This window comes from Sceloporus occidentalis, unplaced genomic scaffold (assembly GCF_023333645.1).
Source record: "Sceloporus occidentalis isolate IW3139 unplaced genomic scaffold, rSceOcc1.0.p SCAF_165, whole genome shotgun sequence".
NCBI lineage: Eukaryota > Metazoa > Chordata > Lepidosauria > Squamata > Phrynosomatidae > Sceloporus > Sceloporus occidentalis.
In genome coordinates, this window is record NW_028317145.1 from 1,240,354 (window position 1) to 1,384,532 (window position 144,179).

General features: G+C 40.8%; 4 protein-coding genes across 4 annotated transcripts; 2 read left to right on the forward strand and 2 right to left on the reverse strand.

Annotated features, from left to right (window-relative positions):
* Positions 1 to 1,892: 1,892 nt before the first annotated feature.
* Positions 1,893 to 11,923, reverse strand: LOC149279467 (ERO1-like protein alpha). The gene is made up of 16 exons (XM_089501139.1): positions 11,801 to 11,923; positions 11,228 to 11,347; positions 9,962 to 10,045; positions 9,619 to 9,657; positions 8,301 to 8,386; positions 8,144 to 8,217; positions 7,870 to 7,990; positions 7,480 to 7,526; positions 5,501 to 5,512; positions 5,085 to 5,111; positions 4,331 to 4,423; positions 3,376 to 3,622; positions 3,041 to 3,110; positions 2,478 to 2,564; positions 2,256 to 2,389; positions 1,893 to 1,950 (listed from the first exon to the last, which is right to left on the reverse strand). Exons 1-16 carry the CDS (start codon positions 11,921 to 11,923, stop codon positions 1,893 to 1,895), a joined length of 1,422 nt encoding a protein of 473 aa, XP_089357265.1.
* A 16,254-nt stretch (positions 11,924 to 28,177) lies between these two features.
* LOC149279468 (suppressor of cytokine signaling 4-like) lies at positions 28,178 to 29,482 on the reverse strand. Its single transcript, XM_089501172.1, has one exon. It carries the CDS (start codon positions 29,480 to 29,482, stop codon positions 28,178 to 28,180), a length of 1,305 nt encoding a protein of 434 aa, XP_089357298.1.
* A 13,770-nt stretch (positions 29,483 to 43,252) lies between these two features.
* LOC149279469 (WD repeat and HMG-box DNA-binding protein 1-like) lies at positions 43,253 to 70,837 on the forward strand. The gene is made up of 25 exons (XM_089501157.1): positions 43,253 to 43,329; positions 45,158 to 45,269; positions 46,041 to 46,192; positions 46,443 to 46,554; positions 46,942 to 46,992; positions 47,199 to 47,294; positions 47,393 to 47,485; positions 48,582 to 48,688; positions 49,760 to 49,901; positions 51,437 to 51,629; positions 52,356 to 52,540; positions 52,677 to 52,861; positions 53,146 to 53,387; positions 53,725 to 53,862; positions 57,561 to 57,717; positions 57,835 to 57,949; positions 58,109 to 58,240; positions 58,645 to 58,871; positions 59,773 to 59,921; positions 60,424 to 60,477; positions 65,597 to 65,640; positions 65,749 to 65,922; positions 66,611 to 66,735; positions 69,975 to 70,110; positions 70,634 to 70,837. The coding sequence occupies exons 1-25, from the start codon at positions 43,253 to 43,255 to the stop codon at positions 70,835 to 70,837; spliced, it is 3,402 nt and encodes a 1,133-aa protein (XP_089357283.1).
* Positions 70,838 to 79,088: 8,251 nt separating this feature from the next.
* On the forward strand, positions 79,089 to 95,623 carry LOC149279470 (GTP cyclohydrolase 1-like). Its single transcript, XM_089501158.1, has 6 exons — positions 79,089 to 79,422; positions 86,748 to 86,857; positions 88,014 to 88,069; positions 89,349 to 89,380; positions 94,225 to 94,309; positions 95,497 to 95,623. The coding sequence occupies exons 1-6, from the start codon at positions 79,089 to 79,091 to the stop codon at positions 95,621 to 95,623; spliced, it is 744 nt and encodes a 247-aa protein (XP_089357284.1).
* The last annotated feature ends 48,556 nt before the right edge of the window (positions 95,624 to 144,179 follow it).

Consider the following 144,179-nt stretch of genomic DNA (forward strand, 5'->3'; position numbering starts at 1 on the left):
GTTGAGGGCAGCAAAAGGCTGTGCAAAGGGGGGGGGGCAGCATCCCTGGAAGTGGTTGGGTTGGGAGGCATGGCATCTCAAGGACACCATTCAGAAGGTGCAACAGCATAGACCTCTATTGATTTTACAGTTCTGTGTCCATCAGAGATCAGGCCAATTTGCCCATGACCCCCACTGCCTGCAAAAGTGGGACAAATTGAGAATGTCCTGCAAAACCCTGAACTGTTGGGAGGTATTCTTCACTTGAGAGTGTGGAGCTCAGAGAAATGCCTCCTCTGAAATCGGAGCACACAAGAGTTGGAGTATTAATAATTTCCCTCTATGATAAAGCAGTGTTATCAGTTTACGTGGCAGGACAGATCTTTTCATTTTCTATTCTGACCGGCCAGTAAATTTACTAAACTCACTTTATTTATTTTTTTTCTTCTCTCCCCTCTAATATGTAGAACTCCTTTGCATTTTGACCCCAACAGGGACTGGTTACAGCTTTACTAGTCCCCCTGACCCCAGTGTGAACAATTTCTGTAGTTTCATAGCTAGCCAGCTTACTGTGTGTTTAGATGTTGAGTGGCCAATGACTGTACTGTGATCGCCGACTCGTATGCTGTCACCCCAGCTGTATCGTAGTGGGAATGTTAGAAAATACATAAGATCCCATAGGGGAAGTATGCCCATACTGCCTGCAAGATTGTGTAACTGGTGGTAGTAGGCCTGGCAGAGCTGCCTACCAGGAGAAAAGGCAGCAGCTACTGCCACACCATCTGTATGAATGCAACATCAAGGGTGACAAGTACCAAGTTCCTCCTGTGCTAAGATGGAACCTTCATATTCCATTGCTGCATCCAAGATGAAATTATTCTACTGCCTGTAACTCATTACCAAACCCTTTTACAGAGGTTCTTACAATTATGTGTAATGAGACTAAATAGAATTAAAGTAGACTACAAATATTTTGTTGAATGGCTACTGAAAGGTCATCTCATAAGCTACTCCCTTGGGTCTGAAGAGATGAGTATACAAGAATTGAAGGACAGCTTTTATAAGCATCTAAATAATTTGGAATTCCAACTTTTTAAGTCATATAGCCCATCTTGTTGCAAGAGTGAAATTCATGGTAGTGTTTGTGGAGACATGGTAAAGTAGATGGAAGTAATGGTCATTAACCGTCCTGTTCTGAAGAGTTTCTAATCAATAGGCTGAAGTGAAGAACGGTAAAACTGCTCTTACACAGTAGGAGCTCCGCTGTCACTTTTTCCTTGATTTACAACATTGAGAAGGTTAGAATTAAGACTACATTTTGTTAATGGGATAATTACCCAGTTGTATATCTAGCAAACAAAGAAAAAAATCACATCCTTTACAGTGGCAACTACAAACAGGCAAAAAAAAAATTCTGATCCATTGATAAAGTTCAAAAATATACTTTAATGTACAAGATCTCCATCATTAGGAGCACACATAATAAATGCTGAGGGTTCAAGGAATCTCCTCCAGCAGTAATAAAGGGTATATACCTTCCCTATGAGCAGGTGCTGCTGTACTAATTAAAACAGATTTGGGTACTTTTATAATTCTACCCTCATAGGTACTTTGGCAGATGGCACGGAAATCTGAAAATGTATACATGAAACAGCACTGGCCAGAAGGTGGAGTCGGCTTTGAGAATTTCAGGAGGTGAAACAATGCAGCAAGTTCTTTCTGACTGGCAGCATTAAAAATATACCGATTAACACAGCCGGGAAAAGCTTAAACATTTATTTTACATTATTAACAGCAAAGTCCTCCGATAGGGGACCACATTCACAGGGAACAGCCTCGATTACACCAGATTTTCACGGAAGTGGCTTCAGTTCTGTGTCGTGCAAAAAACAGATCCTGTTCTGGTCACATCTTCACATTTTCTGCATCAGATTTCGAAAGTTGAGCAGTTCTTTAACACTTGTAGATATCCTGGGGAGGGATTGCACAGAAAACCAACATAAATTAGGGTTCTCAGTCATGTCAGAGTTAAAAATACATAAATAGACTATGTTTAACTAGCATGAGGCTCTGATGTCTTAACTACAACCCCTAGTCCCTGCAACTACAGGCTGGGCCTACTTTCTTTTACCAAGGCAGTACGAGGTGGACACCTGAGAAACGGCTCATTAAAGACCAGATATGGTCAGAAGGGGGTGGATTGTACCTTCACACTACAGCCACAAGTCTAATTTTGCTTTTCCATAAAACGTCTAATTTACACAAAAATTACTAACCGTCCAAAAGCATTAAATAATGCCACAATTTCTTGACGTTTAAGATGAAATCCATGAGATGGCCCACTCCGAGGTATGCTTTCTATTTGTTTCTCTGAGAACAGTATTTTGAGGGCAGTACCCAATCCTTGAGTCTGTCAGAACAAACAAAACGTATAATAAAATTCAAAAACGGGGAGGGGGTAAAATTTCACATTATTGCCAGTTATGAGCACAACTAACCTGCAACTTCCCCCACAGGCGACATTTAAAGCAGCCAACACAGTCCATTATCCTCGAAATGTTTCTAAAGTGATCTCTAAATTCTGCCTATGGAAAAAAAGCATTAGAACCCATTTAATCACAACAGTACACATAACAAACATATTCTAAATATAATTATGGAATTGGTTGATGGATATAAAATGTCTATATATTGACCAGCCATGAAAATGATGGATCTACATCCAAAGAAAATTAGTGAATTGGACTTGAGCAGAACTTGGTATAGATTACCCAAGAATGTAATTTCTTGGTCACTTCCGGTAGCACGGTAGGAAAGGCTCCACCTATCCCGGTAGGGCAGGGAATAAGACTCCTGGAACCTACCCATTTTCCTGCGAATAACCATGTCGAAATTTATGTCACAAAATTTTTTTTTTTATTTTTTTTTTAGGAAGGGACAAAAATTCTTGCTACTGACAGTGACCAAGAAAAGAAGTTCTCGTTCTCGGGTATCAATTTACTCTTTCTAGCCCACGTCTGGCTGAACAAATTATAGCCCATGAAAAATAAAAAACCCTTGCCTTTAACTGGTCGGCTTCTTCCTTACCACCAGCAAACAGGGAGTTTTCATCAAAATGTAAAGGAAAAGACCTATAGCGGGGGAAAAAAATAAGCAATCAGCTCCTAAATCAGTATGTTGGGGAAAAAGACCCTTGGATCCAAAAAGGGACAGAATATAGTCCATTCACTAAACAGTTATAGAAAAAACAGGAAACATTTCATCTAACCCAACTTCAATATGAATCAAAGCAGATCATAGGAACGTGTGAGATGATATAATCTTGTTGGGAGAGGGAAACTACTTTGTGGAAGAACAGATTACAGAATATTTAACCATATATTACATGCTATTTACTTAGCATCACGCAGAATGTCTATCAGAAGTTCTTTGTTTTCCGCATCTTTGGTTTCATTTCCTGTATACAGCAAGAAACCGGCCCGTTCAAAATACGGGAGGACCTTGGAAACGGCCCGCAGCTCGATCAGATAAATAAAGTACAGGTTCTTCAGTCTCCTTGGCCCTTCTCCCTGTGTAAGGACGGCATCAAAGCGCTTCTGAAATTCAGACACATTGTGGCCCCAGATCTTATCTATCCAAGTGTCTGCAAAATAAAAAGCAATGTGTTGTCTTAGGGGTTTTAATGATATCTGGTGCATTAGCAGCGGGGCATTCTTGCTTACAACGAGAGGGAAGCCTTGTAACCGGCTACCAGACTCCCCTATTGCAATACCCAGCATGCCACTAATCGTTGGGCTGTTTGGAGGAGAACAGAGCTCTCTTTTAACCGGCCCCAATACACTATGGAGTCCAGTGCCCTACCGGCACAAACTCCTACTTTAAAAAGCCAGTTCAGTAAGAAGGTACTTTAGCCCCAGAGCTTTCAGATTAAAGTGACAGTTTAATGTCTGACTCCTACACCTCAGGAATACATATTACCCTGCAACCACTTTGTTTTATTATTTTGAAGAATCCACAATAAACACCTAGGCTAGAAATTGTACCCCTGTTGCTGCAACTGCCCTGACTCTACGGTCAGATGATTCTTGCCACCGATTGTCTATTTCAAGCAAACCTCCAGACTGAAATTAATGGAAGTGTTTGCTGAGCATGCATACAGGGTCCTGGATAGACCTCTGCCTGCAGAGTTTGCCAAGCTAGTACTGGAGCTGACAGTATACCACCTGCAGATATCATATATGCATTAAAGTGCATATGATGATCGGAGCCCCTAGTATAACGTACAGGCCAATTAATAAAAGAAGTTTAAGGCTATAAAAAGGTTAAGACTTACTACATCACATTTTCCTACCTTGTAAGAGATATCTTGCACTGAGGTGAATATTAATGCTCGTATGTAATCCAGAAATAAGTCTGTAGAACGCCCTTTTCTCAAAGCAAAGACCTAAACAACGGGGAAAAAATATATACACACATATATAGAGCTTTATTTGGATACTACATACATATTATATACAACTGCATTTTAGTATTAAAAATACATATAGAAGAAAGGTAAAAACATTTTTCTCATTCATTGTGACAGTCTGCTGCGTGATGCTGCAAGAAAATACCTAATTTTTGTTTAGAAACATCTCTGGGAGTACAGGGATAACACCCATGTTGGGATGTTTGCTAAAAGGCCAAGCTTGGGACATGCACATTTCAGTTTTCAACTTAGAATTTTGACATCTGGTCATCCTGCATCCAAGTCTTAATTGAGATGACATCTCTGCAGCTAGCCAATTCAGTTTACCCCATTGAACTATATATATTTTGAAAAGTAGACACCCCAAGGTATTTTCAAATGGTGATATTTTAACATTAATTCTACCAGAAATCGTTGCCAAAGTTTTTGGACTTTTTTTTGCACTCCAGGTATAAATTTTACAGCTCCTGGTTTACCTCATTGCAAAACACTGCTCAAATATGTGTGCCAAAACATCTCCTGAGCACGGTACATGTATAACTCATTATACAGCAAGCCTGACACAGACGGTGGTACACCATAAATCACATTTTTGTTTGCATTTTGATAGGAAAGCATTATTTAAGGTCACACTTACCTTCAACCCAGTTATTAAATAGATTTTCTGAAAAGAGTAAAAACAGCATGTAACTTTGGAGTTAAAACAATGTTTGCCTTATAATTACACAAACCAAAAAAACGGATATTCCACAAAAGCTCAAGTTAAGCATCCATTCTACCTTAGAACTTTCCCATCAATTTGAAGACACAGTTTCAGTTGTCTCACGCTACATATTGCCCAAATCAGAAGGACTTTGCATAGCAATTAATACTAAAATATGTCAGTTCCATTTCAAATGACCAACATGCTGGCCCAGACTGGCCATCACGTCATTAGGCAAAAGCGTGCCATAACCACCCAGTCATCGCTAGTCCCGCACTGCCCACATGCATGAAATATAAACTGAATAAGAGACAACTTCAATCATAAATACAAATAAAATATTTGCTTACCTTCACCATCTCCTAAGATTAAGGAAAAAAATGGTTTAAATATTTAATATCAGACATATTATGGCAAATAAAATACCTTTTCTATAAAAAAAAAAAAAAAAAAAAAAAATTCCCCATATTCTTCTAGTGGCCATTAACAGCTCATAAGTCTCTGCCATTTATAAAATGCTGTATTAAAGATTGTATAGACGGGTGACTCTACTGCCATCATCTCCTCCATCCTAAAGAAACCTTCCCTTGATCCCACATCCCCATCAAGCTACCGTCCAGTTTAATTTCTCCCGCTAGATTCTAAACTGCTGGAATCAACCAACAAACTTTCTCTCTTCAAACTCTCTACAATCTGGTTTCCGTCCACACAACTGAACAGAGACTGCACTCACTAAAATTACTAATGACCTCCTCACGGCTAAAACTAAAGGCCAATTCTCACTGGTAATTCTCTTGGACCTCTAAGCAGCCTTTGACACAGTCGACCACCTCCTCCTCCTACAAACCCTCCATGCTCATGGCATCTGTGACACAGCTCTTTCATGGCTTAAATCCTACTTTTCTAGCCGTACTTTTAGTCTCATTTACTAGAACTTGTTCCTCTCCCCTACCACTATCTCTTGGTGTTCTTCAAGGCTCAGTTCTTGGGCCCCTTATTGTCCATCTACACTTCTTCCCTCAGACAACTTATTTCTTCCTTTGGTTTGCAGTACCATCTATATGCAGATAACACCCTAATCTATATTTCTGCTCCTGACCTTTCCCTCTCTCTTCTAACTCGCATCACGGACTGTCAGCCATCCACGATGCAATTCTTGACAATCTTCTACTGTTACCTCTTCCCACTCCCGTATTCAGGACTTCACCTGCGCTGCAACCCTCCTGTGGAATTCCCTTCCCAGTTCCATCAGACTTTCTGCCTCGTACGCAACTTTCAAAACCTCTCTGAAAACCCACCTGTTCAGGGAAGCGTGCAACATTCCTTCCCATTACTCCCAGCCATCATCATAGTAAAGCAATCTGAACAATCAACAGCTTCAACACATCATTGGAACCAGATCAGCCCACCCAAGCTGTCCTCTCCTATTGTCTCACTTCCCGCATCCACCGATTAGATTGTAAGCTCACAAGAGCAGGGCTCTCCTTTCCACCAGTTTGTTATTGCATGCGTTTATAAATTGTTCTACTGACTGTAACAGCGCTGCGGAATCTGCCGGCGCTTTATAAATAAATGTTATGTAATGGTATAGGTTTAAAAGCTGTCCACATCAATTGTTCTGAGCTACTCAAACCAATAAGGGGATTTTTTTTGTTGAATTTATGTTAAAATGAATATATACTGGAGCTAAAAGTATCCCCATAAGCAAGATGCATTTAACATCTCCCTATACGGGTTTCTAAAGGCTGTGAATGTTATTAGGGACGTTTACACCATTTCGAGCGGCATCTGTATAGCTCTTAGATACATCTTTTGTGAATTTTGAACTGGTGGTTTTTCTAAGATATATATGTATTTTTTTAACAGATATAAATAAGCATATTTCATTAAACAGAAATGCATCACTTGCAAAACTGATTCATAAAGTAGTAATAACATAATTGTATATTCCACGTTCCAGTACATAGTATTCTCCATAAGCGTCAACACTGATGTTATAGAACATCACCCATGTACTTGTGCCACGCTAGCCAACGGGTCCATAACGTCCTGAGTACATATCTGGGCTCATATACTGTCTTCTATAAAATTACCGTAAGTCAAAGTGATTTGTTTGTCCTTGTTAATTAAACAGTCCCGGTTGGGGGAGGTTTTCCAGTTTTCCGAAATCAATGCTCTAAACAGGGATCGGGAACCTTTTTTTTTTTTTCCCGGCCAAGGGCCACTTGGATATTTATAACATAATTTGCTGGCCATACAAGATCATCAATTTAAAGATTAGCCCCACATTGTATATTTATCCCACGCAAACCCAAAAGCAGAGCCTTACCTCTTCCCAGTGGCAGCGAACTCAGTGGACGTTTAACTGCTTTTGGCCTAATGTATATAAAACAAATATAAGAAATAGAGAATGTAATAAAGCAGAACTAAACAACACAAAAAAAACAGCAATTTCCATGCAGTTTGTTTCATTACACACACATATATATATATATATATATATACATACACACACACACATATGTACACACACAAATATGAAAGAAACCTCAGACTTTACGGTGGTATTTCTTGATAAAAAGTCCCCAACAGGGACTGAAATGTTGATGTTTTTGTCACGCCACTAAAAATAAACGTCCGACAAACATGCGATATAATATATATTATACATTTATACACAGTTAAATGGCAATTTGGTATGAAATCACATAGTTCGTACTTGAAACAATTTTCTTCATATATACTATTCCAGATTTTGCAGGCATCAGATCCTTTGTAGCCAGTGAAACGCTCAGGATTAATAAGAAGGTCCACGTATTCTGCATCTGGAGACTCTTCATCTATGCACAAATAAAATAAAATGAAAAAAAAAATAAAAAAATTATTATATATTATATATATATATATATATATATATATATATATACACACACACATATATACTTTCCCTAGGATGGTGGGGGAGCACAAACACAGATAAAAGGTTTACATACCATCCAAGTCACAGAAGTTGTCGGAAGAATCATCATGTTTGTTCCACTGTTGTAAAGCTTCCTGCGTGGCTTCGCTGCATTCAGGGATAAACAGAGGTAGGTTACTGGGCTTTAACACCTACATGGTGCGCATAACGTTGGGAAAAAGGAAACCTACCTTAAAGACACATCCACAGCTCCAAGCCTTTTTTCCTTCTCACATTCATCAAGGTCTTCAAAGTCACGATTTGCATTCTCTGTGTACTGCAAGGAACGAAATTTGCCTATTTTATCAATTTGTAGGAATGCCCTAAAAGGTGGAGGGACCCTAAAGACACAAGCAAAAAATGTAGGCAGAGAGCTCCAGCTTCACATTTCATAGATTTTTTTCATTCTCACTCACGCACACTCATTGACACTCTCTCCCCTTCTCCCTGCTTACCATCATTTGCTCTCTATTTTCTCTCTACCTTCACCGCTTCTGTGTCCCTGTCTCCTTTCCTGCAGCAACACTTCTTCTTCTGTCTGTCAGCCATAAACCAGGCTTTCCAGACCACTTCCACAAAGGGGAGGAGCCTGCAGGGACACACCCCTCCCCTGATTGGAGGAATGGTGGAGAGGCTGTCCCCTGTGGCGCAGCCCCTTTTGCAGAAGTACTCCGAAAGGCCAGAATAATGCAGATTCATGGAGAAGGAGGGATCCAGAAAAATGCTTCTCTTTCTCATTGAATCTGATGAAGAAAGAAGACCAAGAAGAGGCAAGAGAAGAAGTGGAGCTGCAGGAAAGGAGACAAGGGCACAGAAGCGGTCAACAGAGAAGGTATGGAGATAGAGAGTGAATGAAGCCGGTCTATTGTCAATATTAAGACAATTAACTTTTGTGATGGAATGTAGTTTGCTTATGGACATTTGAGACAAATAGTTACTGAATTATTTTGCACTGTGTTATGTGCAATGCAGTCTGTGCCACATTCATCTCCAAGACGCTTTCAGGTTGTGAAAATTTACTTCACAAATAGCAGGGGGCAGGAGTAGGTGGGCACGTGCATTAAGCATTTCCTTTTAGTTATGTTAAAAACTGTCCCAGGACAAATTGTTATCAGGACATGCCACAGTTTGAGATCTTATACTACCTGTTCACCTGTACCAGGCTGGTCACCCTACCCCCAATATCAGAAGACTTGTGTTGGGGGTGGCATAAGGCAGTACAAAAGGGGGGCAGGCCTGGAAGTGGTTGGGGTGGGAGGCATGGCATCTCAAGGACAGCTTGCAGAAGGTGCAACAGCACAGACCTCCATTGATTTTACAGTTCACTGTGTCCATCATTAGAGTTCAGACCAATTTGCCCATGACCCCACTGCCTGCAAAAGTGGGAGAAATTGTGACTTTCCTGCAAAATACTGATCTGTCGGGAGCTATGCTTCACCATTGAATCAATATTTTAGCAGTGATTTGCTGTTAAAACACAGGTACCTGATGTAACAAAAGAACACAAACCTTATAACCAGGAGCCTTGATGCCGTACGGGACTTCCTCCTAAATTAAGAAGAAAAAAAAAAAGTCTGGATATCAAGAGATGAGGATCTTAAACAAAGAGCTCTTACCCATGTAAATAATAATAATGGGATCCATCTAGAAAGGCACACTTGCTTTTTTGGCCAGAAGTAAAAAACACTATAAAAGATTATTACCTGTTTATATAGCGGTAATTTACACAGCGTTTCTTACAACACATATATTCAAGGGGTACGACAGGACTATTAACGACAGCTACATCCATATGACATCATATTTCGTGTATCATCGTACACAAAAATAATTCAACATGTGTTAAGCTTACGGTTGGACAAGGCTGTACAGCACAATCTCGTAATCCACAGTGGCTGCTGTCATCCCAAAACGGGCAAGGTTTATTGAGGTTCACCTAAAAACACACACAAAAAAAACAAAAACAAACAGCAATATTATACTCGCCCATACATAACATAACATCTATCTTCAGAGTTCCTACGGATGGATGTTCAGTTAAACAGCGTAACAATGTATGAAGCCCCAAACACACAACAAAAGGGGGCGACAGTGAAGGCCTATTATTTAGGCAGTTTATTAAAGTAAATGTTTAAGCTTTGTATTAAATGTAATTCATTATACCTGACACAGGGAGATGGACCTTGGTGTCCAAATATATAGATTTTGTTTTTTGTGGTCCCAAACCAAAAGGGAGAAATTTTATTTCATGAGGCTTAAAACTGGTCTTTAAAACACGATCATTGTATGTTACAGGTAAGTGGTAAATAAGTACACAGCAAAAGTCAAGAGCCAGCCAGAGTAATCTGTTCTGCTCTACGTTGATGATCAGGAGCCACCAGCAGTATTTTATAGAGGGCACAGAATGGATCCAGGTGCCAGCACGGCTATTTATTTTCAGCTCTTCAGGGAAGAACAAGAAAATAAAAATCTTCATGATTTTGGTTCAGGACAGGGTTTCCATACCCTCATTTGGATCAAATAATAAAGTGAGTAAATGTTTGGGCATTCTGCATAAAGGAGGGCAGACAAATCCCAACCGGGGGTAACAAGAATCAAGTGTGCCAGTAATATTGCACACACCACCCTCAGACCCCTCCCAACACAATCACCAAAATAACATGAAATGTGGAATTTAAAAAAAAAGTAGTCCAGTGGGTAAGAAAACATGGCGTTGAAAACCAAACACACAAAAAGCTAATGGTGGTTACATAGTTACATAGTACACGAGGTTGAAAAAAAAAGAGTCCATCAAGTTCAACCCTTCTACCTAACCTTCATATTCTTGATCCAAAAGATGGCAAAAAAAAAAAACCCTAATTAAGCTATTTTGAATTCTGCCATCTTGACTTCAAAAGGCTATTTATAGCCCTGTATATCATGCCTTTCTGTAAAAAAAAATAAATCCAAACCCCTTTTGAAGGTATCTAATGTATTTGATAACACCACCTCCCTTGGCAGTGAATTCCACACCTTTTTTGTCCTCACTGTCGGATCCTCCGATGATGATGATGATGTGTTTTTTTTCCACTTCCCAGCCCACCCCATAGAACATAACAGGTTAAAGTGCGGTAATTACCTTGTAGTAGCGAAAGTAATCGCTTTCCAATAGTTTTTGTAGCTTAGGAAACAACTTGTAATTATTAAAATTGTCGATTGTTTCCACATCACAGGTACAATCATCCAGGTGGCCGGTCACCTGCGGGAAATACAAGGAGAACCATCTATTTTTCCCATTTTAACCATCTGAAATCTACCTTAATCCAAAAAAAAAACCAACCCAGATTCTTAATTAAAGCCACTCGTTCTCTAAACGTCAGATCAGCTACAAAAAGTGCTTAAATACAAAGTATGAACAGGTGGATTTGTGTTTGTACAAAGAATAAACAACACAGGCTCCTAAACAGCAAATATTAGCTTTCAGGGAGAGCAGCAAATATTTAAATGTAAAATGTATATAATTTATGTATATATAAAAAAAGTAAATATATAAAAGATAAATCTGCACATTCACGATTTACCTCTAGAACTCAGGATTAGAGGAATCCTTGGTAATGAGGTTCATAATATCAAGAATAACAATCAGAAATACAAGCCTCTCTTATCCGGTAAGTAATGGGTTAAGCGTGCTCTTAGGGTATTTATGGCTGACCTGGCAGAAGCAGCCATGGGCAGCTGATCCGGGGTCCAGCAAGTGGGATCTCCAGGGCAGGAGGCAGCACAGTAAGAGGACAGCGCTGAGGGATCGCATGTCTCTCCGCACTCCCAGCACCATCACTCACAGCTGTCCTGCAGAGAACCCGGAAGTAAGTCCTGGAGAAGGGGGCGTGTCCCAGCGCTGAGTCACCGACTGCTCACTAAGTGTTGGGCTTAGTACGTGTGTATAGACACATAGTGAGCAGCAGGGATGGGGGGGCAGAAATAAGGGCAATCATTTGCAAAATGCTCTAAATGTTGGGGCCCTCTGTCAGTCTGGGATGGAGAATCACACTAAAGGGGAGCATGACCATTCCATATTAAGCTTAATAGAATGTTCAGGGGTGGGGGTGGTAAGAGAGCCCATGGGCTTCTCTAATTGTAACATTCTGGGCCCCTGTTTTGGGTATTTGTATTGTTTAGAGTGAAAATGTTTATTTATGGAGCATTTTTCCATACCTAGATCCTTTTGTGTCCCCATAAACAACCCCATTCTATTAATGTATGTTAGACAGGACACAGAGTATTGCATAAATATATTATATTCTGCTGTGTTGATGGGCGATGGTGTCCCCAAGCCACATCCTTCCGCTGGATCTGCTAGAAAAAAATGTAATGGGTGATACTTTTCTGTCCTCAGTATATGGTATTCCGCACCTGACTAGCCAAGTGCAGCCACTGTTGGCCCGCAAACATCTCATTTAATTCTAATTGTCATGCGACATAACAGCAGACAGTGATTGCCATAGAAACCTAAAAAACTTCCATAACGTTTCAGTGTTTTAATGTAAACATTTCGAAGATTTGTTAAAATGACAGATCTGCCATTTATTTTTATTTAATGTAGAACAATATCTTAAAAATGAAAGGCATTATTGGGGAGAATAGTCTGGATCTCCCTTTGTGAAGTGTTACTATGGATCACCTTGCTAATGTATTCCTCCCCAAATCATGTTTGTAATCATACATTTTGCATTCCTTAGTTTATTCACTATTACTCTTATCACTTTTGTTAATGGGACAATTAAATGTCACTGACACCCTCTTAAGAAGAATGATTAAAACAGCGTCTCTTCAAAAATGGAAAATAACAGGACTTACCCGAGATAGATGCTGCATTCCCTATAGCTGCTCTCCTCCGTGCTCCAATGATTCTTGCCACTGATTGGCTGCTTAAAGCCAATCAGCAGGAGTGCTACCTGCGCATGACAATCTGCATCGTTTCCCATCGCCGGAGCCGATTGGTCATCATGTTCAGTCAAACATACTTAATGCAAATTAATATTATGGGGCTCGGCGGAATCCCTCATGCCCTTTCCAGCAACATGAAAATTTAAAGAGCCCACATATCTATCATATGCATCAAAGCACATAGACTGGCCGGAATGTCCCGTACCCCAATGAAACCTTTTTATTTGGGGTCTCAAAAAGCTTTGATTCTTCCCTAAAGTAATGGGGAGATGACTAATAAACAGCAGCATATCGTTGTAGGGTTGGGATTATGATGGCTACAAATGTACTCACTAATGCAAGAGCTAGTATGGAAACACAAACATGTATGTGCTGACGAGCTCATATAAACCCCCCATGTTGCAGTGTATATTAGTTCTGTATTTTCGGTAGGGCTTAGTTTATTACATGCCCAGTGGAGCGCTTCCCGAGCCCGTTATAGAACGCAAATCATGTTAAACTACTTTTCCAGAGCCTGCGAAATAAGATGAAATGAATGCAAATACAGGTGGAGTAATAATACAGATTCACAAATCTTGCCGTTTGTATTAACTACGGTCTTCGTTGGAGGTAGTTAAGTCTTACCCTGGGCCAGGGGGGCAAATTTGGTCGCTCACGAGCCATTTCACCACACACATATATATATATATACCCTTAAATGTCTACCCCCAAATCAGGACAACTGTTCTGGTTAATGTGGCTAGAGGCAGCGCATGGTCAGGGGCTGGACCACCCATATACACAAAGACTCTCTACGCCCGGCCCCCGGCCGTGATGCCCACAAAACCGGGACAGTGGGGCAGATAGACAGCTTGGTGCCCTAAAATCAGGACTGTGCATAAAAAAAGGAGGCTTGGGAGATATGTTCATGACCCATAAAGCCTTTGAGTTATACTAACTTATAGGTACAAAACCATTCTAGGTTTTGTTCATGTTTAACTTCTAAATGCATCTCCAGGTTATGTTAATCACCCCAACCCAAACATTCAAGTAAAAATTCACTATATAAAAAACAAAAAAACACACACAGCAAATATCTGGGTTTTTTTGCCAAGCAAGTCTGCAACACTGTTTATTATAAGTTATAAAAATATACATAAACCATTAAGGGAATTCGTATCCATATAACTTCTTAATTTGTCGTCATTTCTGTATCATATCAGATTTCAACAATAATACAAAAGGCATCAAAATTAATAAAGGTGAGGTATATATCAAATTCCAAAAATACGTAATATACCAATTAGGAGCCCGATCACACCGTTTCTAACAAACAAACAAAAAAAAAAATCGCCTTTAAAGTCACCAAGATATTTATAAAGTTAATCGGATGTAGAAAAATAAGAAATCTGTATTAACGTTTGTAAATAATTTCTAAATAAAAAGTTTTTGTTTTTTCTAGGAAGGTTACGACTTGGTTACGGTGTCAGATTGGTGCTTTGGGCACTCACTCAGGTATACAACATGCCAATACATTCAAGACACATCATATCTAATCTATTTTCTTTGGTGATGTGAGCATATTGAGCCGTGGATCTTAGAAGCCTCTATTCTTTACATGGATACTTCAACGCTTCCAAAAGTATTTCTTGATTAAATAAGGAGTACCTGAAAAAAGAAAAAAAAAAGACCTAGAGATTCAGTTCTTGTACACATACACCATTCTGATTTTGCATATCTGATTGTTTTAATATTTGGACATATGTACATTTTATTTTGATTCATAAAAACATTTTGTGTATTTTGAATTCTTAAAGCTTTTCATTTTCTTTTAAAATTGTTTATTATTAATATATTTAATGGGCTTGGTTTCATTGTATTAGAAGTTGGTAAAACAGTAACTTGCTGAAATGTGTTGGAAGATTTTCTTTTATTACTATTATTATTATTCCAATCGTTTTGTACATTAAGTATGAAAAAGGGCCCACTACACAGCTTCAGGGCTTGCAGGAGATGCGTTTGACCAAACACATCTCCCGCTGTCTGCGCCCATGCAGTGCAATCACTGCCAATCAGCTTCAGTGCTGGTTCAGGAAAGCGCCCACGAGACCCACTGCGCGCATGCATTCAAACTGCTACAACTGGTTTTGACCAGAGCTATCCCTGCTATTGATAGGTGGTACAAAGGGACCAGATGGGGGGCACTGCGCTGCAGCTTCTTCTAAAGGTGATAACTTTTTTAAACAGGTTGAAGATTGCATATTAAAGTTCTTACAAGTTTCCTTAATATGCATTATTTGTTGGCGAGACTGTACAGGATGCCTTTCTGTACAGGGTTTTGTACAGAAAAGGGGAATGTTTCATTGCTCTTAGTCAAAATATTATTTACTTACAAATTGGCCACTTTGCACATGAACTCAACCAGAAGGCATCGGACGTCAGCAACTTCAGGGATATGGTCTTGGTGGATATGATCCAGGAGCTCCGGGAAAAGGAGCAGATGGTGCAGGTCCCCACTGGCCTGGAGGTACAGTTCCCCAGGGTACAGATGGCATAGCACCGGGTGCTTGGCTAGGAGCGGAGTACGGACCGGTAGCTGGATATGGTAGATTTGGGTTTGCGGGATATTGGCCGCCCTGCGATCCCCAAGATCCAGAACCCCATGGTGCTGCAGGTGAAGGTCCTGACTGACCATATGGGGTTGGGTAAGACATACCTGGTGCAGGGCTTGGACCACCAGGGTGGGGGCCAGAAGGGTTAGGATAAGATGGGCCAGGACCACTAGAAGGGTTAGGATATGATGATGGCATTCTATGTGGCACTGAAGGGCCTGAAGGATAGGGTGCTGTAGGATAGGGACCCGTTGGGGCTGCTGGATAAGGGCCTGAATGTGCTCCCTGGTGTGGTCCTGCTGGTGCTCCTGGATAGGGACCTGTGGGGGCTGAAGCATATGGGGCATTTGGTGCAGCTGGGTTTTGACCAGCAGGAGCACCTGCATATGGACCTGTGGGAGCTGAAGGATAGGGAGCATTTGGTGCTGATGGGTGCTGCCCAGCTCCAGGGTATGATCCAGCAGGTCCAGATGGGTATGGGGCATTGGGTCCTGCAGGTGGCTGACCAGCAGGAGCTCCAGGGTAAGGACCAGTGGATCCTGCTGGGGCATTCGGTCCTGTAGGATAGGGTCCAGTAGGTGCAGTTGGCTGAGGACCCCCAGGAACTCCTGGGTAGAGCCCTGGTGTTCCTTGTCCATAAGGTGCACTGGAAGGTGCAGCACCAGGAGCAGCAGGAGGAGCACTAGGGCCTGAGCCCCAGGTATTAGATCCTGACCAACCACCAGGCTGTTGACCGTCTCTAGGGTTGCTTATATTCTGCGTTTTGGCAGGTGTGGTGTCAGATAACGCATCTGCCAACTGAAAAAGAGATAACAATATACAAGTGACATCATAAGAGACAATGACATTGATTTGCAACTTTGCACCGGACATTTATATTCATATGTTTCACATCCCCTATAAATTCACAAAATCCATCAGACTAGAGAATTAACTGTCCAAAAAAACAAAGATATACCACTTATACCCACTTCATTGACTGCATTTAGTATATCAGCAATTTGGGAAACCATTAAGGACTTGTTCTTTTGGGAAGTGTAATCAGTATTTCTAATTAACACATTCAGAGTCTGTAAATGTGGTTTGGGAAATCCATGGTGGTCAACTAAGGTTGGAGGCAGCAGTCTATGATGGGGTACAATATACAGAACATGTTGGCTCTTTTATTTTCGGTTCAGAGCTCAAAGTACAGAGTCACCACGTAGAACCTAATGACATTTAGAGAATATGGGTGTGGTGAATTGATTGCTAGCTAATGCTGACTCAGTTTTAGCTGCCTTATCCGAGTTTACACTTCTCCATCCCATATTCACATAGCAGCCTCTCGCCTACACACAACTTACACAACGAGGACACATTTCTAAATATATTATATGGCATGTATTGCATGAGCAGATTACCACATGCAACAGAACTGTTAATGCTGTGCTGTGAGCAGGCACCATAATGCAAAGCAGATGTAAACATCTTTAATTAGCATTAAAAACACTAAAAGGGCCGAATTTTTAAGCAAAGGTTAGCTTCACTGATCTCTGCCTTATTGCACAAGTGAATGAAAAGGCTACATGGCTTAAAAAGTCTGGAGGATGAATATTTTTTGTAAATAGAGCAGCCAGAAAATATAAAAATAAAAATGGCGTGCCTGTTTCTTAAAAACCATCTACTGTGCTTTTTTGTTTGAAATCCATTTGTTAGAAATTAGGGTTCTAGGATTGAAATTTCAAACTTACCGAGAATTCATCTGTGCCAGACATCGCACTAAAGGAACAATAAAAATACAGAATTAGTCAAACATTCTACCGGATGACCTCATGGATGTTTGCAGAAACTGTTCATTTTAACACGGCTGGCAGAATGGCATAGAAAGAAAAATATATATAAATATAAAAATCTAAATAAGGAAAATATTGTATTTCTATCATTCTTCCTATAACTTCAGATTGGGGTATTGCACCGGGGTCTCACTAAAACAGACGATGTGCGAAATAATATGCTCAGAGATGTTACATTTTGTGTGTACAGAATCCATCACACAAAAAGCTTGCCTTCCTAAAGATACAATTCTTCGGACGGCGTTCTCTTCCCAGACATTGGGAGGACATTTTTCATCCCCTTTACCTATTGTTCAATGCAACGCATGGTACCTACAAAAATAAACTTGCTGCATCTGACTTGTATTTTCAGTTGCATTCTATTTATATGATGAATAAAATGTTATTTTTATTATTAATAATATTACACTTAAAGGGTAAACAGAAGGTGGCACAAAAAATATACATTAGGCCATCTGAAAAAAGATAGATCCGCATTTCCAACTTCATAACTTAGCAGGGGTCTGATCCCAGTGGGGTCTGGTTATTACTCAGCGACCTGGGCGTGTTCCTACCTAGAAAATGTCTAAAACGCAAACAGTGAAAAACTGGTTTCTAAGGTTGGTCCGCCTGTAATACGTAACTAACGGCATTCCCCGGCTACCAAACTCAAACAAGGCCAGTCCCAAACAGAAATCTAAATACTTAGTACTTTAATATACAAACATAAAACAATAACACCAACAGAAGACGTGCGTGGTCTCATAACCCCCGTCATACCGACCACTGCTGGAGCCGGCTGGCTGGGGCGAGTATCAGCGCATGCGCACTGCCGAGAACAGAGCAAATGTATTGAGAAGGTACCGATGAATCCCTCTATTCCAATGCAAAAGAAGTCTGTTAAATCATTATATACACAAGCAACGCATACTTAATGCTGCCGTTAAAACCCCCTAACGAGTAACTGTATCAGTTACACCGAGGTCACTCCGTCGCATGCAATGTAGTCAAGACACCTGATGTTTTAACAATCTGTGGCTTCGCTGATGGGGCTTCTGCTAATACAACCGCGTGAAGTATGGCTAAGAAAAGCGATGTTGGTGCGTAGCAAGCACTGTGTGTACAGCCGGTTATTCCCAGGGAGAGAAGAGCAAAGAAGAACAGCCATGCAAAGTGTGACGCAAATTTCCCTGCTCTTCTGCTTCCACTCATTACTACGCACCCTACCTACAGAATAACTAAGCAGTGGGACTCCCCCTTTAACACTCATACGACGGCTGGAGGGTACCTGTAATTCCGCGGGTATCACATATAACTATAACAAATAAAGTACCCCCAATTTAAGCAAATACACACAACCAGAGAACATACACAGCTTTATCTTCACATCTTTATAAAGCAAAGAACTACATTTGGTTTCACGGCACATTAATAGTAACAGCCTGGAGATTTTATTCCGGAGTGGAAGCGACGGACCCGTCTATTTCAAATCCACGCAATGCCAGTTCGATAACCGGCTACGTGACCGGCTGCAAGAGAAGGCTGGATGATTCTGTAACGCATCCAAATAACTTTTGTTAACAATTTTAAAAAAAAAACCTGTTTAAACGGGAGCGCTATTGAACCAAAAGAGAGAGTCAGCATCTCTTCTGCTGTCTGGTCCATCTGACATGACATAACGTACCCATCAGCGCATGGGCAGGAGTGAAAAGCCGCATTTATGCTAACGGGCACCGGCTTATGAAGTTTAGCCGGAGCGTGCGGAGGACAGGTCAGCTAAATAGAAACCGAGGACTTTTTACCGACATTTATCTTTATTCAAAGGGTTATGCAAAATTATGTTATCCAAATCTATGGATTGCTTAAGACTTTCTATAAAAATAGCTTTGATTTGCATTGACAAACCTAATTATGCCAAAGGCATGGAGGTTATGCAATTATAAGCACTCCTACGTTATAAGATACGCAATAAGACAAGGGTGCCTTGCAATAATAGTCAAAATGTGTTAGAAAAGAACCAATAAGCAGGCTTTTTCCCCTCTTCAGAGCTTTTGTGTTCATGTGTCCAAATTGCATGAAGCGGAGAGGGCTGACACAAGGTGGAAATGTCCCATGACATCATAATTTCATCATAAGGCCCTTGAGTAGGTATCCAAGGGTCACACGTTAAAACGGATGCTGGTGCAAAGTTTGGGAATCGATCTTATCACCATAGACACCAATTCATTACGCAGGGCCAACGTGAAACTCGTCACGGGTGGCCATTTATAACGTATAGTTAGGCCTGTGAGATAAGATGCTGAAAACGACCTATAACTCATGGTTTATTTAATAGACTCCCCCTTTAAGACCACCTGAGAAAATATCCATCAATCCTGGCACCAGCCACCCCGCATCTCACCAGTAAACATTCTCAAATATACAAATAAATGAGTAATTTAGCGATGATAAAAAAAAAAAAACCCACGTACGCAAGAACATTTTCACATCAATCAGTTGTCCTAACCCTTATTCCAAGTGCACAGCACGGCAAATTAAAAATAGAAAATCTGGCGGGAATCCCCTTCAGTGACCCTGTAAACCAGGTTTTCAGCAGCGCGGCGCATTTTCAGATCAGATTCCGTTTCTATTATATAGGAATAAAAGATAATAATAATAATGCAGGTAGCCGAGGGTAGCCAGCCCACTTATGTTATTTACTCACTTTATCCAATAAAAATTCTGATTCCATGTACCCAACTACCCCATTTCCTTATAATATTCACATTAATAACCACCGGTGAGAGGTAACCCATAAACTGATTTTTAAATGGTGAAGTTCATGCTTTCCATGTATATAATCCGAATGACCAGAGATTTACTAACCTACCCAACAACTGCTGCTTGTTATGTCCTGTCTACCCATTGTACAGCGCTATGGGATATGACAGCGCTGCATAAAATAATGAAGTATTAAAACCTGCAGAGAGGACACCTGTGAAGAAGCAGCTATTTGAAAAGGAGGAAAAGGGCGGCTATGTTTAACGCTCACCCTTTAATATGAAATAAGAGGTAACCTTACAGCAAAGGTGCTACTCTGGGCTAGGACCCTCAGCTCTGGCTGACAGGGCATGATGGGAGTTGCAGCACATTAGGCTGTCAAAAGTTTCCCCATGTCTTTAAAAGGTGTTAAATATATATATATATATAACACGGTAATACGAGAAGCCCTCTTTGTATTTTGTTTTGGGTATTTGGGTCTTTATTCCGTTACAGGGTCGGCTAAAACACAATATAAAGGGGACCCCCCCGGGAGAGAATGTCAATATAAATACCTCGGTGACAAGCGGAGACAGCTGCAGTCAGCGCGCACTGGAAGACAGAAGAGTGTGGGGGGAAACTCCCCGGAACCGGAAACTGCGCGGAGCACACGCCCGGGCAGGGGTCAAAGGTCGCTGGAACAAGCTTTACAGTAATGCGCACAAAGCCCGGTGTGTGAATGAGAGAGCCGGATTCCTGCACATCATTTTCTGCTGTCCATAATTCGGCGTGTGAGACACGGGGCTTTACTGCTGGCTGCTCCCCATTTACAGACCTGAGAATTTTACCCCAATCTCAGGGTGAAGGGGCAGATTCTCTAAGGCCACAGAGCCTAGAGCTGACTCCTTCCAATTCCTTATCTCTGTTTGAATGCAGGTGTCTCAGTTAAGTCTATCTTTAAATAATAAATAATTGAAGGAGGCAATATAGTGCTAAGGGAAAATAGTAAGAAGAAATAGTTGATTTGAATTGGTTGGATGCTGCTCACTAATTAAGAATCTTCTTTTACATATAAAGAGGCAAGGAGCGCCTGTGATGTTTATTTGCGCTTCTTGCATTTATCGATAAATAACAAGTGCAGGTATCCATGAGCAGCAGCGTTCAAGACATTTGGTTAACGCATAGAATTTTCACAACGGGTGATTAAAGGGTTAATAGTTACGTTCATGGAGTGCGTTACCCCAATAGTGCTTTGAACGCAGGTTCACACTGAGCACATGACAGAGTCTGGAGACGCCGTGGAGAACATTCTGCTGCCTGCAACATCCTCCAGCATGACCGGTTTGGCGGTGGGGTGGCATTTCTTTGGGGGTGTTACAGGGTCACCGTACCCAAGGCTGGGTACCCCTGTTTGAGGGCTGAGGAATCACCAGTCAGTCCCTCATACGGATAGCACTCAGCTATCCACGGATCAGTCAGACCACCATTTGTAGTAAACCAAGAAGAACTCTCTTTATTACAAACACACAGAACTTTATACAATCTCAATGCAATGTGTACCGAACCCAACCCCCAATCCCATCAGCCACATCCCATCACAAATCCCATCAGTATACAGGGGATGTATTAGGTGAGGGGATTACAGAATACAATGGGTTCCCCCACCTGTGTTATCCCCCCTGTAGTGCGGGTGCCGTCTGGGCAGACAGGGCTGTGTTGGCTGATTAAGAGCCCCAGCCAGATTATAGGATCGTCTCTTTGAAGGCTGGGGCTGAATCCACATCAGTCTCTGGGCCGGTTACACAATAAACACAATATAATATATTACCGGGTCACAGTATACAGAACCGGACACAAAAGTGCTCCGTGACCCGGCTAAACTTCATATGACATATGAGCCAGCTAGCCTGGCCCTGTCACGGGGGCCGCACAGGCCTCCATGTGCTTGCCAGAGGTAGCCTGACTGGCATTAGGTACCGAGATGAGATCCTCAGACCCCTTGTGAGACCATATGCTGGTGCGGTTGGCCCTGGGTTCCTCCTAATGCAAGACAATGCTAGACCTCATGTGGCTGGAGTGTGTCAGCAGTTCCTGCAAGAGGAAGGCATTGATGCTATGGACTGGCCCGCCCGTTCCCCAGACCTGAATCCGATTGAGCACATCTGGGACATCATGCTTTAGTCCAGGTCTGGGAGGACATCCCTCAGGAGACCATCCGCAACCTCATCAGGAGCATGCCCAGGCCGTTGTAGGGAGGTCATACGGGCATGTGGAGGCTACTACACTACTGAGCCTCATTGTGACTTGTTTTAAGGACATTACATCAAAGTTGGATCAGCCTGTAGTGTGGTTTTCCATTTTGATTTTGAGTGTGACTCCATATCCAGACCTCCATGGGTTGATAAATTTGATTTCCATTGAGAATTTTTGTGTGATTTTGTTATCAGCACAGTCAACTATGTAAAGACGAAAGTATGTCATACGATTAGTTCATTCATTCAGATCAAGGATGTGTAATCTTAGTGTTCCCTTTAATTTTTGGAGCAGTGTATATAAAAGGAGACCAATATAGAGATTCCTATTCTATAATTTCCTATTAACTTCAGGGAGACCAAAGCCAAATGACGGCTAAACCAGCTGCCAGCTGGGTCCTCTACCAGAACTCTGTATCTCCTCCTAAACACTTCATTAAACGGATCACTGGGAAGAAGCAGTCAGTTAGAAAACGGAAACCGTGGTTATTCTGCTCATAACAGGTTCATTACACACTCCTGATTTTCTCATATGTTCCTGCTGACAATAGTTCTAAAATTACACTTTTCAAATTCCAATTTACATCGCTGGGTCAAATCGGAAATTGCTTCCATCCACCAATGCACTAAAATGTGTTTTAATACTACCTTAGGTGACCCTAATAGTCATTATTATCTAAATTGTGCTGGGTATTCTTAGACCACAATATAATTAAATGACATACTCCATGGAAAATATCAGATCATCTGAAGATTCTTTTCGATTCAGACCCGGTGGCTATAATCATTTTTCCATAAGGAAGGAGAACGTAAAGAAGCGCATTAAGGATTTAACGTTAGCTCCTTAACTTTAGCATACGTGGATTTTGGTCTAAAGGTGCACACAGGTATGGATTGAAGAAAACATTTTAGGAAATGGTGTCCAGTCATGTGATTAGTTTTAAAAATTGGTAACGAAACGGATATAAGAAAACAAAGAATTAGTCCTGGCCACTTTGGGGAGAATGGAAATATGTCTCCGTTTGCAAGGAGGTCTCGATAGGTCACAGGAAGGAAATTGTCGTTACATTACGCGATCCATACAAATGTGTAACACGAGCAAGGCAGGAAGCTGATAATTTGATTTATTGTCTTAATGGAAGGGAATCATGAATAAATAATAGCAGATTCTATTCATCTTTCCTGTAAAACAGCTGAAAGGGGGAGAAAATTAGCTGCATCAGTACAAAATTTTCCTTTTAAGTTTCCATATTTGCTTGAAACTGTAGCAGACTTTCTTTGATTTAGGGAACACAACGTGCCAGCCTGATAGAATCACATAGGTGTCCACCTCATCTATAGTGAGCTCCACCACAGGCTCTGGTGAACGCGGAGTGTCGGGGTCTCTATAGCGCAATGTGCAAAGTCTTCCCATTGACTTTAATAGGATCACTTTCCCACCACTGATTGACAGCTTCAATCAGCCAATGAGCGGCAAGAAATGTCGGATCATGAAGGAAGGCGGCATTTTTTACAAATAGAAAGTCACCCTGGAGTAAACATTGTACACATAATAAAATATCATGGAAATGAATAGTGGGGAGACACACTATCCACCCTCTTTACACAGCCTACAGCATGTCCTATGTCAGTTCCCATCATTGGAGCTGTTAGTAAAGCCCAGATTTGTCTCCTGCTCACCCAGCCTAACAACCAATCACGTTTCTTCTGACAGGATCAGTAACAACAATCGGGGATCACTTTTCACACGAAACCTTTAGTTTTAAAACTGATTTCATTTAGCCACTTGTATGAGCGGAAATATCTAAGGTGTCAGAAATGAAAAAAAATATATAAAAAAAAAAAATGATAGGACGCCAGTTTTTTTTTGTAGACGATGAAAGGGTTAAATTGAGTAATAAGTATTCTGGTGTTACGATACAAACTGTGTTTTCATATCCTCTATGAACAGCGATCACATTACAAAAGCCACGATGGGCGAGTGGGTGTAAATTCAGGAAATGATATGGAATGGCTTAATCAATAAAGCTATGACTCCGGGACCACCATAAAGTCTCCCATTGGGATTTAGCTTCCAGGAAGTGAAATTATCCGTGTGTTTCCCTAGATTGTGGTTTTGAAATCCACTACACAAATTGTCTACTCCCTATAATATAATGTATCGGGGGAATCCTCTGCCATTGAACCCCCTTATGCAATAAGTGAATCCTTTATTCACACAATACATACATTTCTGGCCATTCTGTATTCTGGAAAGCCGCTTCTACTGACTAATCTCTACAACTATGGAAGCTTATTATTAATCACCCTTAGATAGTTTTAGAACATGTCTAAAAAAAAAAGCAATCATTTAATTTTCATTATTAATTTTAAATTTCTAGTAGCAGAAAATACTCACCAAAATAACGGATAGAGACTTTAGAAACAGAAGCAATTTTGAGATTGATAGAAGCAAAAAATATTTTTTAAAACAATAAAAAAAACCTCGGCATTAAGGTAATGTCTGGTTTCCATCAATTTTAGCTTTTTTTTTGTCTGAAATCAGTTTTACTAATGTTACATTTAATAAAGGATAAGCATATGGCAATTCTGAGTCTACGACAAGATCAAGGACTGATTAAGACACAAGTCTTACATCAAATGGGCAGACTAGGTGGGTCTTATCTGCAGTCAAATTCTATGATTTTATGTTTCTATCATTCTTAAGTCTGTAAGGAAACACCATTTAGACTGATATCTAATAGATTGCTGCTGTGATACTTTAACATAAAATTTTATAGCAGAATGTTAAAAGTCATTGCGGGATGCGGCCAGGACTGCCCACTGACGTCGGCAGGTGGTCCCGCTGCCATCAAAGGGAAACACCCCCATTAAAAAGGAAAATGGGTGGGGAGTGGGGCATGTCAAGACCCCGCTCCCGAGACCCGGAGGATTTGGGTCTTCACCTGGAGAACCAGAGAAGCGGTGCTTCCCCCTGGAGATCTTCAGGTCAAACCCGGAGAGTTCCCAGGTATGGTCATAGCAAGTTGGAAATAAGCCCTCTAGATGGCGGTCTGCTACAAAAGCAACCCCTCCATCACCTAGTAAGCCTGAATTATAGGTTTTTAAAGGGACAGCCATGTCAAGAATTGTGTTTGCTAAACATATAGGCAGCTCATAAAGTGGTCAAAGAAACAACGGGACTTATACAATAAGAAAGTGATATTTGTTTTAATGTTTGGAATGTTAAGGTAGCTTAAACAAGAAATAATTCCATGTTCCATCCTTACACGTAGCATTTATCTAGTGCTAAACATACACAGTCTAAACTTAAACTTACTGTTCCTTTATTATAATAACATTATGCAGAGTTGCCTGCTTCTACCCTTTTCATTTGAAGACACGTTAGCCAAAAAAAGGAGGTTTGGGTGCAAGACCAAGGGCTCAGAATACATGTGCATGCAGCGTTTTATACATACGCAGAACATCACGTGGCACTGCCTGCCGGAAGTTGGACAGCGACTAAAGTAATAATGCCTACAGAACAATGGGAATGACTGGTCCTTTAAACTTAAAATGTACTCTGAGCCACTTGGTGTTGTTACCAATATCCAAGCTATAAGGGCACCATATTTCAATGTTAATTAAATCTGGTACTTTGTTTACTGCTTTATAATTCACCCTGATTGTCAAATGGTTAAAAATTCTCTTTTTCTCTAATTGCATTCAGATACTGCTTGTGTTGAGTCAGTTGTGGTGACTCAAGTTGGAATCTGGGACTTCACACTCACCATCACCCTTTGTAAGGGGTCTTTTCCTCCCACCCGGGTCATGGCATTTGGTTCAAACTGAAATCCAGCTGGAGTCTTTGTCTGGAAGGCATGTTTCCACATGTTTAAAGTGATGACTCCGGGAAGCCTCAACTCCATTACAATCGAGGAGTCACTATACGTTAACCACGTCCTAACTTTACGCAGGACCATCCGGGAATTTTCACAAGAATCATTACCTGGGCAGTTACCTTGTCGGCGATGTCACAAAATCATGGCTCAGAGTCCCAGGAGGTCCACAACGCAACCCCAACGCATTGTCACCTTGGAAGGGGAAGCAAGATGGGAGCTCCGCAGATGTGGATATCTGCAGGTGGGTGCCGGGTTGCGACGGCTAAAATGTGGAGCTATCTGATGCTTTCCTGAAAAGTAGTGTTTATGAGTGTGAGAAGAGAGACCCGTGTCGGTAGAAACATAAGTCCCCAAAAGTCTACCTCTCCTTACGCACGTAGGTAAATAAGAGGGCACAGAGGCAGGAGTCTGATATACCCATTGTACGGCACTACAGAGTTTGATGGCGCTATATAAAACAAATAATTTTAGAGCATGGAGACGTTCTTTAGCCATCTGAAATGTAGTGTGAATAATCAAATTAAGGAGCTGTTCCACTTGCAAAGCATGCCGTCTCCAGTATGCTAACCAGATACACCACTGAAGATTACAAAAATGTTCCCAAGAGTCGGCGGAACCTTTGGATTCCATAAATAAAAACTTAAAATAAAAATTTACATACAAGACAAAACTCATTAAAATTCCATTGAGATTGTTTATTTTGTTCTCTCTTGGAAAACTAAGTATTACATAGTAAATGCAGCAATGTGGTTTGAGTTAGGTGTGCTATAGATTTGGGATACACAACTTGGTTAGTTCACCATATACAATCTTCCATTGTAAGTGCGGAATTCACTAACTGAAAGAAGGCAGTAATACATGGATATACATTTTTCTTGCTATATTAAAAAACTACTGTGCACTCTCCTTTTATGTCAAAGGAGTGAAGAAGATTAAAACACATGGCTATCCCTCATTCATTGACGGGGTTTAATCTACAAACGAGTTAGAGGAAGTTAAGGAGGCGTACGGGAAGACGGCTAAAAAGTAAACTATAGTAGGTTCCTGGGACATTTCAAAATGGATTGGACAATTTAATCATTTTTATTGTATTAGCCTATCCTGCCAGAAGAACTTTAAAAACCGTGTAATTCCAAGTGTCTTTGGCACCAATAGGGGTAATGGCCGGAGTCCCAGAAGAACAATGCAAAATGACACATTAGAAAGCCTCTTTGTTGCCTTCTGACGGTTTACCTGGAGTTTTAACTAAAATTAAGGTTTTGCCTTAAAATGCACACAAAACATATATATACATCAAGCATTTCCAGACTTTGAGAGAACAAAGCGTGCACCGTCAACATTTAAAGTGCTAAATTTGTTATACATCAATGTAAAAGTAACGGAGCTGTAATGCCTTTTTCAGGCACCAATGAGGTAGACACTATTGGCTTCGATGATGCCCTTCTTTCACTTTACCAGACGGGGTCCTGCCAGGTATTGTCTGCGCCCGTGGCACGTTGGCCTGATCGGTAGAACCACGAGGCCGTACAGAATCTTGTACATGGAAACCCTTAGCAGAGCAATGGGAGACTGGAGCTTAATATATTGATATTAAATGGGTACTTCTTGTATTAGAACAGCCAAATGCCCCCAAAAGTGGAATAAAAAGACCAAAAAAGCCATAGTTCAAAGTATGGAAAGGTTTTCATATATATGCTATATGTATCGTAAAACGCTCTTTCATTTGAAGATATTTGCATATTAGGTATAGCTTCCCTTTAAATGGCAAAGGTGTCAAGAATGCATTACAATGTGTTACTGACCCCCCCCTTTCAATCAGAGGGCTAAAGACATATTAACTGTGTCCAATAACGGCAATAATCCTAATGTCACTTCTGACTTCTTTGTTCTGGTGCATCTACTCGGCGCACGCGCACCTTGGATTTATAATGATATTCTTTCAGATACAGGTTCATGGAAGAAGGTACAGGAAGTGCATCGATGCCATCATAACTCGTACAACTGCAAATAACTGTTCTACATATGTGTTGCAGAGTAAAAGGGAAAGTTCTGTTTAAAGGACTGGATAGGAGGGGTTCAAAAAACATACACGAGCTGGGGTCTTTGTAATGTTCTAGCAAGCCCGTGACATTGGGTGCATGAAAAACACACGGGTCATGGGCGTCAAAACTGAAGTTATGGTTCCACTGCTCAATCCGAGCGTGTAGCGAACGGCTGTACCGTCTGAAACTAACGGAAAACAAGTAATCTTCTTGTGCTGAATCACGCAGTAAAAAAGTGCCCTCTGGCTTTCCTTCTAGGAGGGCTTCAGCTGCATATCTATCCATTACTCCCCAGTAACATGGGTTATTATTGATCTGAAAGAGGTCCGGCACCAGGCAGTGTACATAGTCAATCTGTGTGTGATATTTAGGAGGCGTTTCTGCCTGGAAAGCCTCATCATCCGTCTCCCATTTGGGCTTGTTCCTCTTCCTGGAGCTTGTGCACAATGTTATAACCTCGTCATCAGAGTCAATATCGCTGTCCTCCTTAGCAGTCCTTGTGGCTTTTGTTGTAACAGAGTCCACAATGCTCACACTCACTTCACATACTGAAGCATTCACTTCTGAAAACACGTCATCTCCTCCACAGCAGGATTTCTCCCCGGCTTGCCTCTCCTTTTCGCTCTTTTGAGGAACATCGTTGATCACCCACTCCTCTTGAGATTGATTCACCGGAGCGGTGTGCCTTTTAATTAAATGCCACCTATACGCAAGATCAGACTTGGGCGGGAAGGGACACTTGTCCAACATCAGTTCACTGATATGAATTTTTCTCTTGGAAGACAATATAGACGAGTGACGGCTGCCACAAGTCTTTATGGGGAAACACTGTCCCACAGCATCCTGAAGCTTCTGTTTCAAAGACCGGCCTAATAACTTGTGTCCACAAGAACGATCCAAGTCAAGTTCAATAGAAGTGCAACTGTGTTTCCTTTCCTGGCTCCTGGTGGCTACATCTGTTTTCTCAGGAACATTCACAGCATCCCCATCGGACGAGTGGCCGCTCTTATTTGACCATGACAGTTTCTTTCCGCTCCATACATATCCGTCTTTCCTGTCTGCACTGCGACTGCGAGTGCTTTTGGGTCTGACATCAAGGTTGTTGAGTTTATTCTCAATATTTTCAGCCATATTCACCAAGGAGGTGTCCACAGGAGGAGTTTTAAATGTATCTGGAAGTATCTGTATGTTGAAGAAAGAAAAATGTATCTCAATATAATTGGTTATTAAAATTGTTTCATGAAAACGAGCAGAATTCCATAAATCTACTGCTTTATAATTATGAACATCAATAAAAGGGCAAGTTTTGGAATAGTTGGAACATGTTTTTTTTATTTAGGGGACATTACTTAACTAGCAATACTTTCAATTGTTCTTTCTTCTGACCACATTTAATTTTTATATGTTGCCGACCAACAACTATGGTGCCAATGTGCAGTATGTAGGATGTATAAGTGAACACAAGCGAATACTTTAGTTTATAAATGACCTATAATGCTGGGAGGTACTTTATAAGTAGCACTCAGCAAAATGTGATGATTAGATGCTGATATGGCAATCCTAGACTCATACCAGTACTCCCCCTTCACTGAGCTGGATGATTAATGACACACATTCATTAATTACAGTTATACTTCAAAAGAGAGATTCTTACAATAAGAACAGGAAGACGACTCATCTGGGTTTCTGTTCTGACCAACTGATGGACTAATGAGTTAACAGAACTGAAGTGACCTCCTGCTGACAAATTAGTCACAGAGCTCCGGTTTCCATAAAAGCTTTCTGGTATCCCTATCACTTGTTTAAGACACAGAATCACTCAACATGTAGAAATATGTTAAAAATGTTATTTTCAACAAGTCAGAAAAAACACTGCTGTCAGGTACATGAAATGATTCACTTTTAACCACAGTTACCCCAACAATTTCTATCATGAGCTCCCTGCATGAGAAGAGGTGTGTAAACACGGATGGGAAGACTCATGTCCTATACAGAGAGTGAATGAGTCCCGAGGTCACTATAAACGGTGATCTATTGGTGGAACCGGGAGGTCAATGCCCCCCCCATCATCATAAATATTACTTCTGCACCTTGCTAGGGACCCACGGACCTGCTTGCCCATCAGACCACCAGGCACTGATGTCATTTGTTGGCAGCCTTGCAGTCCCAGGGCTGCCGTCCGCCAGATCCCAGTACTGTTAAATGTCCAAACACTTCCTAGAAATATTTGTTTAATCAAATAAAAGTTGGTATCGTTCATCTTTTTGCCTGGGAACTGTTAATTCTCATGTGACACCAAAGCACACACTGATTGGTTATTGCCATAGAAATTTGAAAAAGCGTCTTGATCTTGTGGTTTGTATCTGATGACACCTTCAGAATAAAAATGACAGATCTGCTGAGGTCCTTCTTCTCAGCAGTGAATGTTTTGTGTAACAGAGCCTGTTTTGTGAGATATTAGTATTCTTCCGTATGTTGTGTGTACAAATCTAATATTATCAGACCACCAGGTTAAATGGGTCAGTTGCGGTGGGATTTGGGAGTCTCACATGGAAGTGCATGCCCTGTAGCTCGTCATATAACGCGTGTACAGATGTACACCCTGAAATAACATGTATCTGGTTGGTATAGTTAGACTAATTAGAGATAAGCGATGAAAAGAAATATTGGAAAGCTCTGTGCCAGGCACCCAAAAATCCAATCTCAAGATAAAATATGACTCACAAAATTACACAGCAGCACTGCCTGTATTGCTTAGTAATTTCCTATTCAGCTCTTTAGATACAACAGCTTTTCAAGTAGTTTCTATTAAAACATAAAAAAAAAAAATGACAAAATCAAAGCATTTGATCAATGCAATAACTTTGAAAAGCTTACTTTTTTTCATAAGCATGTAACTCTGGATATTATTAATAATATCTGCATATTAATACGTATGATAGCTGAGAGGTCCCTTTAAATATCCTTGTTGCCCACCTTGTGAATCCCCCATATGCATTTACCCCTGCCGTACTGGGGTACGTACCACATGTCCCGACGTGTATTACACTTACTGCTCATCTCCAGCGCTGGCTTGGTCAGTGTTTTCGGGTGGTCTAACGAGATCCCCCAATGTGCATCGACTGAGTGTTCCTATTGATTTCAGTTTAAGGGATTTCCTGCCACTGATTGGCTGCTCCAATAAGAGGTAACAAACATCAAATGGATGTGTCCTGCTGCAGCCCTGGAGCTGCAGATTCTCCCTAAGCTTAGAATGAGTATAAAAGCACTTACAAAGTACTTTCACATGCATTAGTTGTTCGAGGGGCGGGCTGGGACACTGGACTGACCATTATTTATTATACTGGTTCCTGCCATAATATAAAATTACCAGTGCTACTGGATCATTGTCAATCTTAAATTCTACCAAGTAGCTAAAGGATTTTGAAAATGTTATCTAAAGAATAAACATGCGTTTCCTTAAAAGATCTTAGTCTTTTTAAAGATGAGCTGACTTGGCTAGACGTCCTGCCAATAACACCGTACGGCTGTCTAAAAATCTCCCGGACAAAATCAACATGAGGGCGACTCAACTGATGCTCTGGAGAATTTCTAGACCGCGGTGAACGGCGTTTCATTTAATTGCTCAGTTAATGCTATTGTGCAGAGGACATCAGGTCACGTTAAAGTAATGGATATGAAAGCAATGTATCAGCCGGCCCTCCAGTAATCCGAGGGTTAAACGCTCAGCAATACGGTATGTGCATCCATTGTAATGGAATTTCCTGCGCGTGTCATTTGCATGTATGAGTCATTTTCAGCAGTGGACATGTGGTGTACTTTATGGCATATTCTAGGCATATACGAGAAAGGATCCCCCCCCCCCGAATTATCTGACAGTGACCGGTCACCAAAAAGAAAACACACTTTATTCAAGGAAATGGCCCAGATGATGCTTCAATGTTTTAATAGTGCATCTTCATCATCTCTGTGTTTTACCCAATTCATTTGCTTTAGAGTGCTGCTGGTTTGGTACCATCGTTGGCCGTTTGCACACGCACACACCATTTTAGGCATGTACAATAGTCATACCTGGGAATCCTCCGGGTCGCGGGGTGCTGACATGCCCTGCTCCCCGCCCATTTTTTCCATTAAATGGGGTGTTTCCTGCTGCCGCCGGCTTCAACGGGACCGCTCGTCGGCGTCAGTGTGCAGTCCCGGCCGCGGCCCGCAAGGGAAGGCTCCGGGTAGCGGGAGACCAGAAGTTCCCAGGTATGACAGTAGTATTTGTTGCATACGTTAACGTGCTGTACAAAATAGAGTCCTGCCGAGTATCTCTTATAGAAATACCATACCGACCCGGTTATAGGCCGCAATATTATAGTGTGGTGCCATTTTAAAAAGGAAAAAGGACCTTAAAATGCTATATAATACAATAATTTATAGCCTTTGTAAGGGTCTCCCTTAATTCACAATACACCCTCTTACTAAGGCTTCATCATAAATTAAGGGGGTACTTTAAGATAGCCCTAAAATATGGGGCTACAATACTTTTAAGCCCTCTCCTTTTGTACACATTGAACCCTCTAACCAAGAATGAGCCAAGGTGGAACTGTTTTATCAGCTCATGTTGCAGGGAGGGGCGCATTATGAGCGGACCGCGATGCAGGAAGTGCTTCATTTATTTGGGCTCAGCACCAGGAAAGGTAAAAATGCACCACTCGCCGTTTTGAATATCTAAACCCCAATTATTGTCCGCACTCCCGATTTAAAGATTTGAAACTAGGGGGCGTTATGGCCTATAATCGGGACAATACGGTACTCAGGAGAACAGCCTTTTCTATCGCACATATGTTATAATATCGCATATGGTGTCTGGAACATATCATGCATATATTTCATGTCAAAATATGTCAACTGATTAATGTCATTGTGGGTTTCCCCTAAAAGGCTCTGCGAGACATATTAGATTTGTACACACAACATACTAAAGAATATGTATAATTAGTATAATTCCACTAATTATACAACTAAAACTACTAAAACAAAACAGGCTCTGTTACACAAAACACTCAACATTGTTGAGAAGAAGAACCTCAGCAGATCTGTCATTTTTATTCTGAAGGTGTGATCACAAACAAATCACAAAATCAAGAAGCTTTTTCAAATTTCTATGGCAATAACCAATCAGTGTGTGCTTTGGTGTCACATGAGAATTAACAGTTCCCAGGCAAAAAGATGAACGATACCAACTTTTATTTGATTAAACAAATATTTCTAGGAAGTGTTTGGACATTTAACAGTACTGGGATCTGGCGGACGGCAGCCCTGGGACTGCAAGGCTGCCAACAAATGACATCAGTGCCACCACCGGCTGGATATGTTGGATTTTTACGGTCACATGGCGAGCAGCCGACATATTCAGCTGGGGGCCACACAGCACGGCATCCAATCGGCTGCTTTTTCTACTTTTAGGTCTAAAAGTGGTAAACTCAGCAGAGAAGGTGGAACAGTGCTGTGTTCTAAAGTAACGTAGAAACACAGAATGTGTCGGCAGATAACCATATCTGGGAACTTCTGGTCTCCTGAACGCGACCCGAATGATTCACGTCTTGACCCAAAGAAGCTGTGCTTCACCTGCAATGTCTGTGTCAAACCCAGAGAGTTTCCAGGTATCCTGAAAACCATTGGGCCCATCCACTTTGCAGTATATAGTGGTATCGTCAGTGCATCGGTCACACAGAGTATACTTGCAGTATATAGTGCTCCCACATTCTGTATAATTATATACATACATATATATATATATATATATATATATAGCCATCTGGTTTCTGCACCGGAGGTATGTGCAACCTGTCACTCAGAGCCTGGCAGTCACATGGTTGATCCCTAAACAGTTGATCCCCTACAGACATGTTTTGCAGGGTAAAGAGGTGCTTCTCAATGACCAATAAATATACAGGATCTTTTTTTTTTTTTGCACCTAATGAAGGGACCTGCTTGGATTTTATTAGCATCACAGCGAGTGATTTCATAAACCAGTGAAAACACCCCCGTTTCCGACGCAGACAAAAGGAGAAGAGAAAATATTTAACTGACTGGAAGCACTGGCGGCGGCGGCAGCATAGAACGGCAGATCTCTGAATGAGAAAAGGAATCCATGAATTATAAGTCGACGCTTAGCTCATTCATAAAAATAGCATTCTACTCAATAAGCTTTTCCCAGAGGATCGCGTTACTATTAGACACCAGAATATCGGACATAACTGCGCTAAAAACCTTTATTCATAAGAAAAATACTAGGAAAGGCTGTAAAATGTACCTTCCCTGTGTCTCTGGTGATGGAACTAGTGGGTGTTTAAATGCGTTCTAAAAACGTGACTTGTTTAACCATGTGACTGCCAGGCTCTGAGTGACAGCTTGCACATACCTCCAGTGCAGATACGAGACGGCGATATATATATATATATATATATATATATATATATATACAGAATGTGGGAGCACTATAAACTATATACTGCAAGTATACTCCGTGTGACCGATGTACTGCGCCACTATATACTGCAAGTATACTCCGTGTTACCGATGCACTGTGCCACTACATACCGCAAGTATACTCCGTGTTACCGATGCACTGTGCCACTACATACCGCAAGTATACTCCGTGTGGCCGATGCACTGTGCCACTACGTACCGCAAGTATACTCCGTGTGACATATAGTATGCTTTATCATACAAATCCAGGCCAGGCTTCTTTGTGTGGAGTGATTTAAAGGATCTGAAATTACATGAAGCCAAACTACTCAAGACATGAGCCAATCTTGGTTCTGTTGCCCATGATGAGATTACAAATGGTCCACAATGCAAGGCTAGTGGTAGGACCCAGGACAGAGAACATCGAATATATCAATTCCCACAAACAATAACAGGACAAAGTATTATTCATTGTTCCGCATGCCTCAACAGCAACGAGGAATTTATTATTACGGGTTTAGCAGCGGGATGCCACTGATGTTTGGGACGCCCCAGGATTTCCACCTGATGTTATCATTTCTTGTATTAATGTCCCAAAGCAGTACATCCCCGACAGTCTGTTTAAAAGAGGATAAGCAGGAGCAGCGATTTCTGTGCTTTGTGTGTCTACTCTTTTGTACCTTTCCATGCAGGGGGAGTTAGTTTACTAACTAGAACGGTCTCATAATATTATATCATATGACCTCCCCTCTATAGGCGATTAGCTTCTGGAACTCCTGCTGCTGTGGACTACAAATCCCACAATGCTTCACTACTAGATTTTATCTGAGCACTCTGAGTTCTAGATCCTGACAGCTGCCGTTCCAGATACACCGTATCCCCGCAGAACACACATTGTGAGCGCGTGACACAATGTGACGATAAGTTCACTGTATTTAGGATCTTTGGAATCGGTTGCCGTAGTTTACATTTGCTCTGTATAAAAACTCCAACAACAGAGGATATAGAACAATACCTTAACAGGGTAAAATAAACCCAAAAACTCATATTGGAAGAAACCATAGCGCAATAAAAAAAATAGGCAAAGGTGTATTTTGTCATCATTGATCATGTTACAGCTTTAAAGAGAGGGAACCCAATTTGGGGAAAAAATTCACATTAACATAGTTTCAAAAGTATAGAATCTTAAAGTGAACAAATTCTCCCAAACAACCCACATTAAATCTACAAATATTAAAAGATATACTAATAGGTCATAGGATAATCCATAATGTATTATGACAAATAGACTTCTAAGGAGAAATACAACATATGTATATAATTATTATAGGAATGGACAGGAAGAAAACATTATGGTCTTTAATTTAGGAAGCGTATTTCTCCGGGTAAAAATAAATAAATATATATATATATATATATATATATATATATATATATATATATATATACACTCTAAATATTGTGCAATTGTCAATTTAACAAAAGTATTGGGGTTATATCCCAATACTCCCGATATATATATAACACGCCAAATCAGCCCATAATTTATAAGGGAATCCATCGAATGTGTGTCTTTATAAAATAATGAACATTGCAGCACAAGGACAAGATGAGCCCCCGATCTACAAAGTCTATGGGAGGATACCTTCCATGCTTCCCAAATAAAAGCCCCCTACTTCTCATCCATACTCGATACATTATATCTCTCTCTTACCTCGATAGATAAGTCAACAGATCCAAAGGCTTCGCTCGGCTTCTATGTAGCCAAAGACACAAAGAAAAGGCAAATTCTGAACGCAGAAAGGGAGCAGCAGCTGAGCGGACTACAGGCAGCCATTTCCTGTACACTCAACTACATTACCCAGGCTCAGCCTGCCTGCGGCTCCCAGCATGCACTGCGACTGCTAGGGTTAACCATTTCATTGCTCACAAAGGCGGAAAAAGCAGGAAATACATGTCACCTTTTTAAAGCAAACACAGGGGGATTCTTCAAGCAGAATGCTGATAAAAGAAATGCGATGATTATTAAATGTTCCTGGTCCTTTTAAAGTTTAACCCAATCAGGGCCAAAGGCAACAGTGTTTCAATGCAGTGCCTTCCCCTGATCCGGTGACACTAAGTAGCCATTGATGATTTGGCTACACTGCTTCATGGCACGCAAGGCCACATAGGGGATCCCTACAGTATGTGTGTTTAGCAGCGCACCAATTGCATGTTACTCCTGGATTTACCCTTTTATTTCTTCTTTACCCTACGTCCGGAGACACTTTTCAATGTCCAAGCCTAGACATTTTATTGAGGTTTACAAAGTGCTTTTAAGATGCTGCGCAATTAATATTATTACAGATATCCGTCAAGTGCCCTAATGCATTTCAGATAATTACAGGAAAGGTGGCCAGACCTGGTTTATCCATCCGAATGCAGCGTTTCAACTACATTAACACCACGACCCAGACGTACAGCTCTGCTCTTTGCTCAAAGACTGTTGGGGAAACTGGGACACTGGTTGGGCCAGTAGGACACGTCTGAGGACAAGTTCCTTCCTCGGTATAACCAAAGATCATTTCAGTGATTGCTATGCCCTTCTAGAAGTCAAAAGAGAAGGAACTATTAGCATTCTGTCTTCCAAAGTGCTGGCTGATCAGAGGCGTTGAGACCTTTCACCATCAGTATAACTAGAGCTAAAGAGAACACGTATTAGTAGCCTAGACATTGGGTTCATCTGCTGCACCCCAACAATAGAGAGGTACCTGACATTCTGTGGTGGGCTCCGCTACACACAACGCAAGGGGCCCAAAATAATAAAGGGCGGACATCACTCCGTTAAGAGACTAGGATCTTTTTTTTAAATGCCAGTAAGCATAAAATTAAGCAACTGGAAGGGAAATAGGTAACATTTTTGGGGTACATATAGCCTTTGAGATTTTGTTTTGTGCCATACATCATAAAGTAACTTTGTAATGTCATTGCTAATTGCTTTAGGGTTATTTTTCTCTTTATTCTTCTGTAAGATATTAAATAGAATTACATTTTGCTGCATTTAAATTGTCGCCTTTTGAGGAAAGGGGGATTAATACATCTATAACATTGTATATTATATTCTTTTTTGGTGCAATTAGGGTGAACCCCTAGTAACACGCCAAAAACTTACCTATACATCTACACAAAGAAGTGGACATGTCTGACGATGCAAAGCCTTTTCTAAAGAAATTAATAAAAAAAAACAAAAAAAACCTTGAGTTCCATTCCAGAGACACAGCATATTCCATGTTTATTTATGTCCGTCAAATAAAATAAATAACCTGTGTAAGGAAAAACAGTGTAATAAAAAAAAGCAGAACAAGGTTACATTTGCAGAAATAACAGAAGTACATTATTTCATAAAGCTCTGAACTTTTTATCCCACGGGAAAAAAATAAAAATCTTATCTGGCAGGATTTTACTCTAGTGAGTCATATTTTAATAATACTATTTTTTAAATAAAGACATCTCTCCCCTATAGAGGCGTTAACGTAACGATTATTGCACGTGCTCACTAGGATTTACACGATACACATACTGACACTAAAGGGCCAGTTTATGGACAGCCCCACTAATGTGGGATGTATATTAAAGTACCGTGCAAGTAATTTAATATGCGTTCTTCAAAAATGAAACATAAAAAAATAAAGCACTTACCTGAGATAGTAAATACCTTTTGTGTTCTGACAAAGCTTGGCACTGATTGGCTGTTTCAAGCAGCCAATCAGTGGAACGGGAGACTTTTTCATTAAAATCAATAGGAGAGCTCTCTGCACATGCCCTCGGGGGTCTGAAAAGACCGTCGCCTGCTGGAGTTGACTATCGTGAGTATATCACGTGCATGGAAATATGTTTGGCCGAACACATCTCCGAAATGGAAAATAAAATAAAATAAAGCGCTGTGGACAGTAACTAAGGTTAGGATTGACAAAAACCAGGTATGCTCCACTAAACCCGCTTTATCTGCAGACCTTGAGGCAGCCATTGTCATCAGTCATGTAATAGTTTTGGTGACTTCTGTTCAAGCACCACACTGAGCTGATTATTTACGACAAAGTTCCATAAAGAAGTGTTTTCCAAAGACTTCACTTAGTCCTAGTGTCCAACTTGGCAATTAAGACAGAGCCATTCTATTGTTTTGCCACAAGCGCTGCTGAATCTGATGGCACTATAATAATGGTAATAAGGCAGAGTCAGGGTGTTTGTCTAGCAGATTGGATTAAACTAACAGAGCTAAACATGACTAATGAAGCTACCTGAAAATACTGTATTTTTTAAATAAAGCATTATCTTGTATCTGCTATTAGTGATAAAACGTTTTTTTCTGGAACCCCATGACAGTGGTACGGTCCTACAAAAGCCTCATTGATAAATATGTCTATTGCGGGCACCGGAATACGGGGATCCCGCTACGTCATCAGAACAGCTATCTGTACTATGTACACAAAGCATGTATGGAAACCAAACCAAAGCGAGGCTTGAAACGCTCTCAACTTCCGGCTCTATTCAGCGTACACGTCGAAGGCGCTTCCGGTCCTGTCAGTGGCACCGATTTTCCTCAGTGTTTTATGTTTTTCGCGTTGTATTTCTCGTGCTTTTATCACCGGCTCCCGTGCGCTGTCATCCGGGATCCTCAGAACGTTTTCCAGCGCCTTATCCGCAGAGATACGCATATCGCGTTCATAGATACTTTCCCGCCTGCAGGCTGGAGCTGGAAGGGTTTCCCGCGAAAATTTAAAGCGCGCTCAGTATTCATGAGTAGAGTGTGACAGACTCCGCCACCTCTACTGCTCCGTGTCCGGACGCCTGTCAAGGTATGGGGAGCGCATCTCAATTTACTTCAAAACTACACCCTAATAGTAAAGATACCTATGTGTACCACACCTCCAGGGCTAGGGAGCACAGCAGAGGAGTAACTCCTAGGGCTGTGCAGCTAGTGGCCCTGTTTGTATTCATCATTGTAATGAAGTTATTATATATATATATATATATATATATGATACGCACTCATGAGTTTGCCGAGTGTAGGAAAGCACTCATGAGCAATGTTCCCTCTAATTTTTCTTAGGTGGTGTGCGCAGAAACTTTCTGTTGTGCAAAATTTTTCCCAGAGCCAAACTTTTGTGTTCCATATAAAGCGAAGTTGGTGGAGCTGAAAAAAAATCACATCGCAAGGGGGATGGAGCTATATATTTCCAACCCTTTTGACTCCATGGTCAATTTTAAAGGTGAAATTCTCAATGCAAAAGTTAATTATGAGCGAATCACGAGCGGGGGCTCCAGGCTGCATAAAGTACCGTATTTTTCGCTCCATAAGACGCAGTAGGATGAGAAATCAGCCGCGTCTTATAGAGCGAAGATGCAGGCAGGGAGGGGGGGGGGGGGCAACGATATACCGTATTGGCTCGAATATAGGCCGCACTTGGGGGTGCGGCCTATATTCGGGGTCTAGCGCCCGACGCCCGGGACATGCAGTCCCGGGCGCCGGGCAGGCAGCGGGGTTAGGATACAGATCCCCCGCAGCGGTGCAGGGGACCTGCATCCTACTCCCCGATACGCTCAGACAGCCTCCCCTGCCAGCACTTTCCACGGGGGGGGGTGCCGGCACGGGAGGTTGTCTAAGCGCATCGTGCGGATGCGTTTTACCTCTGCACCCCCCGCGGACTTACCGGAGCAGACTCCCGGGTGTCTTGCGGGGTCGGCGGGGGACGTCTACGCAATACAACTTCCGGTGCCGGATGTGCCGCACCGGAAGTTGTATTGCATAGATGTCCCCCGCCGGCCCCGCAAGACACCCGGGAGTCTGCTCCGGTAAGTTGGGGAGGGGGGGCAGAGGGGGACAGTGGCAGCGTATCTCGGGGAGGGAGGACAGTGGCAGCGTATCTCGGGGAGGGAGGACAGTGGTAGCGTATCTCGGGGAGGGAGGACAGTGGCAGCGTATCTCGGGGAGGGAGGACAGTGGCAGCGTATCTCGGGGAGGGAGGACAGTGGTAGCATATCTCGGGGGGCGGGGGGGGCAGAGTGGCAGTATGTTTTTTGGTGCTTTTTTAAAGAAAAAACCTTTTTCTTTAAAAAAGCACCAAACTTTTAGGGGGCGGCCTATATACGGGGGCGGCCTATATCCGAGCCAATACGGTACTCACCAAAAGTGTCCCGGACAGTCTCTGTCTCGCTTCGCCGTCCAGGGGAGGTCTTCATCTGGAGACCGCCGCCTCTCCTCTTCTCTGGTCCGTTGCGACGGCTAAGGGCGGACTGGATGGAGAGGACGGGGGGATTTGACGCAAGCGCCGTGTCACGTATGGCGCCGGCGCATGCGCAGTACGGCGCTTGTAGTCCAACTACACTTCCCATCATGTCTGACCAGCTTTTTTCTGTGCAGGCATGACGGGAGGATGATGTCCTTTTTTTATAGCCCATTTTTTAGCTCAAAATATTTTTTCCTTTTTTTTCTCCTCTAAAATCTAGGTGCGTCTTATCAGCAGGTGCGTCTTATAGAGCGAAAAATACGGTATCTATCTATATATATATAAATATTTTTTATTGGGGAAAAACTGCATAGCTTCTGTCCATTGACAGGGGTACAGCATAACACCTATCACAATATACTGAGGCAGACATTGACGGTGTTGCAGCATAACTGCTATCATTATATACTGAGGCAAATATTGATAGTTGTGCAGCATAACTGTTATTATATACTGAGGCACTCATTGACGGTGGGACAGCATAACACCTATCACCTATATACTGAGGCACGCACTGACGGTGGTACAGCATAACTGCTATCATTATATACTGAGGCAAACATTGACGGTGGGACAGCATAACACCTAACACCTATCACCTATATACTGAGGCACGCACTGACGGTGGTACAGCATAACACCTATCACTATACATTGAGCCAGACATTGCCAATAATGTAGCATAACCCCTATCACTATATACTAAGCCAAACATACATTGATGTGGTGTTGGCCTGCCGTTTCAGTGTCTGGCTTAGTATATAGGGATGCACCGAAATGAAAATTCTGGACCGAAACCGAAAATTCAGCATTCACTTGACCGAAACCCCCCCTTTAAAAAAAAAAACAAAACCCACTTTATTAAAAATAACACACCAAAATTGGACAAAAAAAACCAACAACAATATTATAATATATATATATATATATATATATATATATATATATATATATATATATTATTGGTAACGGCAATCACACTCCTATCATGCCCAGGCACTCAGTACATGCTGGAACCTGGGCATCATATGACTGTGATAACAGCCTCCCTATGCCATGCTACCCCCCCCCCACTTAGACACACACACTCATTCACAAACATGCCGCATAAACTACAGCATAACACCCATCACTCTCACATGTTTTCCTCTTCCTATTCGTTCTTCCTCTTCACTCTTCTTCTTCTGTGTCCTGTCCTTCCGGTGCAGTGAAGGCGGTGGGTGTGGCTTCAGTGATGTGCGCCGGGATATGACATCAAATCCCGACGCACAGCATCAGTTGCCACGCGCATCGCAAGGGAGCAGGATCGGAGGTCTGCATTAACAGACCTCCCGCTCCCTTGATTGATTTTAAGCCGGTTGGAGGGAGATTCTTGATCTCCCCAACCGAGCTTGCTTCTCCAGCGGCGGACATTACTGTCCGTCTCTGGAGGAGTGCCAGCGTGGTGACACCCCCCTAATGAGTGGCACCCTGGACGGACTGCCCGGCTCCCAGCTCCGCCGTTAGGTACTGTGCGCGCAATTTTAGGATGTGTGCGCTGTCTCTAAAAATTATATGCGCGCGCACAAGCGCAAAGCTTAGAGGGAACACTGCTCATGAGGATGATGGGGTGAACACACCAGAAGCAGACTTAATACGCACATCACCTCTGACTGCTTGGTGACCGCTTAATAATTCAGGGGCACAATCTACGTGCTCTTCAGTCGTGTGCGTTTCTATTTTGATTTATTAGAGGTTCATTTATGTTTATGCTGTTCCGGTACAAAAAAAAAATTAAGACATGCCAGGTGTTGAGTAACTTTTTTTTTTGTATATGCATATATAAAATATTCTTATACAATATATATTCATTTTAAACGGTGAATACCGATCCTCGATTATTTAATTTCACACGTTTCATTACAGCTCTTTAGAAATCAGGTTGGGGTTAAGAGATGATTGTGAGCAGGAGGTTTTTTAGAAGGCTGGTAATACAAACGGAAGCTTCTTAAACCTGCTGGGGTGATGAAAATCAATGTAACGTTGCATGTTTTAAATTACCGTGTTGAATTCTGCAAAGTAGGCTGGATCAGCATCTTTAAAGGGACAGTTTAATGTTACTGGCACTCCCGCTAATATGCTAACTGTACTGGTTTAAGACTCACAATGGTATTGAATAAGATTTTTATTTTCTAAGATGCCTGCTCTGAAGAAGCCGATGCGGTACGGACATCCCGAGGGTCACACAGATGTCTGTTTTGATGACGGTGGAAGGTAATTTTTTTGTTTGGTCGATGACATCGCTTTTCTTCTAATTCAAGATTTAATGACTTTCTGCTAAGCCTTTTGTAGCTTAGTGTTGGAAAGGTAATTATTGTGGCACTAAGTGAAGTATAGAGCTTTCTGTTATCCACATATTGTTAACATTCCTAACGTGTATGAATATATATATATATATATATATATATATATATATATGTGTGTATACAGTGGCATCGGCAGAGGGGGCCATGCCCCCCCCCCCACATCATGATAGAGAGGAGAGCGAGAGGTGCTGGAATAAGTTTTCAGCAACCGTTCGGCGCCTCTTACTCTTCTCCGTGAGGCCTCTGTCTTGGTCGTGGTGCCGGCATTTCATGCTGAGCGCTGGAATATGATGTCATATTCCGGCGCACAGCAGTGAAGCAGCGCACACTGTGACAGAGCAGGGAGACAGAGGCCTTGCGTTGTGCTCCTGGAAGGTAAGTGAACCTCGAAGGGGGAGAGGGTAGATAGGGAGAAGGGAGTGAGACGGGGGTGGATAGGGACAAGGGGGTGAGAAGGGGTAGATAGGGCAGGAGAAGGGGGAAGATAGGGGGTCAGGGGGGGCAGTGAGGGGGTATATAAAATATATTGGCAACAGTGTCTAATATTTGTATATATATTGGCAGCAGGGGCTAATATTAATATATAACGGCAGCAGGGTCGAATATGAAAGAATGAAAAATATCTGCCAGTTCAGCTGTTATTTTGAAATCATATTTCAATCAAGGTCTTTACTTCAAAGAGAGAAATACATATAATGTAGTTACAAATGGATGTCTAACGCATATATATATATATATATATATATATATATATATATATATAATATAATTTATTAGTGTATATGTAGCGTTTTATACAGAGGTTGAATAATAGCACTAAGATCCAGATCCCCCGCAGCACTGCAGGGGACCCGGATCCTCCTCTCTGACAGCCGGTGGGGGGTGCGATGCGCACAGACATCCTCTGCTACTGTCCTCCACTTCCACCGGGGCTTCTATGATGGAGCACCAGCGTGTCATTACCTTTCAGTGCTCCACCATAGAAGCCCATTGCACAACGTTCGCCGGCTGCCAGAGAGGTGGATCTCTATGCGATGCACGCATTCATCCTCAGCTACTGACAGCACTTCCACTGGGGCTTCTATGATGGAGCACTGGTGTCACATGACTTTCCGGTGCTCAGTCATAGAAGCTCCAGCAAAAGTGCCAGTCAGCAGCAGAGGTTTGTTTATGTGCATCGCACAGACGTTTACCAGCTGCCCCTACTAGGCACCAAGGAGCCTGAAGCATGGGGGGTAAATCTGGGGGGGTTGCAGAGTGGCATATAGGGGGTACACGGCATATTTGGGGGGGCAGAGTGACATATGTGGGGGTTATAAGGCATATCTGGGAAGGGTGGCGTGGCATATCAGGGCATATAGGGGACATAAGGCATATCTGGGAAGGGTGGAGTGGCATATCAGGGCGGTATAAGGCATATAGGGGATATAAGGCATATCAGGGGAGGGTGGAGTGGCAAGCCTGGGCTCAGATGTGCATAACGGGTGGGGGGCAGGTTGGGAAATAAAAACAAGAAATGCGTTTTTCACATTTTTTTTTTTTTATTCTGCTGTTTGTTTTAAACATCCTGTTAATTTAAATTTTTCGTTTATTTAAACTATTTTCATCCGATTAATAGATTAATCGAAAAAATCATCGGCTAACTAATCGATTATGATCGTTAGTTGCAGCCTTAATTATATTCCACGTAATTTAGTAATGCAAGCCTTGTATAATTTTTTTTTTTTTTCCCCCAGCTGTTTGGTAACTTGTGGCAGTGATGGGGACATAAGGATTTGGGAAAATATAGATGACGATGATCCCAAATCAGTAAACATTGGAGAAAAAGCGTATTCATTTGCTTTAAAGGTAAATGCTTGTTCTTGCGGTCTGGTTTTCTTTTTTGTTTTATTTTAGCGTGTGATCAACTGAGTTTATTTTACTGTTTAAATGAAACCTGTGGAGGAACCTCTTAGAAGCTCCCTTTCATTGAAGCAGTGGTAGCTTATGATGTGCCAGTCGACAGCGTTGAGTATCTCATGTGTGAAAGTTAGTGCCTGTGTGTTCACGTGTTCCCACTGCAGAGTTAATTACTGATCCCAGCACCAGTGTGCTAGGATAACGGCAGGTGCTTAGGTATCAAACGATGTGAATAACAAGGTCAGTTTATTTCAATATGTCAATTTTATTTGCCTCGTTTGGCCAATCTCGGTGAAGACTCAACACCCAGTAGATGAACGACTTACGGGTTTCGAGTCACACGCAGGTGTTTAGCAGTCCTGTAACTTGTTTTGCTCAGAATTACTCTGGCATGGGGTGAATGGGGAACATCGATGGTAAGATATAGAACTGTCGGGGGGGCGGGGGGATCTTGTTCTTGATATGTTTTTGAAGGTGAAACTTCTCCACTCTGTAGCTAATGAAAAATACCGTAGTTGAGCTCATTTTTTTGCTGTCTTGGATCACAATCCTCCTGTCTGTCAGACATGGAATATACCCATCGTCCAAGTGTATTTTATGCGTATAAATTAAATGTACTCAACTTTCAAAATTGTATTCTTTGAAGCAATATTTGTTTACAGCACATAGCAGTGGCACAAAGTAAGTTCCTCAAGAATTGGCTGTGTTTTTGTTTTGTAGAATGGAAAAGTTGTTACTGCCTCTTCCAACAATTCGATACAGTTACACACATATCCAGATGGGGACCCCGATGGAATTTTGACCCGTTTCACTACCTATGCTAATCACGTAGTCTTCAATGGTGACGGAACAAGTATAGCTGCAGGCTCAGGGTAAGAGAACAAATACTGTCTTACGGTCTTAAGTGCATCCTCTACTTATAAATTGTCTCAACTATTTTAGTTATTGAGTGCACCTATCATCCTTGCTCTTTTAATTAACTTCACAGCAGATAACCATTTGGCCTGTCTAATCTGTCTGTCAATTTTTTTGTGGGTGTACTGTTAAAAACCTCATTGAGTTCTTGATAATGTTTAAATGTTTATCGGCGCACTAACGGGCAACTATTTTATTACATTGTAGGGATTTCCTGGTGAAAGTTGTGAATGTGCAAGACAGCAGCCAGCAGACAACCATGCGCGGACACGATGCCCCAGTCTTAAGTGTCTCATTTGATCCCAAAAATGTTTACCTGGTACGACTGCTAAAATTTACATTTTTGATATTGGCTACATTGTTACTAATGTTCTATATGTTTTATGTATAAACTAAAGCACACCTGTACTCAAGCACACCATAAGACTTTTCATTGTTATGCTGGCATATAAGGTGCTTAACTGTTTAAATTGTATTTGTAATTTAAGTGTTTTTACTTATTTAAATTGAGTTTGTTCAACTGATGATCTTCTGGTTATTGGATGGAGCCCATCCTTCCTTGTCATGCTTTATATTTTGACGTATCTGCTTATGGTCATCAATGCGCTATATATAATTATGATATTTGATAATAAGTTTAATGAACAATTCAATTTTGTTTTCCTACTCTAATATGCATCTGTTTATTTTATTTAATTCCGTCAAGGCATCTGCGAGCTGTGACGGCTCTGTAAGAATTTGGAATATCACGCAGCAGGCAAGTACAGGACTGAAAGCTGGAGAAACTTTTGCATAAAACCCTCGCTAAATACATCCTTCATCTGCTTGCTTTACATCTTGTGTGCTAGCTGTCTGGCTTGCCACATTACCTGAAAACAAGGGCATTTGCTGATTAATAATAATTTGCTTATTTTTTCTATCTGTTGTGCAAAGATCTAATTTTGTGGTCTCTGTCTTTACCAGAGTTGTGAATCAAATCTTGCCCTGCTACAGAAATGCAACGATGTTGTCAATGCAAAGTCCATCTGCCGGCTGGAGTGGCAACCAAAGAGTGGAAAGGTATCCGATTTTAAACAGATTATTAATTCTCTTTGATGCTCAGTTGGTGTATCTTTTAAGAATTATATATCTTTTTTTTCTGTTCTTTTGATTTTCAGTTACTTGCAGTACCAGTAGACAAAACAGTTCATTTATATGAAAGAGACACCTGGAAGAAGAGCTTTACTCTCACAGATGACTTTATAGTGCAGGTACAGTTAATACTCATCTTAATAAATGTCTGCTCCTTTTAGGTCTCAACCGTAAAATGCCATTTTTTGGTTTAAACAATATTTAAAAGTTTCAAATGCAGTGTTCTTGTAAGTCTTGTGTGTATTTGGCATACCCTATCCGTGAAGCCACTTACCATCAATGTTAGTTATCTATGATCCATACAGTTTGTGTTACACTGTTGAAAAGGTGCATGCCATGTTTCACTGGTGTCCGGTGTGTAAAGTGAATCAGCATAACACAGATGTGTTGGTGCAGCTCTTGTTCAGCACTGTTGCCATGAAGTTCAATACGCTTGGGTTACTCAAGGTGGAATTGCTATGCGATATTGCATACATTGGCTTAAATTTTTTTTTATAATAAAGACATAAAAAGCACACGCATTCATTCCAAAACTGTGACCTCATCAGCTGTGGGGCATGCTCTTGGCACAGCACGTGACATCCATGTATTCCGTAGATGTTCCGTATCAAAATGTTGCATGAATAAACGGAAAACCTTGTAATAAAAAAAATCTTTAAAAAAGTGTAAATAGTTAAAATACCACATCCTCTGATTTTCTAACATAAATGCAATGAAATAGTAAACTGCTGCGCTCAGAACGGCTTAAAATAAAATTCATTCGATTCTTCTCTACCATCAAATCATTTTGTCCCATCTAGTCTGGCCATATTTCCTGTTTTAAGGACTCAGAACTTAGTCTGGTTCAAGGTTCAAGATAGCTTTATGGCTATCCCATGCAAGTTTAAATTCTCTCTGTATTAGCCTCTACCAATTCTGATGGGAGGCTGTTCCACTTATCTACCACCCTCTCAGTAAAGTAAAACTTCCTTAAATTAAATCTAAACATCTGACCCTCTAGCTTTAGATTCCAACATTCCTCCTGTATAGATTTTTTTTTTATTAGTTTGTTCAATGGCCATATTTATGCAAGACTGGGTTCTTTAAATGGTTATTCTGAAACCTGTAATGTTAGTATTTTCTTTGTTTAGGAACATTAGCTAGTATTCCTGTCTACACAGTCTTAATGCAAGATAAGTGTTAATTTTTTCATTGTATTTCTCTCTTGCCTCTCAGCCTTTGAACGTGGTGACGTGGTCTCCCTGTGGACAGTATCTTGTAGCAGCAAGCGTGGATGGTGTTATAGTAGCCTGGAACATAACTACCAAAGCCTGCATGGAAAGGTAGTTTCATTAATGTTCTTGTATAATCGCCATAATGTATGTATGTTAAACAAGTACACACATCACTTTTGTGCACACACACACTGTTTTTGTGCCATGTTTTTAAAGTGGTGAACCCAACAAATGTCACTGGTAGTGTAGTTGGGACTTCTTTTCCTTATGCCATCCTTCTTGTTCTTCTGTGTCCTATTCTCTGTATGCACTATTATATACACTTTATGGAGGAAAGTATTGGGACACCTGACCATTACACCTACAGGGACTTTGTAAATGCGTAGACATTAGTGTGGAGTTCGTCTGGCCTGCGCAGAGCCCTCACCTCAAGCCCATTGAACACCTTTGGGATGAACTGGAACAGAGATTGAGAGCTGGACCTTCTCATCCAACACCAGTGCCTGACCTCACAAATGCTCTACTGGATGAATGGGCAAAAATTCCCACTGAAAGAAGAGTGGAAGCTGTTAGAGCTGCTAAGGGGAGAACGACTACAAATTAATGTCCCTGTTGGTGTAATGGTCAGCTGTCCCAATATTTTTGTCTATATAATGTGTGTGTACGGTACAAACATTTGGCCGGTGAAAAATATTTATAGCTACACCAATACTATTGTGTCTTACTTCAGGGTACTGAGTTGGGAAACTGCTGCCTCTCTTTAGTGGTGACATCATAGGTCAATAAATGTCTTCGATCACAGCATAGAGCTAATGGAATCTCTAAATCCCCTAAATGCTGCTTCTCGTGTGTGTGAGGAGCAGGGTTCTCTATGCTAATGATTACTTCAAATTATTAATTTAATACCCCCTTTAAATTAAGTTTTAACGAAAGACTGCTTCTGTAATGGATTTAGCTTGACGTTTCTCTCACGATGCCAGTTGACGTAATTACGCAATGCTTTGCTAGTAAGTCTGTTTCAACTTTTACTTGTTTTGGGAAGCCAGTTGGAGATAATAGTACCTATTCTGTAGATGTCTAACCCATACATTAGAATATATACAGTGTATGTGTGTATGTTTTATTTATATCACCGTGATCCACTTCTGTTAACTTTTTTTTTTTTTTTTTTTAAACAAGGATCAAACATGAAAAGGGTTACACCATTTGCGCATTGGCCTGGCACCCAAGACTGTCTCAGGTTGCCTACACAGACACAGAAGGGAACTTGGGTCTGTTGGAGAACGTCTGCCAAGGCGATGGAAAGACATTAGAAACCAAGGTGAGGTTTAAAGTTTGTGCCATATGCCCAGGATGTATGCTATGCTGTTATTATTTGACTTAACACCTCTTCTCATGTATGGGTCTCGAATGAGAGTCACAATTTAAGTTGTTTGTAAACTTTTTGTTGTAATTTGTCATGCGAATTAATAAAGATGAGACGCTCAAATGAAACATTAAAATCATATAATAGTTCCTTTATTAGGGTCTGTAGTCCCGTAGTAACAATTTATATTGTCAGATTTTTAAGCAAAAAAAAAAATAGTACTAAACATGCCAGCCGACAGAACAGATGCTGCTTAACGCGTTTCGCAAGTGCCAGCTTTTGGTTATTTCATTTTGCAGTTGGAGTGGGTGCTCCGGATCTGGCATAGACTGCAACCCGTCGTCTGGTTATTAATCAGCAGACATATGGTTTGAGCTGGCTTTTCATTTAATTTGCTAATTTGTGTCCTGCATGAAACTATGTGGATGACGATATACTTGGTGCAGTTGTGTATAACAGTATATATATATATATATATATATATATACCGTATTTGCTCGATTATAAGACGAGGTTTTTTTCAGAGCAAATGCTCTGAAAAATACCCCTCGTCTTATAATCGGGGTCGTCTTATAATCAGACCTCAAATAGGTCTGACTATGAGACGACTAAGATCCAGATCCCCCGCAGCTGCAGGGGACCTGGATCCTCCTGTCTCTGACAGTCGGGGAAGGTCTGCGCGATGGACGCAGACAACCCCCGCTGCTAGCCACGCCTCCTTCCGGCATAAGGCATTTCTGGAGTGCTCTGTGAAATGCCTTTTAACCCCCTTAATGCCACTCTGCCTCCAGAAATGCATTTTTAACCCTCTATACGCCACTCTGCCTCCTGAATGCCTTAAACCTCCTTATATGCCACTCTTCCCCATAATATGCCTTTTAACCCCCTTAATGCCATTGTGACATATAGGGGTATAAGGCATTTCTGGAGGCAGAGTGGCACATAGGGGGTCAAAAGGCATATCATGGGGCACAGTGGCATATAGGGTTAAAAAGCATATCATGGGGCACAGTGGCATATAGGGTTAAAAAGCATATGGGGCACAGTGGCATATAGGGTTAAAAGGCATATCATGGGGCACAGTGGCATATAGGGTTAAAAGGCATATCATGGGGCACAGTGGCATATAGGGGGTATAAGGCATTTCTGGGGCAGATGTGCATAACTGGGGGGCAGGTTGGAAAATAGAAGGAAATAAAACCAAAATATTTTTCTCAATCATAGCTTTTATTAAAAAAAATAGTTTACATGAATTAACATTTACTGGTAAAACTTTTTTCCTTTTAGGGTCGTCTTATATTCAGGCTTTTTCCTTTTTTTCTAAATTAATATTCAGATTTGGGAGGTTGTCTTATAATCGAGCAAATACGGTATATTACATTCCCATTTTTAGTCACGTGACATCTTGTTACATGATGCTTCGTTTACCTCAATTTGAGTTAAACTAAACATGTCCTGACAAAAAAGCAGTTTTTTGTTTTTTTTCCTAGGTCCCGAGTGCTGCAACTAAGGATTATGATGAGCTCTTTGATGGGGACGACGACGATGATGAAGACTTTCTGAATGGAGACATGATTGATCATGAGGGGGCAGCTGTTAATGATGAGGAAGAGGACAACCTCATGCCTGTGTCTGGACGTATTAGGAACAGAGGGGCGATATTAGATGATGATAACTCTCTTGGTATGACTAATTTTATTTTAGTTTATACCAAGCAAAATCTCGGTCACAAGGTTTTTTTTTATTATTATTTATTTATTAAACATTCCGGCAAAAACCTTAACTTGATTAAAATTCTTTGGGTTAGCATACAATATCAAACGATTGTAACGAGAAAAATATTTTTTATTTTATAGAATACTAGAATATTGTATAATATTGGTGATATTGTAACTACAAAGTTGTGTAAAAAAAAATTTAAATCCTGTAATAAGCAGCTTGTTTAAATGTTTATATTTAAAATTTTTGACAGGAGGGATGCTTAGTGTGCCTGCACCAATATCTTTGTTGGTTCACCTGAGTATTTTTATATATATATATATTTCTAACATAAATATCTTTAAACGGCTCCAAAAGCTAGTTCTTAAGTACCGTGAAATCTCAGGTATAATTTGCACAATTTATTCCCTTTTTCAAGAGTTCTGAGGGGGAGGGTGCATATTGTACTTAAAACCTTTCTTTTAAACCATGGCTGCAAGATTGCTCTATTGTTCTTCCCCCTTTTGGAGGAAACGGAAATAATTTTTTTTTCCCATCAAGGACTAAGAAGAAATATTTTTTTTGTACAGTTTTTTTTGCCTCCAAATTCTGCTTAGCTAAATCGACACCATTTTTTAAAGTGAATGTCTAAAACAAATTTTCATCTGTTTCATGACTGATCTACTTGTCCCTTGTCTGTTTCTGTGTTAGATGTTCCATCTTTGAAGCCTAGTGAAAGCGAGAATCCAGAGGATGACGATGATCTAACCAGCAGCCTCAGGCAGATTCCTTCTAGTGTTCCCTTAAGGCCTTCCTATGATGGGCCCTTGCCAACTGCCCCGCAGAAACCTTTCCAGCCTGGGTCTACTCCCTCGCACCTTACGCATCGCTTTATGGTAAGCAGAGAGAGAAGACAATTAGTCCTTAAGTGTCTTGCTCCGGCCAAAACAGTCTTCCGTTGTGCTGCTCTCATACTAGTAAACACCCAGCAAGTTTCCCTCTTGATTCTAATTCTTTCATTTTTTGTGTCAGATGTGGAACTCAATTGGAGTTATTCGTTGTTACAACGATGAACAGGACAGAGCTATAGATGTGGAATTTCATGACACGTCTATACACCATGCTCTCCACCTAACGAACACGTTAAACCATACGATAGCAGATCTATCCCAGGAAGCGGTGCTGCTGGCTTGTGATAGCACAGTTGAGTTGTCTAGGTGAGTGATTTGCTTTTCCAGGTAATAGCTTGTATGTTCATATAGGAGATATCGTTACAATATTATATAGTTAGACGATAATGTCCTGCTAGCCAGTACGGCACTGCCTTGTCCGCTGTGATGTACAGGTATTGGTGGAAACGTTGAGACTTAACTTTTGGTCTCTGCATTTGTATCTAATTGATTAGCAGAATTTAGAGATAATTTTCCTGTTCTTCAAAGTGCTACCTTACTTACACTACATTTCAGAAGTTATTATATTGTTTCCTTCCTCTTTTATCCAGCAAACTACAGTGTCTGCACTTTAGCTCCTGGGATACCAGCAAAGAATGGATAGTGGATTTGCCCAAAGGTGAAGATGTTGAGGCTATATGCCTTGGGCAAGGGTGGGTGGCGTGTGCCACAAGCACCCAAGTGCTTCGGATATTCTCAGTCGGTGGTGTACAGAAGGAAATCCTAAGCCTTCTTGGCCCGGTCGTTTGCTTGGCGGGTCATGGAGAACAGCTACTTATAGTTTATCACAGAGGTTAGTAGACTCACAAAACATCTGTAAAGTCTTAAATCCAGACAGGTGCCAGCAATGTGTTTACAAGGAATAGCAATTTTCCACACTGTGGCTTCCCAGTTGTCATCCCCTGGCACAGATACATAGCAAATCTTGGCAAAAAAGGGGATAGACCAATAAATTATTTTATTGTTGTTCACTCTGTGCTATGTTTGCGTTTATCGTTAAATGCTGTTCCAGGTTTAATTCATTTGTATTACTGTAAGACCTTAATTAGCATTTTAGGTAATATCATGTAATGCATCTTGTGTTACTTTATCATCGTCGGTAATCCTATCCTAAATGCATTTCACTTCAGGGACCGGCTTTGATGGCAATCAGTGTCTGGGGGTACAGCTGCTAGAAGTAGGAAAGAAAAAGCGACAGGTCTTGCATGGTGACCCTCTGCCTCTTTCAAGAAAAAGTTGCCTTTCCTGGCTTGGGTTCACAGCTGAAGGTAAGTACTCGCCACGGGCAGTTCTTCCAACATCGGCATAGTTTCCTGAAAGAAAGAGACACTAAAAAAAAATTTAACCCCTTCAGGACCGGGATTTTGATACTAAGGTGTCGCTAAAGGACCGGAGCCGTTTTTGTGTTTTTGCCATGTCTTTCTTCAACTGTAATTTCTCTCTTATCAATTGGTGCACCCACACAAATCATATATTGTTTTTTTCAGCACAAGTAGGGCTTTCATTTGAAACCATAGTAAGCTGGGTAGTACATTGTTTTGTTTGAAAAAAAACTAGAAAAAGTGGGGAAAAAATGAAAAAAACGCATTTTTTTTACAGTTTTGTATACATACAAATTGTACACACATTAAACCAATGGGAAAAAATTATCCCAAATATATTCATTAACTTGTCCTGATTTGGAAACCACCCAACATGGCCAGGATTTTTATCTATTTTGACCAGTATAGGGCAAATATTGCAAGGCATGCATCACGTTTTTGAAATGTAATTTTTTTCAAATTTGGCATGGCAGTCTAATAACTGCAATAGTTGTCACAGATACTGATTACCCCCCCAAAATTATATGTTTATGAACAGTAGATAAGTCAAGGTGTACAACTAGGGTCATTTTGACACTTTTCAAACAGGGATTTTATCGCCAATTGCTGCCAAATTTTGAGGTATTTTTATATTTTTTTGGTTTTTTTTGCATATGTTGCAATGTTGCTTTAGATTTTATATTATATTTTGTATAGAATATGTGCAACTGCAGAACAAAACCCCCACTGGTTCCAACAAGGCCTCACATGCATGGTTCATGTATTTTTTGAGGAAGCTATGAGGGCAAAACTGGAACATGTGCATTTACATTTTTTTAAATATTTTTTTTCATCAGATTACTTGTAAGTGACAGGTTTAGGCCGCTGACATCAATCAGGGAGACCGATCAATAATCAGCGACTTAAAATGTCACCGACAAGTGATCAGGTAATAATTATGATTTTTTCATTTTATTAATAATTTGTGTTTTTTCATAATTACCCTAGATGACCCCTCTCTCTTTGTAGAGCAGGGTCATCCGTGGGCTGCCATAATGATCCGATCACTCCTATTGGCCAGGGGCGATCTGATCAGCCCAGCATTTGACCTGGAAGCACCCTGGACTTTCAGGTCAGTGCTGTTATTTTTTTTTTTATTATTATTATTATTTTATTTTTTTTTTATTTATTTTTTTTAAAAATTATTATTATTATTTTTTACATTATTTTTTTTAACTCTTTCAATGCTGATGCTCCATTGAAGCACAGCATTGATATTTAGTCCCCACAAGCTTGTGGGGACTAATATTAACCCCTGCAATGCTGCGATGGGGGTCATACACAATCGCAGCATTGAAGAGGTTAATTGAGGAAGAGGGGGGTAGGGGTTAACTGAGGAAGGGTGGGGGTGGGGGGGTCTGGTCTCCACACTCATGTGGAGACCAAAGAACCCTGTCTCCCTGTCCCTGAAGCTGCCTCTGGCAGCTGGGACACAATCTCCAATAGACTGGAGATTGTAGGGGAGGAGTCTCTCTGATCAGTCCTACAGGACTGATCAGAGGACTTCTGGGGGCTCGTTTTTGCTGTTGCTGGTCTGCCTGGGCTTCCACTTGTGTGGGGACCCATTCAATACCCCCCCCCCTTCCCTGAAGCTGCCTGTAGCAGCTGAAACAGCGATTGCAGATTTTTCTGCAATCGCTGTTTCTGCCTACAAAATCACTCCGTGGGAGTGATCGTGGGCTTGGGGGCGGGCTTAGACAGGCTGTGCTGTCTGCCCAGGAGTCCTGGGCAGACAGCAGCAGCAGCGCCCCCACGATCACCGCGATTGTGGTGATGTGGGGGCGTTTTTTGGAGGAGACGTACCTGGTACGTCCCGGTCTACCGGTGACTGTTAACCAGGAAGTACCAGGTACGTCCCGGTACTGAAGGGGTTAAAGATTTTTTTCGCCTTTAGGGTTAACAAATAATAGTGTACACCTCCCTGCCTTTTTTAATAGAATCAAAATTGTTCTGAAAATGTCCTTACGGTGTTGGATTTTTTTTCTTTGCTCCTCCATACAAAAACAATTAGTGTCCTAGATATAGCTGTATTGCTCACCTCACCTAGATGGCCACAGCCTGGTCAGCGCTGTCTAATCCTGTTATGTTAATTGGACAGTTTAATGTCCCTGACGGCCCCAGTCAAAAATAATGAATATTAAGGTACTTAATGAGTACTTTTAAAATGTGTTCTTTAAATACGCCTGTCGAGCAGTCTCCTGCCCCTTCTCTCCATCTCCCAGGTGCCACAAACCTTAGGCTCACCCCTGACACACTCGCGATAACACCATACACAGACATCCGCTCACGCTCCTGCTAACACTGTATACCAACACTCTACATGCCAACAGCATACGCTGGACACCATACGAATACACATACATGTGAACTCCATACACTAAAAGACGTTTACAGAAACACTTCTAAACCCACTAACACTGTATGCTAATATACACAAATGCTAACACCTAACACTAACACTCACCCTCTAATGCTATATGCTGACACACACTCATACTAATGTCATATAACACACACCATATGCGCTAATGCCACACCCTTATACACATGCAAACACTATCCAACAACACACACTCGCTAACAATATACATAAATATACACACTTAATCTAACACTATACGCACTGAATATGACACTGCGATGCAGTAAACGCTCTGACTCTTGCGCTATACATGTATACACACACTGACTCTAGCACTACACAAATACACACTGACTCTGACATATACACTACTTACCTTCTTTGCGCCTGTCCTTGGGATCAACCGCGGGGTCAACGAGCCCTGCGTTAACGTGCATGTTATGGCTGGTGTGTCCTTTTTAAAACTGGGAACACTTGTGTGTTACTACATACAAATTACCACAAGGGGGCACCACTGATCCAAAGACGTGATGCTGGGAGAGCTTGTTAAGCTTTTAGCATTTTATTGTGTTTTCAATAATTATTATATGTAATTAACAGCCTGTAAGCGGCAAACAGTTTTCTGCATTCCAGGAAAGCAAACTTGGGATTGTGCAATACTGGCAATAAAATAAACATGGAAGGGATGCTTTCTGATTTGTACCCTGCAATTCAGTAGAACACAGATGCGGGATGCAAGTGTTCTCTTAAATCCTGCCAAATGTAGCCTTCTATTAGTTGTGGGAACCAACTAAACTCATCTGTGGAAATTATTCAATAAAATAAAAGTAACGTTATGTGAAATAGTCGAAGGCTTTAATGGCTAAAGTGATTTTAGAGTCTGATTGATGATAAGTTTGTGGTGCTCGTTGCTGATATTATGTCTTAATGTTGTGTGGTGGTTACTTTCCATTTTTTGCCCCTGTGAGGCTGATGTGCTCTCTTGATACACGACCTTGATAGGGATATTTGCAGAATTTGTCTGGTTTTAATAAAAAAAAAATTACTTGTATAACTAGTGTGGGGCCCGTGGCAGACATGTCGCGTGTCATTTGTATTTGAATAATAGGGGTCCCTGTGTAATGGACATTACGTCTGCCCGGCACTGATTAATTTCCATTTAGCGGTGGAGGTGGTTTGCCGCCACTATGCCGTATGTTAATCACTAATGGTCATTTTCACAGCATTGCTTTTTTTGTGTTAGGTACGCCGTGCTATGTTGATTCTGAGGGTGTTGTGAGACTCCTAAACCGTGGCCTCGGAAATACGTGGGTTCCTGTATGTAACACCAGGGAGCACTGCAAGGGGAAATCGGATCATTACTGGGTGGTGGGTGTCTATGAGAGCCCCCAACAATTGCGGTAAGTAACCCATGCTCAACGTAGGAAGGACAGGACAACTACGTCCCAAATGATATGCGCCTGAATTGTCCGTTGCTGTTGGTTTGATTTATCTCTTTCTTCTACTTCTGTTGGCAGATGTATTCCCTGCAAAGGTTCACGTTTCCCTCCAACGCTTCCTCGTCCAGCGGTGGCTGTTCTCCCCTTTAATCTTCCTTACTGTCAAATTACTACAGAGAAGGGGCAGATGGAGGTATGATTTTCTTTCAAAGCAGTAACAATGGTGATAGATCTGAGGAAAGCGCTTAGGGGGTCGCCGTATACTTTGCGAAGAGCAGTCGCAGTACAGATCAGCATGTGTTGTGTTTTTGCCATAGCGTACTGTAATCGTTGGGTTTTTTCCCCCGCTCAGGAACAATATTGGCGGTCCATACTCTTCACCAATCACATCGACTACTTGTCTAAAAATGGCTATGAATGTAATGAAAATGTTAAGACAGAGGCTGAAAAGGAGCAGCAGGAACTGCTAATGAAGATGTTTGCAGTAGGTGGAATGTTGTTACTTGATGAATTTCTAGGAACACATTTTACATTTGTTCTTTCGTTTGAACTGTGCTATTACCAGTCACATTGGAATTAGCCTGACCTCAGAACAAAAAGTGCCTGCGCCGCTAGCAACAGTCCACAATTTCAGAACATTTATAACTATTGTCCAGCGCTCCTTCAGGCTGCCTGCTTTTTTACTTCTTCTTGTAACAAGTGGTGGTTGTTAACCAAAAACATGATCAATTTGTAGTTTCCAAGAGATAAAGCTGATTCCAAGGCACTGATAGGATTGATTTTAGTTATTACATTGGCGATGGTGCTAGCGCTAACACTCAGGTGTGCGGAGGGTTAAACTGTTTCTCTCTCTCTCTCTCTCTCTCTCTCTCTCTCTCTCTCCTACAGTTATCTTGCAAACTAGAGCGTGAATTCCGGTGTATGGAGCTTGCCGAGTTCATGACTCAAAATGTGACGAACCTGGCTATTAAGTATGCCTCGCGCTCCAAGAGACTAACGCTGGCCCAGCGGCTCAGTGAAATGGCTCTAGAGAAGGCAGTCGAGTTGGCGTCTGCCATGCAACAGGAGGACGAAGAGGAGGAGGAAGAAGATTTCCGCAGCCGGCTGAATGCTGGGTAATACCCTGACCACTTCAAATCGCTAGTTTGGATACATGTGTGTTCCCAAATTCATTGTTTAAAGGAAGAATAAAGCAAATATGGATTTGATTTTTGGTGAAGATCTATATTGCTTCCCATGAACGGTTGTAATGGAACCCTAACCTGTTTCACATGCTTGCATACAGCTTAGACGCCCGCTACATTCCAATGCGTACATATGACAGCTTCTCAGCAGATTGATAGATTGTCAATGTGGAATGAACGACGTGCAGGAATCCTGTAGATCTGCGGGCTATAAGTGGAATAGCGTCTTTTTGCTTTATTTTCGCACCATGCAAGTCATCTGCGCAGATTGGTTATTTTAATACGGAAAACCTAATCTAGAAAATTAGATCCCCATATCCCTAATTAGATTTAATTTAATCACAGCAGCTAAGGGTCTGGCTCTAAAAAGATTTCGAGATTAGTGCTAATCTGTACTCGGTGATCACTAATCAAAACAATATACAGAAGTGGACAAGCGCTAATTGGCTCAGTAGAAGAAAATGCACACAAAAAAGCAGAAAGTAACCTTATAAGTAATGTTAGTGTAAATATTCCAAATTCATAGTTCTGTTAATAGGTATTGGTCACTATGTATGTATGTATGTATATAGGTCTAAAATGTAAATACATATGTCTCTTGTATTACTCAATTACAAATGCTAAATTAACCCCTTAATGACAAAGCCTGTACGTGTACGGGCTCAAAATGCATTGTTTTCAATGGGTTTAGGGACCGCCCATTGTCCTTAAGGGGTTAAAATTGTCTTCAGTGGGATGATTTTAAACCATAAGTAAAATATTTTTATGGCTGTTTAGGTTGCTTTTGGAAGTCCTTATCCTCGTAGATGTGTTAAGGGATGTTTCCTTTTAGCTACAGGAGGAGTGCCACCGAGTGGGGAGAAGCGCGAGCCGAATCGAATACACCTGAACAGAACGCCGACGTGAACGACGAGGAAGAGGAGACCGAACAGCCTGCACCCGAGGGCTCTCCAGAAATTCCCAAACCGAATAAGAACAAAAGTAATTTATTTAATGCAAGCTGGAATCACCTGTTTGCTGTTCATGATATACCCACGGTATATAAATATGGCCAGCTTCTGTTTACACGTCTTGTATTATGGCCCAGGGGCGTCCAACCTGCGGCCCTCCACCTGCTGCAGGACTACATCTCCCATAATGCTCTTTCAGCTAAGGGGCTGGCTGAGTAGTATGGGAGATGTAGTCCCGCAGCAGCTGGAGGGCCGCAGGTTGGACACCCCTATATTATGTCATGAATCCTATGCATGGGTAGGAGTGATGCCTGCGCAGGTATAACTCAAGGCTTCGGATCCATTTCATTTAATTATTTACTTATTCCTTACTCTGGTCAGCTTTAGTTTCATGTTTACCTCCTTCTGTAGAGCTGTTTGCAAGACGGTACAAATACATGTATGCATGCTATAAAACTATTTACATTTGGTTCTAATTTCCTTTTTTTCGCCCCTCAAAGTTCGTTTTTTTTTAATTTCTTCTTCTTTTACAGCGCTGAATCCTTTCAACAAAGTAAAATCGCCAGAACAATCTGCAGCAAAATCTGGTAAATTATTTACTTTTAATGAATTGCACGATTCTCTTTTAGCGAATAGCCATTTCTTTGTGTACTTCCTTTTGTGATATACCGTGCTGCTAAGTTGGTGGATAAAAACACTTGGTAGGCTTGCGTATGGCATGGTGAGCTTGCTGTCCGTGGTTGGAAACCACCCCCCCAGGCTCTGCCTGCTAAGAACAAGAACCTCCACTCCGTTATCCAGTAGTAGCACCGAATACCGTATTTGCTCGATTATAAGACAAGGTTTTTTCCAGAGAACCTGGATCCTCCTCTCTGGCAGCCGGTGAACGTCTGCAGGATGCGTGTAGACAACCTTTGCTGCTACCCGCCGGGGCTTCTACACCGGAGTACCGGAAGGTCATGTCACTCCGGCTAGTTCCTGGTAGCCATGGAGGTTGTCTGTGCGCATGGCGCAGCCGTCCACCGACTTCCCCCACTTGAGTCTGGAGCATGGGGGGCAAGTCTATGGATAAAAACAAACCAATCCCATTCCGGAGAGCGGTCACAGCCGCCGCTGCCGGTGATCTTCGCCATCAAGCAAGATGGCGGCGGCCCGGGAAATAAAACAATAAAGACGAAAAAGTTCGCTAGAGGGTCTCCAGACCCTCTAGAGAACTGGCTCCACTTGCTGGTTGAATACAGGTACTGCATTCAACCATGCAAGTCAATGGAGCCCAGCTTTCTAATCACTATGTGATTAGTAAAATATTAAAAAAAAAATAAAAAAAAAAATGGAAAAAAAAACAAAAAAAAAATGTGCTAACATTTAAAAATAATTATGCAGTGATGTCACTAGATGAACCATCCAGTACCAGCAAAATGTGTAAAAAAAAATATAAAAAAAGTATTAAAAAAATAAAATAAAATTAAAAAATAAAGTTTATTATTTTGAGCAAGTGCTAAAAATTCTCAAAAATCTCAACAAAGAGTTAAAATAAAAGCACTTCAAATACCCAAGGGGTGTCTAATATATAAAAAAAATGGCTGATGGGGTAAATTGGAGTGGCCTAGCTCAAATATAGGGCATAGGTACAGACTGACCAAAATGGAGAAAATAAGCGCACTTCCCAAATGTGGCATTTTAAATCTGAAACAACCCGACAAACCCATGCATGTCGGGTATCACTGCACTCAGGAGATGTTCCTGAACACACATTGGCGTGTTGTTTGACAGTGGCATATACCAGGACCTGTATATCTATAACTAAAGTACAATTTGTGTGAAAAAAAAAAAAAAAAATACTATTACAAAGTTTGACAAAGTGTAGTTCTATAATTGGTGCATGGAAAGGGTTAAAATAACAGCATTTGGAATACCCTGGGGTGTCTAGTTTTCAAAAATATATGGTTTGAATGGGTTAAATTGAGTTAACCGGCTTCAAAGATATTCCAAAGAGGAGAGGGAGGCACAATGACCAAATGACCACCTGAATTACGCATGCCCCAAAAGTAGCCTTTTACCAGCCAAACAATCTGACAAACCCATGCATGTGGGGTATCGCTGTACTCAGGAGATGTTGCTGAACACATATTGGGGTGTTGTTTGACAGTGACATATACCAGCACCTGTATATCTATAACTAAAGTACAATTTGTGTGGAAAAAAAAATAAAAAAAATTACTATTACAAAGTTTGACAAAGTGTAGTTGTATAATTGGTGCATGGAAAGGGTTAAAATAACAGCATTTGGAATACCCTGGGGTGTCTAGTTTTCAAAAATATATGGTTTGAATGGGTTAAATTGAGTTAACCGGCTTCAAAGATATTCCAAAGAGGAGATGGAGGCAGACTGACCAGATTTGTTAAAAAAGATTTGGAAATCATAAAACGCTGCTTGTACTTATTGCCCTATAACTTACAAAAAACAGCAAAAAAACATAAAAACATTGGGTATTTCTAAACTCAGGACAAGTAGTAGAATCTATTTAGCTAGTTTTTTTACTTGCTTTTTTAGGTGAGTAAAAGATTTTTCAAATAAGTCATAAAATGTGTTTTTTTTTCAATTTTTCACCGTTTTTTTTATTTTTTTTATAGTAAATAAGATGATACGATCAAAATAATGGTATCTGAAGAAAGCCCATCTTGTCCTGAAAAAAACAATATATAACTTATGTGGGTACACTAAATGGGTGAGGAGAAAATTACAGCTGAACACAAGCACCACAAAAGTGTCAAAACAGCCTCGGTCCCACAGGGTACAAAACGAAAAATGAGCCCGGTCCTTAAGGGGTTAAAAAATGTATGATTTGATGGGGTAAATTGAATTGGCCGGGTTCAACAAGGTCCCAATTAACACGGGGGGAAGGATGGCCACACATCTAATTTCCAATTAGAAAAATGCACACGTACCAAATGTGGCCTTTTAGTTCCCCCCAAAAATGACAAACCCATGCATGTGGGGTATCACTGTACTCAGGAGATGTTGCTGAACACATATTGGGGTGTCGTGTGACAGCGGCATGTACCAGGAGCTGTAAATTCATACATAAAGTAGGTGTGTGTGGGAAAAATACACACACAAAAATACTACTGCAAACTTTAAAAAAATGCTGGTGGTAAAATGTGTGCATGCAAAGAGTTAAAATACCAGCATTTAAAATACCCTGGGGTGTCTAGTTTTCAAAAATATATGGTTTTGTTGGGCATACTGAAACGGCCCGGCTCAAAGATGTACCAAATAGGGCACGGGCAGTGGATCCCCAAATGCCAAAGTTCAACATTGAAAAATGTGCATGCCCCAAATGTGGCTCTTTTGCCCCCGAACAGCCAGGCAAAATCATTCATGTGGGGTATCACTGCGCTCAGGAGATGTTGCTGAACACATATTGGGGTGTTTTGTGATAGTGACATATACGAGAACTTTTTAATTCATACCTGAAGTAAAATGTGTGACAAAACAAATGGAAAAAAATGACTATCACAAAGTTTGACAAAGACTGGTGGTAGATATGGTGCATGGAAAGAGTTAAAATACTAGCATTTGAAATACCCTGGGGTGTCTAGTTTTCAAAAATATATAGCTTTATTGGGCACACTGAAATGGCCCGGCTCAAAGATGTGCCAAATAGGGCATGGGCAGTGGATCCCCAAATGCCAAAGTGCAACATTGAAAAATGTGCATGCCCCAAATGTGGCCCTTTTGCCCCCAAACAGCCAGGCAAAATCATTCATGTGAGGTATCGCTGTACTCAGGAGATGTTGCTAAACACATATTGGGGTGTTTTTTGATAGTGACATATACCAGAACCTGTTTATTTATACCTAAAGTAAAATGTGTGTGAAAAAACAAATGCAAAAAAATTACTACCATAAAGTTTGACAAAGGCTGATGGTAGAATAAGTGCTTGGAAAGGGTTAAAATACCAGCATTTGGAATACCCTGGGCTGTCTAGTTTTCAAAAATATATGACTTGATGGGGTAAATTGCATTGGCCGGCTTCAAAGATACCCGAAATGGCACATGGGGGGAAGAATTACCAGATTTGGAAAAAATGGCTTTGAAATAGCAAAACGCTACCTGTACTTATTGCCCCATAATGGGTAGAAAAAAGCAAAAAAACAATGTTTCTTGTCCTGAAAAAAACAATATCTAATGTGTGTGGGTTCAGTAAACGGGAAAGAAGAAAATTACAGCTAAACACGAGCAGCGCAGAAATGTTAAAACGGCCATTGTCACGAAGGGTACAAAAAGTAAAATCAGCCTTTGTCACGAAGGGGTTAAAAGGTATAACCAAATTTTTTTTTAAAAAAACATCAGTGTCACCAGTCCTACCATGAAAGGTATACGTCACTGTAACATGAGGCCAGACCTCTGATGAAGCTCTGAGGAGCGAAACATGTCAGGGGGGCTAATCGTCTGAGTTTTTAATAAGCCTGTGTCACTGGTCATAATTCTATTATTTCTGTTAGGACTGCAGCCATCAACAGTATATATGATCTAATATTATTTGTATACCTTGTATAAAAAGAGTTCTACACAAGCCCTTATAAAAATATATTATTTTATTATACAAAAGAATATAAAAAAATCAAGACATAAATATTTCATAATATAGACAACAGAGGTTTCTAGGAAACTAATCAGAGCATATGGAGGAAATATGGTTTTATATATATATAAAGTGTCTCAAATGCATGTAAACAGTAAGTGAATCATAAAGTGCTAAATCATTTGAAAAATATTACCAGTTGCTCACTAAGGAGTGCACCTATTGATTCTGTAGACATGTAAAGGACTAACGGTTTCAATAAATATATAAATAGTCCGGACAATCAAAGAATACATCTTTTAAAAAGTCAACTTGAAAGTGCTGTAGTGCTTACTAAAAATGATCTAATATTATTAGTGTTATATGACTGTGGGCATATGCCCTCATGTTACAGTGATGTATACCTTTCATGGTAGGACTGGTGACACTGGTGTTTTTAAAAAAAATTTTTGGTTATACCTTTTAAACATATTAATAAAAGTGATGTTTTAGGGTGGGGTAATAAGGGTATTTTTGATCCTGGGAACGGGATTGGTTTGTTTTTAGTTGTAACTTACCCTTGTCCCCGCTGGGGCATTATTTTGAATTGTATTCAAGTCTATGGATGCATCGTTGGGTCTGGGGGGGGCATATTAGGGGCAAGATTGGCAGATAGGGGGGAATAAGGCATATGTTGGGGGCGGAGTGGTAAATAGGGGTATATAAGACATATCGGAGGCAGAGTGGCATATAGGGGGGCTTTTAGGGAGTATAAGGCATATCCAGAGGGGCATATCTGGGGGGCAGAGTTCCCCCCCCAGATATGCCTTATACCCCCTATGTTCCAGAATAGCAAGCTGTGGGGCAGATTTGCATAACTGGGGGGCAGGTTGGCAAATAAAAGGAAATAAAAACAAAACTTTTTTTTTTTCCTCCATCATAGTTTTTATTAAATATAAAAATACCTTGCATGTAAATTAATATTTACTAAACTTTTTTCTTATAGGGTAGTCTTAGATTTATCTAATATTACAGTACGTAATCAAAAACTTAAACTGTAGATTGGCGCAGCCTTTTATTTGCTGTGAAACCATGAAAATGTTGCTTGTTTTCATTTGATTTGCATTTTCTCTTTTAGGGGCAATAGTACTCAGTAACCAAGGGCGAGTCAACCCTTTTAAGGTATTGTATCTGTATATATTTAAAAAAAAAAAAAAAAAGTAAAATGTGGTGTCAACCCCCCCCCCCTTTCCCAAAAGCTTAATTTTTTTTTTCTACTTTTCTCCAAAGGTGTCGAGCAGTCAGAAAAGTCCGGCAGTTTCTGGCACTTCCTCGCGTTCTGCCAATATCTTGGACAGCATGAGTAAATTTTCTAGGAAGCCAGCAGCTGCTGGAAGTCACGTTCCAAATAAATCTGATTCTGCAGTGATAAAGCCTCTGGTTCCTAAAGCTAAAGCGAAGCAGGTAATCGGCACAGTGCTCTCTAATTTGGTTTAAAGGTCTTATTGTGGTCTCAGGTCCACAGAATTAGCTGGTGGGTTTTAACCATTTGATTTCCCCAACAAAAATGTGAACTTGATACAGCTTTATTATCGAGACACCAATACTGCCTGCAAGCTATTTAACTTTAGTAATGGGGAGAAAACAACCTATTTTTTTTCAAGTTTCAGAAGATTGAGTGCTTTTTCAACGATTTAAAGCGCAATCTCGAACATACAAAGGCACGGGAACAAGAAACTAAAATAAAGCGTATCGCAGCTGCCTATATTTATAGTCCTTTCTTTGAATAAACTTTGAGAGACCGAGTCTCGGACCGACCTTCACAATAAGCAGCGGCTGACTTGTAAATTCTTCTTGGCTCATGATGGATACATTTGTTTTTCTTCTGCCAAATTCCGTGTTCCAACATTTAGTGCAGTTACCACTCTGTAGAAACGAATAACGTGGCAGGAAAGCACGCCTGTTAAAATCTGCCCACAAGTACACCCCTTTCATTTGCAAGGTAACAATGTAAAAACAAAAAAAAACAACCATAAGCTATCCTATACATTAAAGTGCATTTGATGACTTGACTGTCTTTTTAAATCTGTTCAGAAGCGTTCAGTTATGCTATTGACGTTTTTATAGCCTGATTTTTATTTGTTTCCTCCAGGGCCAGGCTTCCTTATTTCATTCTATCCAAATGAAACCCAAACCCAACAAAAGCGAAGAAAGAGAGGAAAAATCTGCTTTGAGTTGCTCCTCAAGCCCTGCTGCAGGCAATGTGGAAAACAAGAAGTGAGTGCAGCCAGTGTAATGGGTTCTCTATGGCATTGAGTAATTTCAGTCCTCGTGCTGATAACAAACCTTTTTATTTTTTATTTATTTTATACAGGGTAGTACATGATGTAGCGTTTAGTTCTAAACAATGTTGTGTGTTTTTTTTCTTCCATATTTTTTTATTATATTATATGCACATATGTGTGTGTGTATATATCTATATAGATACATATAATTGGGGCAAATTTATAGTTGAACAAACAGATATGTAAAAAAAAAATTGTCTGGGCATACAAAAATTAAGGATTTTTTAAATTGCTGTTATTTCCGTTTTTAATTCTTGACCTATCTCTTCTCTGTTGCTGTCATACAGATAGTTAATAGTTGAGTGAGATGCCTCAAATGCTTATTGTTTCCACATGGCCAGTATGTGATCTAAGCCGCTTTAAATCATGGAATGTTTTGTTTTCAGCATCTGAACATAAACTCTGCCTTCCTATTGGCTGGACAACTCCCCCCAAATGACCCGCCTCTCCTACCTTTCACTTATGACAGTTCAGCAGGAATTAACCTTTATTTTTATTGTGTGCTGCCGTATAGTGCCCACCTTGTATTAAAAATACACAAAATCCAAATTAGGGTATAAAAATGTTTTGATGCATTTCCATATTCATATATATATATATATATTTTGGAATTTGGTTCTTTTGTCTACAATACTGTTAATGTAATGTAACTAGAACACATTTCATGGCTCACGGGGTAAGTTGCTAACGGGCTAGTTTGTGAAATGCCAAAACTGTAGCAGGCCTGTGGCTATCCAGGACGGAGTTGGCCACCTTTGATACCTTGCGGCTGACCCTAACCTATTTTGTGTAGTTTCTGTATAAATGTTTGGGGGTTTTTTTTGGTTTAGGTGATTTAGGCAATTTGCTAGCTTTACCCGGAAGGCTCTGGGCCATTTTTGTAAACCTTTTGATTTCTAAGGTGGTAAGATCTCCCTACGCACCTACCATCGCTAAGCCCCCTTCAAGGCTCTTGTATTGAGAGGAAGACGGAACCCTTGGGGACGTGTCCCTGGAACTTTCTCTTCGTGTTGACAATCATCTGAAATCTTCCTCGATATAAAGTTTTGGCAGCAGGCCTTCTATTGAGTTGTTAGGAATCCTGAACTCTTCTTATGTGCCTCTCGCTGTAACATCTAGAGCAGACCTGGGCAAAGCACGGCCCGCGGGCCACATCCGGCCCGCTGAATAGCTCGGACCGGCCCGCAAAGAGTGTCCTGGTGACTCACCAATGAGTCCGGTGTCCCCCCCCGCCCCGGTCACTTACCTTAAACTCCTGTGTTGGAAGCGTTTGTCTCGGGTGCCGGCGCTTTACGCTGGGCGCCGGCATATGACGTCAGACGCCGGCGATCAGCAGTGAAGCGCCGGCACCCGAGACAAACGCCTCACGCTTCCAACACAGGAGTTTAAGGTAAGTGACCGGGGCGGGGGGGAGATCTTGAGAAGGGGGGGTTAGGGAGTTAGAGGGGAGATACTGAGAAGGGGGGGTTAGGGAGTTAGAGGGGAGATACTGAGAAGGGGGGTTAGGGAGGGAGGTCTTACTGTGTGTGTGTGTCTTACTGTGTCTGTGTGTGTCTTACTGTGTCTGTGTGTGTCTTACTGTGTCTGTGTGTGTCTCACTGTGTCTGTGTGTGTCTCACTGTGTCTGTGTGTGTCTCACTGTGTCTGTGTGTGTCTCACTGTGTCTGTGTGTGTCTCACTGTGTCTGTGTGTGTCTTACTGTGTCTGTGTGTGTCTCACTGTGTCTGTGTGTGTCTCACTGTGTCTGTGTGTGTCTCACTGTGCCTGTGTGTGTCTCACTGTGCCTGTGTGTGTCTCACTGTGTCTGTGTGTGTCTCACTGTGTCTGTGTGTGTCTTACTGTGTCTGTGTGTGTCTTACTGTGTCTGTGTGTGTCTTACTGTGTCTGTGTGTGTCTTACTGTGTCTGTGTGTGTCTTACTGTGTCTGTGTGTGTCTTACTGTGTCTGTGTGTGTCTTACTGCGTGTGTCTTACTGTGTTCATAGCTTATTCAGTTATTGTAATAAATATTTTAGCCCATTTTTTAGCTCAAAATATTTTTTCCTTTTTTTTCTCCTCTAAAATCTAGGTGCGTCTTATCAGCAGGTGCGTCTTATAGAGCGAAAAATACGGTATGCACTCCGAAGCCTTGTTCATTTTGTTCACTTCTGTGCTGTGCTAATAGTTATTCAGGCCTTACTTATTCAAGCACCTCTACCAATGACGTAGGCTTGAATAACTTTATTAAACAGCACATAAGTTAACAAAATGGACAAGGCTTCGGAGTTTGTAGTTTGTAGAGGTCTGGCCCTCTAAAACCATTCCAATTTCTCATGTGGCCCCATGGGAAAATTAATTGCCCACCCCTGATCTAGAGTCATAACTCCTCTACAGCAACGACTGGCTTAGAACACGCGACGTTCTTCATTACAGCGCATCATGGTCTGTGCTGCAGAGAGGAAGCCTTTTGTATCTTATTACTGGTCACGTTTGGCTTTTTCTGCTTAGACTATTCATCTTGTAGTCCTTTTTAAGTCTAGGTTTGTCTGTTCGTAATGAGAGCCAGGCTTTCCAGCTGGTAAACATGTGTAGCAAATAGAAGAAAACTTCTGAGAAGTTACATAAAAATGTTTTAAATGTTGTGACATCAAAAGGCTGAAGTTGGGGGGGGGGGGCACGGTCGATACAGTAAAATCGCTTTAAGTGTGGGAACAGAATAAATAACAGACAAAATGCATTTGCTTATGTATATAAAACGACTTGTGGGAACAGAATTATTTCTAAAATAAATTTGTTTATGTAAAACCATATTGACAGATAAAATACGAGCATGATTTATTTGTGTAGGCTTCTGAGGAGAAACCCAAAAAAAGCTAAATCAAACCTAGAAGTCAGACTGTCTATTCTCGGCAATCATACACTAATTATTTGTACCTTTGCCTCGTTGTACAGAAGTAAAATGTTTTACTTTATGCTTAATTTTACATTGCGCAACCCATAGATCTTTCCCATAGGGTTATGTGTTTTCATTAAAGATGCGAAATCTGGGTAAAGTTGGAACTTTGACCTGTTTAGTTTGCTCATATGCCATGAAAAACACTACTAGAGGGTCACACCGTGTACACAACGCGATGCCTACATTTTTAGATACTCATCTTGTGTTGCTTTTTTTTTTTTTTTTTCACCTTATCAGGCCTAAAACTGGCTTTCAGCTTTGGCTCGATGAAAACCGGGAAAGTATATTGTCAGAAAATCCGGAATTCGATGAGTCTGAAATAATAAAAGAGGGGATGAGCAGGTTTCGCACCCTTGCATCTGAAGAGCGGATGGTAAGTAGACATTTTACTGGGATATTAACTCTCTAGCTTTTAAACTCATCCTAACTTTTTACCGATGTGTTAGCCTTTGGACATGTGCATTTGGATTTGTACGAGTTTAAATTTGAACAATTTGCCAATTTTGTTAATTTGTACAAATGTCTGCAATTGAGGAAGGACCCCCAACAAAACGAAGCAGAGATCTCTGAATTTACGTTTGCATTTAGTTTTCTCTCTCTCTACTACAGGATAATCTTGAAATCAGGGCAAGTTAACGAATTTACTTGAGTCTATTCTTCCACGTATACTGGTTGTGGAAAATGCTATATACATGTAAACCTGTTTACTAAAGTATGCTATAATGAGAAATGAGAATTACTGGTTCCTATACTTCAAGTGTTCAGTTCCGTGCATATCATTGAGACAAAAGTATTATCTTTAAATTGTTTTTCATTTTCCTTTCATTTTAACTTTATATTATACTGTACATATTATTTTTTTTTTTGTCTAATCACTTGCTCCAAAATGTCATAAGCTGTGGACTGAGAAGGCCAAAGGAGATGCTGCTGGCGGAGACTCTGTTGATGGGAAAAAACGAAAACGTCCAGAACAAGAGGGTCACGAGTTAAATGGAAGTGTTAAAGGAGGTTCAGAGGACGCCACAGGAGCTTCGAAGAAGCGCAAACCATTTGAGCAATCAACAAATAAACTCTCTGCGTTTGCGTTTAAGAAGGATTGAGAGAAGGTTTGTGAGGAAGGTCCATCATGCTGCATTAAATAGATGAAGCTCTAACACGCTTCTCCACCTGTTAACACGCGTTGGTTATGCTTTGTGCTTTTGGAAAGGTGCTTTAAACCTGGCATGGAAGCTGACATCCCTGGCCACAGTCAAACTTGACTACAGATGAAGTTAGGAATTTCATTCAATATGTTAAATGCCACCGCTTATTAAAACAACGGGTTCAATCCATTCTGGTTGTCTACAGAATTCCCCCAAATACGATGTTCCAGCTGATACTAAAGATGGACATTGTCGGAGTATCCGCCTCGTTTATCTTTACCCTTGTAAAATGTTCTCATATATGTGTCTGAGGTTCTTGTGTGTATTTCTTCTACTGTTGTGAGTTTTTTTCTAGAGAAAATGTAACTGTTGTAAATAAACTTAAGAATTGTACGTTCTGCAAGCTTTCTTATTGGGTGTGTGACACTTTCTTGTTCATCTGGTTAGTACATTGAGCTACGTTTAAAACACAGCAACTCGTATTAACTAAGCAAGCAACTGCAAATATTACTTAAGAATACAGTAAAAACACACTGAAGGTTATGGTACATTTTGACATGTAAAGTGTTCTCATGTGGCCAGAACATATGTATACAAGCCTCGTCCTGCTCACTATAATTCACTAGCCAGGAGTTGATGGGAAACTTGTGGTTTCAGCTCCATGACTTTGCAACACATTATGAAGGTCCAACCCTAGTGAGCTTCTGATGCAAGAAGATCTAGGGTAGCCCTGTATAATGTATAGTTAAATGAGTGAGTCTCTTCACCCGTTGAATTATATATTGTATTCTCTGCTCCTCTTGCTGGAGAAATCCAAAAAGCCTGGTCCTTCCTAATAGTGAAGTGAGGGAGCGGATACCACAGCTATCCCTTTAGCGAATAGGCCCCAATGCCTTCAATTCTGACCAAGACTGGACGTTATTCTCCCTATTTAAATAGCTTTGTTGACCCTCTCCCCATACGATAAAGGGTGGAATCTGAAGTGTTCAACAACTATAAAATGTATTTGCAAATAGACAAAAAAAACATGAACCTCAAAATTCCCATTCAGAAGAAGTGGATCAATTCTGTAAGTAAAATAAAAGGTTTTAACGCAAAGGGCTCGGTGAGGCAAGTAGTTTGCTTCACTAATCTCAAATTGTATGCGACTGCTCCTTTAACCCCTTAATGACAAAGCCCGTATCTGTACGGGCTCAAAATACATTGTTTTCAATGGGTTTAGGGACCGCCCATTGTCCTTAAGGGGTTAATGTCTTAACTGGTGCAACGTGTCTGAAAGTTTTAGTCCCTTTCTCTAGTAAATCTTGAGACCCCAAATTGTGTGCTGTAATTATCAATAACCATCTGAAAGTCTCTTTCCCCTGTCCTCTTTGGCCAACAGAGACAAGGGGCATATAATATCCACCTAGCAAACCAAGTTTAAAATAAAAATAAAAATATGGGGTAGATCTGTGCATGAGATGACCTTTTTCGTGTCGAAGGTTTGTCTGACATAGGCTGGGAACCTACTGGCTGGGATCTCTGTCCTTGGTTCATCCCTTAGGCATTGGTAAGTTTTATACTGCATTCAGGGATCACAATCTCACCTTATTATCACGTAATTAAAGTGACTAGCTGTTTAATCACCTATACAATACTTAGTGTGTGAATAATACTATTATATTGGGCTTTTAGCAATTGCTATCATTAAATGGGTCGATGTTTCTTCTGCTCACACATTGTTCACATTCTATCTCAAGGCAAAGGTTCCAGTTGTGTCATCGGGCTGTATAGACAATCCAGCAAGCGATGTCTGGCGGAGCAGATTAGGATTCCTTTACTTCACGCCTGCCGGCACCATTAGAAGTGTGCTCTCTGCTTCAGGACAGGTGACTGGGTTTTCATGTATGTCATCATCTAAAAGTATGTCCTAAGTAATTCACTATAAGGGCAATGAAGATCCTACCTCCAGATGGGATCTTCAGGGTTTTTACGTATGTTAAACTTGTATGTGAGGTTTATTCATTGAACAGTGAGCTCAGGCGAGATAAAACACTCCAGCTCACAAATTCAGTGAATCACGAAAGACCAAACTGTAGAGTTTCTATGAATAAAGGGAAAATGTACCCTTTTTTAAGATGATGGGGAACCACTCGGGTTCCCCTGGTAGCGGAGTTGCCCAGTGGGGGTTATGTGATCCTGGGGTAGTAGTGGCAGCTCACCAAAGAAATACTGCACACGGGAACCACCAGAACCACCCCTGTTTGGAGTTATTTCATTTAAAGGTTGACCTTGAGGAAGCTGAGGCTGGTGGCATCTGACCAATTTCCAGACCTGAGGTTCTCCCTCTCGCCTCATTCCATCAAAGAGCCAATCATCAACAGCTTAACAACGTGTGCGTCGTATGAAATAGTTTTATGGAGGGAGCCAAAGATATAGAAGTACTTTTTGACCAATGCCATGAAATAGTGAAGGGAACGTAAGATGTGGCAAATGTTTTGTAAAATGTGTCTGGCTCGGAGGTTGTGAGGTTCTGGAATTCTACTTGGATAATTGAATATTTCCAAATTGTGTACCAAGAAAGGCTGGGTAAGTCTCCGTGTCTCCAAAGGATCCTTTGTGCTCAGACGGGATATTATTTTACATGTTTCTGTATAATGTGTTTGTTAATGAAATAAATGGAAGAGAACTGAAGGTACTGATGGTTTTCCGAGGAACATAATTTTCTGCTTTTAGTCCTGAATTGCATATTATGTCTATAAACATTTCTGTGAAAGAAACTGGAGCCATGTGAAGAGCCTTTATGAATAAATTGTAGTCCTGTGAATTAACGTGGGGGCCACACATTCATCTCTGGTGAAATCACGTGGTCTCCTGCTGTGCTTATTGTGGCTTGGGGATGCAATGCGTGATGTCTGCTGTGATGCAATACCGGGGCTGTTTTTTATTAAGGAAATTTAATTTTGGTTGAATAAACAATGGTGTCTGGAAGACGGCCAGACGTTAAAGTTGCTTTGCACGTTATTTCCCGTTACCGTAGAGCTAATTTGGTTTGCCGCTTGGTGATTTTTTTTTGGCTTATAGGAAACGAGGTGTGGTTGATTGTCATTTTGCTGTAAGTAACAGATTCGTCTTGTCGCAAAGGCCTGTCAAGACTGCAGCTTCTACACACAGCTGGTTGTCGGGTCTCTAACCGTGATGGGGCTCGTAGCTTAAACCGGCTAGCCGTCTATGAAGTTATCTAAACAGAGCTGCCAAAACACCATGACGTTAACTTAAGTAGACAGCGCCATTGGTACCCCGCAGTTTGAGGATGGCCGACTGCAGCCACCAACAAGCCATCTGTTGGTGCAGCAAGTGCAGAACTTGGAAGCTCGCCGTCTTTGAGGGCGCTATAACTGCCACGGAGTCCTGTATATCCATATCACACTTCTACACAGCTTCTCTACTGGAGTTTACATTTCTTTCTATCGGGGCAGAATCATGCCATGAAGGGGTGCAGCTCACTGCTACACATACTCGTTCTTACCATACTAACTCATTGTGCCGATGCTCCGCCCACTTGGCTATGCCCCACCCACAATGCCTATTGGTCTTGTACCTGTCTATAAATGGGATGTTAAAATGCCCCGGTATCAGTGGTCCTTGTTCCTATTCATGTTCATATCAGTTCTGTAAGAATAGTTACGCCAGGTGCATTCCTACCGCTCTTATCTGCACTAGATTGCTGATGGTTTTGCCGAGATGTGAGTCATCTAAAGCAGGAGAACGAAGAGCTTTGAACTCTCTCCTCATTACTAGATTGGTGGCTAATTATTACTGGTTTTTTTTACAATAACTAGGATTGGATTTTTGTATGGGCTCACAATCCCCGTTTTCATTGGGTTTAAGAACAACCCATTGTCCTTTAAGGGGTTAAAAAACATTGGGGAGGCAACATTTGACATTGTTAAAGGAACAAGCCCTATTTTTATTTAAAATGCATAGCATTTGTGATTCATTTCAACTTTTTTTGCCTTTAATGGGAGCAATGCAGGCGTGTGCGAGAAGCATACTTAGGTATGCTTTGTGCATTCAGTAGAGGCAGCCAGGGGAGGAGAAAAACGAGACAGAAGTCTAATATTCTAACTCCAACATCTTCGGAATGCATGCACCGATTTACACGCAGTAAAATGTACTTAGCTCCAAAGAAAATAATCTTCCAGGGGAGTTGGACATTTAAATGGGCCTGCTCATAGCAAACATTTGCTTGTCGCAAACTATTGATTGTACATCAGTGGCCTCTGTTTTGACTCTCAAATGCCCCGCTGGATTATCGATGACTGCTGAAATCAAGAGGCAAAAACAAACCAGAAGCCACAATGGAATAACAGAAATTGAAGTGTGTCGATGCATAATAAGCACCTCTTTCTTTCTGGGCCCAAGAAATTGTTCTGACGTCCACTTGTTTGTAAACGCCTCGTTCTCCAGCGATGGGGCGCATACTGGCTGAGGCTACAGGAGAGGCACTTAGACATTGTTGCAATTACAGCTAAATGACAGAGGATATTTTCTTGACCGGTCTTAGAAATGTTGCCTGGCTACTGGGTCCATCGCACAAATATCATTAAATTGGAATCAATAGTGTTATTTTATCTTAAGTGATCTGAAACATGCAGGGGCACGGGGCCTATAGAGTGACAAATGAAATGTTTATCCCGAAAGGCTTTGAGAAGAGCAGATGTAAGGAGTAATTACCACTTGTTGTCTTGTAAATATCATGATTAGTTCTAAGGCCAGTTTTTAAATCGAGTTTGAGTCTCGTACAGAGTTTAATATCTGACCCTCTGAATGCAGAACCTATCAATTTACTTCCAGTCCCTACATTTATCGGCGTTTCTTAGCTCAAAATAGAGTACAGTCACTCGGTAGTTGACTGGGTACCGAAGCCACCAACAAGTTGGCAATAAAGAAGCCGGGAAGCATGGACCTGCGGCGGTGCTGGTCACATAGATTGCCAAGTGAGAAGGAAATGGTTATCTATGTGCGGTCGGCTGGTGGCCCATGCAGGTAGACCGCTAGCCGTTGGCCAGTAGTAGCTTATTTTGGCATGTGCTTGGTGTATAAATAAGACCTTTGCTGCCCAGTGAATGGAATGTATGAGGACACCTCCTTCCCCCAATAATAGGAGCAAAAGACGGGATTTTGTTGAGGTGAGCAAAGGTTTTCAGCAAGTTGTGTTTTTATTTCTTATATAGTGCTAATTATTCTAAATGAACGCTGTGGTCTTTGTGAGTAGTCTGGAGACGAAGTGCAACCGTTTTAATATAAATATAAAATAATAAAACACAAGGAGTATCAAATGGCAGTAGACACAAGATGTACAGATGTCACGGAGCTGGATAGTCCGAGCGACTCCCTGGTTGCAGACCCTGGCTGTCTACCAGAGATAATGCCCTCAGCAAGTGATGAGATTAGGTACTTTTCCCTGCGTCCCCCCCCCCATGTTTTCAGCTCCCCCCAGAAGTAATTGCAAAACATCTGTGTTGGCAAAGAACAGGACCGATCCCAAATCAATATCAGCTCCGCAGTCCTCAGAGCATCTAATATTTGGGAAGTATGGTAAAACCTCTACCTGGGGGGAAAATCGGTAGGAACTGCCCCCCACTGTACCTATACACAGAAGCCTCTCCAGGGCCCCCAGTGATAGAGGGTTCCGTCATAATGGGGTACAAAAAAACTTCAGTCCTACGCCCAAATCTAGCCTGTATCATACAGAAAACAATACCCTATGTGCATGCGCTCCCACTACGAACATGGAATAAAAAAGCATTGCCTCCAGGGTTTGCAAACAATATATTGTGAGAGTAAGAATGCATTTATTAGATAAATATCAGTCAAGTTTACTGTTATTTTTTACTAGTTCTTTTTTATAAGCAGCTACTGTACGGTTGGAAAAAAGACCAAGGACAAAGAAGTGAGCGCCGGATGGTGAGTAAAGGTTTTTACCGTATTTGCTCGATTATAAGACGACCCTGATTATAAGACGACCCCCCAAATCTGAATATTAATTTAGGAAAAAAAGAGTCTGAATATAAGATGACCCTATAGGAAAAGTTTTACCAGTAAATGTTAATTCATGTAAACTATTTTTTTTAATAAAAGCTATGATTGAGAAAAATATTTTGGTTTTATTTCCTTCTATTTTCCAACCTGCCTCCCTAGTTATGCACATCTGCCCCAGAAATGCCTTATACCCCCTATATGCCACTGTGCCCCATGATATGCCTTTTGACCCCCTATGTGCCACTCTGCCTTATACCCCTATATCTCACTCTGGCATTAAGGTGGTTGAAAGGCATATTATGGGACAGAGTGGCATAAAGGGAGGTTTAAGGCATTTCAGGAGGCAAAGTGGCGTATAGAGAGTTAAAAAGGCATTTCTGGAGGCAGAGTGGCATTAAGGGGCTTAAAAGGCATTTCATAGAACACTCTGCCTCCAGAAATGCCTTAAGCCCCCCATTTAACACTCCCCCCCCCCCTGCAAACTTACCGGTGCCGGGAACTCTGATCTCTGACAGCCGGGGAAGGTCTGTGCGATGGACGCAGACAACCCCCGCTGCTAGCCACACCTCCTTCCCGCTGCAGCGTAAGTTGTCTACGCGAATCTCATAGACATCTACACGCTGCCCCAGCTGCACACCGGGGACTCAGAAGCACCGGTGAGGGGGGCACGGAGACAGGAGGATCCAGGTCCCCTGCAGCTGTGGGGGATCTGGATCTTAGTCGTCTCATAGTCAGACCTATTTGAGGTCTGATTATAAGACAACCCCGATTATAAGACGAGGGGTATTTTTCAGAGCATTTGCTCTGAAAAAAACCTCGTCTTATAATCGAGCAAATACGGTATTTAGTGTGTGGGGTTGGCTTGATTGTGTGTTAGCGTGTCAGGGGGTGAGCCTAGGGTCAGTGGTGTCTGTAGGAGAGGAGGAAGAGAGATAGTGTATGTATATATATATATGTATGTGTAAATGTATATGATGGGAGTTTGCGTGTTAGTATATGCATATGTTTTAGTAATGAGGAGGGGGGGCAAAGAAATGCCACACCCAGCTCACCCCTATCTTTATACACACAATAACACTACCACCATTTACTTACACATATACACTAACACTACTGCCATATACACATACACACAATAACACTACTGCCATATACTTACACACACACACAAACACCATCTACTTACTCATACACACAAAAACACTACTGTCAAGTACACACACACACCAACACCATATACTTACTCATACACACAATAACACTACTACCAATTACTCATACACATACACACACTCCCACCGTCAGTGCATCTTCCTCAGATCTCCCTTCTACCATACTGCCCCAGGGTCATGATACCCCGCGGGCGCTGTGGTCGTCGGACACCTGCTTGTTATGCACCTGCGCCGTGTATCTTGGGTTAAACACTGGATGTTTGTTTTTATACATTTTATTATTAGTTTCGTAAATAAACACCCCAGAAAACAGATGAATTGCCAGGAAATAAACATTGAATGGGCCGTGCGGATGATCCGGCAGCCGGTGGGCGCTTTCCCCGGTTTGCTGGGGCAGAGGGTATCGCTCTCTCCTGATCCAGATGCCCGCCCTCTCTCCCTCTCCCTCTGCCTCTCTGATCCTATTAGTAGTAGCCGCCGGTGACGCACGCACAGCTCTGACCAATCAGCAGCCTCGGAATCGTGGGCTCGGCAGGTGTTATATAAGGCGGATGGAAGCCGGCGTTATTCGGCAGGGCAGTACAGCTGTGAGCCTCGGTCTCTTCTCTCCGGATCCTTCCAGGGTAAAATCCCCAGAACCGTCCCAAGCGGAACTTGTGCAAGACGTTCCCCACACGCCCTGCGGGAAAGCCCCGGTTCTCTCCCGTATCCTCGGGGCTTCTCAGAAGATCCAGCCTCCCAGAGCCAGTCTGTCCCGGCGACATAGTGAGAAGCCCATCCGCAGAGTCTCCGGAGTCAGTGTGCCCAGCGTGCCCACCGTGGGGGCTGTTGCATGAGGTCACGGTAGGGCTCCGCTCTACAAGTATAACCTGTGCTTGAAAGTACCCAATACACGTGCAAATACCGGGCTTGTGGTTAGAGGATAGCCGATCGGAAGTCGTGTCGCGTTGTATAGCAGTACCGGGCAGACGTTCTGATAAATCACCCCGTAAGCCCCCCGTGCCTCTCATCTCATGGATCCGGGCAAGCCGCGGACACTGGCAGAGAAGCGACCCGTCAACTGCAATGGCTTCATCCCCGAGGAGAAGAAAGAGCCCGGAACTGCCCTGAGCCGGGTGGACAAGGGCCGGTCTGGGATTAGCACCCCACCGGTGGACAGCTGGAAGGAGGAGAGGACCCGCAGCGAGGAAGACAACGAGCTGAACCTGCCCTCCCTGGCAGCCGCATACAGCACCATCCTCCGGGCGCTCGGAGAAGACCCTGGGAGGCAGGGACTGCTAAAAACCCCCTGGAGGGCAGCGACTGCGATGCAGTTCTTTACAAAGGGCTATCAGGAGACAATATCGGGTAAGTGCTCTTACCCCAGTCACACCAGTTACCCCAATGCCCACTTACCCCAGTCACACCAGTTACCCCAATGCCCACTTACAGCAGTCACACCAGTTACCCCAGTGCCCATCTACACCACTTACACCAGTTGCCCCAATGCCCACTTACACCAGTTACCCCAATGCCCACTTACCCCAGTCACACCAGTTACCCCAATGCCCACTTACCCCAGTCACACAAGTTACCCCAATGCCCACTTACAGCAGTCACACCAGTTACCCCAGTGCCCATCTACACCACTTACACCAGTTGCCCCAATGCCCACTTATTCCAGTCACAGCAGTTACCCCAATGCCCATCTACACCACTTACACCAGTTACCCCAGCTGCTGGACCCGCTATATGTGTTACCCTGTACCTGGGCGCTTCCATTTCTGTCTGTCTTCATACTTAATGCTATTTGCATGAATTGCAATTCTTGTAGTTAATCAGAACTTTAAGGCCAAAAAAGTTGATATTAGATGTTCTGGTTTGTAATCAAATTTAAGAAATACTGCTTAACCCTTTAGGTGCCACGTAAAGTGGATTGAGACCCAAGTTATACTATAAAATTAGGCAGCACATCCTTCAAAATGATAAAGAAAAAGTGGAATCTACCCCAATTAACAGCCAGACAATATTTAAAATGTAACCAGACAAGCTTATCGAATGCAAAGTATATCCCGGAATATTACATGGAATTCTTCATTCCTCAACTTATCATTAAATTTAACATTTTGACCGTTTACAAAGTCACAAATGTATATGTATGTATATATATATATATATATAATTTCTTGCATTAAAACATTTCAAAATTTTTTAGGTTGAGGAAATTATTCTTTTAGCATAACTAAATTCAATAATACCTATAGATTGATCAGCAACTTAAAAGGTGAGAGATATCTTAACCCCTGTGTGGCCAGTGGCAGAGAACAGCAAGAAATCGCCATTCCCCTGTGTCCCAAAACCCAAGTTTTAGAAATAAAATATGTATGTATTTTTTGTCATTGATTTTATATATCTTTTTAATTTGACCCTAAGGGATTATATTCACTTTGTAGTTTATATTTTGTAGTTAGTGTGGAATTAGGGTTAGGTAAGGGTTAAAATAATTAAACAACCTAAATTTTTTTGTTGAAAACTTAAAACATGTGAAAATTATATAGGAGTAAAGGGTTTCCCCAATCAGCGCTAATTAATGAATATATTTTTGGTATTTTATCCCATTTATAATAGCTGTGCATAATTTATATACATGTAAAAGTGTGAATAATTTATTTTTAAAAAACTAACACTTTTTAAGATTGTATTAATAACAAATAATGGCTTAGGTATATGAAAATGGTTAAATGGGAAAGATGGAAATAACAGTTGAAGAAAGACACAACAGAAACACTAAAACCTCTCTGGACCTGTAGCATAAAATAGCCCTGGTCCTTAAAGAGTTAATGGGGAGGAATAATCATGCAGATGCTAAGAAAAGTTAAGAACTTTTCATCCATGGTATGCAAATCCGGTAGATGTGTACATTGGTTTCTGTAATATTTAGACAATGCTAAATACGTTTACTTAGTGTGTGGGACTGGCAATCCGCTTTTTACCAATTTCTTAGAAATTACTGATGTGATTTTGTTATCGATCTCTTGTGTTTAGAAAAAGTATTTCCGCGCATTAACCTGCCGTCTCAAACTTTACATTTATTCATTTATTTTTAAATTATGTTGGTTTATATCTGTGCGTCAATGCCCCAAAAAATGTGATCAAATGCACCGATTGTTGAAACCTTTTTCTATTCTTTTTGTTGGGTGATGGGACACAAAGGGACAGTTTAATGTCACAGGCAGCCTCGCTAGAGAAGAATGTGTGTTAAAGTACTTTGTGAGTACTCTCATATGCAGTCTTTGAAAAGTAAATTATAAATCATTTTTCTCTTTGCGGATTCTCTCCATTGATTGGCTGGTCGAAGCAGCCAATCAGTGGCAGAATAGTGCTTCCATTTAAATCAATGTCAGTACTTTCCATGCATGCTCACTGGGGGTCTTGTGTGGTGATCCAGTGCTGGGGTTGACCAGCTGTGAGTATATCGGATACAAGGAGATGTGTTCAGCCAAATACATCCCACCCATATAACGTGAAGGGGGCAAATGCATATCTCGCAGAACTCCCCCCTCCCCCATGCATTTGTAAAGGGGAACCACGTAAATTTCTAGAGACCTGTCGTCTCCCATGTATGTCACGGCTGTGGTGCCCCTTTAATGCAAGCGAGGAAGGGAAAAATAATAATAATAATACATAAACTAAGCAACACTTTATCACACTACTGGCCTCATTATAGTAATATAACTTTGAGCTATCACAGCCCCTGAGGAGCTTCGTAGACCAATGAGGCCACTGAAACGCTGCTTAAACTGCCCCGGTTCTGCCCCTTAAAAATATTACCAATAAAGAAAATATTTCTAGTTACTATTAAAATTGTTTCTGTTGCAGTTATAGAGGATGTGTTATTTAAAGAAACAAACACCAGAAATTATGTTCACTTTTTTTAAATTATAATTTTATTGGCACCCTACCCTCTTCTATAGCAAAATATAGGGGCGCGTTTACTAACGTGGTTGGTTGCATGAGAGGTAAATAGTTCAGTTTTCATTAATCGAGTGGGCCTTTCAGAATGAATTATTAAATCAGTCATGTGACTTTCTCATTAAAGGAGCCCCCTTAGTCCTTCTTGAAGCAGAAGCTCACTTAGGTTTCTCAAGGTCATTTTAGGGACAACGCAAGAAATGTCTTCTCCTGCAGCCCATCTCGAGATGCGCATGCGTGCTCTTCAGCGTGTATCAGACCTTACTGCAAGTCTGTGAGTTTACGGAGCCTTTTTAAGTTGAGGAGCACTTTGGTTTTCAGATTGTATGTTTTTGGATTCATCGTGTTTATTAAGGCTGCATTCTGTGAATGGATAATGTGCGTCGTGTGTTTGATTTCACTCCTTTTACTTTTATTACAACTTGGCTTTTTCGACCAATTTAAATACCTTACAGTCTGATCCTGCTCCAAGTGTTAGTTCTGAAATCCCTACGAATATTTGTAGATGACCAGTTACTAAGTTTTCCCCAAGCGATGCTCTAGTCCTGAGAAGTGAATACTTCATGCTTGATCCTGACTCACCAGCGCTTCTCTACCTCATACGTCTTCAGCAATACATACTGTTTCCCTTCAGCGCCTTGTTATAGAGAGAGATCTCATTATGGGTTACCATTATTTATTATTATTATTATTCTAAAGGCCATGTATCCCGCAGATACATGTGTGCGTTAATCAAATACATAGCAATGTGCGATACATGTGATGTCATATAAACGGAGAACAGAGCTCCGATCGCTGCTGAAAAGTGACTAATTATTACAAGCGGTGCACCCATATGCCTTATGTGTTGTTGTTCATTTTTATATACGTCATTCATTCTTTATTCTCACGCTCCTGAATATGCTGGCTCGCCGCAATCGATCTGGAATAATAATACGGAAATCCCTCTAAGCTTCATTATTGAATATAACGTAAAATGACGGAGCAACCAGTTAGTGACCACAGGGCGAGGGAAGACGGCGCCAGGAATCGGCAACACAAATAAAACGACACCACTGAACACTCGGCTACAAAGTGACGCTTATTCCACCGTGAGTGGCAACGTTTCAATCCTGCTACGGGATCTTTCCCAACGATAGATGGAAACGTTGCCACTCATGGTGGAACAAACGTTGCTGAGTAATGTTTTATTTGCGAGTCTGATTTCGGATTCTTACTACGGCACCTACAGAGTCTTTTCTGCCGCTCAACATCCATTCTCTTTATAGATGTATCGGCAAGTGACATGCCAAGGCTGGATGACCTCATACCTCCTGAGTGTCCATTTTTTGGAAGGATAATGCCAGTCCCTATCTGCCCCTCTTTCTATAAGTTCGTTATGTTTGGTAGGTATCACAATTTAAAGGGTAGCACGTTGGTCTCTTTTGGCCAGTACATTAACAGGTCCCCCTTGGAACATTTAGACTATATGGAGGAAGAGGATTTTTTTCTCAAGCGGTTTAATTCCACGCTGCCGCTGATTTTTTGTGTTTGCCTTCCTCCGGATCGCTGATCTCTAGGCAGAGATAAAAGACGGTGCGTTGGTAACATTTTAACCTACAGTGGGTTGAACTTGATTGACACCTTTCCCTTTTGTGACCTTCGCTGCCTTCATTCATTCACTATTCATAAAAGACACAGAGGGCAGTGATGTTTACCTTGGTCAATGCTGAATTATAGGAGTGCCGGGTATTTCATGTGTGTCTTATATCAATATTTGAATGAAAACTATCAGAGTAAACAGGATTCTGTAGGCAGAGAATTTAATATCCTGTCTCGAGCTCGGATCACCCAGAAGGTCTACAGGTTTCATTTGCTGAAGCTCACCGTTTATTTACAACACCAAACAAAATGAGCAAGAGGCGTATGAGGAGTTTACAATCTGTAATTCATTCTAACAGAGCCCTGTGCAAATCGAATTGTTATGTTTAGCCATTGTACAGCACTGTGGTATATGATGGCACTATGTTAAACAATAAATAATACATCCATTTTACTGAGTTATGCAGAATGCCCCCTCTTACATCTTTTTTGGTATAGCCCTATAGTAAAGCCTCTCGACTTTTGGATTAGATCAGTTCTATGATCCTTCTAGTTCTATCCAATCACATAATCAAGCATGTGTTGTCCTGGGGGTCTGGGGTCCCTGCTGACAGCACCCTTAATTAGAATACATGTTAAAGTACTTTGTCTGCTTTAATATGCATTTTATACAAAATAAAACTATAAATGGATCACGCTGCTTTCTGTGCATGCACGGCGCCGTTTAGTTAGACCCCCACGCCATGGCGAATGAATCAGGAAGAGGCCGGCATCATAGTGGAGGTACAGAAATATTTGCCGATATTTATTTCCCCTAATTCCTTCAATCCCATAAAGAATGGAGAATTTCGCAGACATTTAATTTCTGTGGACGATAGAGCGAGCCGCCCGTCTCTCGTGTTTTTATTCACCCGCTGACTGCGCTTGTTGAAAGGTCTATGCATGAGCGCACGTCGCCAGCAGCTGGAGTTTGTTTGGTCAGACGTGACATGCTCCTCGAGTCTGGATCAAACTGTGTCGACAACATTAACAAAATAAAAGAGTTTTGTTTGAACACGACTTGTTCGGTAAATAAAATCTCAAAAAAGAAACTGTAGCAATAAAGCTGAACCCTGTGTCCCAATCCGTATTAAACTGTGTGCCTGCCGAGCATTAAAAACAACGTACAGCAGAATTCGGACCCAGTGATGTCACTAGCGGGGGGCCATGGACCCCCTATATAATGTTTATATTCTGATTTAATAATAGGACAATGTTCCTTTTTATCAAAATATGATTGAAATAGCGGATCCATTCGAATTTAAGTATCTGGCGCCTTTATTTTCTCAAAAATATATAAATATATAATTAAACAAGTAAATTGAAAACAATTTTAAATAGACCAAAGTAAATTAAAAGTAAGTTGATGTTTTGGTCTGGCTAAACAAAATAAATAAAAGAAAAAACCTTAAATATAACGGATAAGCAAAATTTACCATGCCGTTATTTTCAGACAATTTCCCTTTTTTTTTGTGATAATAATTGATTATCCTAAATTATTGAAGTCATAAAAGAATCCATAAAATAATTGGTTACCAAAATATTCAAAACTCGTAGTTTCCCTTCTCGGTTTATAGATCAGAGAATATCGTCGCCGTGTGTTTACTATGTACTTAGCCAGGACAATAAAAGCCGTTTTTAAGACAACAAAATGTTCTTTCTTTTTATTGCTGGGTGCTTAGTTTAAATTTACCACTTCCGCAAATTTGTGGGGAAATTAAATAGCAAACGGCGGCGGGCAGAAAGGCTGTGATTACTTTAATGAGAAAAGGAAAATGACGCAGATTTGCGTTTCCACGGTTACCTGTCCACAACTGATATAGCCTACAGGAAATTAAACCTTCGCAGGGTTCTGTCCTATACCCCGTCACCAACCACGTTCACAGATATGAGAAGCACTGGATCCATAATATATTATATTTATCAATATAACGCCTCTGAAACGGCCGGCCGTGATAAAGGCAATATTCTTGCTTAACCCATTCTTTGCCAGGAATATCAAAAGATCAACGGTAAAGAATTAGACGAATGTTTATGAATGAGCGGCTTCTATTAAGGGACGTCTCTGTTATTACATACAGATGAACTGATAAATGCCGCAAGTTTTTCAATGCAGCCGCTTATTTATATTATTTCTCGAGAGGTTTAACCCAGAGACTGTAGCGTTCCATCAAAGTGCCACTTCTAGAACTTCTAGGGCCCCCACCCAATCCTTTTAATCACCCAATGTACCCTCTATGGTAAACAAACAGAAAACAGATGATGAGCACATCCGAGTTCTACAGCCCCAAAAGTCCCAATAACCCGCAAAATATGGTTAAAATCATGTAAAGGAACACATTATTGTTCTAAACGCCTTATTTAGTTATGTTGGTAAGGTAACCATCAATCACATTAAAATTGTTGGTAAAGCCCCACCCATAACCACACCCTCTAAACCAAAAGTGCCCCACCAAAAGACGATATTTGAAGTGTTTTAGGGGGGGCAGATGTCATTTTCCCCAAACTGGTGAGCTGCTCCTGTCCTTTGTACTAATAATTGCAACAATCACTTTACTGCAAGCCGCGGAGAAGCAATACTTGATATAATGAACCTCAGTATAAGGCCCACGACACTACCGATCCTTACCCAATAAGATGGTGTGGGCGAAAATCCCAGTCGCTTACCACAAAGGTTATAAACATACCTGGGAGCGCTCGGCGTGCAGTACCTGGGGCGGCCCCCTCCATTCCATGCAAGAAAGCCCCATCTCCCAGTCTACTGTGGGAAGTTCCTATGTATAAGGCCTAGTCTGGCCAGTTAGGCCACATACTCATCGATACTTCTGCTCCAGTATGACCACATGCTAAGTCTTCAGGTGGCTACTGGCTTTAAGGTGCCAGAGCCACCTAGTCATCCCTAGCCCGGACCTGCCAAAATATACTTATGAGCCTCAATGTTAAAATGAGTCCAAGCAGACATGTTAACTAATCAGATTGTAAAAATGGGCAAATTGGAATCTTTATATCGGAATCACATTTCTGTTTACGCATTCTATAATTATTTAGGCATCCCTCAGCGCTGTACAACGGGCCCTACTAATTAAAATTTATCATTCCAGATGTGCTGAACGACGCCATCTTTGATGAAGACCATGACGAGATGGTGATTGTGAAAGACATAGACATGTTCTCCATGTGTGAACATCATTTAGTTCCCTTCATTGGAAAGGTAATCTATCTACGACATAATAATAAATCATGTTGATCTGAATGTGGTTGGAATAAATTGTTTGGAGATGACATTTTTAGAATTCAATGTTTTTGTTTAGTGTAGAAAAAAAAAATTCTAATTTACAGATGACCAAAAATAAAAATGTTGACAGGAAAACCTATGAATGACCAGTACTGTACAGAATTATTTTCTTCTCCAATTAAACGGTAAAAATGAATGATGTGCCCTCCAATCGCTATAACATTATAGCATTTTATTTCCTAGGATGAAGTTCTTTTCTTTCTTTCCCCTCACATGACTTTCCATCGTCCCTATGACTACGACGACGGATAAGAGACAGCGCCCCGGGGATGTTCTCTCGTATTAAAATCAGTCAGCCTGGTCCTTAGATTTCATGATGTTACAGATTCGACCTGATCAGAGAACCATAATATGTCTCTGTTGCCAGTCTGTTGCTCTCCGGAATGTGTTTCCTAATTTGAACTTAAACCACAGCAAGTAAATTAAAATGAACTGAATTGATCGTTACAATAGAAGAGTCACCAGTTCACAACGCATTTCTCTGTGTCAGAGCATTAAAATATCCAAACATTTCCAATTTGTTGAGTTGTTGACCTGTCACAGTCCTCCATAGTGTTAGTGGCCGGTTGGGGAGATCCTCCTGGACCTACCGCCCGACGCCACATATTCCACAGTGAAGATATGCTTAAAACAGCAGAAATGCCCATTTCTTCTTCGGGGGTCAGTGTTGCCCATTGATGCCCATTCAGTACTGTTTGTTCAGTATTGCGCATGCACAAGCAACAGTACTAGGGATCATAGGAGACTTAAAAGGTTTCCTGGCAAAAACGATAGAGAATTTTTGTTTGTTCTTCAGGTCTTTGTGTAAATAAGAGGAAATTAAACGAATACAGTCAAAAGCTAAATAGTGAAATACGTAATGTTCTCCTATGGACCTATGAGCTGCTGGATATTCCTTATAGAATAATACTCCTAGGGCAGTTAAATCTGTTTGCATTCACTATAGGCAATATGTTGCTCACTTCTGTGACACTTGAAGGGGTTACGTTTATTTATCAATAGTATTAAAGCCCTTTTACTCATCGTGTTCTGTCCTATTCCTGCCATCCTTGTAATGACGTCTCGTTCGCAGGTGCACATCGGTTATCTCCCCAACAAACAGGTTCTCGGCCTCAGCAAGCTTGCACGGTAAGTGACGGATCACTCATTACGCCGATTCATTTGCTAAATCAATCCCAGATGGGTGAAAACAGCCGTCTGGGTTATTCATAAGTGATTTGGCTTGCCGCAGGCTCATTTATCAAGGTAAATGTGTTGTCCTAGTCAGTTACCCCTCCTTCCCAGAATACTCACAGAAGGCTAATGGCACGGCTACATCTATACATACACACGTCACTGCATTGACTACCCATGGAAGCCCCCACTTTTATATTGACCCACGTTTCCTCCAAACACTTCCCCCTCTTAACCACAGTCTTTATTTAGTCCCCCCCTCGCTATTTACCACTTGTAATTCTCACCTACTGCTCTGTCATATTTTCGCTGCTCACTCAACCTTTTCATCCTTTTCCTCCTACTGCTTTCCCAACCACCCATCCTGCTGCCTGAAAAGAACAGGTTATACGGCCCCCGGCTCACTCGGCTGTTATTGGGCATGGCGGGGGACCCATCTTTGCCCCCTCCGATACCTGCAGTCCCTGAAGGACTTAATTATAACTTAAATAGGATGTTAAATATTCTATGCAGTCCCAGGGCTATCTATCATTGATATACATATATTTTGTAAGCCAACAATTAGCATTTCTAGAATAGGCTGAACAAGCCATGGTTTAATAAAAAGACCACCTATTGTTAAAAGAATATAATCTCCAGTAAGCAGATGGTTTCCGATACGCCGTTTACGGCTGACTTAATTAACGCCACGTTGTGAACGTCACGAAAACAAAGCCTGGGTGTTCCCGGAAGATTTTGTCATTTTATCTCTTTAGCGTATGACCTATGAAGTAGTGACTGTTCCAATTATTATTTGACATTTAATCTGTTTGAAGCGATGTTTAAAGACGGATTTATTCTGCGCTGCAAAAAAGTATCAAAAATTGCGTTATTTTTTTTGTTCATTCATTTATTTGTTTGAAATATTTTGAGTTACCTTCGGATAAATATTCCAGACGTTCGACATCCATTGATGTGGTTTAACACCGGAACAAGAAATAGTCTGGAACAAAGAATTATAAGGCACGCAGTAGGTTTATTTAATTAAAGGCTGTCCAACAAGGGCTGAGAAGAGTCTGTTACCAGACATTATATTTAGTAGTTTGTTTTTTTTCCCATTCACAGATTTCTGCTTTCTACATTTATCACAGTTTGAGTAAAGCTGAGCTTTTGTATATATTTATTATTGTAATAGAAATCATTTAAGGATGAAAGCTTACTGCTTGTGCATTATTTGTGTTCTTTTGTATTTAAGGATTGTAGAAATCTACAGCAGAAGATTGCAAGGTAAGTGACCCAATCTAATGTATCCTGATTGAATTTGGCTTTTCTAATACGCTCTCGGCTCTGATTGTATTAAACGTAACGGGCACACAGTTTAGAAAGCCGTGACTCAGATGCTCAGGTTTCTTAATGACATAAAAGGTTATCTGCTGCGCTCTTATCACGGTGTTTGCATGCGTGTTCCATGCTCTGTTTACATGGTTCAAAGGTACATATTAAGATACGAACGGCCTTCTGCTTTGATGTGAATTCTTGTGACAGTGAACAGGACCTCTGTGCTTTAAAGACTTCTGGCAGCGAACGAGCGTTATCAACCTAGCCCAGTACAAAATCTAACCGCAGAGGTTTTCACTTGCCTCTGGCAGCCAAAGGGTTAATACCTATATTTCTTTGCTTAAGAAATGAAATAGAAAATGAATTATCCCTGATAGATACAGCGATACATGACCCTATACTGATCCCATTTACCAACGTCTGACGCGGCTGAAGGGGGACACACGTTTTAGGGGGGGTTCTGTAAGTAGCGGGTGACCTATTGAGACTATATATTAGACAAGATGGAGATGTCCATCAAGATCAACCAAGCTTGTTGTCTGATTCTAGTTTTCCCCCTTCTCCCCTCCCCCGCCCGCCGTTCTCACTGTATTGCCAAGGGCTCTGTGATTGTATACAATAGCAATACATACGCTAACTATGGGAGACAGCCCTGCCTGATGCTCTAGACCAGCGGTTCTCAACCTGTGGGTCGCGACCCCTTTGGGTGTCGAACGACCCACGACCGTTTCACAGGGGTCGCCTAAGACCATCGGAAAACACATTTCCGATGGCCTTAGGAACCGAGACACTGCTCCTCTATCCGTCTCCAGGCGGGTCCGCCGACATGCAGATACTAATGTAACAAAAAACAAAAATAACTCCAGCTCACCATTCAGATGTTTTGCAGAGACGCTTCAAATTGCAGGGAGCACGGGATAGAAAGCCGAGCGAGCCATATCCTCAGTTAATCCAAATAACAGTATATATAGAAGATCCCGCTCCACAAATAAGGGTTTAAAAATTCAAAATTTAATTAGACCAGTTAAAACATGATAGACAAAAAAAGAGACGTGCTCAAGTGTTTGAAAGAAAATAAGCCAACGCGTTTCAAACCTTACGGTTCTTAATCATGGCTTAAATGTATGTTGCTGCTACTGCACCTTATATATAAATGACTTTGTCTAGAGATTGATCTATGCTCACGCCCCCTCGTTAACCCATAATTAGTCAACACAGGGAGCGGGTGCAATTGATACAAATCATGGCACACATGGAAATTCTACACCAGGTGATAATTCCGGTACGTATAACAAATGAAAAAGATTCAACTTAATAATAATAATGCATTATATATAAAGCTTAATAAATATATGCTAGGTCATTTCTATAATTCATGCCCAAAGGAAATCTCGTGTCGAGGAATAAAATCCAAAAAGCTTCCCTTAGGCGAAGAGCACGGGACCAATCTCCTCCCCTTTTGGGGGGGTGAACGCGTTCTATGCCTATTACTTCTAAATTTGTTGTGTTACCATTATGTATTTCACTGAAATGTTTGGATAAACCGGACATGGATCGCAGCGAAGAAAGAGCTGTATCTAAATTATGTATGTGTTCATATATACGTCTTTTAGACTTTCGGGTAGTGCACCCGACATATTGTACATTACATGAAGTACATGTTGCTAAATATATGACATGCGTTGTATAACAATTAATGAAAGTTTTTATAGAGTAGCTTTTGCGATTACTTAGTGACCTAAACAAATTATTTTTCTTAATGTAACTACACAAGTTGCACCTGGGTTTAGAGCATTTGTAACATCCTTTAAGATGTAACCAACTGCGTACATTATCACTGGTTGAAAAGTCACTAGGAGACAATTGATTACGTAGTGTACAGCCTCTTTTCGCTACTACTTTAACACCATTTCTGAGAATCTCACTGAGGATATCATTTTCATAAAGCACCGGTAAATGCCTGATTAAAATATCCTTTATGTGTGAACTCAGTGCTATATGCAGTGGAAAATGTAATATGCTTTGGATCATAATTAACGTATTTTTGGGGATTATAGGATGAAACATCTGAATCTATGGTGAATAATAAATCACTACGTAACCTCTTCTTCTGAGTCTATTGGTAATGTCATTACATGTGATGTCATAACTTAATTCATTTGAAGAGGCTCTTTTTTAGCTCAAATATATTCCACTACAGGGAGATTACGAATTACATGTCGAGGGTGGCAACTGGAAGCATGTAATGTACTGTTCCCAGACATGGGTTACGGAACAAAGACGTGACCACCTTTGCTCCAACCACGTCACCAGTTAAACAAATATCTAGAAAATTAATGGTATTACTACCCCATTCTAATGTAAATTTAAGATTTAGTTCATTAGAATTAATATGATGTAAAAATGTATCCGCCTCAAAACGTGGCCCTGTCCATACCAGGAGGAGGTCATCTATATATCGGCCATACCAGCTGATCCAAGATGTAAACGGATTGGCGGCCGCATATAGATGACTCTCCTCCCAGTAGGCCATGTAGAGATTCGCCAAAGTGGGGGAAAATTTTGCACCCATAGGACAACCAGTGATTTGAAAATAAAAATTGCTATCAAACCTGAAAAAATTATGTTCTAACAAAAATCGTAGAACATTCAAAACATATGATTGTAAAGAAATACTATATGTGCTGTATTTCTGTAAGTGAAAATTAACTGCAACCACAGCCTGTTTATGGGGAATGCAAGAATAAAGTGAGACATCACATGACATCCATGAACAGCCATCTGACCATGGCATAACATCCATAGCTGTTAATAAAGATTTAGTATCTCGTATATAGCCCATAGTACGAATAACTAAAGGTTGAAGCATTTCATCCATCCATGAGCCCAGTCTCTCATGTACTGACGCTATCCCCGCCACAATAGGGCGAAGGGCAGGGGGGAAAACATTTTTGTGAATCTTAGGCAGCGCATGAAAAACAGGGCAAACCGGAAAATCAGGGCACAAGAACTCCTGTTGTTGAGTAGAGAGAATATTCAAGGAGAGGCCCTCAGACACTATGTGTTTCAACTTCTGCTTAATAAGCTCAGTAGAGTTGTGAGATATTGGTTTATATGTAGATGTGTCCCGCAAGATATCAAGAACAAGTTGCTTGTATAGTGCCCTGTCCATGATAACTGTGGCTCCTCCTTTGTCAGCTCCACGAATATTCAAATAGGGATTAGTTTTGAGTTCCTGAAGCGCCACATTTGGTAAGATTTTTAATTGAGTTTTTTCTACTGGCGTCTAGTTGCTTAAGGTCCTGTTCCACCTTAAACTGAAATGTGTCCGTCGACTTAGTACGGGAATTTATAGGATAAAAGAATGGGTTAGGAGTTTTGAATCTGTCTTTAGTATCTTCAATAAATGAATCCATTTCTGGATATTGATCAGACTGTAGATATATAAGGCTGAGTAATGACACATTATCCACGAATGAAGAATGTAACGGAAGTTGACTAGATCCCACAATATTGATTTCACTTTGGATTGTCTTCGTACAATCTACAGTATTAATATGACTCGGAGAATTCTCCGTAAAAAAATGTTTAATTGTCAGCGATCTAACAAATCGGTTGACATCCTGTAGGGTATTGTATAATACCCTACAAAGGGGAGGAGATTGGTCCCGTGCTCTTCGCCTAAGGGAAGCTTTTTGGATTTTATGCCTCGACACGAGATTTCCATTGGGCATGAATTATAGAAATGACCTAGCATATATTAAGCTTTATATATAATGCATTATTATTATTAAGTTGAATCTTTTTCATTTGTTATACGTACCGGAATTATCACCTAGTGTAGAATTTCCATGTGTGCCATGATTTGTATCAATTGCACCCGCTCCCTGTGTTGACTAATTATGGGTTAACGAGGGGGCGTGAGCATAGATCAATCTCTAGACAAAGTCATTTATATATAAGGTGCAGTAGCAGCAACATACATTTAAGCCATGATTAAGAACCGTAAGGTTTGAAACGCGTTGGCGTATTTTCTCTCAATCACTTGAGCACCTCTCTTTTTCCCTCTTTTTTTGTCTATCATGTTTTAACTGGTCTAATTAAATTTTGACTTTTTAAACTCTTATTTGTGAAGCGGGATCTTCTATCTATACTGTCACGTGCAGATACTGTTACCCATGCTACACCATGCTTCAAGACAAAATTTCATTTATTTGTAATTAGAAATAAATATTTCACAATATATAATTACATGTTGTCTTTGTGATTAATCACTATGCTTTAATTATGTTCAGTTTGTAACAATGAAAATACATCCTGCATATCAGATCTTTACATTACGATTCATAACAGTAGCAAAATTACAGTTATGAAGTAGCAACGAAAATAATTTTATGGTTGGGGGTCACCACATGAGGAACTGTATTAAAGGGTCGCGGCATTAGGAAGGTTGAGAACCACTGCTCTAGACGCTGCAGACATCACAGGACTTCAGCGGCAGATGAGGGTCGCGTATCCCTGTTCCCAATAACTATATGGAAATAGGCATTGCAAGGCAGTAGAGCTCCTTGAGATCTCCATGCGCTGGAGGCCGTCGTATACAGCTGGTTGGCTTCTTCAGCCTCTGGCCCCCTTTGCAGCAGCCACGTATCCAGCAATCTCTGGGCTCCATCATAGACATGTTGAGTTTACTTTAATAGTCATTCTTTTCTAGTAATGTAATGACAACCGGAATAATAGAAATGTGTGATATCAGATTTCATCTTTTCAGACTGCTTCTTATTCTTCCCCAGTTCAAGAACGCCTTACGAAACAAATCGCCATAGCCATCACAGAAGCCCTGAAGCCATCTGGTGTCGGAGTGGTCATTGAAGCCACGTATGTTCTAAATATTTGTTATACTGTTAGTTATCCAGATTATGGTTGTGTCTACAAACCAGTGTTGGGTTCCAGCGAGTGTTTTATTCAGACGCTTAATAATGATTAATAATAATTCTGCAGATCTGCCCAGCACAGGCATTCTGGTCAGGAATTAGAACATCCACATCTATTGAATGCCGCATGGAAATCATTGACAAAAACAGATTTATACTCTTAAGGGCAGGAGTAAAAAAAAAAAAAAAGTCTATGCATTGTCAGGTGATCCCAACAGCAAATGTTGCAACGAGAAGAACTATCGCAGTTACAATTCATAGACTACATGACAGATTGCTCCTAAGACTTCAAACAGCAGTATGATTTATTAAAGTAAATTCTGCTGTAAAAATCCCCCCTTCATTATCCGCACGAGTGGTCGTTAACAGGCCATCAAAATTATAATATGGAAAAAAGCTAAAAGTTGCTTCTTGCGGAAGTCTTTCAGGAATGGCTCCGCTGTCCCCTTAACACTTTAATATAGCATAGAACACTTATTAAGTGAATATGTTTGGATATTATCTCTGTAACGGTAACCAGGGGGGTCTAGCAGGATGTCCCTCACTGTTGCTGCCGCCTTCCTTGTAGTGAAAGCTGGCTACACAAGGTCTACACAAGGTGGTCCTCGGGGGGGGGGGGTCTCCCAATGAACTGTACCACCAGTCACGACACAACACCCCATTCACGATGCAAGAGAACACTGGGCATAGTCTATAGATCCGCTTTACCAAGAGAAGAGAGATTGACAAATAGAGGAAACAGCAAAGAATTAACACAATTAACACACAACACAACGGCAAGGGATTGCAGACAACATCAACACCAGACTCCTCTACTCATACATTCAACAATGACGAATACACAACACAAGTGACCGGATTAGGGAAGCAACACTTAAACATAGACTAGAAAGTAAATCATTCTTAAAAATATTGCAATTTAACCACTGCAAGTCAATATGAAAGTGCAGTCCCAATAATTTTCATAAAATGGGGGTCCAGAATCTGAGGCAATCCATTTTAATAATAAGAGTCGGATTGGTCATAACCTACAAAGCGAGAGGAAATTAACACCAGGTTTTCGATATAAAATGTCATTACAGATGTGCGTTGGTTTTCTCACTGATGAGATTTCCGCTCCTTGTTCTTTAGGCACATGTGTATGGTAATGCGAGGAGTACAGAAAATGAACAGCAAAACCGTAACAAGCACCATGTTAGGCGTGTTCCGGGAAGACCCCAAGACCCGAGAAGAGTTTTTAACCCTCATCAGGCACTGACACTGGTGCCAGGCGTCCCATGTTTGCCGATGAGATTGTGCTGCTCACTGGATCGACCCAAACGTGTTTACAGCTGGTTGCAACCGTCTAGCTTCGAGTGTCTGTCGTGTCAATATTTGTAAGAATTGTGTGTTTTAATAAAATAGCTTATTTGTTATATTTCTAAAGGAGGGTTTTAGGGCTCAGAGAAAAGGTTCAATGAGGCTTCGGCGTTCATAGTCCTTTGGATGTGAAGGATTGTTAAGAGAGAGTTTAAAGCTTAGATATTTTATTGTTTAAAGTATTAATTGCAGCCCACGTGTGTTATGTGTTTGTCAGTGAAATGTGTCGTCTGTATCTGGACTGGAAGAAACCACAACGACTCAAACGCTGCACGTGTTCGTAGGTAACATATTTGTCTTAATGCCGTGGTAAGTTGCCTGTCATTCAAATGTTGTGTCTCTGATTTGTGGCTCTTAATCCAAAAAGTGGATATAAAAAATATCCCCTGTGGTGTCTTGGGGCCTCAGAGGTCTCTTCACTAAATGGAATCATCTTCCAACTGAAGGAGACCACCAAGGTCCCAAAAGTCTAAATACATTTGTCTTTTTCCATGTTGGCCCAATAAGAAACTCTAATCTGTGGCTCTTGGAATATTCCCGGAGGGGACATCCCCAGGTTTTATATATTTATTTATATATATATATATATATATATATATATATATATATATATATTAGTACTGGCTCGACAATACATCTCAAACATGCGAAAGTCCTTTATGAAGAATGAGTGTACATAAATTAGTCATGACTTTGGTGATGCAGCATCCCAATTACAGGGTTAATTTGCAAAGAAAAACCCATCAATATGTTTGTTTGTTTTAATTCCGTAATTTAGTCCTGTAATTATTTTTGAAGGTTGTTACATTTTGCGCCGCGACAAACTGACTTCCCTGATTATATGATAACGTCTTGGCTTAAAAAAAAATATATAAAAAAATCCAGTAAGTGTTAAAGACATTTGCGTTACACTACAGCTCAGTAAGAAATAAATATCAATCGAAGGGCCCTTTTTTAGCGATGGAGGGCTGTGGAACATCCCAGACCAGGCAGAATGTGGCTTCCGGTTTTACGATGAGACAACCTCATTGCACCGCCTGACGTGAATACATGTTAGTGAATATCATCACAGTGTAATATTTCTTATACTACATTGTGCTGATTATATGCCTCACTTTTTCCTAAACAAATACCTGTAATCTGCATTTACAATAAGGCTGTTTTTAAATAAAACATACGAATGTCTTGGTGTGATTTCCGTGTGTCGAGCCGCTCAGCCTGTATATATTATCACTGCGGTTGGATGCGTACTGTATACATTTGCAGTTGTGGTCTCCTGACGGCACAATCTGCCGGTTTTTTATAACCATACAAGTGTTCTTTTGAGATTCCTTGGAGGTTACCATGCAGATATATGGACTTTATTTATTTATATAAGGGTATTATCTTAATTCATATATATATATGTCTATATTTTTTATAATAACATCATGCTTGGTTTCCACCGCCGCAGTGCAATCTCATACTGAGTCTTCAGTATTTATTATTATGTTCTTTAGATGTCGTTAGACCTCGTGTAGACGGCTCCAAGGGTCACTGAAACTACATCATTAAAGTGCCATGTATAGTACCAGGCTTTTGGGAAGCGGTCTTCTATCTAAATATTTCACTTGTCTTTTTAACCTCTTTGGCACAAATAATAAAGCACATTAAACTAAACTCCCGATTGTTTCTGTGTATTGTGTGGTATATGGAATGTACCGGTATTTGTTACATTACTGTACATATGTTTGGATACTTTATGGCAGAAAGTATATCTTTGTATAAGGATCCCGTCTGCCTTGGTGATTTACTAGAAACTGTGCAGCAGGATTTAAAAGAACATAAAATGTGTTTGAAATATTTTGTTATAAATTGCCCCATAATATTTGCCCCAAATGTGTTGCACTGAACCCCATGACCAGGGCTAGCTTAGGATGATGATGTCTCTTTATATAGTTTTGTGGGCTCCGTGCGCCTTTGAAAGGGGGTGCACAGAAGCTAACACATCTTAAAGGTGCAGTTCCACCTCCGCTGCTGTATATTACATTTTTGTAGCTAAAGGCAGCATTACAAACATGATTGCTAACATGGTTGGATCTGGCCCATGAATAATTCTGTATAGACAATAACTATGTAAAATTTTGCCTCTTTCATATTTTTGCTGGAAGCTCTTAATTGTCATGTTACACAAAAGCAGGTGCTGATATCCTGTTGCCATAGCAACATAGCATGCACCTGGCCATCATTATAGCTTTAAATATGTTCCGCATGTTTTATTACAGAATGCAGCTGACGTGTCTGTAGTGCGCATGCCCGGCACAGAGGTAGCCAACAGCTTTTAAAACCACATTTCCCATGATGGTGCGCTCTTATACATTTTGGATGCTGAGACGCTGGGAGTTGTAGTTCCACAGCAGCTGTTTGCCTATATATATATATATAAATATATATATATATATATATATATATATATGATATTTGTAATGCAACGCGGATACCAGATTATTAATATAGTGATTCGCATGTTCTACGTGGCTCAGGCTGACTTTTGAGCTAAAAAAAATAACGTAAGCGTTCATTGAATAAATAGAAAGAATGTCACTAAAAAGCATCTCGGTTTTTATTCTGCATTTCATTTTCATTGATGTCACTGTCAGTATTCAGTACAAACAGACAGATGCCCAGATAACTATATACATACATATATATATATATATATATATATATATATATATACACACACACACACATATACATACACACATATATACATACATACATATATACACACATATATACATACACACACACACATATATATATATACATACACACACATACATATATACACATACATACATACATACATATACATAAATAGAATTTCACTAAAAAGCATCTCGGTATTTATTCTGCATTTCATTTTCATTGATGTCACTGTCAGTGTACAAACACACATGCCCAGATAACTATATACATATGTACATATATATATATATATATATATATATATATATATATATATACACACACACACACACATATATATATATATATATATACACATATACATATATATACATATATCCTATTTGTAGCTTCCACAGCAGGCCTCCAATTCCATTCCTTTTAACTAGGATGTTATGCTGGATGCTAAAGGAATTATTTCCTAAAGGTTAGAGTGTTTTTAAATTTTTTGGCAAAATCTTAAGGTCCGCGTTTTTTCATATTTTCAGCCATATCTGGTGTCCCATGTAGCTTACAAATTAGTCCTTCTATACCACTTCCTTTAACAGGAATTATGTTTGGGGTTCACATTGAATTATTTCCTAAATGTTTTGAGTGTTTTGGCCGGGTTCAACAATGTCCCAATTAACACGGGGGGAAGGATGGCCACACATCTAATTTCCAATTAGAAAAATGCACACGTACCAAATGTGGCCTTTTAGATCCCCAAAAAAACAACAAACCCATACATGTGGGGTATCACTGCACTCAGGAGATGCTGCAAAATAAATTCATACATAAAGTAGGTGAGGAAAAATACACACAAAAAGTACTACTGCAAACTTTAAAAAAAAAAATGCTGGTGGTAAAATGTGTGCATGCAAAGAGTTAAAATACCAGCATTTGAAATATCCTGGGGTGTCTAGTTTTCAAAAATATATGGTTTTGTTGGGCACACTGAAATGGCCCGGCTCAAAGATGTACCAAATAGGGCACGGGCAGTGGATCCCCAAATGCCAAAGTTCAACATTGAAAAATGCGCATGCCCCAAATGTGGCTCTTTTCCCCCCAAACAGCCAGGCAAACCCATTCATGTGAGGTATCGCTGTCCTCAGGAGATGTTGCTGAACACATATTGGTATTTTATGGGTGTTTTATGGTAGAATTAGTGCATGGAAAGAGTTAAAATACCAGCATTTGAAATACTCTCGGGTGTCTAGTTTTCAAAAATATATGATTTGATGGGGTAATTTGCATTGGCCGGCTTCAAAGATACCCGAAATGGCATGTGGGGGGGAAGAATTACCGATTTGGAAAAAATGCTTTTGAAATGGCAGAACGCTACCTGTACCTATTGCCACATAACGTGCAGAAAAAAGCATAAAAACATTGGGTATTTCTAAACTCAGGACGAATAGTAGAATCTATTTAGCAGATTTTTTTCATTACCTTTTATAGATGAGTAAAAGAATAGTAAATAATATGATACAATCAAAACAATGTCTACCAAAGAAAGCCCTTCTTGTCCTGAAAAAAACAATATATAACTTGTGTGGGTTCAGTAAACGGGGAAAAAAGAAAATTACAGCTAAACACGAGCAGCTCAGAAATGTTAAAACGGCCACTGTCACGAAGGGGTTAAAGGTAAGGACATATTAAATACTTAATTCTTTATTTCATAGTAAATATTTTACAGTAATGTAGGGTATGTTGTGCATTAATATTAAATTCAAATAAAAAGGCAAATTCAGCAGAAAGTGCCATTTAGAACCTATCTCCACCCCATTTCCTTTTTTGGGTTTTATAGACTAAAAGATATTGGGTCACAATTGTTATTTATATTTAGTATATTTTTTTATAAATAAAAAGTACGTTTTTTTTAAATTATGTGAAATTATTTTGATTTGATTGATTTTAATTTTGATTTCTGTGAAATCTTACAAAACATTGAATATCCTGTGCATTGTCATTTGGGTAAATCTAAATGTTCTAATCCCAATCTGCATGCCAATCTTTTATTTATTTACTCAATTTATTCATTATATGACCTATTTTCAAGTAGGAATTTCAACCATGGCATGATATTAGGTGAAAGTGAATTCAATGCAGAACACGAAAGATCCAGCTCCATTAAATAGGGCAACTTATTTATGGAATCCTGACAGATAATGTTTCCATTTTATTTTATACATTTTTAGGAGAATGGATAAATCCCTTTATTCCTCATTTTACCCAAACCCATAATTTCTCCGTGGATGAAAAAACAAAAGTCCAGGTTCCGATGATGAGTCGTGTTGGCCTCTATAAAAATCTCTTGGACCCAGAGCTCCCATGTATAGTTATTGAGCTTCCTTACAAAGGAAATGCTTCTATGCTTCTCATCATTCCAGAACTGGGGAAAATTCACGAAGTAGAAGCTTTATCACCAGAGACAATATTAAGGTGGAAAAATTCAACCAAAGGTACAACCTAATTGTTACATACATGTATCTATAGTGTTGAAGAATGCAGCATGTACAGTGTTTCTTTCAGCACCCACAAACTTCCAATGGTATAACAGACATAGAAAAAAGTAAACAATCAACAAAGGGAATTAAGGATTGTAATTATGTTGGAAATTCAACCTCAATGGTATTGTAATTACAAATGTCCATGTCAAAGATCACACTATATGTGTTTTGACTATCATGGCTTCTTTCTTCCCTCAGGATTATCGATCTGCCAAAGTTCTCAATCAGCTCATCTATTGATCTAAAAGAAATCATCAGTGATATGGGAATGGCAGATGTTTTTAGCAGCTAAGCAGATTTCTCTGTGATTACGTCAGATGTGAAACTGATGTTATCGAAAGTAAGTTTTGAGTGAGGGAACTACACAAAGGGCATAAAATATGGCAAAATTTAAACAAGGTATCTCTAAATGAGCAGCTTTTCTATTGTGACAAACCACTAAGTAATTAAAATAGTGTGACAACGTGGACCACTTGTCACAAGGCTTTAAGTAGTCGTCCAAAAGAAAAAAACAACAAAATATTTGTATGAAGTAGTGTGAATGTTTCTGATACATTTTGGTGGTTTAGCGTTCAAAGTGGTAGAGTTATATATGCGTTCAAGGCCTCAGTAGCATCTTCATATGTAAAAAAAAAAGCTCATATAACACTCTACCTTTTAAATATTGGTCCTTTAGTTCACTAGGTTTTAGGCTGGTGTGAAATCAGTTTAGTAGTTTATTTTTATCACTTAAAATACAAAGTGAATGAACAGAAGAAGAATCTAAATCAAAACAATGTTTGGTGTGACTACATCAATTCTTCTAGGTACACTTGTACAAAGTCAGGGATTTTGCAGGCAAATTAATAGGTGTATGATTAAACAATTGTACCAAACAGGTGCTAATGATCATCAATTTAATATGTAGGTTGAAACACAGTCATTAATTAAAATAGAAACAGCTGTGTAGGAGGAATAATACAGGGTGAGGAACATCCAAACTTACTAACAAGGAGAGGTAGTTAGAAAATGCAGAAAAAATTGCAGCAGGTGCTCTGTACTAATGAGTTAAAATTACAAATATTTCACTGTAGCAGAAGGCGGTTTGTTCGCCGAAGGGCTGGAGAGAAGTACAAAAATAAGTGTTTTTAGGCAACAGTGAACCATGGTCGCAGTTCCTTGCAAATTCTGCATTTCTGTAAAGGGAGTTGGTCAGAATGAATTGGCTCCTCCATGCTGAGACATACCGGCAGATACTTATCCATCATAAAATGTGTACAAGTGCACCTAGAAGAATGGATGTTGCTTTGAAGGCAAATGGTGGTCACACCAAATATTGATTACAGTTTTTCTTCTGTTCACTCACTTTGCATTTTCTTAAATGATAAAAATAAATGAATAGCATGTCTATTTTTAAAACCATTCTTATATTTGACACTTGGCCAAAACCTTTGCCCAGTACTGTACATATGTACAAGTCCATTAACAATAGACAGATGATGATGAAGAACATGTATAGCCTTGCCATCCTCACAGTGCGCATACCTAACTTTGTCTGATACAAAACCCTGCTTTTCCTCGTGGAGGATGACTTTTAATATAACCCTTCATGAGTACATTGTATGCTCATCAACCTCTTATTATTGATTTTTAGGCTGTCCACAAAGCCGTACTAGATGTTGATGAGAAGGGAACAGAAGCAGCTGCAGGCACTGAAATTGAAGCTGTATTCATAGCATTGTTCCCAACCAGGGCCGGCCCGACAATGGAGCCAAGTGGGGCAACCGCTCCAGGCGGCACTTTTGAAGGGGCGGCACTTTGCCGCCCCAAGCCCTTTTTTTTTAAAAAAAAAGCGAAAGAGAGAAAGGGGCGCCGAGTGGTTTTCGCTTACCAAGCTGTCAGTACCCGCTCGGCGGTATACTCTTCATGGGCAGGGTCATAAATCCAGTTGAGAAGTAAATGTACATTACCAGCATCCTCTTCACCAGGACCCCCTGGAATTCACATTATAACAATGTACAAATCCTACAAATATTTGAAAGAATAGATTTGAAACTCTAGTGAGCAAGACTGTCTTCTTCTTCTGTACCAAGATGTGTTTTTATTTCATTATTAATTTTTCATATAGCTAATTTGAATTGTTTCTTGGTATTCCATTATTTAATACATGTAATAAAAATTACATAATTCCTAAAAAAGATCAATTAAATGTGATGATTCTGTAATACTTGTGTAAAGATTATTTTTTCTGCAATTTCCTCTTAAATCTTTAGATCCAAAATTCCTAGAAGAGCTGTGGATTTTACCTATATTAACATGCCGAAAATCCTAATGAAAGAAAATTACTGTTTGCGCTGGTTTAAACAATGGGTTTCGTTGTATAATTGATGCATTGAAGTATGTCTTACTTTCAAACTTTATTTCAGTCAACGTGTTAATATTTCCACTGATATTGCGGATGGAGACTCTAGACAATCATCGTCACGCAACTTTAAAATAATATCTTTTCTCTTATTTCCAAAACTGGGTCATTTTCCAATTGATTAAGCCACGATGGGTTTAAAAAGGATACATGAATTATGTTAATCGTTAGGAATTATTATTATAAGTATTTTTTTGTTCTTACAGTTCATACCATAAAACAAACATTCTAGAATTTTAATCAAGTTAATTATAATCTGTTTCATAGGTGTTTCTTTTCAGAGCACAGGTGACTTTTCTCCTTTACGTTAAATGATCTAGATGAAAAGCCCCCACATGGAAGCATTGAAGAAAACATGACAACTGCATTAGCAAATTTAAGTCTGGCAAATGCACAATTTGCACTTGACATATACAAATATGTTTCCAAAAGGTTAATTAAACTCTGCTTTTGCTACTGGGACCAAATCGGCAACTTATCAGGAAATCATAGAACGTTTGAGTTAAAACCAACTACATATTATAGAAGAAAATATACACAACACATTTTGATATCTCCTCCAATCTTTAGACAAACCAAATCACGACCTACACCTAGGGAATGCACTGTTTGTACAAAAAGATTTAAAGCTCTTGGTTGATTTTGTTGACGAAACAAAAAAAAAAATATCATTTTGCCATATAGTAGCCGAAGGAAAAATAAATTATGTCAACAATAAGGCAATAAATCAAGTTCTTCCACACCAAATTCATCTAACTGCAAAGAGCCCTGACATCAACCCCATCAAACACCTTTGGGATGAACTGAAAACCAAAACTATAGTAAAAATGCCAATAGATCAAGAAAACATTTAAATAAAGTGTATTTTTAATGATGACCTCTTAAACCAAAAGTCATCATTTTGTTACCAATATGATCTGTAATATTAGTACCTTCTAACAATACGCTAGGATCAGTGGCGTCGGCAGGGGGGGCAGAGGCCCCTATTGAAACGCCGCCTTTTTTTTTTTGTAATAGACGCGGAGGAGAGAGAGAGAGGCACCGAGCGGTCGCTGAGGAATACGTTTTCAGAAACCGTTCGGTGCCTCTCACTCTTCTCCCCGAGGCCTCTGCCTTGGTCGCGGTGCCGTCATATTCAGGCGCTCAGTAGTGAAGCCGCGCACATTGCGGCAGAACAGGGAGGCAGAGGCCTCGCGATCCCACCGCTGGACTTCCAACAATGTAAGTGAACTTTAAAGGGGGGAGAGGGTAGAACGTGAGGAGGGGTTAGATAGGGAGTGAGAAGAGGTAGATAGAGAGTTTGGTAGGGAGAGGGGGTAGATCAATCCAACGTTATTGGTGTCTAAAGCTTAAGCTTTGTGACATGCCTACAGTTTCTTTCATTATTGGTCCTACTTCCAAAATCTCTGGGAAAAAAGTGTGGCTTTTATTTTGCTTCCTGGTCTCCTGCTGCTTCATCGGTTTCGTCATCAAAATACAATTCTTTTATCCTACGCATCGCTTCTGTTGGGACCATTTCAAACTTTTGGTCTGATCAATCTCAAATGAATTAGCACCTGTTCTGGTATAAACGGCTCTTGAATTAAATTGGTCTGTATGGATTTCTAAGTTATGGAAAATAATTCAGATAGGGTAGAGAGGGAGGAAGAGGGGCTAGGGAGAGGTAGGGAGAGGGGGTGAGGGGGTAGGGGTAGGGAGGGTGAGGGGGTAGGTAGGGTAGAGAGGGGGTAGATAGGGAGTGAGAAGGGGTAGATAGGGAGAAGGGAGAGGGGGTAGATAGGAGGGTGGCAAGAATATTGAAATAAAGAGTCAGAATGAGAGAGAGAATAAATGGATTAATGTGTGGATGCATTAATGAATATGTGTAAATAATTTGTGTGAAAGAATAAATGATTGTGTAAATGAACGTGAATTAGTGAGTGACTGTAAAAGTGTTTGTGTGAATCATAGGTGTATTATTGATTTGTCAAAAAAGCAAAGACTCATGCTGGGCTGTTTGGCGACAAAGATGGGCAATGTGGACGCCAGGGTTGGCTTTGGGGTGTGCGACGTGTGATCTATGCCTGTAATTTAGGGGGTTTAATCTATACCTTTAATGCAGAGTTTATATGTAATGGGTTTGTGTGTTCTGTTGGTTTATACCTACAATGCTACGTTTCCATACATTATTTATGTATACGTGCAAATACCTGTCTTATTCAATTGCATGTGCTGTTTCCATGTGTTGTTTATTTGATCTATACCTGAACTACAGGGTGTAAGTAAAAGGGTGGTATGGTTTAGTGAATGAGGGGACAAAGGGACTCTGTGGATGATTACAGGGGAGAGGACCTCTCAATGTCACGGTGCACTCAGAAGGAGGGAAGACTGTACTGACTCTCACTGTCTTCCTCTGATCTGCAGTCAGATCATGTGGCAAATATTTTTTTTTTTGGTGTGGTAGCGGAGGGAGTGATTGCATGCAAGGGAGCGTTCAGTGGGCCCAAGGAAATGCTTGGGTAGGGTCCAATTTTTTCACTATAAAATATATTGGCAATAGGGTCTAATATTTATATATATATTGACAGCAGGGGCAAATATTTATATATGTTTTGGCAGCAGAGGCTAATATTTATATATTGGCAGCAGGGATTTAATATTTATATATATTGGCAGCAGGGTCTAATATTAATATATATCGGCTGCAGGGGCTAATATTAATATATTTCGGCAGCAGGGTTTAATATTAATATATATCAGCAGCAGGGGCTAATATTAATATATATCGGCAGTAGAGGCTAATATTGATATATATTGGCAGCAGGGTATAATATAAGTATATACCCTCGTGGGAAGTCCTGGCAAGGGATATTGTTAAAGCACATCGAGCAGATGTGCCGGCAGCGGAGGTTGTTTACGCGCGCATCGCCGCAGCCGGTGAACGTCTGCGCGATGCGCTTAGACAATCTCCCGTGACGGCACTCCCGCCCGTGGGAAGTGCTGGCAGGGGAGGCTGTCTCAGCGCTATCGGAGAGTAGGATGCAGGTCCCCTACACTGCTGTGGGGGATCTGCATTCTAACCCTACTGCCTGCCCAGGAGATTTGAATTGCGCATTCCTGCGCTAAGCCCCGAATATAGGCTTAAAGACTTAAAGTGGGAGAAAAAAGTGCGGCCTATATTCGGGCAAATACAGTATATCGGAAGCAGGGTGTAATATTAATATATATCGGAAGCAGGGTGTAATATTTATACAGGGCCGGCCCAAGGCAAAATGCCGCCTGGGGCGAATTTTAAAATGCCCCCCCCCTTATCTACCCTTCCCCCCCCCCCCCCGTACTTACCTTTCAGCAGTCCTGCGGCGAGTCTCCCTGTTCGGTCTCGGTGCCGGCTTGTAATGCTGAGCGCCGGAAATCTTCTGGCACTCAGCATTACAAGCCAGCACCGAGACCGAACAGGGAGACTCGCTGCAGAGGAGAGAGAGAGGGGCGCCGAGCGGTACTGACAGCTTGGTAACCGAAAACCACTCGGCGCCCCTTTCGCTCTCTTTCGCTGTAAAAAAAAAAAAAAAAAAAAAAAAAGGGCTTGCCTGGAGCGGTTGCCCCACTCGGCTCCATTGTCGGGCCAGCCCTGTATTTATATATATATTGGCAGCAGGGGCTAATATTAAAGAATGAAAAATAACTGCCAGTTCAGCTGTTATTTTGAAATCAAAGAGATAAGTACATATGTAGTTAAAAATGCACGTCTAACGCATATATATATAATGGATATGTACCATTTTATAATTGGCCCCCTACTTTGGCCCGTGGCCCCCCATGTGCCCCCCCTTAATATGAAAGCTGGAGACGCCACTGGCTAGGATCTTGATCCGACAACCATTTGAAGCGTAAGATATTGAATTAAATTTTCAAACCATGGAAAATATGCCATCATGATAAATAAGTACCGTATTTGCTCAATTATAAGACGACCCCCCCCCCCAAATCGAAATATTAATTTAGGAAAAAAAGAAAAAGCTTGAATATAAGACTACCCGATAGGAAAAATGTTTTACTAGTAAATATTAATTCATGTAAACTATTTTTTCATATTTTATAAAAGCTATGATGGAGAACAATATTTTTTGTTTTTATTTTCTTTATTTGACAACCTGCCCCCCAGTTATGCACATCTGCCCCCAAAAATGCCTAATCCCCCCTATTTGCCACTCTTCCCCATGATGTGCCTTTTAACCCTCTATATGCCACTCTGCCTCCAGAAATGTCTTATCCCCTCCTATATGCCACTGCGCCCCATGATATGCCTTATGCCAGAGTGGCATATAGGGGGTTAAAAGGCATATCATGGGGCAGAGTGGCATATAGGGGGTTAAAAGGCATTTCTGGAGATATATATATATAACAGCAATCACACTCCTATCAAGCCCAGGCAGCCAGTACATGCTGGAACCTGGGTACGATAGGAGTGGAGTGTGATGACAGCCTCCCTATGCCATCACACATCCATGCTATCATACACACTCATTCACAAACATTTAAATACTCATTCATTCCCTTAATAACACATACTTGCTCATAAACCCTTCCTCCACCCCTTACCTGAACTGCAGATCTCTCACGTGCATGCGTTTGTTTGTTTCCGCCCCTACCATTCACACTCAGGGGGCAGTGTTCTAATACTGGCCCCTCCCCGCCCAATCAATCTTTAGGGTGCAGCGTGTCGGTATGTCCCTGCCCCCTGCCATTCACACTCTGGGAGCAATGCCCTGAGACTGATTCTTCCCCTCCAATCAACCATCAGGGTGTCGTGTGTTGTATGGCCCCTCCCCCTGGTCGTCGCACTCAGTCAATAGGCTTCGCTGTCAGTCAGACTCTTGGGCAGAGCCGTATTGGGGTCCCCGGAAGTGAGTGCCGTGTGTAGGACACACCACCAGGCTGTTATTGACGGGAGTGAACCGGCTATGCACTAGCCTCTTCCGACGGGCACAGCCACCGGATTCCGGGAGCAGCATGAATAAAGTAAAACCTCTTTACGTTCCTGATAACCCTCTGATTCTCTATTTTCGGATTCTGGCATCGTGTTAAAATAATTATAATAGTAATAGTAGTAAATGATTATTTGCTATTATCTATTATTTATATAGTAAGCCGGAGCATCATGCATGAGGCCGTTTACAGATACAGCACCCTGCTCAGTGCCTTGGCAGCCCGTCGCCATCCCCCGGTTCATACTGCTGCCGGACCGTATGCTCGGTGCTCTCCGGAATCCAGCGGCTGTGCTGATGGGCCCCCCTGTGCCCGTCGTAAGATGCTGGAGCATTGCCGGCTTGCTCCCGTCAATAACATCAAATAACAACGTGGTACTCACTTCCGGAGACACCCACACGGCTCTGCCCAAGAGCCTGATCGACAGCGGAAGATGCCACACGGAACTGTCCCCTGAGTGTGACGGCCAGGGGGAGGGGCCATACCGACACGCTACACTACACCCTGATGGTTGATTGGACGGGGAGGGTCCAGTATTAGAGCACTGCCCTCTGAGTGTGGATGGTAGGGAGCGGAATCAAACAAACACATGCACGCCGAACTGTTATGTCGGATACGGTAACTGTACGCGGCAACCAACATCAAGTTCAGCCATGCTCCACGGTTGTTTGAAGTCCCCCGTTGAGTACTGTGTGCCCAGAACAAAGTCTGGCCGTGATTGGGCTTTATTTACTAAACAGGGAGCTCCGTTACCATGGAGGGGTATTAATGGCAGGGGTCACCCTGTATAATGCATAGTGTGTGCAGAGACACAGCATGTAATGCAGTGACATCATTACAGCTCACTGTGAGGAAAAATAACCCCATTGAGGGCAAGTGTTACAGAGCAGCAGTACCCCACCTCCATTCCTGCTCCTCGAGGGGTCTTTAAACTCCTGCAGGGGACAAATCTTACCACTTCCCAGGCTCCGCAGACGGCCCCTCATTAAAAGAACATATTTATTACGCCCATAAAACAGCAGCGAGCACCCAGAGCCTGGATTGGTGAAAAGTTCCGAATCACCGGACCTCCCCTTGCGGAGCACGTCGTGGTTTAGTCCACCAGCGAATGGCGACCTGTGACAGAAGCGTAAGTGTGAATTATATCATGAGCACAGCCTGCCCCTCTGAGCCGGGTCTGCGATCTGATTTGTTGGTGGTGGTGACCCGGTTGGCCCGACAGCCGTTATCATCGAAAATAATATTTAACGCTTATTGGAATAAAATCTGAGGGCAAATATTTTATGAGATTAAAATACTTTGTGTAAAACCCACTCATGTGGCTTTCCCCGCTCACCCAAGACAGTTCCACATGTTTGTAGTGTTAGCGCTATGCGCCGGTGCGCTTCTGCTTTATGTGTGTACATATGTATGCCTGTGTGTATATATGTGTGTATATATGTGTGTATATATATATATATATATATATATATATCGGTAGTTTCCCTAAGATAGATGTGTCAGGTGTCAGTGGGAGAATGAATTCTGAAGGCAAAATTGTAATTTTACCAAAAAAAACCTTTATTTGATGGAGCATTGAGAGCAGCAGAAGGCGTAATGCATTTGCAGCCCTATAACTGATAACGGGGGCTATTATTATATCACATATTCAGCACCTTTATATTATAATGGGAAGTTATCATCCTGCATGTTACGCACATATATATATATAATAATGGGCAGTTGTTATCTTGCATATTAGGCACATATATATAATAATGGGCAGTTATTATCCTGCATATTACGCGAATATATACCGTATTTTTCGCTCTATAAGACGCACCTGCTGATAAGACGCACCTAGATTTTAGAGGAGAAAAAAAAGGAAAAAATATTTTGAGCTAAAAAATGGGCTAAAATATTTATTACAATAACTGAATAAGCTATGAACACAGTAAGACACACACAGTAAGACACACACAGTAAGACACACACAGACACAGTAAGACACACACAGACACAGTGAGACACACACACACACAGTAAGACACACACACACAGTAAGACACACACAGTAAGACCTCCCTCCCTAACCCCCCTTCTCAGTATCTCCCCTCTAACTCCCTAACCCCCCCTTCTCAGGATCTCCCCTCTAACTCCCTAACCCCCCCTTCTCAGGATCTCCCCCCCCCCCCCCGCCCCGGTCACTTACCTTAAACTCCTGTGTTGGAAGCGTGAGGCGTTTGTCTCAGGTGCCGGCGCTTCACTGCTGAGCGCCGGCGTCTGACGTCATATGCCGGCGCCCAGCGTAAAGCGCCGGCACCCGAGACAAACGCTTCCAACACAGGAGTTGAAGCGCTGAGGCAGGCGGCGGTGGCGGTGGCGGCCGCCGCCAGCAAAGGATTCCTGTATATCTGTCAGGCAGGGGGGCCCCGAGAGTTGCCGAGCGGTTGTCTTCAGCAACCGCTCGGCACCCCTTGGGCCCCCCTGACTGGCAGAAATCCAGGACTCCTCTGCTGGCGGCCGCCGCCGCCTGCCTCAGTTGCGACCCCGGATTTATCGGCGTATAACACGCAGGTAGGGTTTAAGCTCCGGATTTTAGTTAAAAAAGTGCGTGTTATACGCCGATAAATACGGTATATCGTTGCCCTCCCTCCCTGCCTGCCTGCATCTTCGCTCCATAAGACGCGGCTGATTTTTCATCCTACTTTGGGAGGAAAAAAACTGCGTCTTATGGAGCGAAAAATACGGTATATAATAATGGGCAGTTATTATCCTGCATATTACGCGCATATATATAGTAATGGGCAGGTATCCTGCATATTACACACATATATATATATATATATATATATATATATATAATAATGGGCAATTATTATCCTGCATATTACACTGAAGTCAAGCTATCAGACAGTTTCAAATCAGTGGTTGTGCCGTCAGACGTTTTTTGTTTAGATTAGCAAAAGGTGTATACGAACTGCAAACGTCATAATAATCATATAATGATACAATTCTGAGTGGATTAGGCAGAGTTCTCACACAAATATATCTCCCTACAAAATGATATAATTTTATTAAACAAATTAAAGGTAAATATCCTCTCATAGCCAGCAAATGACATTTTCTAACATTTCTGCATATATTACAAAATTCCACCATTGGACCAATATATTTACACTGAACATATATCACCCCCCTCTATAATATCTTATAATATGGTGTACTTTTACTGTGGAAATTTAAAGATATAGCGCCCCAAATATCAGCACCGTAGTTATCAACTGGTATTTTTCAACATTAAACATGGGGTAAAAAAAGATATCCCCCATTAGACCCATACAGTTAGACTGCACATATCTCACCCCCCCCTCTATTATATCTTACAATATGATGTGTTTTTACTGTGGAAATTTAAAGCTATAGTGCCCCAAATATCAGCTCAGTAGATAGCAACTGGCATTTTTCAACATTCTACATGGGCGTTATAAAAATTCCCCCATTGGCCCAATACAGTTACACTGCACATATCTCACCCCCCCCCTAATGTTTCTGAGGATATGGTGCATTTTTACTATGGACATTTAAACATATAGTGCCCCAAATATCACCCCAGTAGATAGCAACTGGCATTTTTCAACATTTTAGATGGGGTTAAATAATTTCCCCATTGGACCAATACAGTTACACTGCACATATCCCATACACACCCCTGTATTTTTCTGAGATTATGGTGCATTTTTACTGTGGAAATTTAAAGATACAGTGCCCCAAATATCAGCCCAATAGACAGCAAATGTGATTTTTCAACATTCTACATGGGGTTAAAAAAAATTCCCCCATTGGACCGATGCAGTTACACAGCCCTCACCCCCCTCTGTAATATTTCTGATAATATGGTGCATTTTTACTGTGGAAATTTAAAGATATAGTGCCCCAAATATCAGCCCAGTAGATAGCAACTGGCATTTTTCAAATTCCAACATTGGACCAATACAGTTACACTGCTCATCTCACACACACCCCTCTATAATTTCTGAGAATATGGTGCAGTTTTACTGTGGAAATTTAAAGATATAGCACCCCAAATATCAGCCCAGTACTTGGTAAATGTCATTTTTCAACATTCATACATACACCACATTACACACACACACACACACACACACACACACACACACACACACACACACACACACTCTCTCTCTCTATATGGGGGAATTTTTGTTAACCCCATGTAGAATTTAGAAAAATGCCAGTTGCTAACTACTGGGCTGATATTTGGGGCGCTATATCTTTAAATTTCCATAGTAAAAATGCACCATATTCTCAGAAATATTAGAGGGGTGTTGTTACGGGACCGACCTGTACCCCAACTGGGTGTGACGGGACCGACCCGTACCCCGACTGGGTACTCCCACCAAACGTTGCTTCCTTCTGCCCATAGTCACCGGACATACAAGATTTGGATCATCAGGTTGAAATATTGCAGACGACAGCAGGAATTACAACCTCTCAGGAACCTCGGCGGCACTGTAGTATACGGAAGTATAGCAATACAGCGCTCTACCGCCCTGATAAGGGCAGCACCGAGATTTACCTCAATAACAAGGCAGGACTCGTCGTGAGGTAAAACAGGAACTACTTTTTGAACCAAACACAAGAACTATATATATGCAAGGAAGAAAGGGGCAAGGCAAATGTCACAGGATCTAATTACCATGTCAGGAAGGAAGTACCGTATTTGCTCGATTATAAGACGACCCCCCCCCAAAATCTGAATATTAATTTATGAAAAAAAAGAAAAAGCCGGAATATAAGACGACCCTATAGGAAAAAAGTTTTACCAGTAAATGTTAATTCATGTAAACTATGTGAACAATTGTTTGTTAATAAAAGCTATGATTGATAAAAATATTTTGTTTTTATTTCCTTTTTTTTTCCAACCTTCCAGTTATGCACATCTGCCCCCAGGCTTGCCACTCTGCCCCAGAAATGCCTTTTAACCCTCTAAATGCCACTGTGCCCCATGATATGCCTTTTAACCCTCTATATGCCACTGTGCCCCATGATATGCCTTTTAACCCTCTATATGCCACTGTGCCCCATGATATGCCTTTTGACCCCCTATGTGCCACTCTGTCTCCAGAAATGCCTTATACCCCTAAATGCCACTCTGGCATTTAGGGGTTAAAAGGCATATTATGGGGCAGAGTGGCATATAGGGAGGTATAGGGCATTTCGGGAGGCAGAGTGGCATATAGAGGGTTAAAGGGCATTTCTGGCGGCAGAGTGGCATTAAGGGGGTTAAAAGGCATTTCACAGAGCACTCTGCCTCCAGAAATGCCTTATGCCCCCCATTTAACACTCCCTCCCCCTCCCTCCTCCAAACTTACCGGTGCTTCTGAGTCCCCCGGTGCTTAGTCCGGCCAGCGTGTAGAGCTCTACGCGATTCGCGTAGAGCTCTACACGCTGCCCGAACTAAGCACCGGGGACTCAGAAGCACCGGTAAATTGGGGGGGGGGCATAACACAGGAGGATCCAGGTCCCCTGCATCGCTGCAGGGGATCTGGATCTTAGTCTCATAGTCAGACCTATTTGAGGTCTGACTATAAGACGACCCCGATTATAAGACGAGGGGTATTTTTCAGAGCATTTGCTCTGGAAAAAACCTCGTCTTATAATCGAGCAAATACGGTAATTAGATCACATCCTGCAACACAATATCCGGAGGAAGGACAGAATTACATGAGACATAAATAATTACATTAATTGGGGAGGTAGACATAGAATGATGACAGACATATACCGTATTTGCTCGATTACAATATGACCCTGATTACAAGACGACTCCCCAAAATCTGAATATTAATTTAGGAAAAAAAGCCTGAATATAAGACGACCCTATAAGAAAAAAGTTTACCAGTAAATGTTAATTAATGTAAACTATTTTTAATAAAAGCTATGATTGAGAAAAATATTTTGTTTTTATTTCCAACCTGCCCCCAGCTTGCCCCAGAAATGCCTTATACCCCCTATATGCCACTGTGCCCCATGATATGCCTTTTAACCCTCTATATGCCACTCTGCCCCATGATATGCCTTTTGCCACTCTGCCTCCAGAAATGCCTTATACCCCTATATGCCACTCTGGCATTTAGGGGCTTAAACAGCATATTATGGGGCAGAGTGGCATATAGGGAGGTATAAGGCATTTCAGGAGGCAGAGTGGCATACAGAGGGTTAAAAGGCATTTCTGGAGGCACAGTAAAAACTGTTTCCACAGTAAAAATGCACCATATTCTCAGAAATTATAGAGGGGTGTGTGTGTGAGATGAGCAGTGTAACTGTATTGGTCCAATGGTGGAATTTTTTTAACCCCATGTAGAATGTTGAAAAATGCTAGTTGCTAAATACTGGGCTGATGTTTGGTTGCGCTATATCTTTAAATTTCCACAGTAAAAATACACCATATTGTAAGGATTAATAGAGGGGTGTGTGTGAGATATGTGCAGTGTAACTGTGTTGGTCCAATGGGGGATTTTTTTTTGTACCCCATGTATAATGTTGAAAAATGCCAGTTGATAACTACGGTGCTGATATATGGGGCACTATATCTTTAAATTTCCACAGTAAAATTACACCATGTTTATAAGATATTATAGAGGGGGTGGTGTGAGATATGTGCAGTGTAAATATATTGGTCCAATGAATTTGTTTAATAAAATCATGCCTAATCCACTCAGAATTGTATCCAATTAAACTGAAGAGAGAGAGAGGGGCGCCGAGTGGTTTTCACTTACCAAGTTTTCAGTACCCCCTCGGCGCCCCTCTCTCTCTCCTCTGCGAGCCCTCTAGCTCGGTCTCGGTGCCGGCTTGTAATGCTGAGCGCCCGAAGATGACGTCATTTCCGGCACTCAGCATTACAAGCCGGCACCGAGAGAGAGTATAGAATATTTGATACTGTCCTAACCTCAACGTGTGAGGAAAGGGATTTAGGGGTAATTATTTCTGAGGATTTAAAGGTAGGCAGACAATGCAGTAGAGCGGCAGGTAATGCTAGCAGAATGCTTGGTTGTATAGCGAGAGGTATTAGCAGTAAAAAGAGGGCAAGAGCTCATGCCGTTGTACAGAGCACTGGTGAGACCTCACTTGGAATATTGTGTACAGTACTGGATACCGTATCTCGAGAAGGATATAGATATGTTGGAGAAAGTTCAGAGAAAGGCTACTAAAATGGTTTATGGATTACAAGATAAACCCTACCAGGACAGGTTAAAGAACCTATATAGCCTGGAAGAAAGACGTGACAGAGGGGATATGATAGAAACATTTAAATACTTAAAGGGAATCAACAAGGTAAAAGAAGATAGTTTATTTAAAAGGAGAAATACTACCACAACAAGAGGACATAGCCATAAGCTAGAGGGGCAAAGGTTTAATGGTAACATCAGAAAATATTACTTTACGGAAAGGGTAGTGGACACATGGAATAGCCTTCCAGCAGAAGTGGTAGATGTAAATACAGTAAAGGCATTTAAGCAAGCATGGTATAGGCATAAGGCCAAGCTAGATATAGGATAAGGGCAGGTACTAAAGGAAAGTACTCAGAGGTTGGGCAGACTGGATGGGCCTACTGGTTCTTATCTGCCATCACTTTCTATGTTTCTATGTCTTCTAATCAGACCTCAAATAGAGGTCTGACTATGAGACTAAGATCCAGATCCCGTGCAGCGCTGCCTGGTAACCTCAGCTGCTGCCGGCACTTCCAACAGGGCCTCCATCACCGAGCGCCGGGGAACATGCAGGCAGCAGCGGAGGTTGTCTACTCAAATCCCGCATGCCTTCCCCGGCTGCCAGAGAGGCAGCCGGCGAACGCTCGATGGACGCAGACAACCCCCTTCTACTGTTTGCACTTCAGCCAGGACTTCTATGACACAGCACCGGCGTCACATGACCTTCTGGTGCCCAGTCATAGAAGCACCGGCCTCCACCTGCTGCCCCCACCAGATACCTGGGAGTCAGAAGCAGTGGTAAGTCGGGGTGGGGGGGTGTTATATGGAAAGGCATAAGGCAGAGTGCCCCATGATATGCCTTTTAACCCCCTATATGCCACTCTGCCTCCAGAAATGCCTTTTAACCCCCTATATGCCACTCTGCCTCCAGAAATGCCTTTTAACCCCCTATATGCCACTGTCCCATGATACTATCGATATACTACGCACATATATATAATAAAGGGCAGTTATTATCCTGCATATTACGCACATATATACAATTGGCAGTTATTATCCTGCATATAACGCACATATACATTATAATGGGCTATTATCATCCTGCATATTACGCACACACACACATTGTTTTGGTTAATGATTCTAAGTTAGCCCCCAGGTGATATCCTGACTAGTTGTGTTTTAGGAGAAGGTCAAACTACTGACTGAGACGCATGAGAGTTCTTTATTTAATTTGCTATCCTACTTTAAGTTATAATGACTGGGCTTATAAAATATATGGGTCAAACAGAAGAGGCAGATTTTGTGTGTGTGTGTGTATGTATGTATGTATATAATACAGGTGTGTGTGATATACTTTAACCTCTTAATGACAAAGCGCATTCATGTACGGGCTAAAAATGCATTGTTTTCAATGGGTTTTGGGACCGCCCATTGTCTTTAAGGGGATAGTGTGTGTATATATAAATATATATGTTGTATATCTGTAAATAAATATATATATATATATAATAGAATTGCGGTCCGTCTGGGTGACTTGGTGGCTGGCTGGGGTGCAGTTATTATTCTCGTGGTCCGTCTGGGTGACTTGGTGGCTGGCTGGGGTGCAGTTATTATTCTCGTGGTCCGTCCGCTCTGAAAAATACTCCTTGTTTTATAATCCGTTTGACTCACAGCAGTTCCTACTTACCAGTCCCTCTCTGCAATCACTGTCGGAGAAAGAAAGGGGTGGGGCCAATCGGCAGTGACTGCAGGGAGGGACAAGGAGGAAGAAAGGGGTGGGACCAAACTGCCGATTGGCCCTGGCCACTTCCTAGAGTGTCCACATGGCTCAGGAACTCCTCTAACTGTGAGTAGTGATGGGAAGTTCGGATCATTAAAGTGAATCAGATCATTTCGATTCGTTCACTGAAATGATCCGGTTCATGATCCGGATCTTCGGATCACTCAGTGTGTCTGCACGGAGTTACTGTTTTCCAGTAACTCCGCGCAGGCACACTAACGATTGGCCCCGCCCCTTTCATTATGAATCCTCCCCCCTGCCTCCAGTGATGTCAATGAAGGCAGAGAGTCGTTCAAAGATTCGGATCTTACAGGGATCCGAATCTTACAGTGATCCGGATCACTGTAAGATCCGGATCATTGTAAGATCCGGATCTTTGAACGACTCTCTGCCTTCATTGGCATTCTAATCATTCAGAGAATATCACCATACTGTTATAAATAATACATTAATAATCACTGCCCCCAGGATTTACATTCCCCTTTACCTGCAACTGCACCTTAAGCTAACTTTATTAAATTAATTAAATTAACCCTCACCATTAAATTAACCCTAAACACCCCATCAACCATGACTGCCCTAAAATTAACCCTTAACACCCCATCAACCATGACTGCCCCTAAAATTAACCCTTAACACCCCATTAACCATAACTGCCCCCAAATTAACCCTAAACACCCCATTAAGCATAACTGCCCCTAAATTAGCCCTAAACACCCCGTTAAGCATAACTGCCCCCAAATTAACCCTAAACACCCCATTAAGCATAACTGCCCCCAAATTAACACTAAAGACCCCATCAACCATACCAATTTATTAGGTAATTTATCTGGAGTACATGCAATTCATTTAGGGGCAGTTATGGTTAATGGAGTATTTAGGGTTAATTTCAGGGGCCGTTATGGTTAATGGGGTCTTTAGGGTTAATTTCAGGGGCCGTTATGGTTGATGGGGTATAAGGGTTAATTTTATGCTGATGACTGAGGATTAATTTAATTAATTTAATAAAGTTAACTGTAGGTGCAGTTATAGGTAAAGGGGGGCAAACTCAGGGGAATCTAAATCCTGGGGGCAGTGTGAACATTATTAATGTATTTATTTATAAAAGTATGGTATCAGTGATATTCTCTGAATGATTCGAATCTCTGTAAGATTCGGATCCTTGTAAGATTCGGATCATTCGACTCTTCGGATCATTCGACTCTTCGGATCATTCGACTCTTCGGATCATTCGACTCTTCGGATCATTCGACTCTTCGGATCATTCGACTCTTCGGTTGACTCTCTGACTCTATGAGTCATCGTTCCTGTGTGAATTAATGAGCTGTAACCTGACCCCAGAGTGCTCTGCAGATGACTCACAGCTCTAGGATCAGGTTACAGCTGCATGATTCACAGACTGAACCGCTACAAACAATCGTTTAGTCTAGTGAACCGACTCATCCGGATCACTAAAAAGAACCGGATCAAATGAACTATTCGTTCATGATCCGGACATCACTAACTGTGAGTATAAAATTAATATTTGGGCTGCTGAAAGTTAGGTGAGGTGGGGGTTCATTTAGGGGCAGTTATAGTTAATGGGGTGTTTAGGGTTAATTTAGGGGCAGTTGTGGTTGATGGGGTCTTCAGGGTTAATTGAGGGCCAGTTGTGGTTGATGGTTGTTTAGGGTTAATTTAGGGGAAGCTGTGGTTGATGGGGTGTTAAGGGTTAATTTAGGGGCAGTTGTGGTTGATGGGGTGTTTAGGGTTAATTTAGGGGCAGTTGTGGTTGATGGGGTCTTCAGGGTTAATTTAGGGGCAGTTGTGGTTGATGGGGTGTTTAGGGTTAATTTAGGGGCAGTTATAGTTAATGGGTTGTTTAGGGTTAATTTAGGGGCAGTTGTGGCTGATGGGGTCTTCAGGGTTAATTTAGGGGCAGTTATGGTTAATGGGGTCTTCTCTTCAGGATTAATTTAATGTTGGGGACTGATGGTTAATTTAATTAATTTAATAAGGTTAATTTAAGGTGCAGTTAGAGATAAAGGGGGACAAACTGAGGGAATCTAAATCCTGGAAGCAGTGAAGATTAACCCTGTATTTATTTATAAAAGTATTGTGTCTGTGAATGTGTCTGCAAATCTATGAGTGCACTATGGCATATCAGGGGTGTATACGGCATACCTGGGGTGGATGGAGTGACATATCAGGGGGTATAAGGCATATGTGGGGAGGGCAGTGTGGCATATCTGGGGGTATAAGGCATATGTGGGGAGGGCCGTGTGGCATATCTGGGGATATGTGGCGTATCTGGGAGGCAGTGTGGCAAGCCTGGGCTCAAATGTGCATAACTGGGGGGCAGGTTGGGAAATAAAAACAAGAAATGCATTTTTATCAAAGTTTTTTTTTTACTCTGCGGTTTGTTTTTAACATCCTACGTTACTTTATTAAATTATTTTAAATAAATGAAAAATTTTAAATAATCGGCCAACTAATCGATTATGTCCTGGTGGAATCGTGTGTTTCTCACCCACCTGCCCCTGGTTCATCCACCGGCAGATGGTTACCCGTTGGCTAGACAACTATCTGGTGGTCTTTAAGGACCACTTCTTGGTAGGCGATATAGTATGCATCGAAATTGGGATACTTTGACGTAGTTGCGGTTATTAGCAATATATGGACTCCAATATTTTATGCCTTAGACTGGTGATTTCTTGAATGGTATGCACTGTTGAGATTGTTGGTCATTTCAGCAGAACCCCGGAATCTGAATGTGTATGTCCAAAATATGTCCCCCCCCCCTTTGCGAATCAGGTTTTATATGATTACCCCCCTGGCAGTAAGTTAATGGATGTTTATTGGGGCAAAAGACTCAGGCTTTTTGTGTTTTAGTGTGACTGCCAAAGATCCAATTCTTTCAAGGTCTTATATCCGGCACCCTATGCTTTTTTGTGGAGTTGTGGTTAAGTGAGTGCCGTGATCCTACGCCGCAGGGTCACATAACATGCGTTATGTCATGGTCAGGACTACTTGCCAAGCCGTGACTGTGTGGAGGACGTGGGCATGAAGGGGTTAATAGCACCAGGCCTTTGGATTTACTAACTTCACCCCTTAACAGGTAGTCTGCCACCACTCACGATTTTGATACCGGACTCATGAGATATCCAAATTAGAATATCTATCTCGCTATATATATATATATATATATATATATATATATATATATATATATATATATCAACCCACCCCGGGCAAACAACATATATATATATCCTCTAGAAATTAGGTAATAACAATTTGGTAACGTGTTAGCCTCTCTTAGGGCTTGTGCATATCCATACTAGAGCCCAAAGACAGACTTGGATTATGAATATTTTAATAACAAAAAGACAAATGTTACACAGTGCCAGAATTACAAAAAACAAGACAAACAAAAGAAAAATAAAACAAGCAAACAGTCCAGATGGTTTCTTATGATGTTGTTCCAATCAGAGTATATCCTGGTATTCTTCTTTGAGGTGACTGCCTAAATCAGACTTCTTTGCAAGAAAACACCCCTCTGACCACATGACCAATTATGACACCTTTTCTATGAATTGGTTCCCATCTTTGATCTGGTAATAAGTTATGATGGAGTAAAGCTTAAACTAGGAATGGAATTCCTATAACTCAGGGTCCTTATCAGTTAGGTGAATCACCACAGGGGTCCTGGGAAGATAATACCTCTTGCCAGAACAGATACAGAGGGCATGCACAAAGAAACACATTTACATCAACATCAGATTAACTCATTGAATGCTTATACAAAGAAACTAACCACCTCCGCTGGATTTCCCTTCCATGCATCCACTATATCGTATGAGTTAATCATGACAAGTTATGTGGCCCCGCTGGCCCCACCTGCTTCATTGCAAGGAAAATATAGGGTGCCGGATTCCTGATGGTTCCCCCTCTGTTGTTTGTTGAGCCCTTCTTTAGGGGTTTGCTTCCCTTTCTGTGTTTGTTTGTTTTTGGGTTTTTTTTGTTTTTTTTTAGGCAAGAATAAGTTGGGCACGCTCAGATTTTATTGCAAGGACAACGTGATGTGGGATTTATGGGGATTGTGCGGACGTTACATGACATGTATGTGTTTATATTTGATGACATGTATGTGTTTATATTTGATGATGTGACCTCTCTATGGTGCTTAATATTTTGGCACGCGGCTGGCATCAGTTCTACCAGAGGGCACACTGAGTGGAGGAGATGTTTGTATCCAATTTAAATCATCTAATTCCGTAATAATAGTGATTTTTCTTTTTTCTTTTTATATTTTACCCACCGCAGGTAACGGAAATTTTAACCGTAAATCGTATCTCAGACATCAGAAAATAGAAAAAAATTGGCCCAATACTGCAAGCAGAGAGACTTCTTAAAGCCAGTATGTGGAGAGATTCTTATTCTGACGTAGAAGGACGGCTTTGGCCAGGTATGGACGTTTTATACACACAGTTGCCGTTATTGTTTGCGCATTATTGTTTGCGCTGTTAGCCACTTAACTGCCCAAATAATTTTATATCTAAGCTTTTGCTATATTTGGTGTGTTAGTATGACATCATTTAAATATTTAAGCTTTCATGATATTTTTGACATCATTCAAATATTTACACGTTCATTTTATTTGTGTTTTTTGTACTGGGTACTTTGGTAATTGGATGACATCATTCAATATTTAAGCGTTCATTTTAATTGTGTGTTTTTGTATTGGGCTTCTATTTGTATGACATCATTTAAATATTTCAATTAGCTTCTGTTCTCCGTTTGCTTATAAAATCTACTTTGAACTGTTCTTTTTATCCCAAAATAGTGATGAGTAAATGCATGTTTGGGTCAGCTGTGTTCATAATACTGTGTATTATATATAATATCTTTTTCATAAGCATATTTCTTCCAATCTCAATGTTATAAAACTGCATTTTGAGTGATTATTTTATGTTTGTCTAAAATGTGGTCTTGGTATTTATATTTTTTTATTTACCTTTTAAACCTGTTTTTAACCGTGTATTAGGCTTAAAAAAGTTTGACAAAATATTATTTCCTGCTTTAAAATGTTACGTTTTCAATCTTTTCTGTGTTTTGATGATTTCTAGTTAGAATTTGTGTTCAAGAGCATATGAAAAACGTATTATGTGACTTTCTTTCAAAACCAAATGTCTAAAAGATTGATATTTCTAAACATTGAAACAATTGTTCACGTCCTAATATCAATACGATACCTTGACTTGTATACCTCGTACATGTGATGGGAATAATAGTGCTCGAGCGTCTGAAAATTGTGTCCAAATAGTGTCTAAAAATGTTTTTGATGAAATGTGAAATTATTATGTCTAATAATCCAAGTGGTTTACTGGCGTCTAAAATTTGTGTTTTTACTACTCCAAGCAAATCCAAATGTTACATTATTTTGAAAATTGTGATTTCAACAACTCCTTACTAATCCGCAATGTACGTTTTTCAAACAGCCGTCAAATTGTATTATCTGTAAAAAAAAATAAAAAATTAAATGAAATTCAGATTAAAGGAAAACCGAATCTCTAAAATGACTTGTCCAAGAGTTGATGACGTATTTAAAGGCTAGAATTTGCGTTCAAGAGCATATGAAAAACGTATTATGTGATTTTCTTTCAAAACCAAATGTCTAAAAGATTGATATTTCTATAGATTGAAACAATTGTTCACGTCCTAATATCAATACGATACCTTGACTTGTATACCTCGTACATGTGATAGGAAAAATGGTGCTCGAGCGTCTGAAAATTGTGTCCAAATAGTGTCTAAAAATGCTTTCTAAATCATGGTTTTTGATGAAATGTGAAATTATTATGTATAATAATCCAAGTGATTAACTGGCGTCTAAAATTTGTGTTTTTACTACTCCAAGCAAATCCAAATGTTACAAATTTTTTTTTTATTGAAATTCAGATTAAGGGAAAACCAAATTTCTAAAATGACGTTCCAACGATTGTTCACATCCTAATCTAAATACGAGGTGTTGACTTGTATACTTCGTATGTGTCATAGGCTAAAATGGTGCTAGAGCGTCTGAATTGTGTATAAAACTGCTTTTAATCCATGGCTTTTGAAAAAAACTCTGGTGTTTTTAAAGAGAAATGTTTGGTCCAAAAGTGGTTTTAAACATTGTGGTGGGTTTTGGTAACCACAATGTCTACATTTTCTACGATTTGGGTTAATGACAAATGCGAAAAACGATTAAAGGGTTAGTGTTCTTCTTAATCCTCGTCGCCATATTTTCAGTGCTCTTTAAAATATTCTTCCCGCTCTATCAAAAACAAATTGGTTTTTATAACGAAACGGCCAATAAAATGTTCACTTTTACCACGTCATAAAAACAACAAACACGGTACTTCAAATGGTGTTTCCAGAATTCTAATCCAGATATTCCCTTCTAATCCCAGCGTCAAACATAATATATTATGAATCTTAACTCTTGTTTCTCTAAACCAAATGATGTCCTGTTTACCCATTGTACAACACTGCGGAATGTGATGGCGCTTTATAAAACAAATAATAACAATGCAGGTGTTTCTAATACGAGACATGAGTTGAAATTTGTGCTTTAACTGTGTCTAAAATTGTAACATTTAAAAGAAATTCCTACTAAATATGGTCTCTGTTTTAACCAAATGACAGATTCTGTTTTAAAATGTTTAATTCCCCCCCACACACACACAAAATATCTAAAATCAGTAATTGGTTTTGGAAATGTATTGTTTGTAAGACAAAAGTCTGAAATGTATTTTGTGATTCTTTTGGTTTTATTTCCTTTGAGTTAATTTTTTCTTCTTATTGGTGTTCAAAAATCCAACTGCTTAAATGGTTTTTTAACTCTGCAACACAGCAAATACCCAAATGTGTTACTATATAAAAAAAAAAGTGATTTCAAGAATACCATTTCAAGCCGTTGTCAAATTGTGTTATCTGTGAAATAGTTTTGAAATCCAGATTACAAGGCAGTAAATTGGTGCAAGTGGAAGTGGATCCCATGGCTCCCCACTTGGCTGCGGTTGATCGACTCGTCACGTATTGTTAAGTAGAATGCTTTCTGCTTTCTTTGTCCGGTTACACAACTGTTTAGTGTGATGTCATGCGATGTGTTTAAAATAAATGTTAATCCAACCTGTAAAGGAATCTCTACTAAGATCACATTTATTAAAATGACTTTTCGGTTCAATGGGACATTGAAGGAGGACAGGTATGCTTTACACTGGAGATAGTAGTCATTGGTAAATGTATTGATCGGTGTCTATGAGTCAACGTTAATTGCCGTTAAAAACATTTTATTAAGGTGCTGTTTAAGTAGTATAAGGAAGGGACTAGTGCAATGGCAGGGTTTCAATGATTTATTATTATTAACCACTTAATAATGTTTTTGTCTCTACTGCATGTATAAAAATGGGTCCAATAACTCTTCTGTCTAAAACATTTGTTTTTTTTAAATCCTTATTTCAAGATATTTTTTTCTTTACATTTCTCATTTTGAATTAATTTAACTCTTACATGTTTTTGTTTATATATATATATAATTTGTTTTTGGTAATGTCTATATGTGACAAAAATAAATTTTTGAACTGAAATGATGGATTTCTTATAAATTTTTTATTTAAGTGAAATATTTATTGGTCATTTCTCGGGTATATTTGACATGTTGAAGCTCTTGATAACCCAAATGTATAAAACATTGTGATTAGATGCTGTCCATCCTGCAGCCCACATGCTTTACGAATAGTTATGCCTTTCTCATGAATTTGAGATGTTTGTCTACAATAAAGTGTGTAAAAAAAAAAATAAAAAAATACTTATGACATCATTTTAATCAACTGAACATGGTTTTTATTTTCAGTCGCACAGCAAATTGATGAGGTAGTTAAATGCTTTTCCTTCTGTCCCTTATTTAAATGTGGCTCTTAATATAGGTTTGCGAAAAATTCTTAGATTCAAACCTTCCAAATTAGGTTGTTACTAACCCAAAAGTCAAAAACGGTACGCTCGAGAGTTATTTAAGGATTCCAGGCGTACGTTTTATGCAGTTGTCAGTAGTGATGCATTTGTTCTTACGTGGGTAAAATGACACGGTTTTTAATAATTTCACACATTAAAAAAATTGATAATTCTCAAATACCCATATTTTTGTATTCAATCTTTTTAGGATTGATTTGGGGTATTTCATGAGTTGGAGGGGGGGTCCAACAAAAGTTGATTTTGAGAGATTCCTACTTATCTTTGGTTTTTCTATCAACTGAATAACAATAATTAAAAAATATATATTGCAAAAAGGTGTTTACACTTTTTTGGTGTCTAATCTTTCTAACACTAAATTGTGAAATTGTGGCTTAATTGAAATGTAATTGTTTTTTGGAGCCTGTATACAAAGAGTTGTAGTTTACAGATGGTTTTGAATTCGTATAAAATGTAGTTCGTTTTTAGCCTCTATATGACAAGGCGGTGTACTCTGCGCTGTGCCAGCTGCCGATGGAGAGAATACTGTGAATGGCAAGTACTCAAATGATGAATTATCTGCTCTTCAGTCTTTTCAATTTTGGTGTATAATTGATGCTATTAAGTCAACATAAAATTGTTTTGTGCAAAATTTGTAGCTAGTAGGTTTAGAGTTAAAGAAAGAGAAAAAAAAAATTCTCACAGTATTTACATTTTACCTAAAATTGTTATTTCATGCTAAATCTTTTTAAACTACTTATCAAATGATCGTTTTTAAAGGCTGTGTTTCTGGTTTTTAAAGGCTGGGTTTCTTCTAATATGTACATCTGTTTTAGTGAATGTGTTCTGAAATAGCCTTTATTTGCTTCATTTTGTTATGTGAGTTCACATGTCTAAAGAGGTTACTAAGAAATAGTGTGTCTGAAAATATTTGGCGTCTGTCTAAATGTTTCAAATATTGTGGTTAAATATTGTCTAAAATGCTGTCCACTCTAGTTTTGGTGTTTTTGGTGCGGTTTCACGCGTAACGACCAGCGTGGCAAACTGCTGTTACAGACTTTTTCACGGTTTCTGTTTCCAAGCAAATGTCAAAATGTTGTTTTAAAATTTTTGATTGATCACATCTGTCAGAAAACAAGTTGTCTCCAAAATGTGTAAAATGTTGCGTTTTGATGCACATTTCATTAATATACGCTTTCCATCCATCCTCAGCCGACCTGTTTGAAAAACAGGACTAGCTTTTAACGCTTGCGTCTCTCAGACTTTTATATGAATTGTGTCAGAAATGTTGTTTTAAGAGCTCGCCACGTTTCCATGTTTTTTTTATGGCATATTTACAATCTTTGATCTGCTTATGCGTTTTCACACAGCAGACATTCTTATTACATTTTTGTTCATCATTTAAGATTTTGGTCCTCAGCATGACTTTTTAATTTCCTGCGGCGTATTTACCTCCAGTGTAGCCCTAGGGATAACCAGGACCGGTGTCGACTGCTGCCTTTCCCCTGATGCCGCTGTCCTTTCTGCTGGATGCCAGGATATATCAGGAAACACATATGTAATGCCAAAATTCTTACTTCTATCCCTCATCATTTTGTTTTTAATTGAGCCCTATTAAGTGTCTTCGTAAAGAAAGTTATTTCTTTAAATAAAACTATACATCCCCCCCCCTCATAAATCTGATGTATCCTACCCTTATCATTTTATGTTTAGGGCTTATATTTTGAGATGGCGGCTTCTAGCAGTCGCACTGATGTCATCAAAGAGCTGCTGGTTTCTAACGCCCGTGCTGATTGGTAGCCGGTAAAGCCTAGCTCAGGTTCCTGCTCTTGCCCTGAGGTAGCTGCCTGCTTTCAGTGGCAAAATGCTGCACCTGGATGTCAAATATATGAAAAGTACCCCGGGGTAGTCAAAGTTACATGGCTGGTAAACCTGGCAACCTGCGCTGGGTGTACAGTAAGTGTGGGGGATGCATTGGATATCGGGGTGCAATATAAGATATAAAGATCTTTGCGGGGCTGTATGACATCATAGTACTTTATGGGGAAAATGCTAGTGAGACTCTTGTAATGCTCAGTCGGCCTGGCAATGTTAGAATGGTTGTTTTAGCAAATACTTACAATATGTTTTATTCCGGTGATATTCTGTAAGGTCTCAGGGGTCGTGGCCTGTGCAGCCTTCGCTGGTGTTTCTTGCAGTGGATTGTTCTTTCCATCTTCTCTATCGAGAGCCACCTGGTTCTCCTGGCCCGCTGTGGTGAGTGTGCGCTTCTCTTTAAATCTCCAGTTTATAGATTTATCTGTAGATTAAGGTCCAAGACTAAAATGAGCGAAGAACCAGCCCCCCTTCTTTCCCGCACAAATCGTATGAATAAGATATTTATGTATTCTCCGTTATTTTTGAGGATAGTTTGTGGCATTTCTGTGAAAAGCTCTATAGAGTTCTTCTCTGAGTGCCATTGGCGTACTGGCTGTTACTCCTCAGCCAAAAATGTAACAAAAAACAAAGATAACTCCAGCTCACCATTCAGATGTTTTGCAGAGACGCTTCAAATTGCAGGGAGCACGGGATAGAAGGCCGAGCCATATCCTCGGTTAATCCAAATAACAGTATAGATAGAAGATCCAGCTCCACAAATAAGGGTTTAAAAATTCAAAATTTAATTAGACCAGTTAAATCATAATAGACAAAAAAAGAGAAATAAAAGGAAATGTGCTCAAGTGATTGAGAGAAAATAAGCCAACGCGTTTCAAACCTTACGGTTCTTAATCATGGCTTAAATGTGTGTTGCTGCTACTGCACCTTATATATAAATGACTTTGTCTAGAGATTGATCTATGCTCACGCCCAGGGCCGGCCCGACAATGGAGCCAAGTGGGGCAAGCCCTTTTTTTTTTTTTTTTTTTTAAAGCGAAAGAGAGAAAGGGGCGCCCCTCTCTCTCTCCTCTGCGGCAAGTCTCCCTGTTCGGTCTCGGTGCCGGCTTGTAATGCTGAGTGCCGGATTTCCGGCGCTCAACATTACAAGCCGGCACCGAGACCGAACAGGGAGACTCGCCGCAGGACTGCTGAAAGGTAAGTACAAGGGGGGGGGGGAGAGGAAGGGTAGATAATGGGGGGGGGGGGCGGCAGGGACGGAGGGAGAGGAAGGGTAGATAAGGGGGGGGCGGCATTTTAAAATTCGCCCCAGGCGGCATTTTGCCTTGGGCCGGCCCTGCTCACGCCCCCTCGTTAACCCATAATTAGTCAACACAGGGAGCGGGTGCAATTGATACAAATCATGGCACACATTGAAATTCTACACTAGGTGATAATTCCGGTACGTATAACAAATGAAAAAGATTCAACTTAATAATAATAATGCATTATATATAAAGCTTAATAAATATATGCTAGGTCATTTCTATAATTCATGCCCAAAAGAAATCTCGTGTCAAGGCATAAAATCCAAAAAGCTTCCCTTAGGCGAAGAGCACGGGACCAATCTCCTCCCCTTTTGGGGGGGGTGAACGCGTTCTATGCCTATTACTTCTAAATTTGTTGTGTTACCATTATGTATTTCACTGAAATGTTTGGATAAACCGGACATGGATCGCAGCGAAGAAAGAGCTGTATCTAAATTATGTATGTGTTCATATATACGTCTTTTAAACTTTCGGGTAGTGCACCTGACATATTGTACATTACATGAAGTACATGTTGCTAAATAAATGACATGCGTTGTATCACAATTGATGAAAGTTTTTATAGAGTAGCTTTTGCGATTACTTAGTGACCTAAACAAATTAGTTTTCTTGATGTAACTACACAAGTTGCACCTGGGTTTAGAGCATTTGTAACATCCTTTAAGATGTAACCAACTGCGTACATTATCACTGGTTGAAAAGTCACTAGGAGACAATTGATTACGTAGTGCACAGCCTCTTTTCGCTACTACTTTAACACCATTTCTGAGAATCTCACTGAGGATATCATTTTCATAAAGCACCGGTAAATGCCTGATTAAAATATCCTTTATGTGTGAACTCAGTGCTATATGCAGTGGAAAATGTAATATGCTTTGGATCATAATTAACGTATATTTTGGGCTTATAGGATGAAACATCTGAATCTATGGTGAATAAAAAACCACTACGTTTTTTTGAGCTTACAATATTTTGGGCTCTATTTAAGATGGTATTGGAGTAACCTCTTCTTCTGAGTCTATTGGTAATGTCATTACGTGTGATGTCATAACTCAATTCATTTGAAGAGGCTCTTTTAGCACGAATATATTCCCCTACAGGGAGATTACGAATTACATGTCGAGGGTGGCAACTGGAAGCATGTAATGTACTGTTCCCAGACGTGGGTTTACGGAACAAAGACGTGACCACCTTGGCTCCAACCACGTCACCGGTTAAACAAATATCTAGAAAATTAATGGTATTACCACCCCATTCTAGTGTAAATTTAAGATTTAATTCATTAGAATTAATATGATGTAAAAATGTATCCGCCTCAAAACGTGTCAATACCAGGAGGAGGTCATCTATATATGGGCCATACCAGCTGATCCAAGATGTAAACGGATTGGAGGCCGCATATAGATGACTCTCCTCCCAGTAGGCCATGTAGAGATTCGCCAAAGTGGGGGAAAATTTTGCACCCATAGGACAACCAGTGATTTCAAAATAAAAATTGCTGTCAAACCTGAAAAAATTATGTTCTAACAAAAATCGTAGAACATCCAAAACATATGATTGTAAAGAAATACTATATCTGCTGTATTTCTTTAAGTGAAAATTAACTGCAACCACAGCCTGTTTATGGGGAATGCAAGAATAAAGTGAGACAACATCACATGACATCCATGAACAGCCATCTGACCATGGCATAACATCCATAGCTGTTAATAAAGATTTAGTATCTCGTATATAGCCCATAGTACGAATAACTAAAGGTTGAAGCATTTCATCCATCCATGCGCCCAGTCTCTCATGTAGTGACCCTATAGCCACAATAGGGTGAAGGGGAGGGGGGAAAAGATTTTTGTGAATTTTAGGCAGCGCATGAAAAACAGGGCAAACCGGAAAATCAGGGCACAAGAACTCCTGTTGTTGAGTAGAGAGAATATTCAGGGAGACGCCCTCAGACACTATGTGTTTACAACTTCTGCTTAATAAGCTCAGTAGGGTTGTGAGATATTGGTTTATATGTAGATGTGTCCCGCAAGATATCAAGAACAAGTTGCTTGTATAGTGCCCTGTCCATGATAACTGTGGCTCCTCCTTTGTCAGCTCCACGAATAATCAAATAGGGATTAGTTTTGAGTTCCTGAAGCGCCAAATGTTGTGATTTGGTAAGATTTTTAATTGAGTTTTTTCTACAGGCGTCTAATTGCTTTAGGTCCTGTTCCACCTTATACTGAAATGTGTCCATCGACGTAGTGCGGAAATTTATAAGATAAAAGAATGGATTAGAAGTTTTGAATCTGTCTTTAGTATCTTCAATAAATGAATCCATTTCTGGATATTGATCAGACTGTAGATATATAAGGCTGAGTAATGACACATTATCCACGAATGAAGAATGTAACGGAAGTTGACTAGATCCCACAATATTGATTTCACTTTGGATTGTTTTCGTACAATCTACAGTATTAATATGACTCAGAGAATTCTCCGTAAAAAAATGTTTTTTAATTGTCAGCGATCTAACAAATCGGTTAACATCCTGTATGGTATTGTATAAGTTGAAGGATCGATCCAGAACAAAATTTAACCCTTTTCTCAAGACCTCCACTTGCTCATGCGTTAATATGTTGGCAGATAAATTGATAACAGATAAATCATTTATTTGTGTTGATACTGTTGGTATCGAGTGCGTCTGGTTCGACAACTTTCTATGTTTGCGTCCTGCCCGATGCCCCCTGCGTTTTGTTCTAGCTGTTGATATTGCGTATGTTTTTTCTTTTGTGGTTTTTTGGCAGGGCCAATCTCGTTTTTTGTAGCTCCTTGATGGTTATATTGTTGCATGGTGTTGGATTTGTAGCTACAATCAGTGGTATCATCCTCTGATGCATCTGTGCAATAATCAGTTGTATCGGCATCTGAAGAACTGAAATTAACTGATTTTTTGTATGGAGCTTGAGCTATCTAGATATAATGTTCATCAGCTTAAGGCTAGGTTTCGGCTAGGTTTCCACTTGGTTTTTTTTTGCTAAAAACGCCCATAAAAACGCCAATTCAGCCACCTGGCGTTTTTTTTAGTGAAAAAACGCTGCAGCCAGATGTTAGCTGTTCTTCAATAGGAAATTACAGAATGCCATATCCACTTGGCGTTTTTTTGTTTGGCGTTTTTTTCAGTCCTCTTTGGCGTTTTTCTGCTTTTTGGGCTCTGTGGCAGTTTTTCAAAATCGCAGCATGTTGACACTCTGGCGTTTTTTGCAAGGAAATCTTGGCGTTTTTCTCCAATAGAAGTCAGTGGGAGAGAAAAAACGCCATGAAAAAGCCATGTGGGTTTTTTGCCTTGGCGTTTTTTATGGCGTTTTGTTCCACAGTTACAATGCAGAGGATGGACCCAGTATCTGTGTGTCCTATGAGAAATAGGCTGGAAACAAACAGTTTCACACAAAACAAAGTTCATATTGAATTTTACACCATTTGGAACAAACATGCCATTACAAACAAACATACCCAACTGGATCCTGCCTGCCAAAAGCAACAGCAAACAATTTGCACCATCATTTGGGGCCAATCTTCCTAGAGGAGCAGACATTCGGAATAAAGCATGCCTTACAAACCACAGAAAAGAGACAAAAGGGTCCGCCGGGGCGTTTAAGTAGAACTCTACCAAGTAAATGGCATCAGGAGGGGGCAGATACTTGCCATTTATCCTAATCCCTTTTAGCTGGGTGAAACTTCTAACTTGTAAAGGCTGGAAAAACTGCCTAAGGTCAAAAAAAGCAATTTCCACAGAAAGGCTAAAACGCCAGAAAAAACTCCAGAAAAAACGCCAAAACGCAGGTAAATGCAGTGGCAGTTTTCTTGGTGTTTTTCCTGGCGTTTTTCATCAAGAAAAAAACGCAGGACAAAAACCCAAGTGGAAACCTAGCCTAAAGGAGCATTCAGACAATGCATTATCCCAATTTATAGCGTATTCCTCTTCCAAGGGTGTGGTAGATTTTTTCTTAATTCTGAGTGCACGTGGAATCATAGCATTAGCTATGTATTGCCTTAAAGTTGTAGAGTCCCACCACATACGTAATTGTTGGGATTTATGATGCTCTAAGCCCCACATCAATTTCTTAACATCAAACGGAAATGTAGGATTATTATCCTTTGAGAATATATTGGCTACTTTGTTCAAACGTTCCCACGACCCTACTGAGCTAATTAAGCAGAAGTTGAAACACATAGTGCCTGAGGGCGTCTCCCTGAATATTCTCTCTACTCAACAACAGGAGTTCTTGTGCCCTGATTTTCCGGTTTGCCCTGTTTTTCATGCGCTGCCTAAGATTCACAAAAATGTTTTCCCCCCTCCCCTTCGCCCTATTGTGGCGATAGGGTCAGTACATGAGAGACTGGGCGCATGGATGGATGAAATGCTTCAACCTTTAGTTATTCGTACTATGGGCTATATACGAGATACTAAATCTTTATTAACAGCTATGGATGTTATGCCATGGTGTCAGATGGCTGTTCATGGATGTCATGTGATGTTGTCTCACTTTATTCTTGCATTCCCCATAAACAGGCAGTGGTTGCAGTTAATTTTCACTTAAAGAAATACAGCACATATAGTATTTTTTTACAATCATATGTTTTGGATGTTCTACGATTTTTGTTAGAACATAATTTTTTCAGGTTTGACAGCAATTTTTATTTTGAAATCACTGGTTGTCCTATGGGTGCAAAATTTTCCCCCACTTTGGCGAATCTCTACATGGCCTACTGGGAGGAGAGTCATCTATATGCGGCCGCCAATCCGTTTACATCTTGGATCAGCTGGTATGGCCGATATATAGATGACCTCCTCCTGCTATTGACAGGGCCACGTTTTGAGGATGATACATTTTTACATCATATTAATTCTAATGAATTAAATCTTAAATTTACACTAGAATGGGGTGGTAATACCATTAATTTTCTAGATATTTGTTTAACCGGTGACGTGGTTGGAGCCAAGGTGGTCACGTCTTTGTTCCGTAAACCCACGTCTGGGAACAGTACATTACATGCTTCCAGTTGCCACCCTCGACATGTAATTCGTAATCTCCCTGTAGGGGAATATATTCGTGCTAAAAGAGCCTCTTCAAATGAATTGAGTTATGACATCACACGTAATGACATTACCAATAGACTCAGAAGAAGAGGTTACTCCAATACCATCTTAAATAGAGCCCAAAATATTGTAAGCTCAAAAAAACGTAGTGGTTTTTTATTCACCATAGATTCAGATGTTTCATCCTATAAGCCCAAAATATACGTTAATTATGATCCAAAGCATATTACATTTTCCACTGCATATAGCACTGAGTTCACACATAAAGGATATTTTAATCAGGCATTTACCAGTGCTTTATGAAAATGATATCCTCAGTGAGATTCTCAGAAATGGTGTTAAAGTAGTAGCGAAAAGAGGCTGTGCACTACTTAATCAATTGTCTCCTAGTGACTTTTCAACCAGTGATAATGTACGCAGTTGGTTACATCTTAAAGGATGTTACAAATGCTCTAAACCCAGGTGCAACTTGTGTAGTTACATCAAGAAAACTAATTTGTTTAGGTCACTAAGTAATCGCAAAAGCTACTCTATAAAAACTTTCATCAATTGTGATACAACGCATGTCATATATTTAGCAACATGTACTTCATGTAATGTACAATATGTCGGGTGCACTACCCGAAAGTTTAAAAGACGTATATATGAACACATACATAATTTAGATACAGCTCTTTCTTCGCTGCGATCCATGTCCGGTTTATCCAAACATTTCAGTGAAATACATAATGGTAACACAACAAATTTAGAAGTAATAGGCATAGAACGCGTTCACCCCCCCAAAAGGGGAGGAGATTGGTCCCGTGCTCTTCGCCTAAGGGAAGCTTTTTGGATTTTATGCCTTGACACGAGATTTCCTTTGGGCATGAATTATAGAAATGACTTGGCATATATTTATTAAGCTTTATATATAATACATTATTATTATTAAGTTTAATTAAGTATTCTGCCTCAAGGCACCATTCTCTGTCTACTAGTCTCTCAAGGTCTTGGCTGAGTTCACTTGTTGCAGTGGGCGGCAGGGCTCTCCGGCGCTTGTCACTTATGTCCCACCATCGGTCCATGTTGCCATTGCCAAAGACATCCCTTTCCTTTTCGCTCTGGTCTGGAAGGAGTAGATCCCACCGCTGCCACCAATGTGACGGATCGTCCTGTGCCCCAGACTGGACACATCCGCCCGTCAGCTCCTTCCCTCTCCCAGTAAGCGGACACGCTGCGGCTGTCCGAAGAAAGCAGTCACAGACCAGCACTCCCCTGAATCATGAGACAGGACTTCATGCTTTGAGGTTAAAAACAGAACTCCCTTTAATACAAACACACAGAATTTATATACAATCTCCATTCACTGTGCACCGAACCCAACCCCCAATCCCATCAGCCACATCCCATCACAAATCCCATCGGTATACAGGGGATGTATCAGGTGAGGGGATTAAGGGATACAATGGGTTTCCCCCACCTGTGTTATCCCCCTGTAGTGCGGGTGCCGTCTGGGCAGACAGGGCTGTGCTGGCTGATTAAGAGCCCCAGCCAGATTATAGGATCGTCTCTTTGAAGGCTGGAGCTGCAGCCACATTCAAACAGGGTACACATAAATATAATAATAATAATAGTGAAGATCAGACATGGTTCTTCACAGTGGTGATCCTGCAGCATGCCGAGGATTTTTGAATCAATGTGATACACATTTTGCACTTTTTCCGTATGCCTTCCCGGACAAGGCCTTGGCATGGGGTTCCCCACCCTGGGAGAGAGATGCTCCAGCGGTCCAGTCCTATTCAGAGTTCGTATTGAATCTGCAGTCTGTCTTTGATGTTCCAGGGAGGAGGACCACCGCACCTTCATCGTTATTTACCATCCGTCAGAGTTCCCGTCCGCTTCTGGAGTATGCCATTGAATGCCGAACCCTGATGGCAGAGGTCAACTGGACTAATGAGGCATTGGTGGCCGCCTTCTTTAATGGACTATCTGAAACTCTAAAGGATGAGATTGTGGCCAGAGATTTACCTACGGAACTGGACTCTGTGATTGCATTCATATCCCAGATTGATCTACGTCTTCGCGAAAGACAATTACAGCAAGAGAATCGGGGTTTACAGGATAGGGGAAGAAGACTTTGGCAACATGGACTGTACGCCAAGTTAGAGAAATGTGCCTTTATGGTCCGCAAGGTCTCATTTCTGGGATACGTCATCACCATGAGATTTCTGTGGGAAAAACAGGCCTTCTGGCTTGTCTGGTGTCTGTAGATGAGTGTTTAATCATACTTCTACTACCCCTTAAATTTAAGTGGAAGGGTTTCCATCACCTTTACCCACCATAACTTATGTAATAGTATATATATTATATATATATATATATATATATATATATATATATGAAATATATGATATAATTATATAATATACTGATATATATAATACACTGATATGATTATAATATATAATAATATGATATTTAATAAAAATGTTTGTACTTTAATATGAAGTGTTTGTATTTTCTCCAGCCCACATCCACCCTCAGTTCACTCTGTGCTCCCTTTAGTTTCTATATTTTCTGCCTCCTCCACCACAAGCCAACCCGCCCCGGCTACAGGGCATGTTCCTAGGACTGCCACTTATTGCCATGGCTGCATCCGTGTTATGTCTGCCGTACGTTGTAACGGCCCTGTCACTGCCGCAGCACTAATCCTCACTTCTTCCTTCTTGTAACAGGACTTTATCCACTGCGTCTCTGCCGCCATCATATACTTTGTGGTTTCGCTTGTGGCTGTTTCTAAATATATGTGTGGAGCTTCCAAAGCAGCCGCAGTAAGTAGCAACAGTTCATAATCGCCTTTTTATGTCCGGGATGGTGGGAGTTGTAATGTAACATCTGCAATATTGTTAGGCGTTTTCTTTATTAACCTTCAATCTGAGTCATTTAATCACCCACTAGAGAGTATTAACCCCTCGATGGCATTCAGTTGGTGACATTGAACGCTGTTCACGTCAAGCCCGAAAAAGTGTAGGGGCCCGTTCGACAGGTCATAGGAGTGTTTAAAAATGCCATGTGGAAGAGGGGTTGCTGCCACTCACAAGATGGTGGCACCCATTCAAAATAAGAGTGTCCAGAGCGTCTGTCTAAACAAAGCTCCTTTTCCTGAAAGAAAAAAAAGACAGCAATATATGATTTGTGTGCCTACACCAAATGAGAGAGAAGAAACACAGCAAAAATACTAAAACTGCCATTGTCAGGAAGGATACAACAATTTCAAAAAGAGCTCTGTCCTTAAGGGGTTAATATAGTAAACAATGCTGTGCGTGGAGGTGATGGTTGTGTCTCAGCTGTTAACTCTTTCAGTTCTTCGCTGTGATGTAAAGCACTCGATGCAGCCTTAGAGCCGCTTGGCATTGAGGGTTCAACACGTTCCTTCTTCTCTGTTCTCCAGGTCCTCTGCTTCGTCTTTGATTTCTACCTGACGTCCAACGACTTGACCAAGTTCCTCGAGAAAGGAGAGCCCACAGGAGAGATGGAGGCGCAGAAATCAGACGGTAATCCCCCACTTTGGTCTCAAAGACTGTAGTCCCAGTAATTCTTGCAGTTGATGTTGGGACTAACGCATAGTCTAGTACTTTGTAAAATGCATCCGCTGCAGTGCAATGATCCTATCTTCATCAGGGGTGTTTTCCCATGGTGGGGGGATGCCAGTTCTGGAACTGATGAGCTTTAATTATACCGCAGAATCCCCCCCAATGTATTCACACTGGGAACATAGTACGGTACAGGGTTTATTACAGGAGAGACAGCTGATATGTGTGATGCACTGTACAGTCAGGCAAACAAACTGTACATCAAATGCACCTTAATGTGACACGTCATATACTTACTGCCAGTGCGCTGCAGCTTCTCCCTAAGGTAAATAGAATAAGGCTCAGATTTAAAGAATGCATATGGAAGTACAAACATGTCTCACGATACACTTTCTTTTCCCTTCATAGATCTGGAGGGATCTTTGGGTCTTCACAAGTGCTTGAACTTCATCTCAGGCTGAAGAAAACCGGATTGCCGCTGCAGTAGTTGGAGGTGGAAGATAATGAAATTGTCGCGGGATCCCCACTGGACGTGACTGCTACGTCCCACACACTGCAGCGGTAACCTGGGGATGGGACCAAATATTTAACCGTCACAGTATTCTGGAATGCTAGTGCCTTAATAGTATTTTTGTCTTTGAAGCCATAATTAAGGTACAGTCTGGGTCAGTGACCTGCTAGACGGAGAAGGTTCATTTGCACTAATTATCTATAGCTGAAAAACAATCAAGGTTCCTAAAATCTCAAGCTCCTCCAATTCTGGATGAGGATTCTGGGAGTTTTAGATAAAGGCTGTAGAAGTATCTGCTGTCTGAACGCAGTATTACGGCTCTACAGATAGAACTGAGCAGGCGCAGTAGCTGAGTCTCCAGCCATGGCGTACAACTCAGCTGGCTGAGAATACCATTTGCTTTGTATTTTCATATAATGTCACTTAACCCCTTCCAGTAAGCAACTGGGAGAATGAGGTACAAACCAGCAGCAGATCAGAGTTTAAGGCAGTCGTCACATTCCAGGCCTGTAGGATGTATATCTGATTACATGCATCACACATACTGTAATCCATACTGTAAAACATAGCAGTCCCAGGATAATTAAATACCCGATGTCTGCTGGCCTTACAAGGTTTATTCACTATGCAAAACCTATTAGGGGATCTATAGAAACCCTCCACCAGGTATTATGTAAAGTTGGCAACATGTTTTAAGTGACCTGCATAAGGAAGCTCTGATTTCATGATGGAGAATGAAGCTCCTCCAAATGCTCAGCAACCTTAGAAATATGAGATGTTTTCTCATACCTGATAGTTATGGTTCACTGCCCTGAGTAAAGACGTTCTCTTCTGTCTACCATAAGATGAAGCACTTCAAGTTCACACTAAACATAGGAAGTATGAGACCCCCCCAGCACCGAGTGTTCCCTTTAAAAGATAATACATGTTTAACATACACATGGCAGGAGTAGCACTTTGTTGGGTTGAGGGTCATTCTCTACACCAGGCATTTACGACCATTTCTGCTTATTGATTTATTATACAGGATCCGCTCAGTAGGGTTGGCCCTGCACCATAGTTAGTTAAACTGGCAAGGCAGCATTCAGGAAAGCCATGATGCAGGGGAAGCTTGCCAGGGTTGGCCTTGGATCATGCATATTAAACGTGGCTTTCCTGAATGCCATCTTGTCAATTTTACTAATCATGGTGCTGGGCCAGCTCTTCTGAGATGTTCCTGCATGAATCATAACCAGGAAAACTGCATTAAATATTGATAATGCAGGGTTGGTTCAGCCATTCTTGTCGAGGCTAGCCTTACATTACGCTTATAAAATGTTTTCATAAAATCCATGTGACTTCTTTCACTATGCATGATTAAGGGTTGGCACTGGTAGACTCCCCCCCTCATACATATGTAAAACACTGAACACATGGGTCTAGCCACTCTAAAGGGGAGAGGTAATGAGAGCTGTGGTTTCAGCTCCTTCACTTAAGTATGAAGGTCTGGCCCTGTGTAATGTATAATTAAGTCAGTGAGACTCTGTCTCCCTACACATTGACTTATTTATTACATATGACTAGTGAATTAAGTTAAAAAGCACAAATGTCCCTTAATTGAATAAACCACAGTGTTTAACTAAACATGCTTGAAAAGTGTATGATACAGGGTCAACCTCAAATGGCTAAATTAGCCCTGCACCATGCATATGTCATGTAGGTTTCTTGAAAGACTACTAGATAATTGCAATATTAAGCATACATAGGTTTTTCAGGTACAGACATTACATAGGCATGATACAGGGCCAACCCTGGCAGGCTTCCCCTGTATCATGTCTATTTCAATTGAGGCATACATTTCAAGCAACTCACATTAAATAAAATATGCAGGGCTTTCTTTAAAGTCATCCCACCCATCAGGCTGATCGGGGCTTCCACAGCGCTCAAGAGAGCGTAACCTCACAGCAATGCTTTAGGCACTATGATAAAATGCACTGTGTATGCCTGCGGCGTCTTTAACTCTCACTGCTGGCGCTTTGTATTTCAGGGTTTTCTTGACTAATTATGAACTGTATTATTGTCCCATGTCACAAATTCTACCAACGGAACCATTTTCACCCATTCTTATATTGTATTATTTTTGAAATAATTATCGTTGTACTTGGAACATTTTTCATTAAAAATTAAACTATAATATTATTGCTGGGTTACAAGGGCTACAGATTTCTAGTGAGAAAATTGGCATGATATATCGTATATAAAGTTTAGCGCCAAGTTCCTTTCATGCCAAGGAGAAGAATGTATAAGTAATTGGACCATCATAGAACACACAAGACACTTACTCTCCAAACCTTCTTCTCCAGCCCAGACTGATAGAAAGTGTGTAAGGGTTTCAGGGCGTGAAGTTGTGCTCGTGGTTATGATAGAGCGATAAGGGTATCAGGGGGCCGGTAGTGAATTTGGGTGTGTTTTGACTTTGAGACTCTTAAGAACTGGCACCTTGGGTGGTGGGGAGGGAATCCCCCCTATAAAGGATATTTTTTCAGATCTTGGGTTTATTTTCCCACAGAGAATTATTCACTGAAAGGAGCGTTATGGTGCCATCTTTATCACTTCATTAATTATGACAACTGACTAAAACTGTTGGGTTCCTCCATCAGGAAGTGAAAGCATTAATGTCACAGCCCCCCCCCCCCATTAGTGAATAGACCCCAATGGCATCTTTATGCATTTGACACCCAGTATGTTTTTCCTGTCGAAAGGACCAAACTGGATATACATTGCTCTTGGAGTAAAAACTCTCAAAATACTCAAGAAGGAACTGCTTTCAAAAATGTCTGCCTGATCTGATTTCATGGTGCAAGGTCAGGATGCCAGAGAGCAGGAATCTGGTAGAACTAACCAAGGTCAGAGTACCAGAAATCAGGAATAAAGAAGAAACAAGCCGGGTGTGACAGAATGAGCTGTCATACAGGGGCCCAAGGTACTCAGAGATGGCTCCAGCCTGGCTGCCAAACAGGCAGGAACTCCATTGTTAAACTAATCCCATTAACAGGATGGCTACCAGGGGGATATTCAGTAGCTAAAGGGGATTAAAGGTTGGGTTGTCTACCTGTTTATCAATGTTAATTTATGTTAATGAAGTTCTGTGGCTATATCAGTCTATGTTTTACAACAATAAACTGTTCATTCCTGCTGTACTCAATTCAAGGTAGTTGTGTCTACTTATTGGGTACACATAGCAGGGTTCCAAGGTGCGCATGCTGACTGGTGCTGGAAGTGATTCCGGGGACAACAGGAGGATACATGTGGGTGATCTCTGGGAGTCACTACAGCTCTCTTGGTGAACCCGTTACACCGGGTTAGCAACAGGAAATCAGACACGCGTTCTGAGGAATTGGCACTATAGGATATAGGCACTACCATCAGAAGGCAAAGTCCAAGGGTTTCTGAGGGTTTTAAAGAATATAATTCACCAATATATTAACCAATATAATGTAATCCGAATATAATATATTTATATTTACCAATATATTAAATAATTGTGACCTACCTGTGCAGAAGATGGAGACCCCCCCGCTTCTAACTCACAGCAACAGCCGGTGTGAAGGGGTGGACCTTCTTCACACCGGAAATTACCTCCCCTTATAAAGTGTGGTTACGTGCACGCCACACTCAAGATGGCCGTGAGACGGATGTAACGTAATGGACCATTTACCAATATAATATATTAATACATTAAATATTATGTAATATATTTCTAATGTCATAATATATTCCTGATATATTTACTAATATTTTAACTATTAAAATATACCTACCAATATAATGTAATATTCCCAATTTAATAAAATATTCCAAATATATTAACCAATATTTAATTTATAAATAAAAATTTAATGTAATATTTCATATATAATATATTCATAATATATTTACCAATATATTAACTATTATAATGTAAAAGATTTCCAATATTAATATATTTACAAATATAATATGTTATATTCCTAATATACTTACCAATTTAATGTAATATATTCCCAATTTGATAAAAATATTCTTTATATTAACCAATATCGTGTAATAGATTTTGAATATTATATAATATATTCATAATATATTTACCAATATAATGTAATATATTCCCAAGAGAATACAATATATAACCAATATATTTATTAATATTTCAACTAATAAAATATAATACATTTACCAATATATTTACTGATATTTTAACCAATATGTTTTATATTCCCAATTTAATATAATAGATTAACCAATATAATGTAATAGATTTCCAATGTAATTGTCACGACACAGCGTAGGATGGAGACACCGAAGTCAGGTAGGACAGGTAAGGAATAGTCCGGAGAGCCGAGGTCAGGATACTGGAGAGTTGTGGGATAAGCCGAGGTCAGGATACCGAAGAGCAGGAGCGTCGTGGAATAAGCCGAGGTCAGGATACCGGAGAGTTGTGGGATAAGCCGAGGTCAGGATACCGAAGAGCAGGAGCGTCGTGGAATAAGCCGAGGTCAGGATACCGGAGAGTTGTGGGATAAGCCGAGGTCAGGATACCGAAGAGCAGGAGCGTCGTGGAATAAGCCGAGGTCAATAACAGGAAAACAACTGGAACGCGTACTGAGATAGGCACTACCGAGATAGGCACGACCATCAGAAGGCAATGGCTATGAGTTTGAGAGTCTCTTAAATAGGCACAGGAGTTTTGGCACTAATTAGAGATTTCCCGCCTAATTTTCAAAGTGCCGTTACGTCACTTCATCTGCGGCCATCTTGTGTGTGGCGAATTCGTAATCTCCAGAGCAGGACCTGTCTCCTGGCTGTGGCTGCTGGGAAGGCAGCGTGGAGGAGGGAGGTTTCCCTCGCCGTCGCGGCAGCTGCAGCTGCTGTGCAGAGGTTGGGGGTCTCCCCCTTCTTCGCGGCGGCTGCTGTGCGGAGGCAGGGGGTCCTTCTCTCCCTCGTAGCGGCTGTGGTCTCCGTGCCGAGGCAAGGGGTCTCCCCCTTCTTCGCTGCAGCTGCTGGTCCGAAGTGGGGTGTCTCCCCCCTCTTTGTGGCGGCTGCGGTTGCCAACCAGGGGATTCCTAATATATTAGCTAATATTTTAGCTAATAAAATGTAATATTAACTGATATTATGTAATATATTAAATTAGGAATATAAAATATTGCTAATATATTCACCAATATATTATCCAATATAATATATTTCTAATATAATATAATCCTAATATATTTACGAATATTTTTTCCAATATAATATAATAGAGCAAATACGGTATTAGGAATAGAAGACAAGGTTGCTCTGAAAAATACCGTCTTATAATCGGGGTCGTCTTATAATCAGACCTCAAATAGGTCTGACTATGAGACTAAGATCCAGATCCCCCGCAGCGGTGCAGGGGACCTGAATCCTCCTGTCTGTTAACCTCCCCCCCAAATTTACCGGTGCTTCTGACTCCCTCGTGTGTAGTCGGGGCAGCGAGTAGACGTCTACGCGATTCGCGTAGGCAACTTCCGCTGCAGCCGGAATGAGGTGCTGTTAGCAGCAGGGGTTGTCTGCTTCCAAGCTATCCTGACAGCTGGGGAAGGTCTGCGCGATGGACGCGGACAACGTAGACGTCTACCCGCTACCCCGACCACACACGAGGGAGTCAGAAGCACCGTTAAGTTTGGGGGGGTGTTAAATGGGGGGCATAAGTCATTTCTGGAGGCAGAGTGGCAAGCCTGGGGGCAGATGTGCATAACTGGGGGGGTAGGTTCGAAAATAAAAGGAAATAAAAACACAAAAATATTTTTCTCAATCATAGCTTTTATTAAAAATAGTTTACATGAATTAACATTCACTAGTAAAACTATTTTCCTATAGGGTCGTCTTATATTCTGGCTTTTTCTCCCCCCCCCTAAATTAATAATGAGATTTTGGGGGGGTCGTCTTATAATCGAGCAACTACGGTATATTTGTGACAGAACCCTCCATCACTGGGGCCACTGGAGAGGCCTGACAGCCTTCTCCCTATTGACTATGGGCCCTGGGTTTGTACAGACTTCTGTGGCTACCCCCAGCAGTATATCATCCCATCACTTGCTGAAGGGTTTATCTCCGGCAGACAGCCAGGATCTGCAACCAGGGAGTGACCACCATTGTTTCAGTTTAATGTTGTATAAATCAGTCCAAGCCCCCGTTCCACCACGGAGCATTTACCCTGGCCAAACCTTGGAACTGATTTGAGCCAGTAATAGATAGTGGAGGTGGATTGTATTGTTAATCCTTTTACTGCCCCTGTTGTCTTTGGGAGGCAGATTAAGGGGGCGGTTTGTATCCCAGTATATTGTTTTATGTTAATGTGTGTTTCCCTGGATATATCCAGCCCTGTGTGAGAAATAAATCAGTCTTTGTTTTGATTTTACCCTTCACTGAATCTCGGCTAGTCACTGGGGAAAGCGTGTTGTCCCAGGCTAAGGGAGCACAAGTCGGTCGGACTATCCAGCTCCATGACAATATTTACCAATATATTAACATATATAATATAATAGATTTACAATATAATATATTTA

Excerpts from the sequence above, each read along its gene's own strand:
- LOC149279469 (XM_089501157.1), top strand. The coding sequence starts at position 43,253 with ATGCCTGCTCTGAAGAAGCCGATGCGGTACGGACATCCCGAGGGTCAC. Across the intron at positions 52,862-53,145 it reads AGCACAGTTGAGTTGTCTAG|CAAACTACAGTGTCTGCACT; the intron begins GTGAGTGATTTG and ends TCTTTTATCCAG. Across the intron at positions 58,241-58,644 it reads TGCTAATGAAGATGTTTGCA|TTATCTTGCAAACTAGAGCG; the intron begins GTAGGTGGAATG and ends TCTCTCCTACAG.
- LOC149279470 (XM_089501158.1), top strand. The coding sequence starts at position 79,089 with ATGGATCCGGGCAAGCCGCGGACACTGGCAGAGAAGCGACCCGTCAAC. Across the intron at positions 79,423-86,747 it reads CTATCAGGAGACAATATCGG|ATGTGCTGAACGACGCCATC; the intron begins GTAAGTGCTCTT and ends TTATCATTCCAG. Across the intron at positions 94,310-95,496 it reads GGAGTGGTCATTGAAGCCAC|GCACATGTGTATGGTAATGC; the intron begins GTATGTTCTAAA and ends CTTGTTCTTTAG.
- LOC149279468 (XM_089501172.1), bottom strand. The coding sequence starts at position 29,482 with ATGGCTGAAAATATTGAGAATAAACTCAACAACCTTGATGTCAGACCC.
- LOC149279467 (XM_089501139.1), bottom strand. The coding sequence starts at position 11,923 with ATGGTGCTGGGAGTGCGGAGAGACATGCGATCCCTCAGCGCTGTCCTC. Across the intron at positions 8,218-8,300 it reads GCTGTGGATGTGTCTTTAAG|CGAAGCCACGCAGGAAGCTT; the intron begins GTAGGTTTCCTT and ends CCCTGAATGCAG. Across the intron at positions 2,390-2,477 it reads GCCTGTGGGGGAAGTTGCAG|ACTCAAGGATTGGGTACTGC; the intron begins GTTAGTTGTGCT and ends TTGTTCTGACAG.